Source organism: Danio aesculapii, chromosome 9 (assembly GCF_903798145.1).
Source record: "Danio aesculapii chromosome 9, fDanAes4.1, whole genome shotgun sequence".
In the NCBI taxonomy this organism is placed as follows: Eukaryota; Metazoa; Chordata; class Actinopteri; order Cypriniformes; family Danionidae; genus Danio; species Danio aesculapii.
This window is the reverse complement of record NC_079443.1, coordinates 44,347,104-44,491,282: the sequence shown is the minus strand read 5'-3', so window position 1 is coordinate 44,491,282 and position 144,179 is coordinate 44,347,104. Positions and strand designations below refer to the sequence as shown.

The following is a 144,179-nucleotide window of genomic DNA, read 5'->3' as shown; positions in this document are numbered from 1 at the left end:
CCTTCACAAGGTGTTGGTTTTGAAGGTGAAGCAGTAGTGTGTTCTTTTGAAGACTGCATTAAAGAAATGAGAATAATGGCTGGCGTATCCGCTCTTAGGTTTCCCTTATCTCCTGTAAATGAGCTGTTTTATCTCCATTTGCGCTCGGCGTAACAGAGAAGCCTGGGCCATTTTCATTTGAAGTCACCTGATCTGAAGGTGTGTGTCATGCTGTGATGTGACATTAGGTGAAGTGGCGGCTTCCCTCCAGAGACCTGCAGTCCTTATGTGAGAACAAGCCAATATGACAGGTAACCAGCACATCTCATTAAAGCTTGATGCTCTCTTATACATGCTGTGTCATTACAGGCGTCACAGCCTTGCAACACGTTGTCTGTGTCCAACTGTCGTGTTGTTGCTTGACTAAAGTTACCCAACAGCATAAAGACGGCCTGCTCTCAAATTACAAGAGTACATTTAATGCATTTTAATTTAAGATTACACCTGGGGTTAAGATGCAGGAAATCGCTTAACACTGTAGTCGTTTTGGATACTATATTTTTATTTCATATTTGTTGTTGCTATATAATTAGTCATGTAAATTTATGTATTTAAACTATGGAAGAAAATCAATGCCAAACCTATTGAGTAAAAAAGCTTGTTGAATAGCACAAACTTTCATTCATTCATTTTCTACCCCTTTTCCGGGGCCGGGTCGTGGGGGCAGCAGTCTTAGGAGAGAACCCCAGACTTTCCTCCAGCTCCTCCAGGGGGATCCCAAGGCGTTCTTATGCCAGCCGAGAGACATAGTCCCTCCTACGTCTCCTGGGCCTTCCCTGAGGCCTCCTCCTGGTGGGAAATGCCTGAAACACCTCCCTATGTAGGCGTCCAGGAGACATCCGAAACAGATGCCTGAGCCACCTTAGCTGACTTCTCTCGATGTGGAGGAGCAGCGGCTCTACTCCGAGCTCCTCCCGGGTGACAGAGCTCCTCACCCTGTCCATAAGGGTGCACCCTGCCACCCTGCAAAGGAAACCCATCTCGGCCGCTTGTATTCGAGATCTTGTCCTTTCGGTTTTGACACTAGGCTCATGACCATAGGTGAGAGTATGTAGATTGACCGATAAATCGAGAGCTTCGCCTTTTGGCTCAGCTCCTTCTTTACCACAACAGACCGATACATCGACCGCATTACTGCTGCTACTGCACCAATCCACCAGTCAATCTCACGTTCCATCCTTCCCTCACTCGTGAACAAAACCATACTTGAACTCCTCCACCTGGGGTAAGGACAAAGTGCACAAACTGAAAAAATAATAATACACTGAATTAACAAGTGCTTGCATTTTAATGACTTCAGTTGTGAGGGTCTGAATTTTTAGGTCCTGAAATTTAACATAGCTGTTTATTTAAGCTGTGAATATTTCAACTAAAAATATTTCAAACACATTTTCATACTGATAAATACAATAATTCATATTCAGCTTCCAGATTTCACTTACTAAATATTTAATACTGTTTAAAAATGCGATGTATAATATTCAAAAGGCAATTTTCAGTTCATTTTATTTCAGTTCAGAAATGCGTTATCATAAATTCAAGGAGGATTCAAGGCCATTCCAATAAGGAGGATAAAAAGAAATATTGATTTAGAATCACAGATGACTTATTTAAGCGCAATAGCCTAAATAAATATCATATAATAACATTTATAATGTATTATTTTATTCATTTTGTGCTAGTCAACAAGCTTTTTAATTCAATACTTTTGGCATTGATTTTGTTCCATATTAACCCCTTCGGACCCTGTGTTTTTGTGATTCCTGAGCATTTCATGTTATTTAAAGCCTGCAGTCCATGAGAGTGGACGATTGTCATCTAATCAAATAGCAGTAAGGCTCGGCGTGTTGTAATTTGAAAAAAATTCACTACATTGAAAAGCAGCATGGTATTACTTCACTCCAGACACAGACGTAAGCCACATTTACAATGTTTTTATTCAGATTTATGGATATGTTTGCCAATATTTCATATATTGTATGTAAAAAAGAGGGATTGCACTGGCTAATTCAAGTTTCAAATCTTTTGTAACATTGCAAGATTTAGATTAGGATTTTTTTCAAATACGGTTGAAGTCAGAATTATTAGCCCCCCTGAATTGTTAGTCCCCTGTTTATTTTTTTCCCCAATTTCTGTTTAACGGAGAGATTTCTTCAACACATTTCTAAACATAATAGTTTTAATAACTCATTTCTAATAGCTGCTTTATTTTATCTGATGACAGCAAATGATATTTTACAAGATATTCCTCAAGGTTAGTTAGGTTAACTAGGCAGGTTAGGGTAATTAAGCAAGTTACCGTATAATGATGGTCCGTTCTGTAGACTATCGGAAAAAAGATTAGCTTAAAGGAGTTAATATGTTTGACCTTTAAAATGGCTTTTAAAAAATTCAAAACTGCTTTTATTCTAGCCAAACATAATTTGGGAAATATTTAAAAAAGCAAAAAATTTAAAGGGGGGCTAATAATTCTGACTTCAACTGTAAATACACTACCGGTCAAAAGTTTGGGGTCATTTTTTTTTTTTTTTCCCATGTTTTCTTTTTTTTTTTTTTTTTAAGAAAATTACTCTGTTTATAAAAAAAATGTAATTGTTAAATACTTATTTATTTAAAAAATATTTATTAATTATTGCATGTAGTTTCAAATCAAAGTATTACTCTAGTCATTATTGCTTTTTTTACTATAAGCATTAATAATAATAATAATAATAATGATAATAATAATAATTGACATTAGAGTGATTTCTGAAGGATTATGTGACTCTGAAGGCTGGAGTAATGAAGCTGAAAATTCATCTCTAAAATGACTGCAATAAATGATTAAACTAAATTAAACTACTTTTGAGCAGTTATTTTATAGTGCAATAACATTTCACAATTGTATAATTTGTACTGTATTTTTGATTGAGTAAATGCAGCCTTGGTGAGCAGGAGAAGCTTGTTTTAAAATATTTAAAAATCCTACTGACTCCAAGCTCTTGACCGGTAGTGTATATATACTTAAAGGATGTTGCATTTTTGTTATTATGATTTGGTCTCATTTATAGGAGCCGCAAGAACTGTGAAAACATACTTTTACATTTTTCACAAACTTGGAACATGATTTGGGTTTGAAGGAGTTAAATTAATGTGTTTAAATGCACTAGTAATAGAAAACGTGGGGTCTTTTTTCTCATCAGAATGAGTTAAATGGGTTAGAAAAAAATGTAAGCTTTAGGGTTAGGTTAAAAGAAATAACTATTTTAGCTGTTCTTAATAAGAAGATGTTTTCAGTCACACTTTTAACTGTTAATCATGGCTTTTGGCTCAATACACTCGTACTTTGCTAGTTATTAACATTTATTAAGGTAGTAGTTTTGGTATTGGGTAAGATTAGGGAGGTAGATTAAGATCATGCAGAATATGAATTTAGTAAGTATTAATAAACAGCCATAATAATAATAGTAGTAGTTAATAGAGAGATTAGTGAGATTTGGTACTTAAACTAAAGAGTACCATTTTCAGCATGTTAAGAACAATCACAAAGCCGATCTAGTTTTGAATCGTTTTATAAAATGTTGAGTGAGTTACATTTTAGATGCAATGTTGTTGTTTTTCTTTCTGTTTCACCAATGGAAAAGTAACAATTGTTGTTGTTTTTTGTTTTGTTTTGTTTTTTGTTTCACACACTATTATTTCTAGAGCATCAAATCCTGAAAAACATGATCATGTTACATTTAAAGACCATCACAGGAATAAATTACATGTTAAAATGTGTTAAAATAGAAGCAAATCAAACTGTAGGATTTTACAGTATTACTGTTTTGGCTGTACATGTTATCAAATAAATGCATCCATGTTGAAAAAAATTCTAAATAAAAATATATAAATGATAAATAATAATGTATATGAAAAAAAGTAATAGTATTATATATAAATAAACCCCAGGGGTATGAATAATCTCGGGCTTGAATGTATATAATAAGCATAAATAAATATTACCAACCCAAAATGTCTGAACAGCAATTTCAAATAAGTAATTTTTATTTATTTATTTATTGATGAGTGATTTTGTATCATATCTTGAGATGAGCATCAGAATCCCTGCCTGCTTTACCAATTTTAAAACCTCAACATAAACCATGTTTTAGCATGCTTTACTAACAGGTGTAAACAGTGATATTTCTCGGATGACTACTCATGATGGTATCACAGACAGATCTTAAAACCGGATGTGTGCAGGGCTTACATGTCTGGAGATAAGAGAAAAAAAGCTGGAGATGGGAATGTTCAGCAAATCTTCTGAACTATTATATGGGAATTAAAGATCAGTTCCATTACTACTGGCACTATAGATGACTTGGTAAACTTTTAAGTTGTCAATCTGCATGCAGCTTTTTTAGATTCAATTGTTATTGTATAAACAGTGCTGCATTGCTACTGAATCTACAGCACCCAAAACATATTAATAATGCTTAGAAAGAGTTGTTAGCTATTTTATTGTTAGTAAGAAACATTAAACTGTATTACCAAAAGAAATGGGTTGTTGACATGGCTGTGCATTTTCACTGTCACACTTGACAAAAATTAAAAGAATTAGTATAGTCATCATTTAAATTGCATGTTAAACATTACTTTGTCTTTCATGTAACTCATTATTAAACAAAATATAATTTATATGCTGTTATAAACAGTTTATATACAGTTGAAGTCAGAATTATTAGCCCACCTTTGAATTTTTTTTTTCTTTTTAAAATATTTCCCAAATGATGTTTAACAGAGCAAGGAAATTTTCACAGTATGCCTGATAATATTGTTTCTTCTGGAGAAAGTCTTATTTGTTTTATTTCAGCTAGATTGAAAGCAATTTTTATTTTTTATAGCCATTTTTAAGGTCTAAATTATTAGCTCCTATAAGCTATATTTTTTTCGATAGTCAACAGGACAAACCATCGTTATACAGTAAACTGCCTACAGTAATTACCTTAACCTGCCTAGTTAACGTAATTGACTTCGTTAAGCCTTTAAATGTCACTTTAAGCTGTATAGAAGTGTCGTGAAAAAATATCTATCTAAAATATTATTTCGTCATCGTGGCAAAGATAAAATAAATCAGTTATTAGAAATGAGTTATTAAAACTATTATGTTTAGGACCCAATATTCTCGTATAAATCAGTCAAGTTTGGTGACGGAAAAATCATGGTTTGAGGTTACATTCAGTATGGGGGCGTGCGAGAGATCTGCAGAGTGGATGACAACATCAACAACCTGAGGTATCAAGACATTTGTGTTGCCCATTACATTACAAACCACAGGAGACGGCAAATTCTTCAGCAGTGCTCTTTCTTATACTTCAGCCTCCACATCAAAGTACCTGAAAGCAAAGTAGGTCAAGGTGCTTCAGGATTGGCCAGCCCAGTCACCAGACATGAACATTATTGAGCATGTCTGGGGTAAGATGTAGGAGGCATTGAAGATAAATCTAAAGAAACTTGATGAACTCTGGAAGTCCTGCAGGAACGCTTTCTTTGCCATTCCAGATGACTTTATTAATAAGTTATTTGAGTTATTGCAGAGATGTATGGATGCAGTCCTCCAAGCTCATGGGAGTCATACACAATATTAATTCTTTTTCCACTGCACCAAGACTTTATATTCTATACAGTACATTATTTCTGTTATGTCACAAAACTTTTGTCTAAGCAAAGTGAAACCTTACTGTCCTAATTAAATAATTAAAAATCAAGGCATAATCATATTTTATTTTGGTAAAATAAGCGTAATCTAGAGGCCTTTGCCTTTCATATAAGCCACTTCTGATACCAAATAATCAACTAGAAGTCAAGTTATTGTTTGGTGTTCCTAAAACCTGGATAAGCGACAAGACTTTTGTCAGGTAGTGTATAGATTTCTTTACATTATCATGAGTTGTTTTTCTTAATTTTTGCTTTCGCATCATAGGATGTATTTAAGGTGCAGATAAGAAAGTATCGAATTAAATAAATAAATAGAATATTAGAATCCAAATGACATAGGTATATCTCTTTTCTTTTTTTTTAATTTTGCATTTTTGGAGGGGATTGTGTTTTTACTGTGTATTTGACATTTATTTTGTTATTTGTATATTTTTGTTTTAAGCTTTATTGTTAGGACTAATTATAAGGATTGATGTTTTCCTCCAAAGTACTGAAAGAATCAATAACAGAGTGTTTAATTAACTGGAATCAATGCCGTGTGAATCTAATCCCTATTTAAACGAATTCTTTTGTCTTTTTTTGAAAGTGGTTATTTGGAAGATGGATTACCGGTGGGAGTTCAGATCAAGGGATGTTCAGCTAAAAGATTAATCTGGAGTTCACACATTTAAGAAATCTTCTGATGTTTTGAGCTTTGAGTAGGAGGGCAAATCTTTAAAATAAATAAGTAATGTAGAGTTGAACAAAAACACTTTAGCTGTGCTCTGCAATAAATAATTGGTGAGCGTGTGTGTGCGTGTGTCATCAAATTAAGGTTGTTATTGTCCTGAAAAATTATTTTAAAGGCTGAAGTGAGGGGTTAGGGAAAGAGTATGTCATAATTGCTGCATGACTTCAGCGAGCGAGTGTGTGTGCAGAGGTTTTTGTGGCAGAGACCTGTGGCCTCGGAAAAACAACAGCATTTGGCATTAATAACCCTTGTATTGCATAATTGGCTGAATCATATGAGACTGTCAGTGCAGGACCACATTTGTTGCATGCACAACTACACATACTCAAAGCTGAAGTGTGTCATGCCTGTTTCATTAGCTGTAGCAAAGCAAGGATTGTCAATGTAAAAACTGCTTTGCTGGACTCTCTGTTTCCAGTTGTTGAGAAATACAGGTCTACAATAGCATTGCTATGGCTTGCATTCAGGCAGTCCTGTACATTTAACTACAATCTCTATTCCAAAAAAGTTGGTATGCTGTATTATGTACAAAATGATTTGTATCTTTTATTTAATTGTTTTTATCAGTATTAATATACAAATATTCAAGTTGTTATACAGGCAAGATATATTGTAAGTAAATGTTGTAAGTAAAAAAAATACATAAAATATCCCAATTAAATAGTTTGGAATAGTCCACAAAAAGTATGTAGACTGATGATTGGTGATGTTTGTGTATAAAAGAATCATCTCAGTCACTGCGAGAAGTTAGATCATGGCTCATCGTTTTGTGCACATTTCTGTAAAACAAAATGACAAAGAATTTAGGTTTTTCACCAACTGCCATATTTAATATTGTGAAAAGATTTAGGGGATCCAGAGAGATTTCAGCTTGTCTCTAGGGTGAAAATATTGGCTTGTGTGTGAAATGGCAAAATATATATTGAATGGATTAAATTTGTAGAGATACTAATATTAGGGGGAAATTATGTTTAAGATATTTAGTATATTTCCTACAGTAAGTATATCAAAATGTAATTTTACAGTACCAAAGAAGGTCCACGCTTAATAGTTTAAATAAATCACCGGGGGAAAAAAAGACACAGATGAAGGATCATGACCGAAACGCTTTTTTTCTTTTCTCCTGTGATTAATTTAATAAATAATATAGTGCAGACCTTCTTAGATACTTGTCATTTGAAGAAATTTGGTCCCAGCCTCAAACTTATCTGGAAGAGCGTGATGATTAACATTTGTAAAGAACTTAATGGATAAGAACCTAATTTGGGCTAAATTTTTAACTCTCAGATTCCAATAGTTAAAAAAGTTATGCATTAGCCAAATCCTATCAAGCAATAAATCAGTGGAAAGCTTATTTGTCCAGCATGTATAAATCACAGTTAATAAAAAAGAAATGTATGACTGATTTTGAGGTCTATGAACACAAATCATGTGTAAATCACATTTTGCAAAAAAAAAAATTAAATCAAAATCAAAATTTTTGAATATTTTCACATGAACCGGAAGCTTCTGAGGCTTTTATCTCAGTATATTGATGTACTTCCAACTAAAACTGAAAGATTATTGAGTAGGGGGCGGGACTTCCTTTTTGCACATCATTCCCTGGTACTAAACTAATGGTAAAGAGGGGTATGGCTGAGAATATTGTGGCTGAAGCTGTCAAACTGACATCAACAGATAAGGAAGCAAATGGTTATACTTTAATTGAAGATTACCAAACACCTTTTTTTTCAGTGAATTAACTTGCATAGATTAATTGTTCACCTAAAGAACACCAATGTGCACTACTAGCAAAAAAAAATTTGATTGAATGAAAGTATGAGACAAAAACAGAATGAATTGGAAAGCAAAGTGATCCTCAGTGTGAGGTTGGTCTGTTTATTGCGTCAAAATGAATGAATCCACAAAGTCAAAATATGTATGCATGAGATAACAGACTCCCTACAAGATCAACTGTGCACTTTCAAACAACAAGCTGTTACAATGTGTAGGTGTGTATGTGTTTGACAGGTTTCTTGTACTGTACATGAGTGCTGAACTGGAGGATACACAGACTGCTGTAGGGTAATGCACTGATATTGCTGGCGGCTTCTATTTGCAAATATCAGCAGAAAGGCTTACTGGCGCTTATTGCCAATGCAAGCCTTTTTATGTTTGCTCGTTCATGTCCTGCTCTTGTTGCAAAGATGTTTTTGCAACATAACAATTAATAAAGCGTGTATGTGTTTGCCAATTCACTGAAGAATGTCATAAATGCCCTATGGGCCTCGCTCATGAAACATTTCTGTGTGAAATGATTGTGAAATGTACTTTTTCACTTAAATTTCTGCATTGTGACATCTCGTGCAAGTACATACATTTGTATAAATTGTGCTGTCAGTTATGTTTGGGGGTTAATAAGAATTTTTTACATTTATTTATTTATTTATTTGTTTATTTATTTATTTATTTATTTATTTATTTATTTATTTATTTATTTATTATTTTATTTATTTATTTATTTATTTATTTATTTATTTATTGTGCAAATGAAAATGTATGGCTCATTTTTTCTAATCATTAAGCAGCACATCTGTTTTCAATTCGCTAACAATAAATAAATAAAATGCCAATAAATGAATAAAAAAAAATAGAATGCAATGCTGGGTGCACATCGAAAGCGAAATAAGTAGATTACATGCAAAGTCAATGCCATTGTACAAATGTTGATACATTTCCACCAGGAAGCAGTGGTATGAGGCAGAATTTACAATGCATTTATGGTAAAAGTGTCAAATTCACCTCAATTGCGCATTAAATGCAAGTTCAAATAATTAATGCGGAAAAATTTACTTTAGGGCAAAAACTTCCTGCAAATAAACTGCAGCGAGTTACTGGATGGAACACATTTCTGTGCAAAGTTATTGTAAAGCTATTGTTACATATATTGCAGCAATGTGATATGCAAGAACAGACATTTGCATAAACTGTGCACTGCCATTTACGGACAGTAAAATTTGGGGGTCATCAGTAAGATTTTGTTTTTTATTCAAATTTATTTACTGTAATTTTACAATAGTATGTACATCCTCAGCCAAACAAAAAGTAAGCAAATAAATATGAAAAGGCGGCAACACCAAAAGCTCCTAAAGTATCACAGCATGTAACATTTCGATCACATCTGCTCTTCATCAGCCAAAACTTTACCTCCTTTTCATATACAGTTGAAGTCAGAATTATTAGCCCCCTTTCTTTTTTTTTTCTTTTTTAAATATTTCCCAAATGATGTTTAACAGAGCAAGGAAATTTTCAAAGTATGTCTGATAATATTTTTTCTACTTTTCTAATTGTTTTATTTCAGCTAGAATAATTGCCGTTTTTAATGTTTTAAAACCCATTTTAAGGTCAAAATTATTATCCCCTTTAAGCTATATATTTTTTTCGATAGTCTACAGAACAAACCATCATTATACAATAACTTGCCTAATTACACTTAACCTGCCAAGTTAACCTAATTAGTTAAGCCGTTAAATGTCACTTTAAGCTGTATAGAAGTGTCTTGAAAAATATCTAGTAAAATATTATTTACTGTCATCATGGCAAAGATAAAATAAATCAGTTATTAGAAATCAGTTATTAAAACTATTATGTTTAGAAATGTGTTGAAAAAACATCTTCTCTCCATTAAACAGAAATTGGGGAAAAAAATAAACGGGGACTAATAATTCTGACTTCAACTGTATATTTGCATATTCCTTTTATTGTACAAATGAGAATACATGGATATGTTTAATATTTAAAAATGCTATAAATAAATACAAATTTTAATGCAGCATTGGGTTCACGCCAAAAGCTAAATTCAGTATTCTTGCAAGTAGATAACATACAAAGTCATATTTCATAATCAAAACCTTTGCAGCGAACATGGAAACAAGTTTAAATAATTCAACTTGAGCAGAAAATTCAGTTCAAGTGAAAAACATCCTGTGAATGAACTAGAGTGAGTGATTCACGTTTGATATGAACCCAGCATAAAACTTTTTTTTTATGGATTTCAATTCCAGATTTCTGTCTCAAAATTGTATTTATTTTTACATGCATACTACCTATTAATTTGATGATGTCAATATACAGTTGAAGTCAAAATTAGAGATTTTTTTTTTCTTTTTCAAATATTTCCCAAATGATGTTTAACAGAGCAAGCAATTTTTCACAGAATTTCCTATAGTGTTATTTCTTCTGGAGAAAGTCTTATTTGTTTGATTTCAACAAAAATAAAAGATCAATATTATTAGCTACCTTAACCATTTTATTTTTCGACTGTCTACAGAACAAACCATTGTTATACAATGACTTGCCTAATTACCCTAACTTGCCTAATGAAACTAATGAACCTAGTTAAGCCTTTAAAGGTCATTTTAAGCTGAATACTAGTGTCTTAAAAAATATGTAGTAAAGTGTTATGTACCGTCATCATGGCAAAGATAAAAGAAATCAGTTATTAGAAATGAGTTATTAAAACTATTATGTTTAGAAATGTGTTGAAAAAAATCTTCTCTCCATTAAACAGAAATTGGGGGGAAAATTATACAGGAGGGCTAATAATTCTGACTTCAACTGTATTAATATGGCAATATATTGTTTATCCAGTGGGCTTTAAAATGGTACAATTTTAGCAAAATGCATTGACAACTTTCTTCTGTTAAGTCCAGTGACATTTGGACCCCAACATTCCTCCAACATATTTCTGAAATGTGACAGCTTTGTAATTTTTAACTAAACTATCTTTTCCTATTATTTCACACAGATATTTGCACTGCTTGTGTTCCATGATTGAGGCCTTGTGATTGCCAGAACTAAGCTGGAAGACACTTGATGTTATAAAGACTGAAATTACGGTCAGGGTGTGAATGTTTTGTAAATATTAAAACTGAAGCAAACACTTAGCTGGGAAGAAAGTCAATTTATAAATGTCAAGTGCACTTAATCCAGGTCACAGGAGCTGCTAACATTTGCACAGTGCAGAGAAGACAAACGCCCCGGGTCGTCCCATCAGTCTCTCCTGTCACTGTGTGTCATTATGACTCTCATGCCTGTCACTTCAACAAGCAATCTTTGCTGTTGGTGCGATGGACGTTCCGCACCTCATTTTCGCTTGCTCTGCCTATCTCTCTCTTTCTTCTCTCTTATGTCTCATGATTTTCCAGCTCTGACTCAGATGGTTCAACACACATTCACAAGATTTCAAGCGAACGGCAGCCATTTTGTCTTTAAGAATGAAAACAACAACAAAACTTTGAGCCCTCTTTAATCACAGCAACTTTACAACATGGTGTTGGTGCATGCTTTGTGTTAGATATTCCTTTGTCTGTCTGTGTGTTTGTGTGCTTGCTGTTATCAAATGTATGTTAACTAGTGAAGTTAATATGTTTCTTTCAATAGAGGCACATCCAATACTGTTCTGAAATCACTGAACTTATTAAGGCCGTTCCTGTATCTGTTGAGATGTCTCCCAAATATAGATTCGATAGCTATGTTTCCATCCATCTATTTGATCTATTCCATCAATAATCGGTTGATGGAAAAGCCAAGATGCACATACATTTTGAAAATGCGCATAAAAAAACACATGCGCATAACTGATTAGGATAAACTTTTTATTCGATAAGAAAAGATTTGCATGAACTACGATGGAAACACTTTTACCGCTAAAATTCCAGTATGCACATTAAAAAGTCATGTGACTTTGTTATCGCTGCTGAAAAATCCAGCTTAAACCAGCCTAGGCTGGTTGGCTGGTTTTAGCTAGTTGACCAGCCTGGTTTTAGAGAGGCTTTGGCCATTTCCAGGCTGGTTTCCAGCCATTTCCAGCCTGGTCTTAGCTGGTCAGGCTGGAAAATGACTAGCTAAAACCAGCTTGACCAGCCTAGCCAGGCTGGGAGCCCAGCCAAAACCAGCTATGTCCAGCTTAAACCAGGCTGGTCAAGTTGGTTTTAGCTGGATTTAGCTGGTCATTTTCCAGCCTGACCAGCTAAGACCAGGCTGGAAATGGCTGGAAACCAGCCTGGAAATTAGAAGTTAAAACCAGCCAACTAGCCTAGGCTGGTTTAAGCTGGATTTTTCGGCAGGGATATAAGATCATGTGAAGGTAAAACTGTGTGTGAATGGATAAACCAGCAGGCTGAGCACATTCTAAAACGTCGGAAATGTTGTTTTGACCATTCTAAAATTCCCTAACAATTTCAGTATTAGTGTTATTACATTAATTATGACCTTCAGAATTGTTAAGAGCGTCTGTGCTCCGAGTCTGATGCCTTCAAACGCCCCCACACGTTCACTCCGTGTCGGCATCGTCTTCTGAGGTGCAAGTCATTTATTAAATAAGGAAAATATTCACGCAGCTTCTCTTACCGCAGCAAATTCCATTTTTACTGTTGATATTTGGCACCAGTTCATCAGGAAGTGACAATTTTTTTGGACTCGTTGGATGGAAACGCTGCTTTATTCGCATGTTTTTTAATCAATATTCCAGTTCCGCGCATGAAGTTCATTTGCATTTTTGAATGGAAACATAACTTGTGATACTGATATCCGGTAAATCTTTATATTTGAATATTGGATAGCAAAAAACAGTAGAAATATTGCCAGAAAATCTCTAGATTGCAGAATATGAACGAATTTGTATATAAACCATTTGTATATAAACGAATAAATAAATAACTCTTCCACACTGGCATTATCATTAAACACAAATTTATTGGCTAATACCAATAGGACTTCGAATGTTATTAAATTATTTGTATGAAATGTGTAGCGCCCCCTACCTTCTCAAGAGTTGCACATCTATTAGTTCTATTTGGGCAGAGCACTATAAGATTGTTACACTATAAGTAATAAGCAATAAGATTGTTACACTATTAATAAATGTATTATTCCCCTCTAGTATTACCTTGACTTTAGAATTAAATTAACAATCCTATATATATTTTAGGGTAACTACAGTATCTAACGTGACAGCACCGTTAAAGTTATTCTCCAATCCCCAATTAGAAACGTCCTTTTTGTATTGGAGGCGTGGCAGTAACATTTGAAGCCAATAGATGAAGAGACTTTTCCCAACCATATTTTCATAGAGAGTTTATAAATACTCTAAACTGGTATAAAAAATGTACAAAAGCTTGCTGCAATACAACTGTAACATTCATTAACCAAGATTTACTCTGGGTTACATATGCAGAGCTTCCCACACATAGTTTTTACTTGGGCGCACGGCCCGTGTATATTAATGACTGCCCAAGATTATTTAGTGACACGTTTTTTTTTACTATTTTAATCATCCTTTTACACTATATTGTGTCCGCCTAATAAAACCAAACATCCACGATCGGTTAAGTAGTGGAAAATATTCTCTCGTTTACCCCTTTTGTTTTGTGTGCGCGAGACCTGTCAACACTCCCACAGACAGTCTCACATGCTCTGCAGACCCACAGAGATGTCCCTTTTTGGCACTTAAAATTTGTCCGGCTGGGTTTTTAAATTTCCTAAAATGTTCGGGATCCGGCTTTTGCTTTCTAAAGCTGTCGTTCATTAATCGTATCGATTTTTTTCATTACCTTTTTACTTAACCCTACTTTCGCTTGGCTTTGCAGCTGACTGCACACGCACAGTTGTGAGAGTGAGAGAAACATTCAATAATTCATTCTTGAATCTAAACGACTCAGAAAAAACATTACTATATACTCTGAGAGGATGAAATGACTGTTCTAAACTGGCTGCAAAATATATGTACGCCATTAGTAATGGTTAATCAACGCATTTGACTTATTTAAATAATCTACACGTATTAATCTTGTAATTATTATAATTTTTAGAGAAATTGTCTGTAAATCCTTTTTCTATAATTTATTTCTCATTTGCTGTACATTTTGTTAATTTGATGATGTCATAAGGCTATATTACATAGGCCTTTTAATATCTAGTTTGCTTTGAACTTGAAAGTAATAATAACTAAAATTATTGTTAAAATTTTTATTATGTTTTGTTTGTCGCATATAGTTAAATATTTATGTGCTGTGGGTAAATGGTGTTTCAATCCGGCTACCACCACAAGTATATTTTAAACCTGTGGGAAGCACTGCAAATGTAATTATATATTCATAATATTGTATGTATTAATTAAAATGGAAATAGTAAGAGACATGGTAAAGTAATTGTATATGAAATTGGGTAAAGTAGTAAATATTTAATTAATAAAATTTAAATAAAACTATAAATTAAACAATAATGAACAAACACATCATATATGTATATATAGTTGAAATCAGAATTAATAAACCCCCTTTGATTTTTTTTTTTTTTTATCTTTTTTAAAAATTTCCCAAATTATGTTTAACAGAGCAAGAAATTTTCACAGTATGTCTGATAATATTTTTTCTTCTGGAGAAAGTCTTATTTGTTTTATTTTGGCTAGAATAAAACTTAGCAATATTTTTTTTCGATAGTCTACAGAACAAACCATCATTATACAATAGTTTGCCTAATTACCCGAACCTGCCTAGTTAACATAATTAACCTAGTTAAGCCTTTAAATGTAACTTTAAGCTGTATAGAAGTGTCTTAAAAATATTTAGTAAAATAGTATTTACTGTCATCATGACAAAGATAAAATAAATCAGTTATTAGAAATTACTATTATTAAAAACTATTATGTTTAGAAATGTGTTAAAAAATCTCTCTGTTAAACCTAAATTGGGGAAAAAAATAAACAGGAGGTTTAATAATTCTGACTTCAACAATATTTGTAAATCATATAAATGTCAGTAAAGTTCCATTCAGACTATCAAAGGTAATAAATACATAACAATACACTTTTCAAAATCTTAATTTTATCAAAATATACTTACATGATATATAATATAAATATATTAAGTAGATTTTGATAAAAATGAAGATTTTGAAATGTATATTGTTATGTATTTATTACCTTTGATAGTCTGAATGAAACTTAACTGACATTAATCTGATTTACTATGAACAATTGCAATGATATATACAATGAAACAGATATTTTACTTTAAATTTATTTCATTTATGTTTCATTTGAAGGACACTAATGAACACAACAAAAGAGTGACATGTCATTACAGTCCTGTAATTGTTATTTAAAGGAAGCTGAAAACTGCAGGCTTCCACTCCCAATAATCTTCCTCTGCAGGAAAAAAACATCCGTGAGCAGTGTCTGACTTCTCCCGGCACTGTCAGAAATCCCTTAAACTTGCAGTTAGTGAATGTGACAGAGAATCAGCATTTGGAGAGAGAAAAAATCCATCTGCAGGTCTTTTGGGACTTTGTCACTTTTGATGTCATAAAAATGAGAAATTGAGCTCCTAATTCTTAGCAGTCAGATATTCAAAGGCATTCTAATCCCTCATAAGCGCTCGCTCTCTCTTTCTCTCGCTCGTTTCAAGTATGAAGTAGTCATTTTCACTTGGAAGTTGAACAACTAAAAGATATGATTAAACTCTCCATTAACGTCATCGAGTGCCAGCCAATTGACACCCATTTTGTTTCCTCCATTGGGAGTCCAAACACACCCGGCATCCGGCTCTATTTCTGGACATTTCGATCCCATCGTTACCTTGATTGGAACAGTGCCTGCTATTGAAAGCATGTTATAAATGTGTGTGTGTGCGTGTGATTGCAGTCCATGATGGTAGATGCTAGAAATGAGCCTGATTGGATGGTTCATTTGTTCTCCTTTGTAGAACCAAGCCGAGGCGCACTACAAAGGCAGTAAACATGCCAAGAAGCTCAAAGCACAGGAGTCACCGAAAAATAAGCAGAAAAGTGCAGCCGCCCAGGACAGCGGCGCTAAGACAATCACCAGCACCTCCACCAACACCACCACCTCCTCCTGCACTGCAGTCACTGCCAGCTGCTCTGACCAAACAGGTTAATAGCTCCTTTTGTTCTTGCTCCACATCACCTGTGCTGTCCTCTTTCTCCACTTCTTTCCTCTCCCTATCTGTTGACTTCTAACAGGGTCAGAAACTAGAAAATTGGGTAAAAATGGCATCAAAACAGGCAAAAATTCCACAAAAACAAGTTTAAAAAATGAAAGATATGGGCAAAAATGTTTACAATGAATTGTGAAATTAAATGAAAACTCTTTGTATGTGTTTACTTCCATCAGACATCAGAAATGTCGCCAACATAAACCAAAATGATGCTAAAATAAGAGACAAGCAGCTTATTAAACTCAAATTTACTGCTATCGTGATTAAAGTGAATAGTCAAAACGAATTGACATTGAAACCTTTATTTTAGTTTGTATCTAGAGCAGGGGTGTCCAATCTCTGTCCTGGAGGGCCGGTGTCCTACAGATTTTAGCTTTAACTTGCCTCAACACACCTGCAAGGATGTTTGTAGAAAGCCTCATAAGGGCTTGATTAGCTAGCCCAGGTGTATCTAATTGGGGTTGTAACTAAACTTTGCACAGCACCGGCCCTCCAGAACCGCGTTTTGGCACCCCTGATCTAAAGTAACATAAACATTTGTTGTCATGACTTCTTGTCATAATTTTTTACTGTGAATTTGTGGCAGTACAGTTAGATCAGGGGTGTTCAAACTCGGTCCTGGAGGGCCAGTATCCTGCATATTTTAGTTCCAACCTGACACACCTGAACCAGCCCTTCAGGCTAGAAACTTCCAGGCAAGTGTGTTGAAGAAAGTTGGAGCTAAACTATGCAGGACACCGGCCTTCCAGGACCGAGTTTGGACGCCCTTGAGTTAGATCTACAAACCCCATTTTTGCAGTATTACAGCCAATCACATGCAGATTATTGGTCACTTTGTTGATGCGTGTGCTCACTGGCTAAATACTTCACACTTGCCAAAATCATTAAATATAAACAACTAAGTTCTGAGATCACATGGGTATCATTAATTTTGCAGCTTTATTGATTTTGCAGCTTTATTGAGTTGTTGATGATGTTTTGTCTGTAGAAATTTGGGTGTTTCTCTAAATACACTGTATTTTATAATAGACATTAGTGATCAGTTATTACTATATCAAGATCAATCATCAATTATTTTTTTTTTTTGATTTTTCATTTTATGAAGAACACACAATTGTTAACTGCTATATTGTAACAAGTTATTAGTAGATTTTATTTTAAATAAGTGAGTAAACTGGTTGCTTTGTACCAAGTAAATGGACAGTGCATAATTATAAAAATACAGTTATCTGATTTAACAGTTTACAGTGTATTATTGGTAACAGTTTACAGTGTTTTATTTTGATTTTGACTGCAACTTCAAAAAACAAAATCTACATTTTTACATTTGATAGTCAATGTACACTGAAATTAGAAAATTGGGTAAACATGCCACCAAAACAGGCAAATATTCCACAAAAACAAGCTAAAAAATGAAAGAGATGGGCAAAAATATTTACAATGAATTGTGAAATTAAATGAAAACTCTTTGTATGTGTTTACTTCCATCAGACATCAGAAATGTCCCCAAAATAAACCAAAATGATGCTAAAATCAAAGACAAGCAGCTTATTAAACTCAAATTTACTGCTATTGTGATTAAAGTGAATAGTCAAAACGAATTGACATTGAAACCTTTAATTTAGAGCAGGGGTGTCCAATCTCTGTCCTGGAGGGCCGGTGTCCTACAGATTTTAGCTCCAACTTGCCTCAACACACCTGCAAGGATGTTTGTAGAAATCCTCATAAAGCTGCGGTCACACTGGGCTTTTCCTCCCATAGACTTCCATTCATACGCACGCGAATGCGTCAGACCGGAAACGCAAGGTCATGCATCAAGTTACGCATGTCGCTGCAGTGCAAAGTTCAAGCTTATTTATCACAATTAGTTATTTTAAATAATTGTGCACAGTTATGATGATTACATTGTTTATTTCATAATGAATTTAGTTATGAACTTAGCTATTTAGTGGTAGTTTAGTGGGGAATGAGCAAATTGCATTAAACTGTACGAATGGGATTATGCGATTTTATACGAATTATACACTAACTCAAAAAGTTACGAATTGCTGTGAGAAGTTTTACACAATAATTTGTTTGCGCTGCATATTTTATGCTAATTACAATTGTGTGCAAATATGCTAATCATATTAATTATTTTATAATTAAAAAGAATTCAATTCGCAACGGACATCGCAAAGATTTGTTTTACAGATGACTTGTTTACAGTCATTAAGTAAATAGAGTTGGTCATTATCATTTTATTCCCAAGCCTCTCCTCCATTCACACCCGTTCAAAAACAAACCAATACTTTTGAAGTAGGTGCCCATGTTAGCACATGCTTTTGTGTATATATACATATATAAAATATTAGTACATGTAAACTAATTTGACTTGTAAATTGCTAGTTTAAAGAACAACCCAAAAAGCTCTGATTGTTAGATTAGATTAGATGATTAGATTAGATTCAACTTTATTGTCATTACACATGTACAAGTACAAGGCAACAAAATGCAGTTTAGGTCTAACCAGCAGTGCAATAGCAGCAAGTGCAGGATACAGGTATAAGCTATAAAGTGCAGTTATAGAAAAACTATGGTAATATTTTAAGTTGGATGTACTATGAACATTATATACAGGTTGTATTAGCTATGAACAGAGATTTACAATAAATGAATATATGTACAGGTTGCTATTATTAATCAGAAGTGAGCAGATAGATAAACATAATTACAAATGTATATGTACAGTGGGTGTGTACATAATTAGAAATGTCCATGTGCAGTGGGTATTTACAGTTCAAACAAGTGAATCAGTGCAATGTAGTGCAATGAATATGTGCAAATTTAAATGTGCAAATGTTAAACAGTGCAGTGATTGTGAGGTGTATAAGTTGGAGGAGTGTGGGGGTGTAATGGGGGGGGGGGGCAAAAAAGTCAGTGAGGGGCAGAGTTCAAAAAGGAGACAGCTAAATGTTAAATGCAGAGATATAGTGCAGCCTTGTGCTAATATACAAATAAACTAAAACGATGCAAAAATGAAAGAAAAGCAGCTTATTAAACACTAATAAATGCTATCGTGATTAAAATGAAACATAAAAATTTGTCAACACTATAAAAAAAAACTTGCTTGCTTTGTTGAATTAACTTAACTTTTGTAGTCATGCTAACATACATCAATCAAACTGACTAAAATATTTTCATTTTGGGTGAAATATCCATTTGAGTCAAGTTTAAATAGTCATGATGTCCCTGATTGGCCATTAAAGTTCATTTCTGACCCTGATCCCCATGCTTTTATTCTCACCGCTTTAACCCAAAACCCCTGCCACTGTTTATACTCTCCATCTATGTGTTTGTGTGTCCTACTGTATATATGTAGTCGTATTTCTCCTCGTAAAAGCACTTGAGGGTGACCAGGGTTATCCTTCAGGCTCAAACACATGTTTGTTGTTGGTGTGTAGAGGTAAGAAGTGGCCCTGCTGTGCCAGTAATTTGCCATACGCTTTATAATGTTAACAGCAGATCACTCTTCTCGCAGCTGTGTTTGCTTGTTTCATCATTACCTGCATATTGAGTTCCCCGCACATCATCTTTGTGTGTTGCGTCTAAACGTTTAATTACGAAAAAAGGCATGCAGAATTGAAACAAGCGCTCGATTGCGTGCTGGGATGCTGTTATTTTCTCTTTTTTTCTCCTCCCGCTTGGCCTTTGATTTGACTGAATTAGATTTGTGTTCCATTTCAAAGAACATAATCATCTGATCTTTGCTTCATGCTGTGACCCACTCGATTTCAGGCCCTTGTGTCTGATTAAGAATCAAGACTGGGATGTACCAAGACACGTGCCCTACGGGGGGCAAATCTGAGTCGGCGCATACTTTTTCCGAGCTGGCTCCTTTCTAGCTGCAGAATGGGAGACAGATTTGGGCGCACCTCATTTATTAGGCGGTGGTGGTCCTCATTGATATGCAGTGTCTTTGCACAAATCAGGCCAAATGAATGTCAGCCTGATTCACAGATGGCTTATGGGTCCTCGCTGTCACGCCATCGTATTAGCAGCGTGTTGAGCTCGGACCGAGACTCGGAGGGGGGCTGCTGTTGCCGTCTCTCTCTCTCCCCGAACCCTGGCAACACACAATGCAGTCAGATTTAGTTTACATGGGAAAACTTCAAGCACTAAATCATTAAAATTGCTAGCTCCAGTGCTTTACGTAAGAGCCCGTTTTATGTAATGTTTTAGAACTCCGTGTGTTGGAATATTCTGGGATGTGTGCTCACAATAATTGCGCTGCCTTTTTTAGTTATTTATTTATTTATTTTTTTAGAAATGCTCCACTCTCTCTGGCTTTTTCAAAAAGGATATGGCAAGGTCAGATTAACATTGCAGTCACTGCTTGAGCTGCATCCAAATAAGCTATTGTTATCACTGTGACTCTGTTCCAAAACCTAGAACTGCCTACATAGATTGTATTTAAAGTACATACACTGTGTACTATAAGCATCAGAAGTGCCAGTGCATCATTGTTTTGCATCATTGTTCTTTTTAAACTTTCTATTCATTCAATTGTAACATTTAAATTTCTACCAAAATAAAAAAATAATTAGAATTTATTATTGATATAAGAAGTTTAAGTGTCTTGGGGTTTTGTTCACAAGTGAGGGAAGGATGGAACGTGAGATTGCAGTAATGCGGTCGATGTATCAGTCTGTTGTGGTAAAAAAGGAGCTAAGCTGAAAAGCAAAGCTCTCGATTTACCGGTCAATCTACGTTCCTACTCTCACCTATGGTCATAAGCTTTGTGTCATGACCGAAAGGACAAGATCTCGGATACAAGTGGTCGAAATACGTTTCCTTCACATGTTGGCAGTGCGCACCCTTATGGACAGGGTGAGGAGCTCTGTCACCTGGGAAGAGCTCGGAGTAGAGCCGCTGCTCCTCCACATCGAGAGAAGCCAGCTGAGGTGACTCAGTTTCCAATGCCTCCTGTACGCCGACCTAGGGAGGTGTTCCAGGCATGTCCCTCCGGGAGGAGGCCTCGGGGAAGACAGAGGACACACTGGAGGGACTATGTCTCTCGGTTGGCCTGGGAACACCTCGGGATCTCCCCGGAGGAGCTGGAGGAGGTGTCTGGGGAAAGGGAAGTCTGGGGTTCTCTCCTGAGACTGCTGCCCCCGCAACCCGGCCCCGGAAAAGCGGGAGAAAATGAACGAATGAATGAAACATCTTATTTTTGAGGGGGGTCCTCAAAAATTGAGCATTTGTTAAAATAATAAGCAGTACTGCTGTTTTCATCATGGCTGATTTGGTTCTTAAGTAACATTAAAATGACTTCTGAAGGATGATGTGAAGACTAGAATACATTCATTCATTCATTTTCCTTAGTCTATTTTAGAGGTCCCCACAGCGGAATGAACCGCCAACTATTCCAGCATATGTTTTACGCAGTGGATGCCCCTTCAGCCACAACCCAGTACTGGGAAACACCCATACACACTCATTCACGCACACACTCATACACTAGAGCCAATTTAGTTCATCAATTGCTCTGTAGCGCATGTCTTTGGACTGTGGGGGAAACCAGAGCACCTAGAGGAAACCCATGCCAACACATGGAGAACATGCAAACTCCAAACAGAAACAGTCGCCTCACAGGAAGAAAGTCGCTGGTTTGAGTCCTGGCTGGGCCAGTTGGCATTTCTGTGTAGAGTTTGCATGTGTTCTCATGGGTTTCCTCTGGGTGTTCCGGTTTCCCCCACAAGTCCAAAGACATGCGCAATATGTGAAGTGGGTTAGCTAAACTGTCCGTAGTGTATGTGTGTGAATGAGAGTGTATGGGTGTTACCCAGTGAAGAGTTGCAGCTGAAAGGGCATCCGCTGCCTAAAATATATGCTGGATAAGTTGGCCGTTCATACTGCTATGGCAACCCCTGATGAATAAAGGGGTCTAAGCTGAAAAGAATATGAATGAAGTTTCATTTTAAATTTAACTTCCATCAAGTGTTTTAAAAGCAATCCAACGATGCCAAATGTTAACATTTTCTATAATTTTTAAATATTTTTATTATTATTGGCAATATACATTACTTTTATAAAATAATCATTCATTCATTCATTCATTTTCCTTTGGCTTAGTCCCTTTATTCATCAGGGATCTCCACAGCGGAATGAACTGCCAACTTATCCAGCATACATTTTACACAGCGGATACCTTTCCAGCCACAACCCAGTACTAGGAAACATCCTTACACATATACACTACTGTCATTTTGGTTTATTCAATTTACCTATAGCGCATGTCTTTGGACTGTGGGGGAAACCGAAGCAACCAGAGGAAACTCATGCGAACACAGGAGAACATGAAACTCCAAACAGAAATCCCAACTGATCCAGCCGGGACTCGAACCATCGACCTTCTCGCTGTCAGGCAACAGTGCTAACCACTGAGCCACCATCTTGCCCTTTTTATAAAACATATGAATCTAAACAATGCAAACTAATGTGGAAGTAAAAAAAAGGATTTGTCTATTATCAGTGGGACATAACAGTGTTACTTTTATCCCCACAGGAACTGCTATTTAAATCTGATTTCCTTTTAAACTGAAAAACATTTCAAACTCAAGGATGTGTTATTGCACTGAATAACCAGTAGATTGATCATTAGTGTGACACATGAAAAGAGAAACACAACCTGTAATATACGGAAATATAATATAAGGAAAAATATACACTACAATAATTAACTTTTTGCACTTAAAAACTGAAATTTGGAGCTAACAGTGGGACACGGTCCCAAAATCACATGATATTGGCAGCTCCATCAAGGGTTGAATGCTGAATGTGCTATTATAGCCTGGAAACCAAATGTTGTCAGGGCTTTGAGAAAATCGCTTTGTTGGTTTTGTCCGTCATTACTTTCGTGCCCTCTCTCCCCTACATATTGTGAGGTATATTCAAGATATGTATTATTTAACATTATGTTATGACCCTGGTCTCTACATAAAAGAACACCGGACAAATAAAATTCACTTTTATGACCCTTTGGAGTCAGGTGTGTCTTTTTTTTTGTCTTTTTCTTTTTTTTTTTAAACACCCAAAAACTTGAAGCCTATACCTCGGAGAGGACCCACAAAATAACCCACAACTAGCTACACTTAACAAAATAACAGAAATAAAAATACAAAATCCACCCCAGCCTCCCTGACTTTGTACAGTTGAAGTCAGAATTATTAGCCCCCCTGTTTATTTTTTCCCCATATTCTGTTTAACGAAGAGAAGATTTCTTTAACACATTTCCAAGCATAATAGTTTTAATAACTCATTTATAATAACTGATTTATTTTATCTTTGCCATGATGACAGTAAATAATATTTTACTAGATATTTTTAAGACACTTCTATACAGCTTAAAGTGACATAAAGGCTTAACTAGGCTAATTAGGTTAACTAGGCAGGTTAGTGTAATTAGGCAAGTTATTGTATAATGATGGTTTGTTCTGCAGATAATTGAAAAAAAAAATTATCTTAAAGGGGCTAATAATTTTGACCTTAAAATGGTTCATAATAAATTTAAAACTTCTTTTATTCTAGTCAAAGTAAACTTTCCCCAGAAGAAAAAATATTATTAGATATACTGTGAACATTTCCTTGCTCTCTTAAATATAATTTGTGAAATATTTAAAAAATAAAAAAATTCAAAGGGGGGCTAATAATTCTGATTTCAACTGTATTAAAAAAAAAACAGGAGGAAACATTTACACAAAAGAAAAGTGTGGCGTCCAACCCCTACTGCTTCTCACCGTATACAGAAGTCAGTATTTACAATATCAACAAACAAACAAACCAAAAACAAAATAACAAGAGGGGGAAACATGGATAGACACAACAAAGAGTCAAAACTTACACACCAAGACAGGAAACACAATCAAAAATAACACTTAGAAACAAAATAGTTTTTATAGCACACCAAACCCAAAACAACACGCCAACCAACTCTCTCTTTCCACACCCGCTTTCCTTTATTTGAAGGAAGCACTGGGTCACTCCAGCCAATCCCAGGGCACGTCGTCTGCATAATTAAGGCGGGCCTGCAAATAAAAAGAGAGAGAAAGAGACAGACACACACTCGCCAGCGCAATAATCATATTACTAAATTACTTTAATTGGTTTAATCACACTCATTGTTCAAGCTACAGGAGTATCTTACAAATATTCATATATTTTCATACCAAAAAAGTAATGATTAATTGGACCCCATATTTGTGTGTGCTGCATATTTTATGCTCATTAGAGTATCACAACATTAACTGAACATCACTTTTCTGTCAGCTTGAGATTTGTATGATTAGTTCCAAACTGAGCCTTCTAGGTTTTGAAACAGAGCCTATAATTTCCGTCAGTTTTGAAAAGTTTTACCAAAACTTTGTACTTCATCTCTGATCTGTTTTGTTATTCAGCTACAATGCTTCCTTTATGACTCACTGCAAAAAATAGCAAGATCTAGAACAAAGGGGCATATGTCTTCACGTCTATCCACCACGCATTGAAAGATTTGGAATCTAAACCGAAACTTGGAGAAAACAGAAAAATGCAAAAGTGCAGCAGCTCCAGCCTAGAGGTTCAGGTTAGTGTCAGCGGGTGTAATGTCACTGTATGGGGGAACATTAGACTGTTCTGGCTGCTTTGAGTCCTCGGGGAAAGAAAAAAAAAAGCAGGAGCAGAGAGTGACATTCATATAAAGCAGCGGAGTATTCCCTCAGAGGCCTGTTAGAGAGTGGGTGGAGAGTACAAGCATCTGACATTGAGTGCTTCATGGTGCCTCCAGCGGCATCTAACGCTATGAGAAGGGTGCGAGGGTTGTGGGCGATCCAAGGGTCACGTCCTATCACATTACTGAACGCGAACCCAAGCCCTCAATGGTGTTAGGAGAGAGCCTGACCTTACTTGGCTCCACTGTAACCAGTGTTGGGTGGTGGCGCATTATATTTAATCTGAATTATTTTATCTGATGTCAAAAATTATAGGGTTGTTCCAATACCGATATTAGTATTGGAAATAGTTGCTGATCCTGCAAAAATTATGGCATCGTTATCAGTGAGTATTTGAAACCATAAACTGTTCCGATACCATCTTTTTAAATGAGATATATGCCCGCTTTGCTTAACACTACAAACTAGGGATGCCCTAATCAGGTTTTTTTGCCCTCAAGTCTGAGTCATTTGATTCTGAGTATCTACCGATACCAAAACAGGATCCGATACTTATACAATAAATAAATAAATAATAAAGAAGAGCGAAGAAACAGATCCAGGATGTTCCTTATTTTTGATTTAATTCACCTTATTTTAACATTCAACAACTCTGTTAACAAACAGAGCACTTCTGTGAGGTAGCTTGAACAGTCAAGTAATAAATAGCATCAACTCTTCACCTCTTGTAATCCCAAGTTTACATATCTCACAGTTTGCTATGGCAATGTTGTCGTCATCAACTTTATAATACCTCCAGACTGGGGACATACTCGGGTTGTTGCTAGATCAGATAGAGTTGCAGTCGGAAGTTAACGAGAATTGTTTATATTATTTATTACATTTATCATTATTGTATTTTATTAACATCTACCACAACCCTAAACCCAGCCATCCAATTTAGACTGGCCTTGACACTCCAACACTGTAAAAAATAAATCCATAAAATTTACGGTAAAAAAGTGGCAGCTGTGGTTGCCAGTATTTCAAGGTTAAAAATACGATACAAACCATAAAAGTAATTTCAAATTTTTACAGTAAACTATCGTATTTTATTCCTTTAAAGAGGTAATGTGGCGGTATTTTGAATTACCAACATCTACACATCTTTTGTTACACAGTCAGACACGTTAGCACAGCCATATGCAGGTGGTGATGAGAAAGTTACATAATGAACCAATGCTCATCACAAACAATTTTTCCCACGAGCAGAGAAGTGTATTATTGTATAGAAGGTGCTCAGTGTCATTCACACAGCTACTAAACACCAGTTTGGTAACACACATAAAATTAAAGTCATGAAATAAACTTTGTTTATCAACATTAGATGTAGCATAAATCTCTAATGTACATAACTGATGGAGAAACAACTAAAAAGATCCATAATAGCGTCAACAAAAAGCATAAAAAGTGATGTGCCATGCAGGAAATTCTGGGAAAGTCAATTTACAGTTATTCGCCGTATATATTAAGGAAACATACTGTTAACCAGGTTACAGATTTTTACTGTAGCATTTTTTTACAGTGAAGTTCTAACTTGTCAAAGAAGGCTAGGCCCAGCCCTCAGCCCGATTGTATAATTGCCACTGAACAATGATTACTCAAATGTGTTTGAGGGCCAAAACAAACTCTCTCAAAATGTTTGCTTTTGATAGCTGCTTCAAACTTCATTTCAGCTGGAATTTGTTCGAAATGATGCCATTTCAGTTTGTTCTTTGATTTCTTTCGTTCTACTTAAATTTAATTTTCAACTTATTACAGAATTTTGTATGCATTTTGGCAGTTTTATTTACTTGAAAATACAAAGACAAGACATGATTTCAAATGCAAATGAGTTTTAAAGTGCTTTTTTTAAACCAAGCTGTTATTTGTATGTTGTAAACTACAAGAAAATCTAGTTTTTGAAAACAGTTCATAAACATTTAAAAGTACTGGACAACCAAAGTAGTAAAGACACTCAATAGCCTCTTTCACACAGTGATACCGGTAAATATCTGGAAAATAACCGACTTTACCGGTAGATTTAAAGAAGCGCTGTTCACACAGGCAAAAACTTTCAGGAATTTTTCCAGAAAAGACCATTCACACATCCGTTCCAAAATACTGGTAAATTCTGACATCATTAACCAGAAATGACCTCAAAACTGCTGCGCTTGTATTTGTAAACATAGAAGGGCTCGGGTTTTGTTGATGATTGAAGGTACATAATATGTGTGTGCTGGCACTCACCAGCTGCTTCACGTGCACACACGTCAAGCAACTGTAGCAGAGCTTGAAGGTAAACAAACAGCGGTTTATCATAAGCATTTCAGCGATAATTTTCTTCACAGTTGCCATTAAGAAGGAACATAGAAACATTATCTGACTAACATCTAGCATCTAAATGTGTCTGGAAAAATATTCAAAGGCTTTTATTTTAATAAACAGCGTGAATGTGGATGCGTCTGAATGTTCTAATTGGCTGGGGCGATAGTGCTAACCACTGAGCCACCGTGCTGCCCCTGGTTCATAATATGTTCATAGAAACCAAATATTGGTTAGAAGAAGCTTAAATAATGTGTAAAGATGTTTAAACAGAACCAGAAAATTCTAATTCACACAAAACTGCTGAAGTAGACATGCTTTTAGTGTCTGTATTTGACTCCAGTTATGTGCAGCTCTTTTTATTTATAAAAAAAAATCCAGCCCGATTTTATCTCATGAAGATACTTTGTAGTTTAAAAAAGTTAGATTGCTTACATGCATTGCAAAAAACTTCTTACTTAGATTTTTTGTCTTGTTTCTAGTCCAAATATCTATTTTTTTATATCAAGAAGCATTTTCTAGGTAAGCAAAACATAATGTCTTGTTTTGAGAAATAAATGCCAATATTCAATTCAATTCAATTCAATTCAGCGCTTTTACAATGTGGATTGTGTCAAAGCAGCTTCACACAGAAGATCATTGTAAATTGAAACAGTGCCAGTCCAGTATTCAGTGTTTAAATTCAGTTCAGTTTAGCTCAGTTCAGTCTGGTTTAATAATCACTACTGAGAGTCCAAACACTGAAGAGCAAATTCATCGATGTGCAGCTCTACAGATCCCGAACCCTGCAAGCCAGTGGCAAGAGCGGAGAGGAAAAAACTTCACCAATTGGTGAAAGTGAAGATTTAAAAAACCTAGAGAGAAACCAGGCTCAATTGGGCAACGTCTTGTGTAGAGCTGCAGTCTAGGCTTTGGAGAAGCTGGACATCAGCGAGACTCGTCTGTCCCCGAAGCGTCACAGGAATCAGTCTCATGCTCTCCACTCCTCCATGACCACCACAGCAGCGGCTCAGGATACGGCCTGGTCTAGGATTATGGAAACCTTGAGATCATCTTGGGATCCTCTCAACGCTGGTCTTGTATTGAATCAGTGGCGCTGCATAGTCTCTGAGGGCCTCGCGATGAGTATCCCAAGGTGGAAATAGAGAATAAAGAGAATATTGAGTGAGTTTTTTCTTAAACCTTAAAATGGGTTAAGCAAAATAATCTTGTTTTTCCTATTGACATAAGATTATTTTGCGTACCTTATTGGCAGATAATATTGCTTGTTTTAAGGAGCAAGGAAGGAATTTGCTTGTTTTAAAACTCTCTTCATTTTGACATATTATTTCTTAAAACAAGACATTGTTTTGCTTGTCTAGAAAATTCTTCTTGATTTAAGAATTTTTAGATATTTGGATTAGAAACAAGACAAAAAAATCTAAGTAAGAAAAGCATTTTTGCAGTGTAAAAGGTATCAAATCTATTAATTACATTATCAACGGTTTATTTTCTGCGTGTAATTTGCTGTCAGTAGTGCACAACTATTTGTAAGTAATCTGGTTATAAGTGATCTGACATCTAAACTAGAGTGGTTGCCTGCAGCGAAGGACCTTATATCAAACCCGAACACACAAAATCGTGGAAAAAAAAGACTGAACAGAGTTGAAAATGTGTCAGCACACTACACAACACGCTGAGCCCTTCACCACTAACTGTCAGATTTGCTCTTTCCTTGTTTCTCTCTCTCTCTCTCTCTCTCTCTTTCTGTCTTTCTCTTATGTTCCCAGAGAAAAGTACAGAGCCGTTGGCTGCGCACAAAGTCCCAGCCTCCCCGCAAGCTTTTGTGCCAGCTCCTGTTGAGCCCGAGGTGGCATTAGTGCCCAGCCCTTGCAAGACGGCACCCGAGCATGCCAGCCCACCCACTGAGCCGACAGGACTCGCAGTGGCCCTAAAGAACACCTCCAAACCAGCAGCGTTGCCAACAGCCTCGTCAGAGCCCAGCGTGGATTCCGAGGAGGAGAAAGCCAAAAAGCTCCTGTACTGTTCGCTGTGCAAAGTGGCTGTCAACTCCCTCTCACAGCTGGAGGCCCACAACACAGGTGTGGAGAACATCTGCCTCCGCGAGCAATGTCTTTCCCACGGCTTTCTCTGCGATATGCCTTCTTCTTTAAATGTTTCATGAAGTGACCCTCCGAGGCTTGGGAATGTGGAAATGTACTCATAGTTACAACATAAATCACAAACAGTGTGAGGCTCATCATTGATAATGCATGAAGAGCTGGAAAATGTAGACAGGGCCCCCGCGATCATGGAAAACCTGAGATATTGAGGAATTTTTTTAAAAGCCTGGGAAAGTCATGGGGACTAATTAAATATTAAGAAGTCATGGACATTTATGTAGTCAATATATATTTTTTTTTTGTAGTTAGGGTTAGCTCTGAAATATTTCATCTACAAGAAATTACCTTAGAAACATTATCCAGACACACATGGAGGAATTTGATCTTTGGGTTGGAGTCGGACTTGGGCTGATGATATAGCTGCGAAAATATTTTATTGTTTTTTTAGCCTTTTGATGACATTAGGTATTTATCTTATTCATTTCAAGATATTTATATTTATTCGTTTGCTTTTTAAAATTAACTAGAGTTTCTTTCTACCAAATCTTTCTTTTAAGTTTAGTTCATACAAAATTCACCCCATGACTTACTCACCCTTAAGACATTCTAGGTAAATATGACTTTAATCTTTCAGTCGAATCAGAGTTGTGTTAAAAATTATCTTGCGGTTTTCCAGATCTACAATAGCAACGGTCGGCTGTTTTTTATCAACAGTCCAAAAGAAGTCCAATAAAGCGAAACCATCTGTTATAAAAATGGGTAAATTTAAAGGTCTCCTGTAGCAAATACATGTATTTTTGTAAGAAACTGTTCTGTGTAACTTACAGCGAGTGAAGGTCATCGTCTAATTCTCATTCTTTTAAGATCTATTTTCTTTTGGTGCATTAGCGCCACCAACTAGATAGGAGTGTGTGTTTTTATCTCTACAAGCGACCTTTCCTCTGCACACGACAAACGACATTCATTTCAAAAGTCATTCATTTCCAATGGAGAGTAGTCTGAGAGCTGCGTCGAGTTTCGATCATCTCCTTATTTTTAAAATCTGTCTCCACATTCCCTTCAAAAAGTTTTAGTGGTCTATGAATTTCTAGTATTCGTTAATTCATTAATTTTATCATAGTGAGCACACATAGATTAAAGGCTTTTGTTTTCGCACTCCTTTATTTGCGGCACCGTGAGAATCAGCTTTTCTCTTCCATGGTACATGAGAATCCTAAAAGTTCTGTGTGACTACCACAAGGGGGCATATTCCAACATTTGTGTCCGAATACCGTGTGCAGTTGAAAAGTCTGGTTTATGCTTCTGCGTCGAGTGATCAGCGGACGCACATCGCTTGCCTTGCGAGTTGGCGTGCATTTATACTTTTGCATGCTGTTTGTGTTGCTCTGCAATAACACTTCTGAAACGCTAGCTGGCAGCAGGTTTTTATGTTCCTCCGTGTCGAGTTTCTTAACGGGTCCCTTGTTTTTTTTTGAAGGCTACCTTAATGTACAAGTAGTTCAAACTCGCTTATTCTGAGGACGTGCAAAACTTTAATCATAAGGTAAACACAAAACCAAACTTTCCACCTGGAGCTCCTTCATGAGACTCGACACTTCTAAACACTTACTTTAATGGGTTCTCGTGGCTCTCTGTCTCGCCTACACTCCTCAACGATATCAAGCTGACCAATAACAGAGCTTTAGCTACTCGTCATTGCGAACTGTAGTAACATTTTTTGAGAGGTGCACATCACCGTCTGTGTCAGCCACAGCATGGGCTATGTGACTGTGCAGAGGCTGCGCTGACCATATGTGTGTGATTAACACAGAAGTATAAATCAACCTGAAGAGTGGGCTGCATGTGCTGATTAAACAAATGTAGAAGCGCTGTAAAAAAGACTGTCCAACTGCAGATCTGGAAAAGCCCAAGATTTGTTTTAATGTAACTCAAATGGGATTTGACTGAAAGAAGAAAGTCATATACCCCAAGGATGCCTTGAGTGTGAGAAAATCATGGGATTTTTTATCATTTTTGGGTGAGCTAACCGTTTAATACAAGTAAAATACAGTAAAAATGTGGTAAAAAATGTTGTCACACAAAAATCTATTTATCATACAGTAATGTCGAATTTAAAATGTATTGTAGATATAAAAGGTAATTTAATAAAAGAATAAAAGAAATAAATAAAAAAAAATAAAAGGTAATAATGTTCAGTTTTCAGCATTAATATTCCAGTCCAGTCAGTGTCACATGATCCATCGAAAATCATTCTGTTATGCCTTATGCTGCTAAAGAGACATTTCTTATTATCACAGTTGTGCTGCTTAATATATTTATAGAAACTAAACATTCAAAACAATGTTTTGTGTGCTGGACTAAACAAATGTGATGGTATTTTATCACTTTAGAACTTGTGAAGAGCTTAAATAATGTGTAAATGAGACTAAACGGCACCAGAAATTCCTCGTTCACACACAACTGCTGAATAGACATGCTTTGAGTGCCTGGTTTTGACTTTAGAAGTGAGAAAATCCAGCCCGATCTTATGACGAAACTTAACCATTTTACATATTGTTAGAAAAGTGGCTAATTCTTATGAATTCTTAGGATTTAATTCAAGTAAAAACATATGATTTATAAAGGGAGGCATGCCTCCAAACACCACCCCTCATTAGGGGTGAGTAAATCATACTAAAATGTACAAATCGGATACAAATTAGCCACTACATCAAAAAGTTACAAACAATTTTGTTGGTTTGTGTTGCAAAACCATTGTTAGGGTCTAATCTTTAGATGTGTTTACTCCGAATTTTATTCATATTTCAGTTAAATCACACTAGAGATTGGAAGTAGACAGAAGCTTGTCATTTCAGATGTCCCAGACTACTCAATTCAACTGAACTGCACCAGCATGGTCATCACACTAGAGTTTGTTCTAATAACAACCAAATATGCCAAGTGTGAACACACCCTTAAACACAGTTCGAACTGATTCATGGAAACACATCAGGCCAGGAAACCTAATGGCACTCTCGTGTCTGACATTTTAATCGGTGATGGTCTCATTCTCACCAATTGAGAGACAAGGAGTCTAATGAGTATAAGAAATTGTGAGTCAATGGCAAATAAAATGTACATGAAATCATCACAGTTTGGTTAATATTATTATACCTACAACAAAATCACTCTGTGCTTGTGCATTCCACAATCCTAGACTGTAAAAATAAGCAGCAATCAGCACGTAAATAAAAGATCTTGGCAGACTCAATTCAGATATCCAGTGTGAGAAATTAACAAGTGCCAAGTAAAATCAACCAGCCAAAAAAAGCTTAACAGTGGCGCTGAATCAACTGATTTGTCTTATTGGTGTTTTTTTTCCCAGTGAAAACATTCCTGTTTGTCTGTTTCATCAGGTTCAAAGCACAAAACCATGCTGGAGGCACGAAATGGAGCAGGTCCCATTAAATCGTACCCCAGAACCGGGTCCAAACTCAAAGTTCAGGCCACACAGCTGAACAAAGGCTCAGGCTTACAGAACAAGACGTTTCATTGTGAAATCTGTGATGTCCACGTCAACTCAGAAATCCAGCTTAAACAGGTATTCACTTGGGTTTCGCTAACTATGTTGCCATCCAAAGATGCGAATTAAATTTATGCGCAAAACTGGAATATCGCATAAAAGATTTGCGAATAAAGCAGCATTTCCATTCAGTCAGATTCAGTCAAAGATACTGGCGCCAAATATCAAAAAAATAAATAAAAGGAGAAGCTGCATCAGTCTTTTTCTTAAATAATAAATTACTTGTAAATAGTATAATATAGTACTGTTTCCTCAGTACGTATTCTAAGACGCAATGGACTTTATGCACAACTAGTGTTTTTCAGCCAATGATAAATTTCCGGTGACAGCTTTATGTGACCATTTTCAATTTCATGAGGTTTCTTTTACAGCATTGATGTTGTAATGTAATTCAAATATAATAAGTTAAATAAACTTAAGCAGCCATTTGGTTGTTATAGCATAAAACGAGACGAAAAACTGTTTAAACGTAGACGCCGTCATTAGCAGCAGGCTAGCACAGAAACTCCATTGAAAATACTGCCCCTTTTCACAACAATGTACGACAGAATTTCACATGCTCCGCAGTTCTGGAAGTATCAATACTGAACTACATTGATGAAGCACTTTTGTTAAAGCATAGAATGACCAAAACAACATTTCAGATGTTTTACAATGTGGTCGGCCAGCTAGTTTATCTATTAATACTCGCCATTGCACCCATTTTTATCATCACATGATCTCTTATAACAAAATCACATGACTTTTCCTAATGCGCATACTGGAATTTATTCTGTAAAAATGTGTCTATCAGTAGCTGCATTTCCATACACCTATTTTTATGTGCAATTTGGATTATGGCTTAAAAAACCCTGGATGAAACACCAAGATTTGCATAGACTTTGAAAATGCATATAAAAAATGAGAGTATAAACTTTTTATCCGATAAGAAAAAATAAACTTCGAAGGAAACATATTTACTGAATAAATTCCAGCATACGCATCAAAAGGTCATGTTATTTTGCTTCAACAGATCATGTGAAAAAAACAATGGCGGAGAATGACAGGTATGTTTGGGTGGACGATGAGGTCCGAACATTTTTAAATGTGATGCATGAGAAAGAAGTGACGACCAACCTTGATGGAAAACATCAGTGGAACTCACAGATCTTCCAAGAACTGCAAGTGGAGATGATCTCCTGCTGTCAAAAGCAAGATGACATGACTGCGCACATTGCGTTTCATCTACATGTTCTAAGACGCAAATAAGTTGTATAAAAAAGACCTTCTCCTAATGCAGCAACTTCCATTTTTCATTTGATATTTGGTGCAAGTTTCTCAGGAAATTACGGTTTTGTTCCCTTGGACTCGTTGGATGGAAAAAAGTTGCTTCAGTCTTTTTCTTAAATAATAAATGACTTGTACCTTTCCAATACAATGCTTATTCACAATGAACACGTTGTGGTGTTTGTAGGCATTAGACGCTCTTTGGAAACAGACTGGAAGTAATATTCTGAACTACTTTGAAGACGGACGTTTGTTAAGGCTTAGAATGACCAAAACAACATTTCAGATGTTTTACAATGTGGTCAGCCAGCAGGTTTATCCATTAATGCTGTCCATCACACCCATTTTTATCATCATATCATCTCTTATAACAAAATCACATGACTTTTCCTAATGCACATACTGGAATTTATTCTATAAAAGCGTGTCTATCAGTAGCTGCATTTCCATACACCTATTTTTATGCGTAAATTGGATTATGGCATAAAAACCCTGAATGGAAATGCCAAGATGTGCATACATTTTGTGCATACAACAACAATAGGGGAAATTGACAGGTATGTTTGGGTGGATGATGAGGTCCGAACATTTTTTGTGAGAAAGAAATGACGACCATCCTTGATGGAAAACATCAGCAGAACTCTTTCAAGAAGTGAGAGAAGAGATGATCTCCCGCCTTCAAAACCAAGATGACATGACTGCGCACATTGCATTTCATCTAAGTGTTCTAAGACGCAATGGGCTATATGCACAGATAATGTTTTTTTAGCCAATGATGAATTTCCGTGAAAGGTTTATGTGACTACTTTCAATTTCATAAGGTTCAAGAACCATTTAAACGCACGCACCCATCAGGAGCAGCAGGCTAGCGCAAACTCTATTGAAAATACCAGGGTAAAATTAATTTCTGTATTATATATGAAAAAATAGAATTTAATGCAGTGCTTCTTATCCGGTCTGAGACCCACTTTAAATCGTATCTCAGCCAGGCAATGAAGATCACTGTTATTTAAAGAAATCAGATCTTAAGGCCCAATCCCAATTCTATTTTTGTTCCCCTACCCCTTCCCCTTGGCCCTTAAAACCGAGGGTGAAGGGGAAGGACTTTAAAAATTACCCCTAAGAATTGGGACAGCACTACAGCACCTGCACACATCATCAGATGTCATCGCGATCTCTTGCTTCATATGAGATCAGACAATTGCGACTGCTGTAGTTATTCCAGTTGTGTTTTGGTATTTATCTTCAGGAAATCACTGAAGGCATATATTATGTTATCATAACGATATAATGTGGGAATAAGATAGTAATACTGTGCATTTACACAGTGGCCATATTCATCTATGTAAACACACCAAAACAACATTTACATTATTGCAGACACAGTAAAAAGCTCATTCCCAGCCACTAGACTGTTTTGACAGGGGATTCGAGTGTCATCGGGTGTCAGAATGTTGTGAGACGGCTGTTCAGGAGTTATTATTAGGGATTATAGATCGCAAAATTTAGTTGGTTTTATTTTAGCGTTTTTTTATTTTTCAAAGCATGGTGGTAAAACACGAGCGTGGTTATGAATATATTGAAACGTGCTTGTTTGTTGTAAAAAATCATAATAATGACAAAAAATACTAATTTGTGGATCTCTTACTTCCGGGTGCTGCGATCCTGCCGTTGTGGCTGGTGTATTCTGGGAAATTTTCCTACCCCTTGGTTTTGAGTGTTGTCCTGAAAAATCTTTGTTCGAAGGGCTATCTACCCCTTCCCCTTAGCCTTACGCCTTCAAGCTAAAGAGAATTGGGACACCCTACCCCAAAACGAGGGGTGGGGTAAAGGGAAGGGCTAAGGGGTAGAATTGGGATAGGGCCTAAATGCAACAAATTGGATGTTGGGATGTATTGGATGACAATTCACCAGAAGCCCTGGGTCTGGCTGACTGAAATTAAAAGTCTGTGTGCATATACACCATTAAGTTATTATATATGAAAAAGGGCCTTCTCCTAATGGGGAAACTTCCATTTTTGTTTTGATATTTGGCACCAGCTTATCAGAATGTGATGATTTTGTTCTCTTGGACTCTGTGGATGGAAACAGTGCTTAGCTTGCAAACGTTTCATGCAATATTCCAGTTTTGTGCATAAATTTAATTCACTTCTTTGCATGGAAACATGGGTATAGTTTATGCACATATTTTATTAATAATTAAAAAGTTTATCCTACTCATATATGTTTTTATGCACATTTTCCACATTTTTGCACACCTTGTCATTTCCATCAAGCATATTTGTATGCGATATTCCAAAATGCACATAAATATAGGTGGATGGAAACAAAGCTATTGTAATGTTTGCCTGCTTTATTGCATGATCATTATTTATGCAGTTTACAACAACACATAACACAAGCAGATATAAATAATGAAAGTGTTGATGTGATTCTGTAGCTTGATCTTTACCATTTGCATACTGAAGAGTTGTGCTTCCTGTTATGCAGTTTAGGCTTTGATAACTGGTACTGAATTAGGCCATAAATGCATATGGCTCACTCAGAACTAATGTAAGGTGTTTTCTTCACAGCACATCTCCAGCAGGCGGCACAAGGACAAAGTGGCAGGCAAACCCACCAAACCCAAATACAGCCCATACAACAAACAGCAGCGCAGCTCCAGCTCTCTGGCAGTAATGCATTATTTATGCTCTTTATAATCAAGCGCTTTCATCAAGTGTTGCTCGCATCTCAAGTAGCAGTGCTGTGAGGAGTTTGTTCCACACTTTTTAGCCTCTTTGGGATGCTAATGCATCACAAGGGTTTAATGCTCACTTGTCAGTTTTCAAATTATATGCAAAATATGTTTGAAACAACTTCGCATTTGTAGTCCAGCTGGCCCTTCACTAGGCTCCGCCTCCTGTGATTACTGCTGCTCAGCTCAAACAGGCATTACACAGTGTTATTCTGGTTTCATTTGACAAAAAACATAATACAAACTATTATATTTCCTACTCTCTAGTTACTGTATTTACATATTTTATACTTCATCATTTTTGAAAATTCCCTTTGAATACTTGGATAGGTTAATAATTGTAATAAATTAATACTTTACAAATAATAATAATCATTTATTTATAATAAATTTTATTAATAATGTTAGTATCGACAATATTATTAATAGTAGTTTTATATGTTTTATTATCTACAAAATGTTATTCTTAAAATATTTAAATATTCTTATTAGTAAGAATATGGGCGGTACAGTGGTTTAGTGGTTAGCACTGTTGCCTCACAGCAAGAAAGTTGCTGGTTCAAGTCCTGGCTGGGCCAGTTGGCATTTCTGTGTGGAGTTTACGTGTTAGCTTGGGTTTACTTCGGGTGCTACAGTTTCTCCAGTTCAAAGACATGTGCTATAAGTGGATTGAATAAACTAAATTGGCCCTAGTGTATGAATGTGAATAAGTGTGTATGGGTGTTTCCTAGTACTGGGTTGAAGCTGGAAGGGCATCTGCTGTGTAAAACATATGACGGATAAATTGGCGGTTCATTCCTGATGAATAAAGTGGCGACCCCAGATGAATAAAGGGACTAAGCCTGAAGAAAATTAATGAATAATAAGAATATTTATTTATATTTATAATATTAATAATAATAATAATATCAACAGTTAATATTTTTAATACAGATAAGAAATTTGATTGTTGTCATTAGAAAATAACATTAAATATGTATTGTTATGTAAATTGTGCCTTTGTTCTTTATCTTCTACTAATTATTATCTTCAGTAAAGTATAAAAATATAAAAAATGGTCTCATATACTTGTTCTTTATCATATTTTTATCGTTATTTAAAATATTTAATTAATAAATGTATTAGTATATTTTTTATTGTTTTTTATCATCAGTAAAGTATAAAAATATGAAAAATGGTCTTTTTACATTCTTGTTCTTTGTCATCTTTTTATTATTATTTAAAAATATTAAATTAATAAATGTATTAGTATATTTTTTATTAAAATAAATCTTTTATCAGTAAAGTATAAAATTGTTAAAAATTATCTTCCTAAATTTTTATTTTTCATCATCTTTTTTATTATTTAAAAATATTAAACTATATTTTATATATATTTTATATTATATTATATATTTTATATATATTTTATATATAAAATATAAAAATATTTTAAAAATCTCATATTAAATTCTTGTTCTTCATCATCTTTTTGATTATTAAACTACTAAATGGAATGGTATAATTTTTTTATTCAAATTAATTTTTTATCATCAGTAAAGTATAAAACTATTAAAAATGGTCCTTACATTTTTGTTCTTCGTCATATTTTTTATCATTATTCAAAAATATAAAACTAATAAATGTAATAATATCATGTTTTTTTTTTTTTTGCTTATAATTGACTTTTTTTTTGTTTTTGCTTCAAACTTTAGAAGTTCATCGTGCATGCAGACTGCATGGTTAATAACATCAGACTCCTGTAATTAAATTTCACTCTAGGCCTTATAATCACTGTCCCTTCAATTAATTACACAGCCTTAATTTCTTTATTGACATGGACAGCGTTCTTCCTCCTCCCTTGAGTGATTCAGTGTTTTTCTTTTTCCTCCAGGCCAAACTCGCCCTGCAGAATGACTTGGTGAAGCCCATTCCACCAGCCTTCCTCCCGCCTCCCTTCTCCACGACGACAGTCCCACCTATCCCTCTCCACCCTCGCCCCAACCCCTCTATTTTCCAGACGGCTTCACTTCCGCACTCGTTTCTCCGTGCCGCTCCCGGACCCATTCGACCTACTACCGGCCCCATCCTGTTTGCGCCTTACTGAGCGGCTGGACTTTTGAAACAGTGGTGTATTTATTGAAACTTTATCCTCAACCGTCCTCACCATCACGAAAACCCAGGAAGGATGTCGTCTTCGTGAGGACTTTTGCATTCAAAAATTCTAAAAAAAAATGAACAAAAAAATGGTTTCACTTTATATTAAATGACCTTAACTACAGTGTGCTTAGATTTAAATTCATAAGTTTGTACATTCACTTATTATATATTATATACACTACCTAACAAAAGTCTTGTTGTTGATCCCAGTTGTAAGAGCAACAAATAATAACTTGACTTCTAGTTGATCATTTAGAAAAGTGGCAGAAGGTAGATTTTTCTGATTTATCATCTGTTGAACTGCATCTTAATCATCACAAATACTGCAGAAGACCTATTGGAGCCTGCATGAACCCAAGATTTTCACAAAAATCTGTTAAGTTTGGTGAGGGAAAATTCATGGTTTGGGGTTACATTCAGTATGGGGCATGCAAGAGATCTGCAGAGTGGATGGCAACATCAACAGCCTGAGGTATCAAGACATTTGTGCTGCCCATTACATTATAATCCACAGGAAAGGGCAAAGTCTTCAGCAGGATAGCGCTCCTTCTCATACTTTAGTCTCCACATCAAAGTTCCTGAAAGCAAAGAAGGTCAAGGTGCTTCAGGATTGGCCAACCCAGTCACCAGAAATAAACATTATTGAGCATGTCTGGGGTAAAATGAAGGAAGAGGCATCAAAGATGAATCTAAAAATTCTTGATGAACTCTGGGAGTCCTGCAAAAACGCTTTCTTTGCCATTCCAGATGACTTTATTTATAAGATATTAGAGTCAATGCAGCAATGTATGGATGCAGTCCTCCAAGCTCATGGGAGTCAAACATGACTTTATATTCTATACAGTACATTATTTCTGTTAAGTCACAAGACGTTAGTCAAAGCAAAGTCAAACCTTACTGTTCTAACTAAATAATTAAAAATCAAGGCATGGTCATATTTTATTTTGGTAAAATAAGCATAATCTAGAGGCCTTTGCCTTTCATATAAGCCAACTATTTGTTGCTCTTAAAACTTGGATAGGTAATGAGACTTTTGTCATGTAGTGTATGTTCATGTCTTTATATTGTACTTGTATTTATAAGCACCAGCACGTAATTACATATCTGATTAATTACATTTATAATTACACTGTTGACCAATTCCTTTCATCTCAACCCACAGTTAACTCTAGAATCGCCATAGAGACTAAATTAACTAATATAGCAGATTTTCAATTAACTATCCAAGGCTGTGTCCCAATTCGCATATACTATCCATCCTAAATAATATTCAAAATTAGTATGTCCTAAATAATATGTTGAAATCTGAAGTACAGTACTCTAAGGAGCTCTAAGTCTTTGTGTCTTAAAACATGAGATGCAGCGGTTAGGAATGGTTTTTAATAAAGCGCACCCTGCTCCCCCATGTTAAAGTGAGACTTTTATTTCAGTATGTTGGTGGACTTCCAACTGAGATGGAATATTGAGTAGAGGCGGTGCTTTCACTTTCACGTCATTCCATTGCACAGATTAATTATTCACCTTAAGAATAATTTTGTTTTCAGGCGACACGGTGGCGCAGTAGGTAGTGCTGTCGTCTCACAGCAAGAAGGTCGCTGCTTTGAGCTTCGGCTGGGTGGAGTTTCTGTGTGGAGTTTGCATGTTCTCCCCGTGTTCACGTGGGTTTCCTTCGGGTGCTCCGGTTTCCCCCACAGTCCAAAGACATTCGGTACAGGAGAATTGGGTGAACTAAATTGTCCGTTGTGTATGAGTGTGTATGGATGTTTCCTAGAGATGTGTTGCAGCTGTAAGGGCATCCGCTGCGTAAAACATATGCTGGATAAGTTGGCGGTTCATTCCGCTGTGGCGACCCCAGATTAATATAGGTACTAAGCCGAATAGAAAATGAACGAGTGAATAAATTTTTATTTCAAGCAGACTTTAACATCAAATTAAGGAGCTGTCATGCCGACTTTCTACTGTAAACAGAAGCTGTCAATGCTTGCTCTGCCTCCAAGTTCTTCTGATTGGTCCACTGCCTTGAAATTGACATTAATGAGCAGCACTGTGTATAAAAGTATAATATTTTTGAGCATCCTAAAAATGCAGTGCTCATATGAGAGATGCAGCAAAAGACACGAGACATGAGCATAACGGTAACAAGTGTGTGTTTGCATAGAAAAACAATGGAAACGTTGCACATTGGAATGGAAAATCGTGTTCAGTTATTCCTAAGGGAACATGAATTCGATTAGAACTAGAAGTGTGGGTAAGATATCTGCAAACATGGTGGAATGCATGATACAGACGTTTAACTGGAGAGGCTTCGCTAAATATGATTGTTAATTAGATGTCAAAATAGCATTCTTAGACGCTAGCTAGACGTTGAATTTTGGTCACCTGATATCACGAACTAAATCTAACTTAATATTAACGTCTCATGACATTGTGTGCCTGCTGAGAACCCATTTCAACCAATGTGACAACCGTTATCAGTTTTAGTCACAAACTAATGCAATTTATAGACACCAAACATTTATTAGAAGCACAAAATGCCTTGAGTGATGGTGTTACGGTCCCCAGTTTAAATACGACTCATGATCACAATGTAACATAAATAACCAACAGCCAAAGTGCTCCGACTAAATTATTTATTAACATAACATAACCAGCAAAACAATCCAAAATGACATGAGATAGGGAGCCCAACATAATAAATAACAACCAAACAAGCCTAAAGCAGGTTGGAACTCCCCACTCCAAACAAATATCAAAAGGAAAGTATAAAGGAGAACACAACAATAAAGCCGTCAAAAACTGTGGTGGTGTGGAGGAATGAGGGATCGCGAGAAGTCCGCTTCCCTCCATTTTAAAGGCCTGACGCCACCAAATCAACAATAGAAAACTGAAAAGGGAAAAAAGACCAACAAAGATCAATTAAAAGTAATAATTATGAGCAGAAGTGAACGCCACACGCAACAGATGGTAACAAGGATTTCAGGACACGAGACATTATTTTGGGAAGACAGTGGCGTTATATAGTGTCTAATTTAAACGATTTAAAAACAGTAGATTAAAAGAGCAGTCATGTACATGGGTACATTCTAACCGATAGTGTTTTTAAGTAGGTTTACAACAACACCTGGTGCTTCTAGTGTTAAAAATATCCATCCATGTTTCCATAACACAGTAAGTACATTGCTTTTATTTTTTGATTTAGATACATGTTAGTTAAGGGCACGTGATATAAAGTGGAACCAAAAAAAAAAAGTGTTGAACTGCTTCCTGAAAGACTTGAATTATCGTGGTCTTCCTTTTTAACTCGATTCAACTCAACCAACCATGGACAAGCACACGTCTTGAGGCGCTGTCGGAAACAATCCCAGATCTCACCATAGGTGTTCAGTCAGAGGCTTGATGTTGTCAGGGAGCCTGTGATGCAGTTTTTTGGCCCGTGTGCTGTCTTGTATCGTGTAGTCAATAAGCTCAATCACCAGTACTTCAGTGCCGTCCACTTTTTTTTTCCCCCTTTTCTCTAACTGGAAACAGTGTTTTTCTTCTCCATGTGTGTTCGGCTTCCTCCTTTTTTTGTCATATAAATAAATTCAACCCGTTTTCATCACAAAACGAACTCTATTTTTATTTTGTGTGTGTAATAGGAAACTGTGGGCCTTTCACCTCTCTGTGATTTCCTTATTCGTCATGAGACTTGCAGATCTCTGACGATGCAATAATGTATAGATCGTTAAATATTGATATTCTCCATAGTGTATTTAATGTTTACCTACCAGGTTGCAATACTAGTTGTATTTTATGAGCTGGGGGAGGCACTAAGAGAACTAGGTACATTATTTTTAGAGAACAAGAACGAACAATTTCCATTCACTGAGAACTTCTTTATTTGACTGTGGAATTTCATAGTCCATATATAAATATATGTATGTATGTATGAGAGTCTGTACATAAAGAAACTACATTTTCAATAAATAATATATTTAATTCATGACTTCTTCATGAATTTATACTGTATGTTTCTTTTAGTCGTAATTAAATGTTTAGCTTTATGACTCTGAATCTTATTTTCAAATACTGTTTTTTTAATGATGCTGTTTCTACTGTATGTTTTGAGTTGGTTAATTGGTGCAGGAGATGTGTTTGTTTAAATTGATTAAATCTTTCGGTGTTGTGTAATTTGATTAATGTTTTAAATGGTTTTTTTATAGTGTCTAGTCTTTTTCTGTATGGATATGTTCATCTCCTGGGAGAATGGCTGATATAATTAACATGATCATATCTCAGTTCTCTGTTTGCACAGCAATTTAATGAATCAAGATATAATGCAGTCGCGCTTTTATGCGTTAGTTTTAAAAATCAGGAATGTGATTAGTCAGTGTGTCTTTCATGGGCTTTAAAAGTCTGATGCTTTTTTGCTGGTAATTATTCAGCCTCACCTCATTACAAATGATTAGTTTATCATCTTGAGTTCAAAAATTGTTTGTGAACTTGTTTGAGAAAGCCTTTGTTTTCTGGTATTATTAATGTTAGAAATTTAATAATTCTCTATTTTTCATTTTGTATATATATATATATATATATATATATATATATATATATATATATATATATATATATATATATATATATATATATATATTCACAATCATTTTTATTCTTTTAAATTTTTTTATTATATCATATTTATTTTTTATTTCACTATTTTTATTAATATTTGTAAAGTTTTTTCCCCCTAGTTTATTTCCCAGTGTTTTTAAATTATTTATTTCGCTTTATTTTTGTTTATTTATTTTTCAAAGTGCAATAGCTGCAATGAAAAACCTCCCTATGAACATGTTTTTTAACTTTTGTTCTCTAGCGTAGTCAAAGATAAAACGTTCTATTGTAGTGTCTGCATTAAACTAAACCTACAAAAGTGTTTTACAGACATTGAATTCATATTAAAAACATGCAAAGTGTCCTTTTTAATGTCAAAAAGAAATTTAGAAAGAGCTTTATTGCCAGGTATGTTCACACATACGAGGAATTTGTTTTCGTGACCGTGTTTCTACAGAATTACAGAGACAGGACAAAAAACAGATAATAAATATATTTTAAAAATAGAAGTAGTGAATGTGTGTAAAAAAAAATTTGTAAAAAAGTGTATAGCAAGTAGTGATGTTTGTTTCATATTTATTATCATCAGGTGTTCATGAGATGGATTGCCTGAGGAAAAAAACTGTTTCTTTGTTCTTTCTCTGTTCTGGTGCACAGTGCTCTTTAACGTCGACCAGAAGGTAACAGTTCAAAGAGGCAGTGTGCTGGGTGTGAGGGGTCCAGAGTGATTTTGGCTGCCCTTCTGCTCGCTCGCAGTTCTTGGAGAGTAGGGAGGGTTGTACCAGGGATTCATTTCAAAATATGAAAAAGTTACATTTTAAAAAGAACAATGTAATAAAATGTTCGATATTCATAGTGCTCGTGCTAAAAAAAAAAAAAAAAATATTCATAAAGGTGGCAGCACAAAAACTTCCAAAAATATACATTTATTGTAAAGCTTTGTGACAGCCTTTTTAAGTTAACAAGTTACTGGTGTTGCCACCTTTATAAATGTTTTTTGTACGTTTGTGTTGTTTGGCTGTTCACCCATTTAAATTGATAGGCGTCTTTTTGTGCATTTTATAAATATGTTTAAATATTTATAAATATTCTGTAATATAAAATGTAATTATTTATATATATTTACACTAACTGGCCTCAAGGTTGGACGTGTTGTGCATTCAGAGATGCTCTTCTGCATACCTTGACTGTAATGAGTCATTACTTGAGTTACTGTTGCCTTTCTATCAGCTGGAACCAGTCTGGCCATTCTCCTCTGACCCTTGTCATCAACAAAGCATTTGTGCCCACAGAACTGCCACTCATTGGTTATTTTCTCTTTTTCGGACGATTCTCTATAAAGAGATGGTTGTGTGTGAAAATTCCGGTAGATCAGCAGTTTCTGAAATACATCTATCACCAACAACCATGCCACATTCAAAGTCACTTAAATCACCTTTCTTTCCCGTTCTGATGCTCAGTTTGAACTGCAGCAGATCGTCTTGACCATGTATACATGCCTAAATGCATTGAGTTGCTGCCACTTGATTGGCTGATTAGAAATTTGCGTTAACAAGCAGTCGGACAGGTGTACCTAATGAAGTGGTGGTGAGTGTATATAATATCTACTGTATTATGTTTTGGTATATAAATTATTGCTACTCTGAATGACATTTTAGTGGATGTCTTCAGTACAGTAAATCATATGCAATCAATTTTATTTAGTGGCTAATTCATACAGATTTGTATGATCTCATTTGTACATTTTACTATGATTTGCTTATATCCTAATGACGGTGATGGGTGGGGATTAAGGTCATGTCTACTTTTTAATAAAATAGTAAGAATTTGTAAGAATTAGCTGCTTTTCTGACAATACATACATAAATATTGAACACGTCACCATTTTTCTCAGTAAACATATTTCTAAAGGTGTTTCTAAAGGTGCTGTTGACTTGAAATTTTCACTAGATGTTGGTAACAACCAAAGAAATCTATATATGCAAAGAAAACAAATCAAATTAGTTTACAAATTAAGTTGTGTAGTGAAATGAAATGACACAGGGAAAAAGTATTGAACACATGAAGAAAGGGAGGTGTAGCAAGGCAGTGAAAGGCCAGACAGCAGCTGAAATCTTTCAGTAGTTCTTCAGCAACTGCTTTAGCTGCTTTAGTCCAACATCTACGTCACCAGGATGATGAAGATGAAACAAGACTGGATATTTCAGCAAGACAATGATCCAAAACATGAAGGCTTTCAGAGAAAGAAAATCAAGCTGTAGAATGGCCCAGCCAATCACCTGACTTGAATACAATAGAAAATACAAATAAAGATCAGATTTGATGGACGAGACCCACAGAACCATCAAGATTTTTACACTCTGTTGAAGTCTGTGAAAAAAATCACAACTGAGCAAACCATGTGAATTCATTCTCCATATGAGAGGTGTCTTTAAGCTGCCATCAGCAAAAAAGCCTCTGATAGAAAGTATTAAGTACATGTCAGTAGTTTAATACTTTCTGCTCATGTCATTCCATTGTTATTACACAGAACTCATTTTTCAGATGGTTTTGTTTTGTTTTGTTTTATTTTTCTGTTTGTATTGTTTGGGTTTTACCAAAATCTGGTTCAGTTCCATGTCAACAGCCCCTTTAGCAATATTATTTCCAGGAAAACACATGACGTGTTCAATACTTATTTTCCCTGCTGTAAAAGAGTTACGTTTCCCCTTGAGAGCTAAATTTGGTTTAACATACTATGATCATCATTCTTTGCTCAGAAAAATTCAAATGTTCACAAAAACACGAATGAAACAGGACATACTCTATACTATTTAAAAATAAAACAAATATTACACTTTTATTGACCCTGAGAAGCCCTTTTCGTCTTTGACCCACAAGTGTACATTGTGAAAACATTTGTGTAATGAATGCCAAGCACATGTGTCATTGCTATTTATATTTGTTGTGGCATTTTGATTCAGCAGCTTGCTATTTCTGCCATATTGTGTCTTCATTTGTCATCATAATTTGCCTGTGATTATGTATGCAATGACAAGTGCAATAAGTGGCAGATCAGGACGTGTGATTGCTGCTATAACGCTATTGGCCTTCACCTCTGCTTTTCACAGGGATTGGGATATTAATGCCGTCTGACAGATGTCCGGCTCTCAGAGAGACGCTCAATCCTTCTGACAGACTCCTTCAAACCCTGGGATGAGCCGGTCCAAAACAACAGTTCAGCGGGTACAAAACACCCCCTGCCCTGCAGCACTGTCACCCTTGGCATTAATAAAATGAAGGTGCTACATTCCTGCTACAGGACTTTTAGCGATGTAAGTCTTGGGTTCAATTTCACGATGGCTTAAAGGAAAATGCTCTCAGTTTACCAGGGGAAGAAAGTGGCCATGCAGGGGACAACCCCACAGGAAATTACTTTAAGAATAGATTCCTCTTCTTTCCATTTTTTTCCCTTTAACATTTCATTCTGTGCTTTATTTTAGACCTACCTGCAGTATATCTGTTGAAGTTTGGAGACCTGTAGCTGGCAGATATTCACTCTCAGAGGTGAGTATTCATATGGGGGATATGAGATGTGAATTTATGATAATGCAAAAAGAAAATTAAGCTCCAAAGATTCAGAAATTGAGAACCTTATTATGTATTTACAAAGGAAAATGTAAATAAATTGGTTTATATAGTGCAAAGAGAGACCACTTACATTGTAATTTGTGACCCTGGACCTTATCTTATGTTGAAATGGTGTATTTTTGGCAATAGCCACATTGTATGAGTCAAAATTATATACTTTTTTCTTTCATGCCAAAAATGATTAGACTATTATGTAAAGATCATGTTTCATTAAGATATTTTATTAATGTCCTACTGTAGATATATCAAAACTCAATTTTATTAAGTAATTATTGTGTCTAAGAACTTAATTTCGACAACTTTAAAGGTGATTTTCTCTAAATTTTGATTTGTTTGAAGGATTTTTTTCACAGTCGTATCTCAATTAAATATTGTTCTTATCCTAACAGAGTAAACAGCATTATTTTCCCCAAATTGAAAATAAAAAGGTTGTCATTTAGAGTTTTTATTTTAAAAATAAAAGCCACAAAATATAACCAAATATACATATATAATCAAATAAAAGCATTTTCCTTTCTTTTCCCCTAAACTGGAATGTTAGCAAATGCATAATTTTCAGTAAAATAATTTTTTTATTCATGTAAACCATGCAAAATGCATAAATATGATAATTTAATTCAGTTAATAATTGTTGTTTACTTTATTGTTAAACTTTTTAAACTATAACAGAGGTCATAACAGATATTCCACCATCATGGAATGGAAACGTAATTTTATAAATTTCCTTCATATTATTTTTTACATACTTAATGCGAACTTGACATAAATCATTGCATGCATTATTTGCATACTTTTTCAATCAGTGCTTTAAATATTGCCATGCTTTTTATAACTGAATTAACAGAATTGACCTGAATGTACAGGGTACATACACAAAATTTGTTTTAAATAACCAAAATTACAAATAGAGAAAATAGCTCTTTCATGAAAATGTATATCAACTTTTAAGAATGTTTTTTTTTTAACCACAGTGGTTCGAACTGTAGTTTTGCCGAATGACTCAAAAGTTATCAGTATGATGGGGAAAAACTATACATTTCAAATCAAACCATCCCTCTGCAATCTTATACCAAGATAGCCTGATAACAGTAGAGCCAGAGAAGATAGCCTCCAGAGCAGGAGAGGAGGAAAAAGAGGCCAGAGCAAAATTTACTAACTATTTGGGATCTTTCTTGACCATGTAACCAAAGACCAAATACTGAGACATACAAACTGACCAATCAACATGTGACCACATCATAAAACCCCCAAAGTTCATAAAACAGAGGCTGCTGTCGACTGAGAGTTTGACTGACTGACTGACTGACTGGTGGACTGACCCCCCCTCCTCCTTCCCTAAACCCAACCAAGTGTTTTCAAAAAGCATTGAATGACCCGATTACCCACTTCCCTAAACCCAACCGACAGTTTTAAAAAGCAATCCAAAAAAAAACCCTCACCTGATTTTTACCACATTTTCAGGCTTTACCACATTCTCACCCTGTTATTTACTTGTTTATTTTATTTTTTAGCTTCTGTTTTTGTTTTACCTGCTTTCTGGAACCAACAACCTACATGGCGAGCTACTGAACACATTGGTAACAGCGGGAAAGCCGTCCATACAGAGGTAAGAGGTCAGTTGGTAAGTGCGAAAAGGAACGGCGTTATACCGCCCCGTGGCATTCATTTTAAAAATGAAATGAAATAATTTGTGATCTCCAGAAATGTATATAGGACTACATTTTCAGAATGAGGCTATGTTCACAAATACATACTGTGAACTAGAGCATTTTTATTATCTGAGGTTTTTATTATCAGACATTCAACAGTAATATAATTTACGGTACTTTACTGACAGAAGTTCAGCCACAAATCAAACACTGTAAACTGAAAAAATTTATTCAAATTTTACAGTACAAGTGTATAAAAATATGTGCATAAAATAAAGAAATAAACAAAATGACTATGAATAATATAGTAAACTAACCTCTTTAAAACTTTAAATCCAAAACCCTTTTTTAAATAAAATAGTGTGTTGATCTGTTCCTTTTTCCCATTGGAAGTGTTGGAGTATCGGCATCGGAACAACCCTACATTACAAAGAGAAAATCAAGGGCGGCAAAGTGGCTTGTGGTTAGCAGTATTGCTTCACAGCAGGAAGGTTGCTGGTTCGAGTCCCGGCTAGGCAGTTGGCATGTCTGTGTGGAGTTTGCATGTTTTCTCTGTATTCGTGTGGGTTTCCTCCGGGTGCTCCGGTTTCCCCCACAAGTCCAAAGACAGAAGTCTGTCACTGGGGTGGTAACTTTTCAAAAGGTACAAATTTGTTCCTAAAAGGTCCGTATTTATGCCTCAAGGGTACATACTAGTACCTAAAAAGTACAAAAGTGTTCCTCTTAAAAAAAATTGGGAACTAATATATACTTTTGAGGTACCAATATGGACCCTTTAAGTACAAATGTGTACCTTTTAAAAAGGTATCACCCCAGTGACAGCTCACGTACCTTTATTTCTAAAAGTGTACTTTAAGTGAATTGGATAAACTAAATTGACTATAATGTGAATATGAGTTTGTATGGATGTTTTCCAGTACTGGGTTGCGGCTGGAAGGGCATCTGCTGTGTAAAACAAACTGTATGCTGGATAAGCTGGTGGTTCATTCGACTGTGGCGGCCCCTGATAAATAAGGGACTGAGCTGAAAGAAAATGAAGGAATGAAAAAAAATATACAGAAGTGTGTAAAATAAATAAATTAATTAAGAGCATTACATGAAACATATATTTAAACCTACAGTTGAAGTCAGACTTACTAGCCCCACTGTTTATTTTTGTCCCCAATTTCTGTTTAACAGAGAGTTCACCATCAAGGACCACGCTACAACCGTTGCTTGAGAAACTTTATTACTAGTTGTTTGGGAGATGCAGCCTGTGGAAGAAGAGAGGGATGTTAAGATGTATGGGGAGGGGGGGGGGGGGGGGGGGGGGGGGGGGGGGGGGGTTAGTGTAGGGGATGGGTGGATGAGTTTTAGAGGGAAATTGGGTGGGAGGGAGGGAGAATCTGAGACAAACGGTTTAGGGAGTGTCCACTTCCTCTAAATAGTAGACGAAGGAGGCTGATTGGTTTAGGCGTGGCCCCGCTACTGAACTTTGTTAATTCATAACTCCATAAGATTTTTTTCAACACATTTCTAAACATAATAGTTTTAATAACTCATTTGCAATAACTGGTTTATTTTATTTTTGCCATGATGACAGTAAATAATATTTGACTAGATATTTTCAAGACACTTCTATACAGCTTAAAGTGACATTTAAAGGCTTAATTAGGTTAATTAGATTAACTAAGCAGGTTTGGGTAATTAGGCAAGTTATTGTATATCGATGGTTTGTTCTGTAAACAATTGAAAAAAAAATTATAGCTTAAAGGGACTAAGAATTTTGACCTCAAAATGGTTTAAAAAAATTTAAAAAACTGCTTTTATTCTAGCCGGAATAAAACAAATAAGAGAAAAAATATTATCAGACATACTGTGAAAATGTCCTTGCTCTGATAAACATCATTTCGGATATATTTAAAAAAAGAAAAAAAAATGTAAAGGGGAGCTAATAATTCTGACTTCAACTGTATATATATTTCAATATATGTGTTAATATACGTTCTTTATATAATGGCAAAAATCTGACATGTTTTGTTGTAAGACAAATGTAAAGATTTGAGCGGTGAGCGTTTTAGACAGCACACATTATAACAAAAAATTCATTTCTGACATCACTGTTGACATTGTCTGACTTTGACAGTCATGTGTTTGGTTTGTGTGTGTTTTATTCTGTAACTTCGATGTCCAGGAAAGTGCAAAAACGAATCCCAACAGCAAAGAAGAGTCATTTTAGAGAAGAATAGGCTCGGTATGGAGCGAGTGATTGGAAACCGCCTGGTCTCATCAGTTCCACAATAGCTTTTTGTCTATTTTTTTAATGTTTTTTCATAATGTTTGTTTTTTCTCTTTTCCTACAGGCATAAAGGTACTGCGACTGCTGATCCAGAAAGAGGATTTGATGAAAGGAATTGACGATTTTCCAGACATTTCATCCACAAAAACTTTCAGCTACAATAGCTCTATACAGTACATCCAAAACACACTTGTTTGTCACATAATAATATGTTAAACACAATGCACATGATGCTCTCCATTGAATCACACTGCGTTTCTAATGCAGCAGCCAGCTCGTTTTAACAGCGCCAATTATTTCGTCTCATTTTCAAGTACTGAGAGAGCGTCTTACGTCAAAGTCGACAAGTCTGGATTAAGCCATAACATTATAGTCAGTCATTTTAGTTGATAATGTTCTGAGAGTGTAGGATAGATTGTGCTAGATGCTTATATAGTTACACTCACACCATTCTTCTGTCTATGTATAGGTTCTGTAATCGCTGTTAAAAAAAGAAGAGGGATTATTGTCAGCGAATATCGGCGTCCTGTTCCCTCCAAAAATACATAAAGAGCCGCTGGCGGTCAACTAATGAAATATAATACTCATCCGCTAATGCTGGCTAACTGTAAATCCTCCTGATGGACAGTGCGGGTTTATTTGAGCGTGTGGTCTCTTGTATTTCAGCTGGACAGAAACTTGTTTCTGTGGCGTATAAATCAGCTGTTGAGATCATTACATGGACACAACATTGAGCCTCGGAGACTGAATCTGTGAAAAAGTTCAGCTTTGTCGCCAGGCTCAAGTGAAAGGGCAGCTAATCCTCACTGTTTGCTCAGCATTTCAATAAGAACTCAAATCATTTGCTTAGGATGGGATCTGGTGGGGAGTATTACTCTCCATCTCCTGCGGCCCTCGCTGACATATCGGGGAAATGTTACTGCTCAGAGGTTGTTATCACTCAGGAATTAGTTTATGACTTTTAAAATATCAGGTTTTGTTTTTTAATCCTTTAAAGTGCATCAAGACATGATTTTAGTTAATTATTAATATACAGAAGAGCCATGGCATTACTTTATATGCCGTAGAGATCTATATTAGAGAGCAACCTAAAAATGTACATTTCAAGGTCGCTGCTTGGTCTTATTTGAAGTTTTTTTCCCCATTTATTGAAATATTACATATCTGACACACTAGTTCATATCTGGATTTTACTCATAGTATCAAACCAATGTCCTATATGAAACAAATATTTCAAAATATTGGGCTGCTCAACCATTTCAACCATTGGAAGTACAACAATGTATATATATATATATATATATATATATATATATATATATATATATATATATGTGTGTGTGTGTGTGTGTGTGTGTGTGTGTGTATTGCGGTCACAGATCCTGGACGATGATTGACTCAAGTAACGTGTTCTGGTGTGTGCGGGTGCCTCGTCATAAAGGACAAAAGACAGAGGTTAGAATTGCATTTATAAGCTGCAGCCTTTTTTACATACAGTATGTTGTCCAACAGCTGCAATATTTGTCAAACTGTGAGTTTATTCATCTACTGTCACTCTATATTGGCGGAGTACAGAAGGGTGAGGAGGCTGTTTTTGCAGAATATCACAAGGCTATCAGCCAATCAGATTCGAGAATCCGACTCAACTGTTGTTTCACGTATATATACACACACACACACACATATATATATATATATATATATATATATACATACATACACATTTTTAAACTTTTATTCGGTGTTTTGTAATTCCTATTAGATCTACTTATTTTGAAAACAAAAGAAAATGTAATATATCTACTAAAAGACAGACAATATTACTTGCAAACTGTATTGTAAATAAATCATATGAGCACTTTCATAATAGACAATAATATACTGAAATGCATAAAAAATGAATAAATATAGATTTACACACATTTACACAAGTAAAAACTAGTCTTAATGTTGGGCTAAAAATCTGCGGAATTCTGCAGATTTCTGTGCTCGCAGATTCCATGTGGGCATAGTTATAACCCAGCGTTGGTTCAAATCTGCACAAATTTGGGGATCAAAAGTGTAATGTTATGTACAAATATATATATAATTACTATCCTACCAAAATCATTACATAAAAATCCGCAGATTTTTTACAAAATTCTGCACAGAAATATGAAAATATTGTCAGCATTGAAAATATATGAAAAATATAACCCAGCATTTTTAGAGTTCAGTTAAAAAAGGATCAGCTGTTTGTACAAGGTCAATGTAAATATATTATTATTATTTTATTTAACAGTAATTTCTCACTTCAAGCAGCTGTTTTTGACCTACACTCTAAAAAATGCTGGGTTGTTTGTGCAAATATGGACAAACCCTACCTTTGGGTTAAAAAATGTAATTTAGCAGAAGTCAAAGTCAAAATTATCAGCCCTCCTGTTATATTTGAATTCTTTAAAAAATATTCCCCAAGTGCTGTTTAGCAGAGAGAATGCTTTTCTAACACAAATATAAACATATTAGTGGAAATGATTCGATTATAATAACTAACGTCTTTGCCATGATGACTGTACAAAATATTTTACTACTTATTTTGCAAGATACTACTATTCAGCTTAAAGTAATAGGGTAATTAGGTTAACTAGGCAAGTTAGGGTAATTAGGCAAGTCATTAGACAACAATAGTTTGTTTAAATCGAGTCGGAACTAATGATACTGACCTAAAAAATAGCATGCTGGAGTGGTGACACGGTGGCTCAGTGGTTAGCACTGACATGTGCTATAGGTGAATTAAATCAACTAAATAATCTGTAGTGTATGTTTGTAAATGAGTGTTTATGGATGTTTCCCAATACTGGGTTGCAGCTGGAAGGGCATCCACTGCATAAAACATATGCTGGATAAGTTGGCGGTTCATTCCGCTGTGGCGACCCCAGATTAATAAAGGGACTAAGCCAAAAGAAAATGAATGAATAAATAATCTGCTGGTATATGCTGCTGGTTTCCAACATTCTTCAGAATATCTTCTTTTGTGTTCAACTGTTAGAACCACTTAGAGTGACTAATGTTTTAAGTGAACTATCCCTTTAAAGAGATTTCGTGATTTTTATCCCAGCTCCTCTTAAAACTCTTTTCATTCCTATAATTCCTCTGTGCTCATATAAGCACAAGGCCTACACAACTTGAAATTGCTTGTATTCAGCTCTTCTCTGACAAGCACTCTTGAAATCCTTGTGTGCCAACATGTTAACTAACTAAAGTACACGACTCTGAGGCTGTTAGACTGAATCAAGCTCACTGTCATTTACTGCAGTAAGACAGTTTCTACAAGGGCTCTTTTCAAATAAACATCAGTCAGCTGTTCAGGTCACACTATAAATTTGCTTCACAGTAATAACGCTCATGAGATGTCGTAAATGAGTCTTTAGAAAATGTATTTTGGGGGAAGGTTGCAAGCTAATTAAATGTAGAGCTATAAAAATTATGCTACAAAGCAACTAGCATCTTTGTACTGAGCATTTCTGACTTCTACCCTAAAAAATCAGCAGTAATTTTTCATGTGACTGTACTGGCACTTCACAATAGCTTGCTTCTTGTCAGTAAATCTTTAATGTAATTAATTTCAATTTGTAGGACTGATCAATGCAGTTTTTTCATCATAAAATGACCTATAATAATCCAGTGCTAACCTACAGAATTACATTAAATTTCCCAATAGACTGCCTATTTACAGAGAATTGATTTCATTCAGACTTGCTGGGGAATGTCCAATTTTTCTTTAGAAAATTAGATTTGTCAAATAAATTGGAACCACATGAGAGATGGAAACTGCAGAAACGCTGTGTGTGAAGTAAATACGGCTTTAAATTATGCTAGAGAAATGTTTCAAAAATCATTTGTAAACTAATAATTAATCTGCATACACAATTCAACAATGAATAAGTAAAAGTCAGTTCACATGGCAACCATTTTATAGCTATTTTCCACTTAATTTATGCTATTTACAGCCAATAAAGCTACTTGAGTGAGGAAAGAAAACATTAAAGGAGTAATAATATCAATAGTTAATTATTTTAATATGTTCCATGAGGTTCAGTTTTAGTATAATGTTTTTATAACATTTTTTGTTTGTATGTTTTTCCTAACAATAATTTATGTGGAGTTTGCATGTTCTCCCTGTGTTCATGTGGGTTTCTTCCACAAGTCCAAAAACATGTGGTACAGGTGAGGCTAAATTGTCCATAGTTTATGTGTGTGAATGAGTGTGTATTAATGTTTCCCAGGGATGGGTTGCAGCTAAAACCTGAGCTTGATAAGTTGGCGGTTCAATCCGCTGTGGCGACCCTAGATTAATAAAGCGACTAAACCGAAAAGAAAATTAATGAATTAATTATGTGGAAAGACATTTGCGACCCTCATACTGAAATTATTTTTTGAAGTCATCTGAGGTAAATGTTAGTAAAAGGCAACTGCACGTGTACATCTGCAAGATGTTTCAGAGATTGTTTGATCTGGAAGACATCTGTGTGTTTAAAGATCAGATAAACATCTTACTTTCTAAAGGTCTACCGAATGAACATTCTGAAATTTAAACATCTTAAAGACATGTTGTGAACGTCCATTTAACATCTGAAATTGATGTTGAGTAAGCACTATAAAAAATAAACATCAAATAAACGGATCTATGATATACGGGATAGGCTTTACCTTACAGTATTGCAACCGGTGGTAATGTATGCCTGCAAAATGTGGGTATTAACAACACGGGACGAACTGGAGTGAAAGACCTTGAGGAGGATCTTTAGACCAGTCTGTGACCAAAGTGAAGGGCGGATAAGGAGTGATGCAGAAGTAGCAGACCTGTATGGTAAGCCAAGCCTGGTCACTGAAATAAAGAGAAACTGGTTAAGATGGCTGGGCCACTTAAAGAGATTGCCCGAACAGAGAGCTGTTAAGAAAGTGTACAAGCTAAAGCCGGAAGGAAGGAGACATCCTGGCATGCCACAGAAGAGGTGGTTAGATGAGGTAGAAGAAGATCTTTCCTAGGAGTGTGTGTTGAGAAATCGAGCATTGCAACGAGAACTGGAGGAGAGTGGTTGAAGAGGCCAAGTTCTAAGATGATATACGTGTGATATCTGGAAGTGTTGCACATTGAATGTTATAAAAGCATTATTGTAATACCACAGCCATATCACCCTGCAGCCCAAAACCGGTTATTCACTGAAGCTAAGCAGGCCTGAGCCTGGTCAGTACCTGGATGAGAGACCACATGGGAAAACTAGGTTGCTGTTGGTGTTAGTGAAGCCAGCAGAGGGTGCTCAACCTGCGGTCTGCTAGTCCTGCTAGTCCTAATGCCCCAGTATAGTGAAGGGGACGCTGTACTGTAAGTGGGCGCCGTCTTTTGGATGGAACGTTAAACTTAGGTCCTGACTCTCTGTGGTCATTAAAAATCCCATTGCGCTTCTTGTAAAGAGTAGTAACCCCGGTGTCCTGTCCAAATTCCCTCCATTAGCCCATACTGATAATGGCCTCCCAATCATCCCCATCCACCGAATTGGCTCTATCACTGTCTATCCACTCCACCTATGGCTGGTGTGTGGTAAGGGCACTGGCGCCATTGTCCTGTGGCTGCCGTCACATCATCCAAGTGGATGCTGCACACTGGTGGTGGTGTGGATAAACCCCCCTCATGATTGTAAAGAATTTAGCGTGTATGGCCATACACAGTAAATGCACTATATTAATACACAAATTACATTACATATTACATTACATTACATAGTAAAAATTATTTACAGACAAAGCATCGTTAAATTGTTTTATTATTATTGAATTATTAAGTGACTGACGAAGCATGTGTTGTCAGTTGCAATACATTAATTCATTTTCCTTCGGCTTAGAGGTAACCACAGTGGAATGAACGGGAATGAACTATTCCAGCATAAGTTTTACACAGTGCAACCCAGTATTGGGAAACAACCATACACACTCATACAATACAGGCCAATTTAGTTTATTCAATTCACCTATAGCACATGTCTTTGGACTGTGGGGGAAACCGGAGCACCCGGAGGAAACCCATGCCAACAAGGGGAGAACATGTGCACAGAAATGCCAACTGGCCCAGCCGGGATGCGAACCAGCGACTTCTAACCACAGCGACTTCTAACCACTGAGCCACACGTGCCACCCAGTTGCATTACACCTTTAATAAGCATGTTTCTTTGTGATCTCTACATTAAATTGCACCTCATTTATAAACAGTCTGCACTCATGCTCTAACGTAAAGTAACAAATTCAGAATTCTGGAAAATTAAACTTGCGTCTGACACTGAGAGTCTTCAGTAAAAGTTAAGTCAAAGCGGAAGTTCGATCTGTTTGTCAGCAGACTTAATTTATAAAACATCCAAAACAAAGAGTATATTATAATCTGCAATGATTATTAAAAAAACATAAAGATAAGCAAATTGAGCATGAGAAAATTTGGGTGAAAGCATGAACATGATTTTGTTTTGTTTTTTGGTGAAACTTTGGGGGTTGAACTATAACTTAAATGCAATGTGCGACATTCATTTGACTAAAGTAGCACGGGCTCTTTAAATCGGATGGCGTTAACTTACAACCTCCGCCATAATTATTGTGATGATTTCACTCTATGTTCAAGAGCTTTGCAAGCTGGTGATCTTACTATTTTAAGAGGCCTGTGTTTCTCATATTACAGTTTTTCTCAGTGGCTTTGGAGCATTTCTCACATCACTATTTACATTTGCACAACAGTTAATGCATTTCTCAAAACAATTAGTACAAACTGCAAAACCTAGTTGATAACCTGCAAAAGCGTGTCACTTGCTCAAAATGGATAGCTCATTCCTCAAAAGCAAGTATTGATGTCAATGAAAGTGTCAGTGTCATCAAGATGAAAAGTCCTGACACCATTGTTTATGAAGAAGATAGTCAAATGTCTTTGTCATGTTTTCATTATGACAGTTTACTCTAGTAAATTTTTTCCAATGCAAAAAAGTCAGATTTTGGTGACATTTCCTGAAAATGCTCGAGACAGCACTATATACTATTTGCACAGCCATTTGAAAACTACAGTAAAGTTATACATCACTGCATTTAGAGAGGTATCTGTGTACAAGACACTGAATATGAATGTTTCACATTTTTACTGCATTATATGCTCTTTGCAATTCTAATTTATTAACAGCATTGTGCAAAAGAATAAATCCACCATTATTTACAACAAACAGAAACTTCCTTTGGCTAGAGCTGTGCACAACTGTAAACAATATTACAGTACATATTAGACTGAACCTACAACATGCATAGGTCTGTAAATCATTCATGAAGTTGTTTAATTTAGAAGACATTTTCAGGAAAAAAAAAGATTTGAAATGTTTTATAAAATTTGCTTGACATATTATGACAACTAGTTCAACATTTTTGTATGTAATGACTCAAGTAATGAAATGAGGACTAATAGTTTTAAATGGAATGACTATTCAGCATTCACAAGTTTAGTTAATTTTGACTGACATGACATAAGCAAATGATAATGTTATAAAACAGCAGAAAGTTGTATGAAAGTAAATAAATAGTGTTGTGAGAAACACCAAAGCGACTGTATTATAAACTGTAAAAACTGTATTATAAACACTTTATTTAACTATAAAGGCTAATTCCTCAAAACACTTGTAGGTAAAACTAGTTTCTCTGCATAGCAAAATTAGATGGACACATTCAAAGAAATACCCCCCCCCCCCACACACACACACACACACACACATAATTTAGCATGTTAATTCACAACTTGCTGAAAATAAGCTAAAAAGTGCTTCTGATGTGGTGATGACTGAGTCACATAATTACTGCTAATTACGGCCATTTGAAGTATCCAGGATCCCCACAGACAGAGACTGCAGCGCCCTCTGTTGACTGCATTTAGTTCATCTACTCAATATTAGATAGATAGATAGATAGATAGATAGATAGATAGATAGATAGATAGATAGATAGATAGATAGATAGATAGATAGATAGATAGATAGATAGATAGATAGATAGATAGATAGATAGATAGATAGATAGATAGATAGATAGATAGATAGATAGATAGATAGATGGACGGACGGACGGACGGACGGACGGACGGACGGACGGACAGACAGATCTATGGTGTCAAGTTGGTATCTGTTGGTGTCAAGTAAATGTTTTGCTTTAAAAATGTGTCAGCATTAAATCATGTCTGGTACCGTAGCATACATGATTCAATTCTGTGGATGCCTAAGAAATTATCTCAAGCCATGCCTAGTGTATATTTTAAACTGTAGGGCCTAAATATTTTATAATAATATCGAATAATTCAAAAGCACCAGCCCTTGAGGCGTCCAAAATAGGATCAGATCCAATTTAGCTGATGCCTGAGGAAAACAGCAGTACTAATGGTGGCTGGAGACGCTGTCCTTGCTCTGTGAGTTTCAGGAGTAACCCCTGTGTGGGGAACACAGATGCCCTGCCAGTCTGCTCTTGTCAAACTGTCCTCAGGGGTGATGGGCAGTAATTACATATCAGCACAATTACCCAACACTGCCATGAGAACAATACGCTGAGCTGGCCGTATCCTTTGCATCTGCTCATTACCGCAGTAAGCTCATTGTGTAATCCAGCAGCAACCGTTTCACTGTGGTGACTGCCTATAATTTCCTCTGCCAGTCCATTCATTCCCATGGCTTTATTTGACCAGCATGTTTATCATGCCAAATCATTAAAATTCTTGTTTTTAAATCGTCAACAATGTTCAAAAATGCACCAATGGTGTAGCAACCTGATCAAAGTGTAATCAAGTTAAAGGAATACTCCATCCCTTTTTGAGAAAAGCTCAAGGTGCATCTCCATTCGCAAATTATACTACATTATAAAATATGTTGTTGTTTTTTTGTGAAGAAAAAGTACATATTTTTGAGTGAGTAAAAAGTGTATGCAAACTTTGGGACACACTTACTTATTAACGGACCATTATGTTTCTTAGTTCTGTCCCCTGTCAATCATCTCAACACATCATCAACATTTCTTTCATATTTAATTACCTACAATATTGGAGATGCAGCAGCAAGTTAATCTGCCATTCTCGAGTCTTTCATGCAGAAGAATCTCCTCGGGTCTTCGTATAATTATGCATTCAAAATTAATGTCCAACCAATATGTAAACATGTTTTAATATTATAATATTGTTTTAATATAATTAAATTCATTTGTTCAATTTTCCTTTGACTTAGTCCCTTCATTCATCAGGGGTTGCCACAGTGAAATGAACCGCCAACTTATCCAGCATATGCTTTACACAGCGGATGCTCTTCCAGCTGCAACCCAGCTCTGGGAAACATCCATACAGCCTCATTCACATACATACACTATGGCCAATTCAGTTTATTCAATTCACCTATAGTGCATGTCTTTGGACTGTAGGGGAAACCGGAGCACCTGGAGAAAACCCAGGCCAACACAGGGAGAACATACAAAGTCCACACAGAAATGCCAACTGACCCAGTCAGGACTCGAACCGGTGACCTTCTTACTATGAGGTGACAGTGCTAACCACTGAGCCACCATGTAGTCATAATATAATATAATATAATATAATATTTCCCAGTTATCTAGAAATGAATTAATAGTCATTTAAACAACTTTACTGTAGCCTTTCTACTTGACATCTCATGCGTCTGACATGTTTGTTTACACATTTTTTTTTTCAGTTTGTAGTTCCAATCGAATTCACATGCAAAGCACAATGTATTGTGGGCAATATTAGCGGTTATAGTACGGACGGTTATACATTTTGAATTTCTAAGTAGTACACTATCCGGGAATTGTCCATAGACACAACTAGAAATGGCTGCTCCCTCAAATAGTGTGCTATTTAAAAGACACCTATGATGAAACATGTTGGGACAGAACTGTGTGTGGATAGTGTATCCTCAGTCATATTGGAGTGATGTACACGGCCACCCCTGTGTAAACTCTGGCTATCCCTGTGGCCACCCCAATATATTTGTGCTGTTGGTATTATTAATTTAAATGTAAATATGTAAATTCACAATATTTCAATAAATAAATAGATAAATAAATAAAAGATGACACGGTGGCGCAGTAGGTAGTGCAGTCGCATCACAGCAAGAAGGTCACTGGTTCGAGCCTCGGCTGGGTCAGTTGGCGCTTCTTTGTGGAGTTTGCATGTTCTCCCCGCGTTCGCGTGGGTTTCCTCCGGGTAGGCTAAAAAAGTCCATAGTGTATGTGTGTGAATGAGAGTGTATGGGTGTTCCCCAGTGATCGATTGCAGCTGGAAGGGCATCCGTTGCGTAAAACATATGCTATAAGTTGGCGGTTCATTCCCCTGTGGCGACTCCAGATTAATAAAGGGACTAAGCTGAAAAGAAAATGAATGGATGAATAAGTAAATAGCCACCACTATTGTGGATTGATTGGTGACACTGGCGTAGCTGATTCACTACCTCTCCCCCTTTCCGACCGTCGTTGACAGCCCGCACACACCTTCGATAGACAGCAGTGGCAATTTAATATTTACCTTAAGGTACATCAATAGAGCAAGCTTTATTAATAATATTGTGGCTCAAAAGGAATATGGAAAAATAATATTATTAGGGTCTGTATAGTGAGTGAGTGAGTCAGTGAGTGAGTGAGTGAGTGTGTGTGTGTGTGTGTGTGTGTGTGTGTGTGTGTGTGTGTGTGTGTGTGTGCGTGTGTGTGTGTGTGTGTGTGTGTGTGTGTGTGTGTGTGTGTGTGTGTGTGTGTGCGTGTGTGTGTGTGTGTGTGTGTGTGTATAAAGTAATGTCTTTTGTTCAGTTTGTTCATTTGTTTGTTTTATTAATTCATTATTCTTCATTAATTTTAGACATGGCATATACTGTATGCTGTACAATAAATGTCAAAAATAACTGAAAAGTTATTTATATATATGAAAAGTGTTTTTAAACTAAATAATGACTTTTATTTGGTTTGCACATGTACTTGCTGAATTATTTCAAGGAATAAATAGCAATATTTCAAGATTAATTCATTAAAATGAATTAAAACCACATTATTTAATTTACCAGAAACAAAAATATTACATTACACTGAATTTATTATTTTTTGTGTGTGTGTGTGCCACCCCAAGATTTGGTGTGGCCTCTTCTGACCACCCCTAAGAAAATTTCCTGGGAGGGCCACTGGGAAGATGGAAATGATTCTGTGTATTAAAATATTCCTTTACTCAAAAAATTAAAAGGATTTTAAATGTGGGTCAAGATAGGCCAAACTTACACGGCCCACATATACAATTTTATTATCTGGGCCAAATACTACATTTGACATCTGGCCCATGTCTTGCCTTAAAGAAGGTGCCACCTCTGCCAAACCTGGGCCATGTTTGGCCCACATGCTATATGCCAGTGCCGGATGAATGTCTGCTGTGCCAGCTTTATGCCAAATATGGGCCAGAATTCTTGGCTACCTATGTATAAGGGGTGATTTTGGATGAATGGATTGACTGATTCAATATTAACAAGCAGTTAATAGTGTTTATTAAATTAGCCAGTGAGTGTAACATCTCTAACACTGAGCATCCTTAGATTACACACATCTGACTTTTGTCATTTAATGTCTCAGACTGTAAAGACAGGAACAAAAGTCTGTTCCTCAATTAAATGTTCTTCTTACTTTCAGTCTATGGCTCCCCATCCAGAGTGTTTTAAAGACTTTGTAGTAAGGATTTTGTGCACATCCACTTTAAAGCAATCCACACTCAGTCTACAAGGACTGTGGACAAAGCGTGAAATTATTCATCTCTGACTAGTGATAACCCAGAACCACTTCCAGTAGCCTATAGTGACTCAATGAGCAAACAGAGACATCTAGTGGCATCTTTCTGCGCCGTTTTTAACATCGATAATTAGGCTACTCTGAGGTAATATTATTATTACCATAGCAACTGAATCTATCCTTGCTCGTCTATTTTTGGAACCCATACATTTACACCTACTTATCTTCAATTCCCTTTCATGCATTTTAAAGGGTGTACATGAGTCTAACATCAGTAAATGCGTGATATTTCAATCTAATCTGTTTGCTACGCTGAATTATGTTTATTAAATCAGTACCTAAATAAATCATTGCTAATTTCACATATTCACCACAACATGTACAGCATGTCGTTTAGAAATGCTCTTATTGTGGTCACTCCACAATATCATGTTTTTTTATCTTCTTCCAAAATTGATGAGGTTGATAACTAAAGATCTATTCACATAGAATTTACCAGCATATTTTACATAGCATTTACCAGCACAGCATTTCTGTCGTGTAATTGTTCTGCTAGCTTGCTGTCTGTAATACTATAGATAAGATAGTGGAGTGAAATGAACAGCATGTGATTTTGATTGTGAAGGCAAACTCAGTGAACTCATTGGTGAGACTGACAGTCAGCTAGATTTACATAGTTTACATCACATCTCTATTTCTTTAGTTTACTCTATTTAATGTTATTTATTTGTGTTCGAAATAAATAACACAGAACCAATCAGAATGCATCGGCATCTGCGTGGAAAGGCAGAAACCAATACAGTTTTGTTTAAACTTTGAATTGAATGAGAGTGAAACAATATATTAGACTTATATAAAAATAAAATTGGATTTCTTGTAGGTCTGTATAAACATTATGTACTTTATCAGAAAGACAGGGGCTTACAATTTTTCTAGATTTTCACCCACCAAGCAGTTTTGTATTTAAAAGACATCTAATTGATGTACAAACATATATATATCTTGGCTAAAGCAATGCTAAATTTGGGATGTCAGTAAAAATCTAATATATACCTAACAATAGTCCAAAAGACTCATCAAATGCACATTGCACAGACTTCACATACGTAGTCATTGATTCCTCTGTATTTGATGACTAGTCTATTTTTAAACTGTTGTTAGATATAGGTTTTCACTGACAACTCAAATTTAACCTTGTTTTAGCCAAGATATCAATGTTGGACATCTATTAGATGTCTTTTAAACACACAATTGGGTATAAATCTAGAAAAATTGTAAGCCCCAGCCTTTCTGATCAAGTACATAATGTTTATACAGGCCTACAAGAAATCTAATTTTATTTTTATATAGTGTTATTTAGTTTTTTCTTGTCTATGGGGATTGGCTTAGTCTTGTTATTCCTGTCCAATCAAATCACACATAGAAGGTAAATCACATCATACTGAACTACCTCAAGACATGGGTTATTTATAATTGCAGCAAAACATTTGAAAGCATTAAAATTGTCCAAGAAGATGTCCAAAATCTTTACATGCATTGACCCAAAGACGTCACTGATGAGAAGATGACTGAAATAGCCTTAAACATCCAGCAGGTACAAGACGTCAACTTGACGTCAAAAATAAAACGTCCAACATGACGTCCAAACAAAATTGAATTTTGTTTGGAAATAAAAATCAAGTTTACATCAGAACCCAACGTCCAGCCTTAAATCACATCAGAACCCCAATGTTCAACGTCCAACCTAAAATTAACCAAATATCAACGTCTAATGATGTTACAGCTTGACGTTGTGTGGATGTTACCACTATGACATCTATAAGACATTGGATTTTGGTTGCAATACCAGACAAATAAATGTTAGTATTTGATGTCAATTTGGCGTTGTTTTAAGATGTTAGCTTGACGTTGGATTTTGGTCACTTTCCAACCCAACCTAAATCCTTAGATGCTGGCTAAACAATGAATTTTGGTCACCTGACATCACAACCTAAATCTAACCTAATATTAACATTAACAACTTATGACATTGTGTGCCTGGTGGGCAATAACTGAATGCTATACAGAATGTTACGTTTACACACATCCACAAATTACATGTAAATGCATCAGCTTTCTACAACGTAATACTCTACTCACTACTCTTTAGTACTTTTGAAAGGTCTGCTTTTTACTCATACTTTGAGAAATATTTAAAACAGATACTTTTATTCTACACGCACTACATTTTTAGGCAAGTAATGGTACTTTCGGTACTCTTTCCACCACTGGTTAGATATCTTTTAAACACACACACACACACACACACACACACACACACAATTTCAAAAGTGGGGGGGGGGGGGGGGGGGCAGCTGTGTGAAATCCAAAGTTTATGTTCATATAATTATTAATCATGGCAACGCGGTGGCGTAGTAGGTAGTACTGTTCAAGGTCGCTGGTTCAAGGGACTAAGCCGAAAAGAAAATGAATGAATAAATAATTATTAATGACCTGTTTCTAAATAGTCTCTAAAAGTGAGGGGGGGCGTAATGTGTGTTGTTTCATTTTTTAACCTTTCCTAATAAAAATTGTCATAGCCTTTCACTGCAGTAGGTGTGGAGAAAGATTAAAACATAAACTCTTTTGAACGGCAGCACGGTGGCTCAGTGGTTAGCACTGGTTCAAGTCCTGGCTGGTGTGGAGTTTCTATGATCTCCTCATGTTCATGTGGATTTCTTCCTGGTGCAAAGTCCAAAGACATGTGGTATAGGCGAATTGGATAAACTAAGTTGACTGTAGTGTATGATTGTGCGTGTGTGTGGATGTGAGAGTGCATGGGTGTTTCCCATCAGCCACATGAAAACAGATGCCAGAGTATTTGGCTGTTCAGTCCACTAGGGTGAAGGATAGTAAGTGGGTGAATGAGTGAACTCCTTTCAACCAGAGCACAACTCTAAATGATGTAATTACTAATTAAGACATTGCAATCGACTGAAGATGTTACAAATTGCATTTTCGTAATGCACATTGAGTGGCCAAAAATTCTCCAAGGATCACGGCTGGAAAATTGCAGGAATATAGTTAGTTAGTCAATGAAAACTACTGGACCTTCAAATCTGTCAGATGTAACTATTAAAAAACAGATTTTGAGATGGGTTTAAATCAGGGGTCACCAATGTCCTGTATAGAGTTTAGATCCCCAGTTTAAATTGATACACAAGACTATATGCTGTTGTGGGCTGATGGTTCTGGACATCTTGAATTATGGATTCTATCAAATGCTAGATCAAAACCCGACTGCTATAAATCTTAGAATGATTTGTGGTTAGATCTTTGTTCAAGGCAAAAGAGCACAAAACTAAGGTTCTGTCATCGTCATTCCAGTCCTCTAACCTGAAAAATATTAGAAACATTTCTGTAGAAACCTTCCTCAAAGTGAATGCATGCCAGATTAAATGTTATTTTATTTATTTATTAATTATGTCTCATGTGAGTGGTTAGCACTGTTGCCTCACAGCAAGAAGGTTGGTGGTTCGAGTTCCGACTGGACCAGTTTCAGTCCAATAGACATTTCTATGTGGAGCTTGCATGTTCTTCCTGTGTTTGCGTGGGTTTCCTCTGGGTGCTCCGGTTTCTCACACAGACCAAAGAGTGTGTGTGGGTGTTTCCCAGTACTGGGTTGCAGCTGGAAGGGCATCTGCTGGGTAAAACATATGCTGGGATAGTTTGTGGTTAATTCTGCTGGTGCGACCCAGAAATAGAGAATAAGCCGAAGGAAAATGTATGAGTGAATGTTTACTGAGAGTTTACTTAAAGCTGCACACATTCTACCATCAAGTTTGTTTTTTATAGATCCCAGCCTCAGCATGGGAAGTGGTGTACGCAAGTTTTTATCCACATTGTGTATGAATGCTCTCTTTCTATATATAAGTCCTCTGGGCGGTAGGTCCCCAGGAGCAGAGTTGGAGAACTCTGCCATATAGAGGAATGTGTACGACACGAATTAGAGACTTTTAAAGGGAATGGAAAGATTTTCTTTCTGATCTTTTTTCCAGAAGGTCAATAAATGTTGCCACCATTTTTAATTAAAATACTTTATTTAATAATTGAGCAAATCCATGCAAATATCAACCTTGCCATGAAAAATTCACCAAAATACGGAAACCATTTCTACGTTTTTTGTGTAGGCCTTTATTTTACAGTACTTTAGAAATACTCAGAAATGTCTCTGTCAGTGTTTTAAAACTATTATATTTGATTAACCAATGTCACACACGTGGCAATTTCACATCGGTGTTTTAATATAAGGTTAACATATACTTTCTATGTGAATTTATGTTTTAAGGTTTTACTGCAAATGTCACATCCATAATGCTGGAATTGCTCACTTATGTAATGTAATGTAATGTGTGTATTTAACTTCATGTAACTTTAGGTCAGAGTGTTGTACATTTTCTGAATATAAATATCCACAGGATAAGTAATGCATGCTTATGTTCACAAACTTCTTTATTTGTATTTACCAACATAAATATAATATGTAGTAGTTATTTTTAAAAAGATATTCAATTCAATTCAATTCATGTTTATTTATATAGTGCTTTTTACAATGTAGATTGTGTCAAAGCAGCTTAACATAGTTCTAGTAAAGTTCAGATTTCAGAGTTGAAGTTCAGTTCAGTTTAGTTCAGTTCAGTGTAGTTTAAATTTCACAGCTGAAAGTTCAAACACTTAAGAGCAAATCCACCGAAGCGCAGCTCCACAAGTCCCTCTCTGAGCAAGCCGGTGGTGACAGTGGCGAGGAAAAATAAACTTCACTAATTGACGAACGGAAAAAAAAAACCTTGAGAGAAACCAGGCTCTGTTGGGCACGACCATTATTCTGTCTAAACTTCATGTGTGGAGCTGCAGTCTAGGCGCTGGAGAAGCTGCAGGTGTGAGTAGGGCACCGGCGGAAGGTCAGGCTGGCCCACAGGATCAACACTGGGACTCGTTTGTACTGTGGTCTATCAGCAATCAGTCTCATGCACTCCATTTCTCCATGACCACCACAGCATCAGCTCGGGATACGGCCTGGTCCAGGATTATGGATTCCTTGGGATCATCTCCTCACAGGTCTTAGATCGCATCAGAAAATATGATCATAGCACCCCAATTTTATCCTTTTTATACTGGCTGCCTGTTAAGTTTCGTATTGATTTGAAAATATTACTTCTTACCTATCAAGTTTTAAATAATCTAGCTCCTGTTTATCTAACCAACCTCCTGTCTCGCTACAATCCAACCCGCTCTTTAAGATCTCAAAACTCAGGCCTTCTGGTAGTACCTAGAATAGCAAAGTCGAATAAAAGAGGTTGAGCCTTCTCATTTATGGCTCCTAAACTCTGGAATAGCCTTCCCAATAATGTCCGAGGCTCAGACACACTCTCTCAGTTCAAATTAAAGACCTATCTTGTTAGTAAAGCATACACTCAATGCATCACATAGCGGTATGATGCATGAATGTGCCCCACGCAGGTTTTTGCATCTCATTTATATACCCTATGAACAGCAGCTACGCTAATTATTCTCTTTATTCTTTATTCCCACCTGGGGATACTCATCCCGAGGCCCCCAGAGATTATGCAGTGCCACTGAAGCGATCCAAGACCTGTGAAGAGATGATCGGTTTCCACATTCCCGGACCAGGCCGTATCTTGAGCAGCTGCTGTGGTTTTCATGGAGGAGTAGAGAGCATGCGTCTGATTCCTGTGAAACTCCAGGGACAGACGAGTCTTCGCTGACATCCAGTGTTCTCCAGCCTCTGGTGTCTAGACTACAGCTCTCCACAAGTTGTTTGGCCATTTGAGAAATGGTTGTGCCCAACTGAGCCTGGTTTCTCTCAAGGTTTTTTTTTTTCCTTCACTTTCGCCCATTGGTGAAGTTTTTTTTTCCTCCCGCTGTTGCAACTGGCTTGCATAGTTCGGGACTTGTAGAGCGGAGCATCGATGGATTAGTCTTCAGTGTTTGGACTCTCAGCAGTAAATATTAAAAGACATGAACTGAACTGAACTAATCTAAACTGAACTGAACTTAAACTCTGAAAACTGAACTACACTGTTTCAATTCACTATAATCTTCAATGTGAAGCTGCTTTGACAATGAACATTGTAAAAGCGCTATACAAATAAAGATGAATTGAATTGAATTGAATTGACTCAATGGCACTGCATAGTCTCTAGGGGCCTCTGGATGAGGATCCCCTATGGAAATGGAGAATAAAGAAAATAATTAGCGTAGCTGCTGTTCATAGTGTAATAAACAATGCAAAAATGGAGTGTTATAAATGAAAATAGCAGTTATATAACAAACATAGAAACAAAAATGTAAAGCATTTTAACATTTAACATTAAGACAGGAGGAGTGTGTCCTACAGGCCGGGGCGCTGCTGGGGGGGAAGTTAGGACGACCCCCCCCTTCAAACGCTATCACCCCCCAGCCATCAGCGCCACTGCCTACAGGTGGTTGTCAAGCCGGCTCAAATGCGTGGAGCACATTCATGCATCATACTATTATGTGATGCATTGAGTGTATGCTTTACTAAAAAGATAGCTCTTTAATCTAGTTTTGAACCGAGAGAGGGGTCTGAGCCTCAGACGTTATCAGGAAGGCTATTCCAGAGTTTAGGAGCCATAAATGAGAAGGCGCGACCTCCTTTACTTAGCTATTCTAGATACTACCAGAAGCCCTGTGTTTTGAGATCTTAAAGAGCGGGTTGGATTGTAGCGAGACAGGAGGTTGGTTAGACAAACAGGAGCTAGATTATTTAAAGCTTTATTGGTAAGAAGCAATATTTTAAACCCAATACAAAACTTAACAGACAGCCAGTGTAAGAAGAATAAAATTGGGGTAATATGATTATATTTTCTAGACCTGGTAAGATTTCTGGCAGCTGCATTTTGTACTACCTGAAGTTTATTAATAGAGGTTGCTGGGCAGCCAGCAAACAGACCATTATTAAACTTTATTGATTACAACACCGTGTGTTATTTAGTACCTATATGCCAATGTTGAAATTTTAAAAAATAATAGTTGTTTGTATCTATTATAGAAAAAATAAACGCCTGGAATATGTATTACAGTAGTCTGTTATTGTAGATGTAGAAGTTGTTGCAGTTATTTTTCATGCTAGAAATCTTGAAAATAACTCTCAAAATGACTCCCATACAAACACATTTACTTTAGCAAAAATTCGACCCATATGCACTTAATGCTCTGAAACTGTTCTTGGTCCATTTGATGCAAGTGCTCCCCTCAATCGCCCCTCAAATATCAGATATCATGTATTTGAACGATGCACTGTCTGTTTAAAAGAAACCTGAGACCCCGCCCACTACAGTGTGAGAAACGCCCTGTACCGTCATATGGGAGGAGCTACACGCGCAGTACCAGCCCCTTTCTAACAAAACACAACGCTGAACGTTTTCTTAGTATCAAAGACGATTATCAATAACATAGATCGACTCCGGAGCTCAATGTGGAGAAAGGTAACTTTATTTCTTACTAATAATCTATCGGTGTGACTGAAAATGCTGTAAGCGAAAGCACATGGGTGATGCAGCCGCGTCTTTAGCAGGACTAACAATCACAGCATTATCGGCGTCCATCTGAGCTAAGTTAGTCAGGGATTGTCCTCAGATTCACCTATAAAAAATAAACCGCAGTCTTGGTAGTCAAGCATTAACCTCCATATTATGAAATATAGGTCATTGTATGCGGATCCGCGGCTTGCGCGTGCCAGCAGCCATGCGCGCTGCCAGAAAATATGCTTCATTCTCATATGGAATAAATGCTAAACTGTATTTCAATGTATGTTTCGCATGACATCCACCTTCGTGTGTTGTCGTTAGTTTGGGCGATTGTTTTACTGCGCAGATGACCTGTAATCATAATATTATGTAGGCCATATAGGTGGATCCCCGTCTTTGTCTCGCACGCGCGGCTCATTCCTGCAACTCTTAGCTAGCCAGCTGTTGGGTTTGATTCCAGACACTGATTCCCAGAACTGGCCAACTGTTGTCCTTATGTGTCCACAGTGTCTCTCAAAGTCCACACCTTTGATCTTCATTTTTAACTGTACAAGTTTGTTTGTTTATAGAGCTGCACAGGCGTGACTAAATCTTATGAGACACGTCAAGAACGAGTTAAAGTCCTAGTTCACTTAATGGAATTAAATGCAAATATGCTAAGCTTCAAAATTGCTGTTGTTTATTTTATTAGATATTTTGCATACAGCCTAAAGAGATATTTTACCCAAAAATGAATATGTATTCATTCCTAAGTGGAGTTTTCTGTTGAACATAAAAGAAGATACTTTGAAGAATGTTAGAAACTGTTAAGAATTTGAAGAGTTTAGATGCAAAAACCTCTAAATGCCGTCTGAATTTTTCCTCTAAAATGTATATTTTTATTAGGATTCTGTGTTTATGTTCTGAAATACCACATTTAGGGTAAAGAATAAGTAATTTTCCTGGTCTTTAAAGTAAAATATCTAAAAACTTCTATATGCTGTCTGAAATTTTCCTCTAAAATTAGTATTTTTTTTTATCAGGCTCCTTTGTGTATGTTCAGTAATATCACTCATGTCAAATAAAGTCTTTTTCCTGGTCTTGAAAGTAAAATATCTCAACATAAACAAAAGGAGGCTAAGAAAAAGGTTCTTTTTTTTTTGCATCTGAACTCATTTACTTCCATAGTAGGAAAAACAAATGCCGTAGAAGTAATGCTTACTGATTTCCAAGATTAAATAACTTGTGTGTTCAACAGAAGAAAGAAACTCAAATAGGTTTGAGACAAATGAAGAGTGAGTAAATGATAGCAGACTGTTGAGTTTTGGGTGAACTATCATTAAGATTTTGTTTGCTGTGATTCAAAATCAGTCTATTTATTCATACACATGCTAACATTATTTAGTATATTATGATTAAGTATATTAAAGCATTGCGTTATTGGTTTTACTGTAATGCTGTAAGAGTACTGTATTACAATCAGGAGAATCTAGTGAATGTACATTAGTAATGAAAATGTAAAAAGAATTGGGGGGAAAACTAGTTCCACTAAAGTTCAATCAAAAATTGCCGTTAATACATTTTCTGTACCTCAGGCCATCTTGGATGTAGTTGATTTTTCTCTTCATTAGTAGTGCTGAAGCTGTGGTGGTAACATGATAGTTATCAGCTACTTTAAGAGTTAAAAAAAACATGCAGGCAAAATAATAACCATAACTGTGACTGCTGATGATACACTGAGGTCTTATGAAGTGAAACCATCCTACTGTTTAAGAACTGAATATTATTTACAATGTTGTTATTGTTTTATTCATACACTCAGCAAAAAGTCAAGAGCATGTTCACTACAATCTGGAGCACAAATATGAATCAATGTAATGTAAATCACATTTAGTTTCTTGCAGTATATTTGTTGTGCCTTATAAAACCACATTGGATCATCAGGAGCCTCTGCTATTAATTTAGGTTTGCATGTGTGGGTGTTTTTTTACTCTCAAAGTAGCTGTTAACTTGTAATTCATGACCACAGTTTTGGCTATATTGAGGTAAAGTTGGTTTTATATTTGCACATTCAGACTTTCTCCTTAATGTAATTTCAGAAAAGTAATATTTGTAATTTTCTAAATAGGCAAATCATATAAGCAGCCAATGACTATCAAAGTACAACATTGTTCACGGTTAAATAAATAGTGCTAACATTGTTTTGAAGTCATAAAATGCTAATTCTAATATTCAAGTTAGCATGGTAAACAATAAAAGGATTATTTGTATGAATATAAAACAACTTTACAACAATTTCAGGTTGTTTATTCTGCTAAAGAAAAAAAATCACCTACATCTTGGATGGCCTGAGGTGTGTTTTTGTCTCTAAGTGCAAATAGCCCTTGACCTGAATTTTATGAGTCGTGAAGGATCACAATTTCATCTAAATATCTTCCTTAATGTTCTACTAGAGAATGGTCACCTACATCTTGTAATCAGCATAAATAAACAGCAAAGTTAGATTTTTGGGATGAACTCTCCTTTTATTTGTCTTTATCCTAATGCAAATAAAAGTATCCATTTAAGTGTTTAGGTACTTTTTATATATAGTTTATTTAGTTTGATGATTAGCTTTTCTAAATGAAATGGACATTTTACTGTCATTTATAAAATATTATTTTTATTAAATATGTGTTGAGGTGAAAGATGCATGATGGTGCTGACAATTTAATGGAAATTTTAGAAAATAATGTTATGTGCAAGAATGCATAAGGTATCCTTTTTTATTTTTCAAATCAAGTTATTTTATTGTTATAATAGTTCATTCTTTGTCAAGCCATGCCATTCTTTTACAAATTGAAGTGTTTAAATTCATTTTTAAAAGTTCAAATCTGTTTTATTTATTTATTTTGACATGGACATCACAATTACACTGGACAACAAATGCATCTGTTTAAGTGTTTTAGCAGACTTGCTAATTCTCAACACCTGTGTCTACAGGATGCTAGACATAAAATGAAAATAAAATAGATTCATATACACTTATAAACATTAATACACATTATAAACACATAAACATTATAATTCTTTACATTAAATTGCCATAAGGCAAAAGCAAAAACTGCATCATCAAACAAACTAATAGTAAACTATTTGTGTAAACACTAGGAATGTCCAGATCCGATCATGTGATCGGAAATCGGGCCTGATCACGCGGTTTCAAACTCAATTGGAATTGGATGTTACCTTCCGCTCAGGAGATATGTATATATATTACACATACACACACACACACAGTTTAAGTCAGAATTATTAGCCCCCCTTTGAATTTTTTTCTTTTTTTTTTTAAATATTTCCCAAATGATGTTTAACAGAGCAAATTTTCACAGTGAAGTTTTCACAGTATGTCTGATAATATTTTTTTCTTCTGGAAAAAGTAATATTTGTTTTTAATTTTTTTATATTAGAAGCAGTTTACATTTTTTTAGGAACCATTTTAAGTCAAAATTATTAGTCCCTTTAAGCCAATTTTTTTTTCCGATAGTCTACAGAACAAACCATCGTTATACAATAACCTGCCTAATTACCCTAACCTGCCTAGTTAACCTAATTAACCTAGTTAAGCCTTTAAATGTCACTTTAAGCTGTATAGAAGTGTCTTGAAAAATATCTAGTAAAATATTATTTACTGTCATCATGGCAAAGATTAAATAAATCAGTTATTAGAAATTACTATTAGAAATAGTTATTAAAACTATTATCATTAGAAATGTGTTGGAAAAAAATCTCTCCATTAAACAGAAAATGGGGAAAAAAATAAATGAGGCTAATAATTCAGGAGGGCTAATAATTTTGACTTCAACTGTATATCATTATTTTTGAACACATCTATATTTATGGGGTGAGACAGAGTTAGACCAACAGCAACACATACAGCATGACATCACTCTGTTGCAGAGACTCTATTGGTAAAATTCCGGCAAAGTAGAACATGGAAGCAGTTTGAAGAAAAAAATTGCAAGTATGTCTGCGGTCTGGAGGTATTATAGAGTTGATGACGACAACATTGCCATAGCGAACTGTAAGATATGTATACTTGGGATTGCAAGAGGTGGAAAGGAAAAGGCTATATTTAACACAACAAACCTGATAAGGCACCTCAAAAACAAACACCCGACACAATACAGCGAGTTTACAGTGACAATGCGAAGGCATAGGACATCACAGCCAAGATAGCACAAATGATCCCAATGAGTGACCTGCTATTTGCCTTTGTAGAGAACCCAGTATTTATTATGCTTATGGAGCACGTAAAACCTTGATTTGAATTTTTAAAAATATTTTATATAGGTATATCGGATCGAGTATCGGTAGACTTGGACAAATAAATCTGATCGGGACATCCCTAGTAAACACTGCTGTTTGGTTTTTAACCACTTTTTAAGAACACTACTAAAAACATTTCTATTACTTTCTAATTTTAAGCTAACAGGTAAATCCTTCCACAATTTGGTTCCCTTAACAGATAAAGCAGATTGACCAAAAGAGGTCCTACACTTGGTTACAAGGCAGTCACAATTAGTTGCTTGTGTGGCTCTGAGAGGTTTGTTGCCTACTGATTAGATCTGGAAACAGCATTGGAACATGATTAATTAAACCTTTAAAAACGAATGAAAGATTGTTAAATTTAATAAAACTATCAGAACTAAAAAGGTTTTGTTTACATAAAACCTCACAATGGTGGCATCGCATGAGCTTTAAGTCCATATTTTTAACTGCTTGTTTATAAATCGAGTCAATAGGCTTCAATGTGGTTAAAGAGGCTTGTGACCATGATGTAATGCAATATGACAATTGTGAGAATATCATTGTATGTATGTACAGTTGCAGTCAGAATTATTAGCCCCCCTTTTTTCTTTCTGAAATATTTCTCAAATGATGTTTAACAGAGCAAGGACATTTTCACAGTATGTCTGATAATATTTTGTCTTCTGTAGAAAGTCTTATTTGTTTTATTTTGTCTAGAATAAAAGCAGTTTTTGAACCATTTTAAGATCAAAATTATTAGCCCCTTTAAGCTAATTGTTTTTTTTTTCGTCAGTCTACAAAACAAACTATCATTATACAATAGCCTAATTACCCTAACCTGCCTAGTTAACCTAATTAACCTAGTTAAGCCTTTAAATGTCACTTTAAGCTGTATAGAAGTGTCTTGAAAAATATCTAGTAAAATGTTATTTACTGTCATCATGTCAAAGATAAAATAAATCATATTAGAATTAGAAATTAGTTATTAACTATTATGTTTAGAAATGTGTTGGAAAAAATCTTTCCGTTAAACAGAAATTGGGGAAAAAAATAAACAGGAGGGCTAATAATTCTGACTTCAACTGTATATGCATATGCATTTTGATATGTAAAAAGTCTTCTAATAAAGCGAAAACGATTTACACTTGGCTTGACCTTCTTACACTTATTTTTAACAGGACTATCAGATTTTAAGTTCACATCTATGCCAAGATACTTGAATTTGTTCACTTCTTCAAAAACATTTTATTTTTAATCGGCACCTCAAATTTATCCCTTGCAGGCCCATTTCGTATGGAGAAACATATAGAAACTGTTTTCTTGACATTTAACCGCTCAAGCCATCTTGAAATGTGTTGAAAACCTTTTGCACACAATGACATTGCAAAAGGAGTGCTGTGTCCGAGAACCATTTGTAGAGATTTGTGCAAGCATTGGCAGAAATTTGCATTGGGCTAGGCCAGTAGCTTGCATGGTTACATTGTGCAGCAGTGCAATGCAATACTTCTAATGGTCCAAAGGCCTCCTTTTTTGCTAGCACTCATTCCTGGCTTCCAGACACATCAGCAAACCTTGTAATCGCTGCTGAGCTGTCTTTTTCTAAATGATGTGGTGCTTTTCTGTGCATTAGCTTATATTGAGATGAGTTTGCCAAGTCATGTTTCTCCCTTTAATCTTTTATTGCATTTAATGATTTTTTATCTTAGTATTTTTTAATGATTTGTACTCTTGGTAATGGAAAACAACTGTTATGAGATGCTTGTAGGACCACTTCTTTTCTCAGCAGGTCACGAGGAGCTCTGATTAATTTTAAAGTATTTAGATTGTCAGATGTCATTGCTGTAAGCTGTATGCCTAAATCCAAATCGCCGAAGAAGGTCTTGCAGATTTTTTTTCCCCTCCCTGCTTTTCTCCTCCTAACTCTTCTTTCTCCTCCTCCATTCCCTTTGCTCTTCTTCATGTTTGCAGATCATGGACCAGGAGGGAATTGCATGAGCTGGGATGTACTTGATGTGCTGCATCACCGTTAAAGGTGAGTGAGACTGTCAGCGTTTTGAAATGTAGATCAGCCTGCGTTTGAGGACTCTGTAAAACTGCGTTGTTGAAGCATGCTGTGAATGTTGTAGTGCTGCCTAATTATAGTGATATAACCTACTTTTCAGCTTGTTTTGCTAGTTTGTCTGTGCTTTTCTGTATCGTTCTGGCTATTTCTGGCATGGTGAGATGTTGTTTTGTAAACTGATTTGCTGGATGGCCTTCTTTAGTATTTTGCTTTTGTGTTTGTCATAAAAATCGAACAAGAGAGCAGTCTATTTGGTTGCTATTAAATTAATTATCCATTCAGTTACAATTCTGCAATTAACCGCTCATCCAAATATTGTTAAATCTCTGTTTTTCCCTGGAACTTTAATGAAGAAATACTGAAGAGTTTTGGCTGCATGATTAATCAAAGGCTGTTTTTCATGCACATTTTGTCATTAAAGCAGGTTCTGTAATCATCTATAAATCCCCAGAACTGGCTTTCAGATGGAGCATATACAGAAGTAGCAACACAGAGCAGTAGTTCACTGACAAGGTTCACTGTCAAACCTCTGGTATTAATTTATGTTTGCCTGTGTATAGGCATGTAGAGATTTTATGCATACAATTTTATGCATATGTATAGGCATAAAAAAAAAAAAAACGTCAATAAAAAATCTTACACATACCTTAGGAACGGTATAACAGAAAATGTTGACTGCTTTAAAACCTTGACTTTTACAAACTGTGGTATACCTTAAAAACGGTTTTCATCCCATGCCTTCCTGTGTATGTCTTTTTTACTCTCAAAGTAGCTGTTAACTTGTGATTTATGACCACAGTTTCAGCTATAAAAGTGTTTATTCTGCTAAGAAAAAAAAGAGGTGTACGCAAATATTTTTTTGACTCCGTGCCATTAGCCCTTGACTTGAATTTTATGAGTTGTGAACAGGCATGGGCCGGTATAAGATTCTGGCGGTATGATAACCTTGGATAAAAATATCACAGTTTCACAGTATTGTGATTACTGCTCTAAAAACTGCTCTTATTTAAATGTCTGGGTAAAAAACTACAACTTTTTTCCCATTTGAACACACTAAATTTTATTTTGAGAAACAATTATAATGTTTTGTAACAGTAAACATGTCAGGCTAAATAATAAAAATAAATTACTGACTTCTGCGGTCATTGGTTTAAAAAACAGATTTCTTTACAATATAAAACGGCATCTTTTGGATATTTTTTCTGCTGGAGATACTTTTGTCCTAAAAAACAAAACAAAAAATAAATAAATAAAATAAAATAAAATCTTGCATATACTGTAGAAACGCTAGAACCGAAAATTTGGCCAGTTTTAAAACCTTGAGCTATCCAAATCGTGGTATACCTTGAAAAGGTAAATCATCTTTTCTAAATGATTTACTTGGGAAAATGAGATCTTTGCAGAGAACTTTCCTTTTAATTGTCATTTTAACCATCTAGTTGTCACTGACAAGTTAATTGCAGATGATTTAATCAGCGGGAAATTGAACATATTCATTATGCGATAGGACAGCTCTTTGCATGGCTTCTCATTGATCTATATGGCTCTGTGTTGCTACTACATCTTAACGTATGTGAAAATACCACATTTAATGATTTAGCTTCACTCCAAGCTTGCCACAACTTAAGTTGAGTGTCTGAAATAAATCTTCTGTGAGATGATTCAGTAGTCGTGTGTTTATTAGTCATGCTAGTCCATAAAAGTAATGATGGGTCTGTTCTTTGCAGCATATTTGTAGTTTGTCTTACTACTTATCTCAAGGACATAAATATGATACTGAATTACATTTATTTTGATGGGTATTATTTGGCAAAAGTATCATTTAACAAATCATAAGATTTCTTTGGCGGAGGCCACGTCCATAGCTTGAATTAGATCCAGCTATGACTGCCGAGGACGAAAGCAGGGGTGGAGCCTACGCCCCTGGACAGGGCCAACCTGGTCCTGATGGGGAGGATGGTGGGTGAACGTCTGTGTCAGTGACTGCAACCAAATAAATGAAATTAATGGACAGCTTATATATTCATTGTGTATCGTGGCTATTGATTGGAACTGCTTGCGATGAGTGACGTGACAATAGGTCTTCCTGGTAGAACTAGCAGCTAATAGCTGCATTGATCACAGAACCATGTTTGCTGACAGGATGTGCATGAGAATCGCAGGTTTTGCTAATTCACAATTCATTATTTCATTTTGAATTGTCATGCAGCACTCATTTTTATACAGTTCCTCTGAACCTAGGCATAAAGAAATTTTTTGAGGTCAAACGATAGCTTTTTGAGGGAAACGCAAGCCACAGTTTAAAGAGATGATTCACCCAAGAAATTTCCTACAAGCCTTGTTCCGAACCGTTTTCACTTTCTACATTATAGATGATGTTCTCGGTTTTTGTTTTATAGTTCACTTGATTATACCATATGAAATTAGTCTGGTTCCTAACATCCTTTAAAAAATATATATTTTTTGGTTGGCTCCTCTGAAAAGGTTTGCATAAATGTAATTATTTGTTTATTTTAAATGATAGCCGTGGTCAGTTCCTAAGAGAAATCATAGTGTCAAAATGTTTGATGTTGTGCAAACTGTACATTTTTAAAGAAGTGCATGCTCTGTCTGCAGGGAGTATTTCTTTCTGATGAAGTGTGTTAAGTCCTGTGCTGTTGTTCATCTTCTTGCAGCTGTGTGAGTACTAAATAGACTTGTCCAGGATGGAAGCTTCCTGTATATTGCCTGTGCTAAAGAAGAAGCTGGCCTTTCTGTCAGGTAAAGACTAATAGCATGAATAAATATATGCTGCGAATTTCAATTCTGTTATTAGTGTACATGTTTTATAGTAGCATGGCAAGCTAAAATAGTTTCAAACAATGTCTTGGAATAGATTTGCTGCAGGCTTCTCTCCTTTACGCTCTAGGATGTGATGCGAATATTAGATGTGACTGTAGCACCGAGCCAGAAATAAAATGCTATCCCATAAAATGGGCCATGCCAAGTGATTTTATTTGTATTTTTTTTTTTTAAAGCCTTCACTTGCTTTCTTGTTTGTGTAAAAAACTTATCTCAGACAGCTTCATTTTCATCTCTATATAGTGTCATGTAAAGTCATTATATGCTCTGCTGTTACTTTTTGCTTAAGCTTAGTGAATCTAAATGGTTTATTGTACTACCACACATTATATATTTTTTCTAGTGGTAAAAAGTATTCAGAAATGAAATAATTAAATGTAAAATAACACCCTTTACTGAATGTATTAGTATAAGTTCATGTAAAATATACCAATGCTTTAAACTCAGAATGTTTACACAGTAACCGACATTAAAAAAATGTAAATGATAAACTTTTACTCTTTACATTTACTAACTTGCCCTGTTATATTTGCCTTTTATTATTAATGCAGACGAGAGTGTAAATCTTGTTTTGCATGAACCACCCCGTATACCACATTTTAGCTCTGATTTTCACTCTCCAACAGGTTTTGTAAAATTGCAAACAAATGCCTTAAATTGGAGCCAAATCATTCTTTAATGCGATATACAGTCACGCAGTGTGAGTTATTAAAGATGTGATCTGAGAGAATCGTCAACGTGTCGCCAATGCCTGTGAAATATTTGGCATGCTAAATATCTGGACCTGTTGCCGATCCAAAATCATGCTGTGAGAAATGAGTTCTGACTGAAAAACACGTCGACGATGCGCTACAGCCAATAAGAGATACAGGACTGCAGGAAGTTTGGGGAGGATTTATAGACCACAATATTAGAATAAACTAGCTTTTTACAATAACATTAAAAACAAACAAACCAGAAGCATTTTCCACTGTACATTGCTCATTTATTTATTAGTGGTGTAACGGATCACAATGTTTTTTCTATTCCCGATTCAGACCATTTTTCAGATCAGCTAAAAGGCGGAGGAGACAAGTGTAATTTGATTTCCATTCATTACAAAAACAGTACTGCAAAACATGTTTGGTTTTAGCAAACAGACCTTAGAACCTGTGATTTTATTAAAATTAAAAATAATCAGCTAAAGAAAAATAAATAGTAAATCATCAGTAGTGTGAAAAAATCACTGTTACTATTGGTTAAGTAATGTAATTGCTGCCTACAACTTTCATTTTGGTGATTTTGACCTTTACCGTAAACATCAGTGGTTTTATCTAAATTATAAACCGTTATCCCAGTACTTCTGTGTTGTTTGACTGACTGTTTCCAAATTCATAACTAACTCAAAAGACTAAAGACTCAATCTCTTTCTTGATTTTTGCGTTTTCAGATTTGAATGCAGCGATTGGAAGGATTAATAAACATATGCAAATCCCCATAGTTTATAATTAATGTTGCATGGTTGTTGAGATCCCGATCTCTTAATGATTAATCGAGCAGCTTACACTGAATGCATTAATGCAGGCTAAATGGCCGTAATTTCAATGGTGAAAAACTGTAAAAAAAATGCTACAGTAAAAATCTGTAACCTGGTTAACGGTATGTTTCCTTAATATATATGGTGAAGAACCGTAAATTGACTTTCCCAGAATTCCCTGCATGGCACGTCACTTTTTATGCTTTTTGTTGACATTACTATGGATCTTTTTAGTTGTTTCTCCATCACTTATGTACATTAGAGATTTATGCTATATCTAATGTTGATAGTTTATTTCATGACTTTAATTTTATGTGTGTTACCATACTGGTGTTTAGTAGCTGTGTGAATGACACTGATCACCTTCTATACACTGATACACTTTTCTGCTTGTGGGAAAAATTGATTGTGATGAGCATTGGTTCATTATGTAACTTTCTCATCACCACCTGCATATGGCTGTGTTAATGTGTCTAACAAAAGATGTGTAGATGTTGGTAATTCAAAATACAGACATATTACATCCATAAATTAATGAAATGCGGTAGTTTACTGTAAAAGTGAGAAATTACTTTTACAGTTTGTACCGTATTTTTAATGGCGAAATACTGGCAACCACAGCTGCCATTTTTTTATAGTAAATATTATGAATTTATTTTTTTACAGTGTAGTGATACCACATCCTAAATAACCTACCATCTCCCATCATCATTATATTTTACAGGAAAGCCTAAATGCTTTCATACATATGATTTGAATAATGCGAGAGGTGATCTCTCTGCAATCGTTACAAATTTAGGATTAATCTACCAGTTTAAAAAAAAAGTATTAATCTGCAGGCCATGTATCAATAAAATGTATTAATCTATGGGTTGTGATCCATACGAAACATGGATCAACCGTGATCCGTTACACCACTATTATTTATTGACCTCCAACTCTGACCTCGTGAAGTTTGTGGAGGAGTTACAGACCACAGAATAAACAAACTTCACAAATACATTAAAACGAAACACACCAGAAACATTTGCCACAGCGCATTGCTAAATATTTATTGACCTCCACGTCTCAACATTGATCTCACATGGGAGTTATTTGCTTATCACTTCTCGCATGTGTTTGCGAGTCAGTTATCGGGAGGGCCAGACAGAATCTACGGACATTTTTAGCTATTTCTGCCAGAATTTTGTCAAAAATCTACAGATTCACGTGGAATGATTTTGGCAGTGTCGCAGCTAAAAACGTAATATATGAAATAAAAAAGAATACGTTTTAACTTTTTGTTTAATGTTTACAAATCAAATTGAATTAGATCCAATTATTTGGTAAACAAAGCAAGTCTGTCATAAAATTCATTTACTAAAAGACAGAAAATATTACTTTACAAACTGTATTGTAAATGAATCATATAAACATTTTTATATTACTGAAATTCATTTAAAAACTGAATAAAGTTACACACATTTACACAAGTAAATAAATCGACTCAATGATTGGCTACAAATCTGCGGAAATCTGAGAAATCAGTGAGCCTAATTATCTGTAATTATTTCTAGTGTGATCATTCCGTGTGTATTCTCCTGTCACTGATCCATCATGCAGTGTGCACACAGCAGCAACTGAACACCACCCTAGAGAGTCATGCAGTGTGAAAACAACTGTGATCCCACAACTTTGAGGATACTCTGAAAAAACTTGGCTTTAGGCCACATCTCTGACTGCAATGGCACCAATAAATAATTGATTTCACTCATACGTTCGTCCAATGTGAAGCTGATATTGTTCACATTATTTTTATATGCCTTCAGCATGGCTCCTGAATGACATTTTCAGTTGAACAGGAGCGAAATAAGGTCATTCCTAAAGGCGTTTACTGTTCATGAATTCATTCAATTCGTCGTTTTGTTGAAATGGACTGTGCCTCAATGTTTCGTTTTTTTTAAATATCAAGGTCTTTGTAATAAATTGGATAATGAAAGCTTCCAGGAGAAGGAATTTAATGCCTTGTGTCCTTGAAACGGCTCATGTTCCCATGCAGGAGTTGACATACTGTGAATTAATTACAGGTTGCAATGGCTCAAAAATCTTTTTGTGTTGCCTCAGTGATGTTTTTGTCAGTCTTTTCCTTAAAGCCTCGCAGTCTGACACTGTTTTTCCATTCCAACATCATATTTTAATCTGTGCCGCTGGATTTTCTGCATATTTCCTGACTCTGCTTGTTTGGTTTTCCAGGAGGCAAGGACAGGCGCAGTGGTTTAATCCTGACCATCCCACTATGCACTGAACAGACCAGCATGGAGGAGCTCAGCACCACACTGGACTACCTTCTTGGTATTCCCAGGTAAAACACACAGCTTTGGAAACCTCTGTTGAAGTTAAGGTGTTACTCCATGGCAAAGTATCGACAATAAACACCTTTCAAAGCTTTGAGAGCAGAAATGGAGCATTAATCTTATGAATGTAATTATAAAGCACGCTGTTACTGTATTCACACATGGAATGGAAAGTGGTCATGGTCAGACTGTGGTTGGAGGCTGAAAATGCTGTTATTGATTTCTCTTGGCTTTTTAGACTCAAAGGGGTCTGGGAAGATATTATTTTATGTTTAGTTTATCTTTTTTTTAACCTATCAGTTCAGTGTAAATCTAAATTGATGCATCTCTTAAAGACAGCATGGAAAATTGTTGGGCACGATGAATATTTTAATCCTCGAGTTTTATATGAGAATTGTGTCCTCAATCAGGTGGAAAGGATTGTAAACGATCCAACTCATTTTTTGTTTCCTCATTACGCACTGCTTCCCTCTGGTAGAAGATATAGAGTCCCAAAGTGTAGGTTAAACCGTTATAAGAAATCCTTTGTACCTGTATCAGTGGGTTTATTTAATAAGAGTCTATCTTAATTACCATTATAAATTTTGTAACTGTTGTATTTTGTAATGTTGTTATTGCTTGTTTTTAGTGAATGTCTGCAGCAATATGGCGATGCCCATAACAAATTTCCTGTCAAGGACAATAAAGTTTTACTACTACTACTTTACATTGGAGTTGGTTGTACAGTATAAATGTTTGGATTTCCTAGTTGTCTACTACAGTGTTTCCCAACCCTGTTCCTGAAGGCACACCAACAGTACACATTTTCAACCTCTCCCTAATCAAACACACCTGAATCAACTTATCATAACATCAGAAGAGACTCCAACACCTGAAGTTAATGGGTCAGAAAAGGGAGACATCCAAAATATGTACTGTTGGTGTGCCTCCAGGAACAGGGTTGGGAAACACTGGTCTACTACAACAAATAAATGACTAGTGTAACTTAATTTAATTATGACGTTTCCACTCATTTGAATTGCAATATTTCAACATATTTTAGGCAACTGGAACCAAAGAGCAAAATTCATTTTGAACCAATGATGTCAAATGACTTTAACTTAAACGACCTTTTAGATTTGAGTTTGGAACGCAGTTTACTCTTGAGCCGCTTCATCTCAGTCACTTAATGAGGTCAGTGATCAAATAATAAATGTTTTAAAATCCAGACCTTAGTAGGAAGAAAATTAAATTATTATTTTAACTCAAGACATGATGAGGTTATTTATACAAAATACCATATTGATCACATTAGACTTGCACATGGACATTTACTTAAAGGAGACACTGCTCAAAAATGTCTGTATTCCAGTAACATTGTGAGGTTTCTTGAAAACGTTACCTTTTTTAGTTTTGATATAGTTTTATTAAATTTAATTATCTTAAATTGTTTTTTAAATGCTTAAATAGTCACATCCAATGCTGTTTTCAGATCTGATCAGTAGACATCGAACTTCTCACAGAGTCCTACAAACAACTGCTAATGGTGACTGTCTTGTACCAACGTGCAAAACCTCTTTTGGTCAATCGGTTTTCTTTGTTAAGGGAGCAAATTATGAAATGATTTACATGTTAGCCTAAAATTAGAAAGTAATATAAATGTTTTTAGTAGGGGACTTAAAAAGTGGTTAAACAAAACAGCAGCGTTTACACAAATCGTCTACTATTAGTATGTTTGATCATGCCGCTTTTGCTTTATAGCAATTTAATGTAAAAATATTATAATGTTTATGTGTTTATAATGTGTTTTAATGTTTAGAATAGTGTATATGTATATATTTTAGTTTCATTTTATGTCAAGCCTCCTGTGTACGGGTGTTGAGAATTAGCAAGTCTGCTATAACATTTAAACAAATGCATTTGGTTGTCCAGTTTAATTGTCCATGTCAAAATAAATAAAATAAATTCTTAATGTAGAACACATACAATGGCATATTTTAAATGTTATGAGACAATGCTATTTATTTGGAGAGACTTAAGGATTTTTTTAATGTGAAAATTGTCACTTCCAAAGTTCAATTTGGAGAAGAACACTATTAAAGTGTTAAACTAAAATGGACTACAGCAACATTGATGGCAAAATCATTTCTCTTTCTCTATGGGCACAATGGAGGAGGAATAAATATATTCACAAGACTGTCTATTGAGTGTTCTTAGACATGCACAACACTAAAACATCTTTAAGATGCCAAAACTACTTTTTCCATAGTAAAATCTGGCAACCAAAATTTGCTTTTCCATAAATATTTTATAATAGTTATAATAGTTACGTTTTAAATAGTTAAAGGTCCTGTAATGAGCTTTGAAATGTGCATTTTTTTATTCATTGTTAGACGTAATCTTAACTGAAACATGACGACAGGGCGGGGCATATTAATGTAGCTCCTCCTCTTTTTATAAAACACCCGGTAGCGTTTTGTTTTACCACAGATCTGCCAGTGAGAGTGGTTGAGCTCAAGCACATCAACTGAAAAGCAAATAAAAAGCTACTTGAAGGGGGTAAGGCATGTCAGATACTAGAGAGCATTTGATTGGTCAAGATTTGAAACTAAAGTATGAGGTGACGTGAACAAACCACTGGTCCATTTAGGCGGAAGTGACAAACATATTTATATCAGTTTTATATCTTCTAAATGCGAAATTTTCACTGTTTTGTAGCACACAAGCTAATAGATCTTAAAAACGAACAATACTGATAATAACATCTAAAATAACTTTCTTTTAATTTCATTGAATCTTTAAAGTTTAAAGTTAGACTTTAAAATATATGTGACAAAAATGCTAAACTTTTCAAGTTTGTTTTCAAACTACTTATTTAAATGAGGCGGAAACAACACAACACAATTCTTGAACATTTTTGGGCTTTGTTGTGTATCCCTCTAAAATTGGTTAGTTTACCCAAATATTTTAATTCGGTTATTAATTACTTACAATTATTTATGTCAGTGCAGTCCCATGAGACCTTCAATTATCTTCAGAACACAAATTAAAATAAATTAGATTAAAGCCTAGATTAAAGAGTCTAATGTATTTTTTTTACTCCTCTGAAGCCTGGTTTATACTCGACGTGTCCGCTAGTTCGCTTGAGTGCGTGCGGCAAATGTGATGTTAGCATGGAGTTTGCGGAGGTTAGCGCGACATGATTTCGGCCGGCGGTGCGCATGTTTTTTTTTTTTAGACTCGATCAAACAGTGCGCGCGGTGCCACGTTTGATTTGATTTGAAAATGAAACACTTGGAAGAGATTTTGTCTAAAACAGGTATGACTGTACAGACATTTTTATGATCCGTGGTCATAGAGATAAGTAGATGACCAATAATTCTTGGCTATAAATTGCAACAGCCATGAGAAAGGAGGAAAGTTTTTGTTAAAAGGTTTGGAAAAACAAACTTATCCCTCAGGTTAAAGCCAAATGAGGCCATGGCAAAAGTGGAGACCCGGATACACAATTACAGAAATATGTTTTTCCACCAGTCATAGGTTTTACACTGATGTATATATGACAATTTAAAATTTTAAACTGGAAATTTGAACCTATCGGTTTACAATATACTGATGCCCTGTTTTTCTGGGCTTCATTGGTTATAATGGTCAGGAATGTTGGACCATTATTGCCTTTTTTAGCATAAGTAGAAATCAGAAACTAGCGTAATTGTGGAGCGGGCAAAATTTTAAAAACAAAACATCTGTATTTTTAGTAAGTGTACTTTTTTTAAATTTATTTATTTATTTTATTTTTTTTATTTTTGCCATAATAAAAAATATTTGTAGAGCAGCCCATGTTCTGTTGTCATTAACATTTTAATAAACTTTAATAGGTAAAACTGTCCGAAATATGAACAAAAGCAAGTGATGCATCAAAGTTTGATTTAAAATCTTGAATGGTTATGAAAATCCTTATAATCATTAAAATAACCTAAAAATAATTAGTTTAAAAATATTGAATGAAATTAATGATATGACGTAGTTCCTGTAACTTTCTACTTCTCTGTTTATCCGTCTGATTTTACGGTCAGTTTTTTTTTACCACCCCCTGTCGTTTTAAAGAATATCACAACGGCAAATGCAGCAAGTATAAAAGCCTCTTCCGTTTCGCAAGGTGCGCACGCAGTCAGCGGAGGTGTGAGATGTGGCACCAGGTGAAAGTATAAATCCAGTTTGATCCCAGTAAGGGTTATTATGAGCTGCAGTGGTCATCCAAGTTGTGACATCACTGTTTTGACCATCACCAATTCTGTAATCCCTTTTAGTTTTCAACACTTTCATAGTGACCTTTTCCAAATGGCTTTCTAGTGGCATTTTTAGAGGCATTTTACAGGGCGAGTTGGCTGTTCTTTTTCCCCTCAAAGATGAAATGTTGTTCAAGCCTAAAATGTTTTTTCTCTCTCTCTTTTTATCCAAACCAAAATAGTAACTGCATGATTGAATTCATGTTTCTTGGAATCTGTGAGTCACTCACACAGACTCAGTTTATTCATTTTAAAATGCCACCACAGAACAAACAAATTAATCTGTTTAACAACACCGCCACAGTGGAGTCTTTGTAATTGATTCATTGTATCTGAATTGGCTTATCATTTGTGTTATGCAACAGAATAAATGTCATGTTTGTTTTTTTATGTTGTATCTCTGCAGCGAGAAATGCAAAGCTCGAGGTTTCACAGTCATCGTCGATGGGAGGAAGTCTCAGTGGAATATAGTGAAGACTGTTGTTCTGATGTTACAGGTAGGAAGGTGTTTGTTTTATTTGCCCACTTTTAGGTGCAGTATTTGCCACTGTCGGAAAGCAAAGAGGGAGAAGTAGATTATGTAAAACACATGTCTGTTCTTGTTTTTTTTTTTTGACATCTGGTGCTTGCTTTTTCCACTAATGAAGCCCGTTAATATTTGTGGTGATCATTTATTTATTGAGCGCTTAACTTCACTCTAATTCAACTCGGTTCTGATTAAATACCTGTAAATTTAGTGTCTTTATCAGAAGCTCATGCTGCTTATTTGTTGGCGGCCTTCCCTGGTTTTGTAGAGCACTCTGTGTTGTTGGAAATTGTTCACTTAGAGCTTTGTTCAACTGAATGGATGCTTGTTCTGCCCTGTTATTTGCCTGTTTATGGCATTCGATGCTGAATCGCTGCTGTTAACTTGGGCTGCTAGTATTTTTTTCTTATTTCTTTTACATTATGACAAATTCTGGGTTTTTAACAAAGTCCCAGAGTGCTAGAAAGTACATTCACTCTGTGGCCACTTTGGCAGTGCCTCTGGACATCTATTTTTTTTAGGCAATAATAATAAAATTTGACAACAGCTGCATCATAAATTCAGCTGAAATTGTGCTCAACACTTTATTTCAGGCTGTGGCGGTGTGGACACATGTTTTGAGTCAAAATTAGGTGGTTGGTTGGTTAAAATTGAAAGATATGATGTCCTATAGCCTGTGTGTTGGGATATTTCCCAATTATTTACCTTTTGCATCTCATTATACAGTATGCAATTAGGCTTTTTTTCAAAAATTTTAATGAATACCTACTTTTAACAAGTTTGATTAAAATCAATATACTCTACTTTTATCTGTATATGGTATTATATCTTATATTAATTAGTATATAGTGTTATCACGATACTGGAATTCGATACGAATCGGTAATGAAATTTTAAAAACATTTGAGCGCTGTCGAGCATGTGCTTAAACAGCGCTGATTTGCCATTGTGTTCACATGCTCAACAGAAATGACTGTGATTGACCGTAAAAGTCAACAGTTCACCGAACTCACTACTGTTTACTGGGTGTATCCACACATACAGGGACACTGGAGCATTTTAAAGCTGCAATTCATCAGCGGATTACTCGTATGTCAGCTTATAAACAGGCCAGCTGATCTTCATGGCTTTAAAACCCTCCAGTGTCCCTGTATCTGTAGTTACACTCAGTAAGCAGCAGTGAGTTCGGTGAACTGATGACTTTCACGGCCAATCACAGTCATTTCTGTTGAGCATGTGAACACAATGGCAAATCACCCCTGTTTAAGAACAAGCACAAATGTCCATATCCTGCTAACATGTTTAAAATTTCACCACCAATTGTTATCATTACAACACTGCTATATAGTAGTGCTTGTTATAAATGATGTATCTGTGCACTTTATTATTTTATAAAAGTTAATTTGCACTCATAATATCAAACAGCATAACTTTCTATCTCCCTCGAAATTCTCCATGGAATACCTTTCGGAAGGATGGGCTATCCAGACGTGTCACGTTTCTGCCTGCCTTTTGTCCATTTGTCAATTATCCTTCATTTTGTTAGCAACACCCATCTTTAAACAATCCAATCAATTCCCAAAGGATGAAATCATGCACCACTCTTAATTTTTCTTAAATTTTAGGACCGTTTAAGTTAGAGGTGTGAACCTACACTGGTCTCACGGTTCGGTTTGGTTACGATTATGCCTTCGGTTCGATTTCATAACTCTGTAATCATGGTGTATTGACGATGCTTCCCACACACAATTTCATGTTTTACTTCACTGCACAACAATTAGTGAAGTAATTAGTGTAGTTGTCTTAATGTCTAAATATATTTATATATAATTTTTAATACAACTTTGTCCTTTAAAACCTTTTAAACTTTTTAAAACTCAAGTACATGCACAGAGCGACATGAGCATTTATAGCAAATAAACAAACACCTACACCCCTATGATTGGTCAAGCACTTAACATTGCTCTGGCGCTGTTCACTGATGAGTGACACTGATAAACGACAGTGGCGATTACAGCTGAGATACATACATACATACATACATTAGCCCCCCTGTTTATTTTTTACCCCAATATCGGTTTAATGAAGAAAAGATTTTTTTGTCAACACGTATACATAGGAGTTTGTTCTGAAAAAAATAAAATTGTCCTTCAAACCCATAGGAAAAGTGCATTGATCGTTGGTTGATATAAATATAAATGGTTGATAAGCCATATAAATGGTTAATTTGGCGAATTTTTATTTTTATTTATTTTTTTTGTCAAGTGTTTTTTATTTTACTTAACTCAAAATTATTTATCGTGCTTTTTCAAAACCATGGCTGGATTCAAAGTACTGTAAAAGGTAAAGATAAAATAACAATGAAAAAAAAAAAAGACTAATAGGAAATAAAACGATGATGATGATAATACAATACTAAAGATACAAAGATAATCTAACCTCTGATCTAATTAATAAATGTAAATGTTGTTTGCATGTAGCTGATGTGCTTTTGGATGAGTTTAAAAATTGAACTAAGCTAGGTTGTGAACTTTTTTTTTTTTTTTTTTTTTTTACTTCTTCTTCTCCTCCTCATAGAATGTGATCCCAGCTGAAGTTTCTCTTGTGTGTGTGGTGAAACCTGATGAATTCTGGGACAAAAAAGTGACCCATTTCTGCTTCTGGAAGGAGAAGGACAGGCTTGGCTTTGAGGTAAGTGTGCTAGAGTTACACTTTGAGCACTGAAAATGTCATTTGATGTTCGAGATGAGCGCTCTACTGCTTGAAAGGATCGGGGTCATTGAACATGGCAACAATGTTTGTTGCTTTTCAACTCCTACACATTTCAACTATATGCATTATTTTTCATTTGGCTTTTAGTTGCAGTGGAATATTGGAGGTTTCTTGTGGTGTAATAGGTTAATAGGTTGTACTGTTCAAAGAAGTTTTACAGCAAACGGTATACTACTCTTAAGTCAAACTTGATATTGGTGAGCAAAATGCTTATTTTTGTTTCACCCAGTTTACACATCCAGTCAAAGGTTTGGACACACTATGATTTTACAATATTTTATTTTATTTATTTTTGTTTTTATTTATTATAATTTTTTTTATTTACTACTCTATATTTTATATTATAATTTTTAAATATCTTTTTTTAATATATATTTTTATGAATTATTTTATATTTTTATATTTAATTTGTATTTATTTTATATTGTATATATTTTGTATATTTTTAAAATTGCATTTATTTTGCATTTCTTTTTATTCTTAATTAAATTTTTGTTTTTCTTGCCTTATATAACAGGTTTAGTATTATTGTTCTTTATTTAGTTTGGATTATGCTATTCAAATTTTGTTAAATATTTCAAAACGTGTTACACGAGTTACCAAAGTTCCTGTCTTTCAACACACAGTTGTTAGAAAACATTAAAACTCAAAGAAAAAAGTTCTGTAATCCTCAATATGCTGTATTTTCTTTTTAAAATGCAGTCAGTTTTAATTGTACAGCTTAAATGGACCGGTTAGAATGGTTCCGCTGTGTAAATGTTTTCTATATACATCAGACCAGAGCATCATCATTTTACACTTTGAATAGGACTGGATAATACACACAGTGGCATATTTAATTAGTAACACCCAAAGCATCTCAAGCGTGTAACTAGGTAATTTCCCACAGTGAATAATGAAAGTCTACATACAGAAATTATGTGTCTTCATTTACAATAGTCTGGAGCTTTACTGTAAGACAGGGCTTTTGTTATTGACACTAAAGCAGCGGCTTCTATTCTCATTCTTTAATCAGGGCTCAAAGAGTTATCTGTGAGGGAAGTAAGGTTTTCAGGATGGTTTTAGGGCTTTAAAGGTCAAAAAAGACATCTGAGCTTGTCTAATTAATCATGTTTTTTTTTTTAGTTCTTTTAGTAGTTTTACCAAGGCTTTGATATCTAAGAATCTTTTTGGTTTACACTCACCGGCCACTTTTACTCTTCAGAACTGCCTTAATTCTTCGTGGCATAGATAAAAAAGATTTTATCTTTAAATAAAGATAGAGGAACGTCATTTTTAAAATACCAATCATGTATTTGACAAGCTGGACTAAAATAAATAATACATATAATACACTCATTGGCCACTTTATTAGGTACACCTTACTAGTACCCTTTTGCCGTCAGAACTGCCTTAATCCTTTATGGCATAGGTTTAACAAGGTACTGGAAATAATCTTTAAAGATTTTGGTCTATGTTGAAATGAGAGAATCACGCAGTTGATGCAGATTTGTCGGCTGCACATCCATGATGCAAATCTCCCGTTCCACCACATCCCAAAGGTGCTCTATTGGATTGAGACTGGTGACTGTGGAGGCCATTTGAGTATAAGGCCATTTCTGAAATACTCGGACCAGCCTGTCTGGCACCAACAACCATGCCACGTTCAAATCGCCTTTCTTCCCCACTCTGATGCTCTGTTTGAACTGCAGCAGATCGTCTTGACTGTGTCTACATGCCTAAATGCATTGAGTTGCTGCCATGTGATTGGCTGATTAGAAATTTGCGTTAATGAGCAGTTCATGCATTAATAATTCAAGTAAAGTGTGGCCAGATTTTTTACATTAATAATGCTCCACTTAATTGTTTGTTGATATTATGTTTAGATATTGATTTTAATTCAAGGATAAATTAGTTCTAGGTGACTCAAAGGTTATTCTATAACAACAAAATTGAATGCAATGTTTATGTAGTATGTTTTATTATTATTATTTACATTTTATATAATTTTATTTTTAATCTTCTGTGCATCACAACTCAAATCATACTTTCAGAAGATTTTAAACACTATACTTTGTAGACATTGTAGTAGTAGTTGTTGTTGTGGCTGTAGTAGCAGCAGTAGAAGTTGTAATATTAGTATTTTTCTGTAGTAGTAGTTGGTGTAGTACTTGTGATTCATTATTATTGCTGTTGTCAGTTATTACTGTTGTCCTTGTCATTATTACTATCATACATTACAAGCATTGTTGTCACTCCTTACCAGTGACTGGTTTCTTTCTATTAGTTTTATTTATATCTATGATACTTGCTTCTTTTATTGACTGTTATTGTCCTTTGTGTATGTACTCTGATCTGTCCACCAAGTTACCTTTACATGCGCACACGCACACACACACATATTTATATACACACACCTGCCAGTACCTGACTATATTGTTGTTTTTTGTTGATGTTTCATTTTCTTTTGATTTATATAATCCCAATTTTGCAACGTTTTGCATATTATAATAAAAAAAACACTATACTAAGGGTAGGTTTGGATCTTTCACTTTAATGCATCTCACCATTTCATCACATCTCCTGTAATCTCATAAATCAGAACAGACTGTAGTGTTCCCTTCTAATTGGGCCATGAAGAAAGTGGGTGAAGTTGGCAGAAGGTTGTTTGTGTTGAACGCTCGACCCTCTGGCATACATTATCAGAGGAGGAAATGGGGGGCCTACATGTGAACGTAACCGTAACATGATCATGCAGATGTGCACTACAGTATACAGCCCTGCACTGCTGAGTCTTGGCCTTGGACTGCATGCTGACTTATCTGGATGTCTTGCTCCGTGCCCTCGCTGGGTATAAACCAGCCATGCCATGCTGCCTGGCAACCCTCACATTGATCCAGCCAAGAGCCGGATGACGTGTGTTTAGGAGGACAGTCAAACAACTGTTTCGTAAATAGAAACCTCTGTCTGTGGATGTTTGTTGAGGTCATTGTGTTGTTTGTGCTGTGATCTGGGCCAGCATGCCCCTCTAGCTGACTGCAACTACCAGATGGCACAGTTTTGGCTGAATGGAGGTCAGTGTATCAGCATGAGGAAGCGAGTACGGTTACTAGTGAAAATGGTCATTACTGTACTCTTGACCTACTTGAGGATCCATATTTCAATGGGGGTTTTGTATCAACGGCCGATCTCTGAGGTGCATGAAGAACGTGTGCTCTGCATTAATCATTCTGTCCAAGATCCTTCTCACTGCTGGTGCTTGGCCAGGCGTAAGTGAGCATATGGGGAGAGAAAGACCCGAAGGCCTTATTAAATAAGTGGATCCTCTTTCACTGCCACTTAGGGTCCATAGGACCATCTGTTACAAGACTGCACAAATTTTGTGCTTATTATTGCAGATTTTCTATTCTTTAAAGGGCTCCAAGTGACTGTACAGTAGATTCTGGTGCTAATGAGATTTGTTTTCCTTTAGAACAAAGTGGGTTAATATAGATATGCTAGGCATTATAGAGCTGTCTCATTAAAGAGCACATAACTAAGCATAGTAAGCTATCGGTCAGCATTTTCATTCATGTTATGATTTGCATTAAAGGGGTGGTCCACAGTGTATTTTTAAGGATTGGTTGTGTTTATAAGATTCAAAGCAATGTGTGCTCATTCTTTACTTGTAGAAAATCACATTTTTGTCATATCTTTATATACAAATCTTCATATATTATATACAGCTACTCCGCTAACATGAAAACAACTATCATATTTCCTAGTTTCTCCGAAAGGCCTGCCCTCAAGAGGCTCTGATTGGTCAGCTAACATAATTTGCTGAGATTCGCGGATCGGCTCCACATCATAGCCCTACAAGCACGCACTTTTTTGCTTTGTAAGCAGTTCAGTCAGAGCAGCTGTTAGCAGCATTAGCTGCCTGAATCAGACAGAAAATGAAAAGCACACAGCTGAGCCTCACGCCTGCTCTCTAAAATAAAATCTGACAAGTGTCTTTTGCATATATTCAGAATAAGCATGTGTGAGTAATATGAAACGTTTGCAGATCTTTTGTGAGTTTGTTATTTGAGATGTAGACCGCAGGGAAAGCGTCTACATAGAGAGACACTGCAGCAGTGCTGAAGATTGTGGGTGTTTACAGCGGTTTGACAGATAAATATGAGTTTGTAGCTAAATTGTTAGCGGTGCCAAACAGCATTTCACGTTGTTCTCGCTACAACATACTATTAACGTTAGCATGTAAATGATCAATTTTAACAAATAAAAATACTTACAGGTTGTGGCTCACAACAGTTTTTAACAGAATCCAGCACTGAACTGGGAGAGATTCTGGATGCTGTCTTTTGTCAAGTACTAGCTTTATTTTTTTTTGTAATTCTCTGGAACATAATTAAAATTAAACTGTAAGCCCTTCTCTCTTTGTCCGAAAACAGTATGAGGTCTGGAAAAAGCAGTGTTTGGATGCCATTTTAGATTTCTCTGCTATAACATTACAGCACTTCTGGCCATGCCCCTTTGCTGCATGGGGTGTATGCGCGGGATGAATGCGGGTAACCTGAAGCGTTTGTGATCTCACTAGCCCGGATGTATTTTTTTGTAGTCCCCAAACTTTGTTCGCTGTAGGCTTTGCTAAGCTAACTCTGTAAAAGCCAATGTCTCCCTTTGCATTGAACTTTGAGCATATTCCATTCAGAGATGTTGTTTATGTTCACACAGTGACATTACACATCAACTAAAGTTTAAAATATGATATAGTAGGGGACCACCCCTTTAAAGAATAGGAACCTTTGGTGGTAAAAGCTACTTTTTTAGTCAGAATCAGTGTTAAAATCAGACATGAACGACACAACAACTAAGTATAACTATTTAAAAAAAACATTTTGAAGTATTCTAAATATAATTGCTGTAATGCATGAATGTATATTGTATTGACAAATTGATCTTTAGATTCTTTAAATAAACTAGAATTTTAAAAATAGAATTATTTGTTAATTATTTGTTACTTACCCTTCCATCAATTTCTTTTAAAACGTTAATGGGTGCGTCTCAGTTAGCTTCCTAGCTCCCGGGGTCGTTCATCGGTAGGTCGTGTGCACAAATTCGGGCACTGGTTAAGACAATGATGTGCTTGGTTCACTACACATTAGGACACATGGAGTGTGACATGAGAACTCCTCAATGACAATGACAACTCTTAATTGTACATTATTAAAACTGGAATTGATAACCAACAGCATAATTAATAATTGTCATATATTAATTTGACTAAGTTTTAAAAAGTACATTATAACTTGAATAATTTTAATGTTTCATATACCAGCAACATTTCAACCATTAACTAATTCTAAATGTTTGCTATATATTTCTTAAACCTTCTAGCTATGTTCGATCATGTTAAAAATAAATAAATAAGGGATTCTTTTTAGCAAAAAATGTCTTGTTTTTTGTTCATTTGGTTTGGGTCATGCGATTCGTATATTGCATTTCCGGAGTTCTGTTAAGGGTGCATAGTTGGTATCAATGCACCCTGATTTTTACAGTGCATTATAGGACTTTTCAGGATGCGAATGTGTCAGTGCACTGGAAGAATTTTGCGATTGAGACCACACTTAAAATGTCTGGTGACCTGATCAGTGCACTGACTACTGAGCAAGGGTGCTAATTGAGACGCACACAATGTTATTTCTGTGATGACAAGAATTTTTCATAATTTGTTACTCTAACCTTTAGTGTTTTTATAATCCTTTTTAAATCATGTTTTTTTTTTTTTTTTGTTGTTTTTTTTTTTTTTTTTTGCTCAAGAAACATTTCTTTCTTTTGACAAAGTCCCTTTAAGGCAAGTGATTTTGCTCTGCGGCCATCTTTGAAACAGCTCTCGGGCATTTTGTCAAAATAGGAAAACATTAAACTCTCCAAAACTTCTTGCCAAGCTTACCGTTGAATTTCATATTTGGAATCACCAATAAACTTAAACAACAGCTGTGTCTTTAGTTTCATTTCTAAACATCCAAATCACACAAAATCTGGAGAAACTCTGGTTTGACCACTGCCCCGGAGTATTGTCAGTCTATAGCGATCGATGATTGGCTCCTGTACTAGAAGGCACGCTTTATTCGCCATATAGCGATCGATGATTGGCTCCTATGCTAGTAGGCGGGGCTTTATTGACTATATTGACCGTTACACTTTTCCCCATTCAAAAAGATACGAGGGACATGTCTTGTGTATTCCATAGTCTTTTTATTATTAATGTTGGTAACTGTTGAGTTGCTCAATATTTTTGTGGAAACTGTTTTGTTGCTTAATGCTTTGCTAAATGGAAAGAACAGCAGTTCTTGAAAAAATAACAATTTTTGGTTGTTATTAATTGTTTTTGCTGGCACTTTAGATCAATTTAATGCATTTTTGTTGTATAGATGTTTGCATTTCTTTAAAATAAAAATAGCAAATTGTATGTAATGCAGCACAGCATTTTTTTTCTCTGTTTTTGCTTGGATGTATGAAAGAAAATCAGTGTTTATACATAGCAAGCTGCTTTTGAAGGCTCTGTATTGATCAGAAGGCTTTAGCAGACGCAATGTTTAATCTCCTCTAGCTAACCTTGCAGATGTGAGGGCACGACTGGCTCTCCTCCAAACTCTTGCATTCTTGCTTCAGCCTGTGTTCTGGGTCACGGCGCGTGAAGAGGATTTCAAAGTGCACACATTACTTTGATTAAATACACTTCAGATTAACAATTTGAAGAGCAGATGTTTTTTTGAAGACAGTAGTTCACTCCAATTATCATTTAGTCTTTTATTTACCCCAATGTCATTCAAGGTAGGGTTGCACAATATTGGAAAATTTATCCTTGTGATATATTGTTCTTGTGTGTATATGTATGTATATATATATATATATATATATATATATATATATATATATATATATATATATATATATAAATATAAATATATATATATATATATATATATATATATATATATATATATATATATATATATATATATATATATATATATATATATATATATATATATATATATATATATATATATATAGTTGAGGTCAGAATTATTAGACCCCCGTTTTTTTTTTTCTTTTTTTTTTTTTCTTTTTTTTCTTTTTTTCTTTTTTTTCCCCGCAATTTCTGTTTAACAGAAAGAAGAGGTTTTTTTTTCAACACAATTCTAAACCTAATAGTTTTATTAACTAATTTTTTTAATAACTGATTTATTTTATCTTTGCCATGATGACAGTAAATAATATTTTACTAGATATTTTTCAAGACACTTTTGTACAGCTTAAAGTGACATTTAAAGGCTTAACTAGTTTAATTAGGCTAACTAGCAGGTTAGGGTAATTAGGCAAGTTATATATATATTAGTAGACGCAGTATCATTGAACATATTTTGCTGGTTGATTAAAATTACCTGAAAATGACTAGTCTCATAGTATTTTTCGAAGGAAAAAAAAAACAGGATTGATATTGTATCATCTTTGTTAAATTCAGTGTTGGGCATGTTTCTTTAAAAGAGTAATTAGTTATAGTTACTAGTCATTTCTCACAAATAGTAACTGAGTTATGTAACTAATTACCAGGGAAAGTAACCATATTGTGTTACTTTTAAAAAATCTAATTTGTCAGATGACTATAAAACATTGTACACTAATCTACACTATTTTAATGTTGTTGTGGGACAATGTGAGAGACAACCATCAAATTCAACATGTCATTAAAAATATTAACATGCAGTAAACAATCTTGTCTTTCACCTCAACGAGGGAAAAGTAGTGCTTATATTTCCAGTTTGCAAACGCTGCCTTTGAACTTGTTGGATTTGCCATTGTTCTGACTCCTGGACATTGGTGTGTGCACTGACTGCGTGTGTATTTATGTGTGAACCCGCACTACTCAGCCCCTGACTGGCAAATAATGGAAATGTACTCTATGTAAGCCAATCATCACGTTTTCAGTTACACCCCATTCACAGACACCCCATTCAGCATCACTGGTTGGTTATGTGTCCCACCTCAGCCCCAAATATGCGCACACACACCCACCCCAGAGAAAGAGAAGGTCCTATGACCGAGAGAGACGCTGCTCACATGAAAACTGCTTCAGTGTTCTCAATTATAGTAATGAACATTTTATTGTCAGTAACTGTAAAGGTGTTGTAATGGGAAAACGGTAATTATTTTGATTACTCGTTACTATAAAAAAAATATCGCTGTTAGTAACGCCGTTTATTTATTGTGCAGTTATTCCCATCACTGGTTAAACTGCTTTGACACAATCTACATTGAAAAAAGTGCTATAGAAAAAAGATTAATTGAATTATAATTATGTAAAGGGACAAAACATGCTGAGGTAAGAAGGTGGGCCAATGATAAAGCTCTATTGCAGCATTTAGATTAATTTTTATTTATTTTTTATTACCTTGACTTTATTTTTACGTTGTACATTGTATTAAGCTACGTTCACACAGCGAGGCTTAGTGCTCAAATCAGATTTTTTTTCTCGGATCTGATTTGTTTTTTTTGCATAGCTGTTCACACTCTCTTATGAATGTGGCCAATATCAGATTTGCAGTGTGAACAGATCCTGTTCCTAAACTGACCCGCATGTGCAAAAGTACAGATACGGACAGCACAAAATGTCTAATTATGCACACAATGTATATACTGTATGAATTAAGCACATTATCAGATCATGCTTATGATTATTACTCATTTCACAGACAACCGTTGTGTATTTTATGAACTGTAAAGTGTTGTTCTGCCACTACTAATGTGTATTTCGGCATTTGAGACCTAAAAAAAGTCTCTTGTGATTGAAAACACTGATTATTTGTGATTTATGACAAGCGTGGCGCATGGGGCTCTGACCACCGGTGTAGTGAACCCATCAAGGGTTAATGAGCAGCCGCAGATTGAACTGTGAAGGGAGTTGGTTTATCTCTGTAAATTGCAGTTATTTAATTTTACTTATAAACGTTATAAACAGCAGACACTTGCAGAAAGGGGTTTGAGTGCTCGAGCACCTGCCTTTTTTTTTTTTTTTTTTTTTTTTTCTCTGAGATAAAGTTCCCCCTCCTTTGCACACGAATCCCCTATCCGCGACACTCTTCAGCTTCGCAATCAACCCGTGCCTCAATCGTTAACCAGATTATTTAACAAGCACCAATTTTTCCTTCAAAATCTTTTTCAACATGAACAACCAACTTTCTGTGCTACAGTAATCGCCCTGTGTGCCACTATGCTGCAGAGGAGTAGATGATGTTTGCAGCACCGAATGATGACGCATGTCGGTGGAAGATTATGTAAAAGTCACATGAAATCTGACATAACCGTTCACATTGCAGTCACATTGCAAAACATCAGATCTGTGTCTGATTTAAGACTACATATGAAAGTGGCACAGATCTGAACTGAAAAGATCAGATTCTATGCGGTTTGGGCTGTTCACACGGTCATCACCTGAGTCACATGAGGGGGAAAAAATCTGATTCGGGCCACATTTGCCTGCAGTGTAAACGTAGCCTCAGAGCAGCTTTACAGAGAGCCAACAAATCGCATTATTAATGAAATATGTAATGACTGTACAATAATAATGCTTCTGCCTGTTCATTCATGATCGGCTTACAAATGATTTTTAGAAAGGGTAGACATAATCTGGCCTGTTTATAGAGTGCTTCTCTGACATTTACTTTTTTCTTAGTTTTATATATTTTAGTTTTTTATTTTCTCACATTTTTACAGTGGAAAAACACCAGCACACAGATTTGAAATATGTGAGATGACAGCATTGTTATTTTTGAGTGAATGTTTCCTTTTAAGGCTTCAGGCAAAGGTGTTGGGTTTCTCTTTCTTTTCCTTTTCTTTTTTTACTTTCTCTGCACGTTTTCCATTTCTGGCTGTGCAGTGACATCATGACAGAAGGAGATGAGACTCAATCCAGTTTGCATGCGTTTATCCTCAAACTGCTTTTTAGTATCTGCCACAGAAACTTCACGGCTCAAAACAACACTTTTTAGATGCAAGAACTCCGGTTAGAGAGAGTTTGTGAAGCGGACATAAAACAAACCTCACTGTGACTCATGTTTGATGAGCCTTTTTTATTATTTTTTTGCTGAAAATGTCCCAAGCAGATGGAGACGACGCAGGCAAACACGCCTCTGATATCCTGTGAAAAATGTTCCTCAGACATTATGAATCCAAAATATTTTCTTCTTCTATTACTCTGGCTAAATTTGTTTGCAGCAAGGCCTTGTCCCTCCATCCCGTGTGTTGATTCAGCTGAGCATATTTGTAAAGACAGCTGTGTTTTCTCTCTCTTCCTGTCCACACACACACCACATGCAGAAAGCAGAGTCTCTTCATTTTTCACACTGCGTACAGTAAGCACAGACATGGCAATCATAAACATTTACATGTATAGCATAACATAAATTTATGTCTGTGTGTATTATAAAACATTGTTAAATGAACACAAGCCAAGTACCAGAAGTGTCATATTTGGAATGGTCAAGCACAAGTATGTTGATCATCAGTAGGACAATACGTTTTAACAATAATTGTAACAATATCTGAGAAAAGGTGGCACGGTGGTCTGCCCTGTCGTCTCACAGCAAGAAGCTCGCTGGTTCGAGTCCCGGCTGGCCCATTTGTCATTTCTGTGTGGAGTTTGCATGTTCTCCCCGTGTTCGTGCGAGTTTCCTCCGGATGCTCTGGTTTCCCCCACAGTCCAAAGACATGCGCTATAAGTGAATTGGATAGATTAAATTGGCTGTTGTGTATGAGTGTGTCTGTGAATGAGTGTATGGGTGTTTCCCAGTTCTGGCTTGCGGCTGGAAGGTCATCCGATCTGTGTAAACCATATGCTGGATTAGCTGATAAATCAAAAAATAAACTAAGAAAATAAACGAATTTATTAATAATTGTCCGAGAAAGGATGTGGTTAGTGTGACTATTAGATTCCAAAGACCATATTGTAATTCTATAAATGTGCTCTGTGTCTTAAGTAGGCAGCTCATGATAACTACAACTGGGTTTTCATCGCATTGAGGTGGTTTTGGACGTGTTTAAAATGGTGATCGTGAATAATGGCAGATGGAAATGCATTTGTCAAATAAAAGTAGCAAACATCACACCCATGTGACTAAACAAGACAAGTATAATAGAGACAGCTGATTACTGTTGGTTGCTAGGTTGCCAATACTACAGCCAGCCCCTTTAACAATTTGATAAATGCAGCTAATTCAAATTTGTGATTTGTTGTTGTTGTTATTATTTTGTTAACGTTTTATTTTGGTCGATTTTGAAAAGATTTAGTTTACATTAGGATGGAACCCCTAGAATTTTCAGTGCACTAGAATAACTTGACTCCATAAAAACTGCATCAGCAAGTGCTATGGAATCCAAGTAACATGCATTTGAAAGTTTAACATGGGTCCTTTACAAGATTTTTCAACAAGAAACATTTGATAACCTATTGTCAAAAAGCTAGAATCATTAAAAAATTGTGTTTTTCGCTACAAACATAAGAGCTCAATAGGTTAAACATTTTCAAACGAAGACCAAGCAGCTATAAATAGTAAAGTGTAATTTTACTGATATAAAAATGTATTTGTTGTTGTTAATTATGTAAATAGAATTACAGTATATGAAGAGATCAGATGCAAAAAGTGCCATCTGAAATTTTCTTCTAAAATTAGCATTTTTCTGAGTGCCTTTATTTATGTCCACTTATTTCACATTAAATGCAATGAAAATAATGTATTAATTGACATAAAAGGGAAATTTCTCTAGTTTTAGGAGAAACATTCAGATGGCACTTAGTATATTTTTTGGTTTGCCATTTAATTAAATAACTATTGTTTTGGTTCAAGGGATGGTTCAACCAAAATTGATGATTTACTCTCCTTAAAGTAAAGTCTAGATAGGATACACAGCCGGCCGGATGTTCGATATGCACATCAATATTGCGGCAGTTTTTATGACACTGTATAACAATAATTAATATTTTTACGTTACTGTGACTTGGGGTAGAGGTAGACGTTAAAAAATACAATTAATTGGGTAATTTAATAGATAACAAATAATACTCTGTATAACTACTGTTTTTACAGTACTGTGACAGTTGGGTGTAGGGTTTTGGTAGGGGTAGACATTCAAAAATACAGTTTATTGGGTAATTTAATAGATAACATAAATAATACTCTGTACAACTACTGTTTTTACAGTACTGTGACGGTTGGGTGTAGGGTTTTGGTAGGGGTAGACATTAAAATATACAATTTATTGGGTAATTTAATAGATAACATAAATAATACTCTGTACAACTACTGTTTTTACAGTTCTGTGACGGTTGGGTTTAGGGTTTTGGTAGGGCTAGGCATTAAAAAATACAGTTTATTGGGTAATTTAATAGATAACATAATTCTCTGTACAGCTACTGTTTTTACAGTACTGTGACATTTGGGTTTAGGGTTTTGGTAGGGCTAGGCATTAAAAAATACAGTTTATTGGGTAATTTAATAGATAACATAATTCTCTGTACAGCTACTGTTTTTACAGTACTGTGACATTTGGGTTTAGGGTTTTGGTAGGGCTAGGCATTAAAAAATACAGTTTATTGGGTAATTTAATAGATAACATAATTCTCTGTACAGCTACTGTTTTTACAGTACTGTGACATTTGGGTTTAGGGTTTTGGTAGGGCTAGGCATTAAAAAATACAGTTTATTGGGTAATTTAATAGATAACATAATTCTCTGTACAGCTACTGTTTTTACAGTACTGTGACATTTGGGTTTAGGGTTTTGGTAGGGGTAGACATTAAAAAATAAAATTTATTGGGTAATTGAATAGATAACATAAATAACACTCTGTACAACTACTGTTTTTACCTTACTGTGACGGTTGGGTTTAGGGTTGGGGTGGGGGTAGACGTTAATAAAATACAATTAATGGGAAATTTAATAAATAATTTAAATAATTTTTGTTAACTTCCGGCCGCAACCATATCTGATCTAGCAAAAAACTTAAAGAAGTCATAAACCATTGAGTTTCTTACTTAACATATAAAATAAGATATTTTGAAGAGAACTGGAAACCTGTAACCATTGATTTCCATAGTAGGAAAAACAAATACTATGGAAGTCAGTGGTTACAGGTATTCAGCATTCTTCAAAATATATTCTTTTATTGAACACCAATGAAAGAGATCAGCTTTGAAACAGGTGAAGGGAAAGTAAGTAGTGACGTTTTTGTGTGAACCATCTCTTTAATAAAAAATAAGAAAAATTGATATGGCAGTTTTTAATGGAAAATTCACTTAAGGTTTCCTGGCCAGAAAAGTTCCAATTGCAGATGTGGCAAGTTTTATGCTCTGCTTTCTGATTAAGACACTCAAGTGTGCTTGCGCATTTTCTTTTAATGCACTAAGTCGTTCCGCTGCTTGGCAGCTGTAAACAGGTTTGTTTTGCATTAATGGCCTACTGATTATACATTTACCCTGCTTATTTCATGGATGCATCCTAATCAATTTAATAAGTAGACATGAAATGTTGACTTGAGCTGACATTTTTATTATGTGAGAAAGGACTGCTTAGTCTTGTGAAGGAAAAAAAAAAACAGTTATACAGTTACAGTATAGTCATTGGTATCGTTTGTCAGTAGTAAGTAGTAGTAGTAATTTGTAGATTTATTGTTTGTTAGCATTTGCTTTAAAGTCTTAATTAGAACCCCAAAATCTAAACATAAGTGGTGTTTTTATTAATTCTCAGTAAAGAAATTATTAATGTCTATATGTTTTTATTATGTTTTTATGGTTTTTAAAAAAAATCATGTTTATACATCTCTCTTAAAGCTGGCAGCATACTCTACATAAAAAGCCTCATTTAACATGAGTCTGGCTGACATCACGTGACAGATTTTGACTCTGCAGAAGGGCTGCTTCACCTGCAGAGTTTGTCCTATATACCTCAAACATCAAATAAATTATTCATGGATATTAACCTTGCGTGACATTTTCTGCTGCAGAAGGTCTCTAGCGGTTTTTAGATTATGCTACATTACACACAGATGTCTGTTTAATTGCTAACATTAGGGAGCGGTGCACTTTGCTCTCCATTTCTTCACAGAAATGATGGGGATTTTATTTTTTCAGCAGAAGTGTTGAAATGACTTTGGTCTGCAGTCGTAACAGAGTTAATGTTTTCTGTTTCAGGTGATTCTGGTGTCTGCCAATAAACTCACACGCTACATCGAGCCATGCCAGCTTACAGATGAGTTTGGTGGGAGTCTGCTTTATGATCATTTGGACTGGGTGAACAAACGATTGGTGAGAAATAAATCACTTTTTTATTTGTATTTTTATTGGTCAACCACGGTGATTCAGAGTTTGTAATGTATTTTCACATTGTTTGCTAATCAAACAACATCGTGAAAATCAGCAGATTATTTAAATTGAAACCCATAAATGAGCTCAACTGAACTATTTAATTGAATGGGCTATATGTACAGGGACTTTTAATTTCAGCCAGCCAGCCTCAGCGTTTCCAGTAAACTGTCTTTCCATTATAAAATTGTCACGTTTAATTTCTTTAAAAATCAGTGATCCTTATTGCCTGATAGATATACAATAAAAAGTGGACAAGACAAGAAGCACTGCATTAAATCCTATTTCCCCCCCACCGTCTCTTTAAAATGTGACAGTTTATTTTATGCCAGTATTTTCAATGGAGTTTCTGCACTTACCTGCTGATCCTGACGGCGCTAGTCTAGTCTTTCATCTTGTTTTATGCTTGACCAACTTAATGAATGCTTAAAGGGCACCTATGATGAAAATCATATTTTTTAAAGCTGTTTGGACAGAATTGTGTGTAGGAATAGTGTGTCCACAGTCATACTGGGGTGATATAAACACAATAAATCTCTTTTTTTTTAAATTTTCTGATGTTAAAGTAGGATCCAAATCCCTCCCATTTTAAGGCCCACCGCAACTTGACATAGGAGAGTGGTTTCCCCGCCCACCAAATTGATTGACAGCTCTGTATTGACATGTCTTCATAGTAATTTGTATAATCATATCAACAAGACAGGACGTGTGCAAAGCAACCGGGAATAAAAGATCTGTTCAGTTTGCTAGGATTATCAATCATCATCAAATGTGATCAAGAGTGAGTTGTACAAGCTCAAAATGTTTTAAAACAGTGCATGTTTGTAATGAATTACAGCGATTTACTTCATCACCACAGTCACGTGTCAATACAATTATAAAAGAAGACACTTCAATCCCAGTTTGTGGACGTTAAATCAGGTTTATTTTGTACATTAACATAACAGATATCCATACAGCAGTGGATATTAACTTGTATCATGTCACATTTGCGTGCGAAAACAGTGCAAAGCGAAATGCGCGCGCTGTCTGTGTGTGTGTCTGCTGTGTGTAAATGTGTGTGTATTTGTGTGTGCGTGAACTTTGTAACGACATTGTGTGTGACTCATCGTTGCTACTCCACAATAAATACATCAAATATTCCTTGGTAAAGTTCTTCCTGTAGTATTTCTCTCAAACGTTACGTGAGATCTGTTTCCTTCATGTCTGTCACTGCTGTTTATCTGAGGCAGAGATTGTGGCACACTGACAGGCACGTGGAAGCGGTGGGCGGGGAGAACTAGCATTAAAGGCACAGTACACAAAAACAATGTGTTCAGGGCAGAAAATCCAATACTCTAAAAGGTTTGATAAATAAATAAATAAAATGATTGGTGTTTTGAGCTGAAACTTTACAGACACATTCTGGAAACAACAAAGACTTGTATTAAATCTGGAAAAATGGATAAACTAGGTGCACTTTTAATGCTGCATTTAAGGTGGCTCAAATGAAGCGGCGTGAGTTGTCGTGCATTTCACGCGCAGTGTTACCACATATGCCGGATGTTTTTTTTTTTTTTTTAAACTGCCAAAATGCACAAAAAATGCCCAAAATTTGAATATCAAGATTTAATTTATTTTTAATTTATTTATATCTATAAGAACCTAGTTACTTAAACTGTCATCCTTTTAATCATACAGCAACCGACACCAGCAGTCACAGAACCACATGTAACTGAATCAAATCAAAACACTGCCCCCTCTCACCCACACACAGCACTAAATATTGTGTAGATTACACCACCTATTAGAGTATATTTTACTTTTGAAATGTGGTATAAATTTGTCCTGTTTGGCATTTTAAATTGTTTTGAACAGAAGGTGCTGCTTGTTAATCAGACAACACTTCTATGTATGTTCTTGCTGTCGATTGTGGGGAAAAATGATCAATAAAAGTGTCATGATAAACCACTGAGAGTTTAACTGCAGGTGCTGTGTGCATCAGTTTAGTCTGCCTGTCTCATCATTTTGCAATATACAAAAATGGTGAATATCATCTCATCCCATTGAATATCATCTCAAACATGCATGGTCTTAAAGTTTTAAAATGTCTCTAATTTCAAAAACAAAATTTTAGGCCTTAAAAAGTCACTTAAATTTACTAAAATATTGTCTTGTAGGTCTTAAATCATTTTAAACAGGTCTTAATTTTCCCTTGATTATGTAAAGTTAGCCAATCGATCCAACACACATCACCAGCAAGAGTTTTTAAAGTTATGTTGAAAAATATTTATGTTTACAACTTTTTTTTTTTTTTTTTGCTGGGCCATTAAAAAATCTGTAGCATTTAACACAAAATAAGTCTGAAAGTTTATTTTTCATGGTTTTAAAAAGGTCTTAAAGTCTTAAATTTAACCTGGTAAAACCTGCAGAAAGCCTGCATCTAGAGATTGAAATATATTGCAGTGTGTAGCTACAGTACATCACCCTGCCTTTGTGTCTGTTTTCTCAGTGTTTTGTTTTTAACTGCAGGTCTTTTCATTTTTTCCTCTTTTAGGTCTTTGAAAAATTCACAAAAGAATCCACATCTCTTCTGGATGAGCTTATCGTTATCAATGAAAATGAGAAGGGAACCCAGGCAGAGAAGGACAGGTATTTTATGTCTCATTATCTCCAGACAAGAGCTCTTAATTATCACTGCTGCTTCAAGAGCCACCGTTTTTCTATGAGTTATTAGTGAATATTAAAGGTGTAATTAAAATGTTGTTTGAATCTGCCAAACAATGAATTTTTGCTGCGAAATCAAACTGTTTAATTTAATGTCTTTACAGGAAAATACTTAGTAACAACAAAACATTTTTTGATACATTTCATAGGTCTTCAGAGAGCAATATTCTGCCTTCATTTGATCCTGAAACGGTCCTTCAAACTGGTGAGTCTCGATCTGTTCTTCCTCTGTTCATATGCATGTTCGCTTTAAATGTAGTTAAAAAAAATTGGGATCTTTTGGAAAAACTGTCTGGAAAATCAGATTTTGGTTTGGGGATTTTCACTGCAATGTTGCCTCCAGCATGTGATGTCAACGCTGAAGCTGTTTTTCCAGCTGGTGTGTGACTCCATTCTGTTTTATTGGTGGGGTAGAGCTAAGAAGTTGGCTTTAGTGCTGTTTAACACTCTAAAGTGATTTCACAGCTTTTGTATTTGAAGTTAAATCTAGTTTGTAAAGTATGTTGATTCTACCCTTGTGAGGTCTCTTACGCTCTGCCCTGTACTAAAGAACTCGAGTCCCCAGTGTAAGGGACTCGCATTAAACGTTTATGCTTCAACTAAGTAGTTACAGACAGGATTGTGCAGCATTTATTTGAGAATTTAGTTTTTTATGTTTCTATTTGAATTAAAGTCATAATGAAACCAAAATATACTCCACTATTTTAAGTGGATGTAAGCCAAGATAGAGAAAATAGACAATCTCAATCTTAACTTCCATTTCATTACGACTTTAAACTTTACTTAATTATTTGCTTGCATTTTTTTTGTGTTTAAATTTATAGTTCGTCTAAAAATAATAAAAATTGTCGTTAATTTCTTACCCCCATGTCATTCCAAACCCCTGAGACCTCTGTTCTTCTTAAAGATATGAGGATATTTTTTGATGAAATGTGAGAGCTCTCTCATCCTCAAACCAATCCATGTGTCATCAGCCGTGTTTGGGAAAGTTACGTTTGAAAGTAATACATTACAATATTGATTTACTCTCCAAAAAAAGTAACTTGCTGCGTTACTTTTTATGGAAAGTAATGCGTTACTTTACTTCTTACCTTTTACCTTTTCTCTTTCAGAACTTGCATGTTTTTTTTTCTTCTTTTTAAATAGAGGACAGACCCCCTAGCTTTTCGCGATTGCGCGATCGCTGAATCTAACGCAAAATCAACAAAAAGTCGGCAATTTTTGCAATCCTGCAAATTTTGATAAAGTACAAAATAATCGCAAAAAACATAAATAATCTCATAAAACCTCAAATTCCTAACCATATAATCAAAATATGTTTATTTCAGTTTGCAATTAATTGTTTCATATGACTTATAGATGTTGCATACGCAGCACACGTGATGTATTGGAGTGTCTCTGAAAAAATGACGTCTCATCTGTGCCCTCACGGTCATTACATTACATGGAATGGGGGGCGGGGGAGTTTTCAGCTTGTGCAGTAAGCAGACGCAGATGAAGCATGAGGGATTTACATGTGAAGTCATAGCAAAGATGAGACATCCTGTAGTGCGATTTAGGCATTTTGTGCGTTTGATGCGCTTCAGACTGCAAAAGAAAGTTGGAGCAAGTGGAGAAATGGAACAGACAGGTGGAGATGAGATTGATTCAAGGCTTTGACGGCTGCTCGATGATACCGAATTGAAGGACATTATTAGTGCTTTACATATATGGCTGGTATTATGATGTGCATCAAATCGATAAGTGATTTCCCTGCATTTATAAACACAGAGAGAAAACGCTTCCCTGCCATTGACTAGTTTTACGGCAATCCGTGTTTTAGGTGTATTATGGTAGGGAAAGTCCTAACGCATCTCCTATGTGTGACAGGATGCCGGATGCTCCGTGGAGTGAAATCTGAGAGAAAGTAAGATCGTGGATAAAAATAAGAGTATTACAACCTTCCTTTGGCTTAATCCCTAACATTTTTGATCTTGTCTTAACAAGAGACCAAAATAAAGAAGCTTTATTTTTATGATTTGTGTCATTGTCATTGTTTCTGATTGCACACATAACATAGTAGGATACCTAATATGGTAAATACATATAATTTTGTACTTTTTTTTTTATTATTGCAAATTTTTGGGAATAGCAGCCACTAAATCAGTCATTTTTATCGCAAATATCACATTAAAAATCGTGAAAAACTGGGGTGTCTGAGAGGAGCTCTGCAATTAACTACACACAGTGTATAACCTCTATTTACCTTAAAAAACACATCAAATAATAATAATTTAGGATAATTTAGTTATCTAATTATATATAATTAATATATAATTTAGAGTCCAGAGCTTTACATGCTGTATATACAGATTAATGAAAGTTTATAGCAATGTGTTTGTTATTAGTGAAGTAAAATGAGCATTGAGACAATCCCTTTTTACTTGTCTTCCCTGCATTCAGAACAATGAGAATACCTCCAGTGCCGAAATGTAAGGCTCTGCCTTTTTGGTTTCTGTTTGTTTCTGCAGTGAGAAAATTCTTTCTTTGAGTGCTTGATTAAATGTTAATTTTAATTCAGCAATTTTTTTCAAAACCCAATTAACAAAGGTAAAAAGTAACCCACATATTATTTAAAGTAACGCATTACTTTACTCCTTACTTAGAAAAGTAATATTATTACATAACTTGTGTTACTTGTAATGCGGTACCCCCAACACTGGTCAAGAGTGGTTCAATTCATCTTTATTTCTATAGCGATTTGTCGATTGTGTCAGTCTGGTTTTCTCAATTCAAGTTCAGTTTAGTTCAATTCAGTGTAATGTAAATGTCACTGCTGAGAGGCAAAACACTCAAGACTATCGATGCCCAATTCAAATGTTATGATGCTACAAAAATACTTTTGTGCACAAAAAAAAATAATAATACCGTTTAGCTTCAAGTTTTTTTTTTTTAATTATTATTTATTTATCAAAATTAACTACTTTATTCACCTTTTAACTTCAACATCTTTATATTTTTTTATCTTCTATTGCTGTCTATGTGGAATCGTAGAGCTGTTAATGGATGTTAACTAAAGTATATTTAATTTGTGTACCAAAGATGAACAAAGGTCTTACAGGTTTGGAACAACATGAGGTTAATGTTAACTTTTCATTTTTCATCTATTTAAAACAAGTAAAATAAATAAATAAAATTTAATTTACAAATTTCTAGCACCATTTGATTTCTGCAATGTGGAAAATGCAGACAAGTTTGTGGAAACCAGAGAATTAAAATGGAATTTACTGTGTAACATAGGGCTGGGCCGATTAACAATGTTATATTTAGTCACAATAAAATTTATGTTGAAAACGATGAAAAGCTCTGGACTTTTTTTTTTTTACACTATATTGATCTATAAGCCAATCACACAGCAGAAATGTGCCACAATGGGAATCTAGAAGTGTGTTAATATTAGAGATGCACCGAATCGGCCACCGAAAATAGGTTAAGCTATTTAATGGACCCTCTCATTTTTGTGGCTTCAGTCATTGTTGGTATGCTCTTTTAAATCTGGAAGCATTTACAACTGATATCGAAATATATATCCTCATTGTTCAATATGGAAAAAAAAAATAATCGAGAATGCATTTTTGCTATATCACCCAGCACTAGTGTAACATGAAATGTCACATAATTTGGGTAATTATGGATGAATAAATAAAAATGCACTGTACCAATCCTTAATCTAATTGTGATATGAACTGTGAATGTTAAACTGCAAAAAGACAATGTTAATGTGAAGACTACACGCCATGCCTGTCTGTGTGAATGAATGGCATGGTTGCTTTTAATATGGACTTACTCGAGCACATGTGAAGTTAATGTTTTCAGTATTCAATTCAATTCATCTTTATTTCTATAGTGCTTTTACAATGTAGATTGTGTCAAAGCAGCTTAACATAGAAGCTTACAGTAAATTGAAACCGTGTCAGTCCAGTTTTCATAGTTGAAGTTCAGTTTAGTTCAGTTCAGTGTGGTTTTATTTTCATTGCTGAAAGTCCAAAACACTGAAGAGAAAATACATCAATATGCAGCTCCACAAGTCCCAAACCAAGCAAGCCATTATCTGCTCCCTTACTATATGTTGAGCTGCTGAGTTTCAGCTGCAGCTTTACAAAATTCTAGTAATGCAATTCCTTGTTTACATTGATGCATTTCTGCATGCTTCCATTTTGTTGTTGCTACTGATTAGCAACTTATTAAATTCCCCTCCTGCATTACAATTCAAAATACCAATTTAAGACCCTTAAGGGCCTTTCAAATCTTATTTACATTCACAAATATGAGTGAGTGGGTTGAATAGCATCATATTCTGAATGAATTATGAATTTTACTTTGGTTAGCGTCACTAATGCAATTGTGACACAATTTGTTGTTGCTTATTCTGTATTTGGTTCACATGCATAATATGAAAAAACTGACTTGATGTATTTATGTAACATTGTGTAAATGAATAATTTTATGATGGCACAATTGACAGATGGGCTATCACATTAGCATTCATCACTTTCTTCCTGCTTGATATGTGGCTTATGAAACACTGCGTTGCCGTTCACTTGGATTCTTTGCTAAACATTAATTTCATCTTTTGTTTTGTTCCTCTGTCACAGGACACGAGCTGCTCTCTGAGCTCCAGCAGAGGCGTTTCAATGGCTCTGAGGGTGGAGGAGGTGGAGGAACCGCTTGGTCACCCATGGACGATGAGCTGCTCGCTCAGCCTCAGGTGATGAAGCTCCTGGACTCTCTGAGGGAGCAGTACACAAAGTATCAGGAAGTCTGTCGGCAGCGCAGCAAACGCTCTCAGCTAGAGGAAATCCAGACCAAGGTCATGCAGGTAAAACACAGGGGGGATTTTTAGGAGTAGTACATCAAAACAAGCCTTTGAGAAAATTGGCTTGTGTTGTATTAAAATGTCCTTAGGTTACTTCAGGTGCTTTTTACCAGTCAGCCATACTTGTTCTCTTGGTTTAAATTTAGTAATTAAAACATTTCCAGCTAATGTTAATGTGTGCTTTTAGTGACAGGTGGTCTAATTTATAAAAATCTGTGTGAAAACCCTTCTGAAAAGTGAATTTACCCCAGAATAAATGTAAATGTTATTATTGATTTCTTTTATGATGGTCCATTTAAGTTAAATGCATAGAGTTTACTTGGAACTGTCCACATTCTTCTGTCAAGTTTTTTTATGGATCACACTTTTGCGTGGGAAGTGCACAATACAAACGTTTTTTTCAAAACGAGTGGAAATGTGCATCTGTGTTTTATTAAACATTATTTATTAAACCCCCCCCCCCTAATTTGAAAAGAGCCAGGAAAGTGGATAAGTCCGGCTTTGTTTAGGTGGGAGTGTGGAGTGGTGAAAGAGGGAAGGGTTTACATGAAAAGAGGAGTTTCAGTAAATGCACTCGCTGATTTTTACAGAGGCAACACAAATACAGACGCAGAGGAGAAAGACAGTGACTATGTTTACATGAAAATCAGTAATGGAATTATTTGCTTTTATCTGAGTAAGACAATAATATGATTAAAGTGTTTATATGAGTTGCTTTTTGAATGTTCCTTTCATGATCCTGTTTTACATGTCATAGCACATAATTCGATTAAAATCATTGCATCATTGCCATGCTATCCACAATTCCTCTAGAGTTTCATGTAATTTCGGGTGTTTCGTTTTTAATATGTCGACTTTAACTGCAGTTTAGCACCTTTACTGTCATTCAGGAACATTTCATGTATACCCCCATGACAAATGAGATATTGAATGCAAGGAACTGTTGGAAGAGTGTTGTTTCAATGGAATTTTTGATACTGCACACAGATCTTTTGTTAGATGCAGAGACTCGGTAGGTGCAAACAATAACGTCAAATAGGTGTGTAAAGACTATACTGTCATAAAATATGGTGAAATATGGTGAAAATCATACTCGGCGAAAATCCTACAATACAGTAATAGTTTGATTAAGGTGTTTACATCTTTACATTCGGAGAGCAGCATTTACAGTGGATCTTTCAGTCCATAATATTGAAGTGATATTAAGGTACTGTAAACTCGCTCAACTAACTAAATCATTTTGACTACGGGATGTCCTTAAAAAGTGAAAGAGTACTGCTGACAATACTAACTAACTTTGCCATTTGAATAAACAAAGAACTTTGATCACACACTTACCAAATCCTTAGAGACAGGACAATCAACAAGAACTGGAGCTGCGTCTTTTTTAAAAGGTGGCAAAATCCGGGTTTCACCAATTCCAGATGCGAAAAGCTCTCTGGTAAAAAATGTACCTTACAGACATATTTTTGTTACGTGTTAGCAGACCACTGTAATCTACAAATGTGGGTCCACATGTGAGCTGTGGTCTCATCGCGGGGAAATGGAAACAAAATCTTCATTGTGGCACATTTATAAACGCAACACTGACGACCCATGTCTCAGAATAATTCTTCTTCTTCCGCTTGTTTTAATTACGGTTGGCAACACAATGTGGCATCTCTCTGCCGTCTGAACACAGTAACAGGTCTTCGAAGCTAGATCATGCATATTAATGAAGTTGCGCTGATTGGTTGGAACCAAGTCTTTCTCATGAATTAATGATAAACTCGGACATCACATTTTACCGACCGGTATATGCATCCAGTCTCCATGCTGGAATTTACACAATGATCTTATGGCCGTGACGTAGCTTCAACATTTATTTTCAAACCTTGCTTGAAATAAAGTTAAAAACAACAAATTTTCACTTTTTTGTAAAATATACGTGTCTTAATTGTGTTTTCAGCAGAGTGGGACACATATATGACTGTCAACATCTCAAGAAATGTGTTTTGGTGTTTTGTGACCCTTTAATGACATCCCTGATCAGTTCAGAATACAAGTACAATTGATTGAGTGGGAAAGCTAGCAAATTAAAAGTGTGTGTGTGTGACACAGCAGTCATAAACCATGTGTGCTTTCTCACAACATGTCCCACAATCTCATGTTAGTTCTGTAGGTGTACTTTTTGTGGCTTTTTGCATGAATATGACCGTGTGTGTGTTGAGTATGAAAGCAATCTGATCAAATGTGTTTTAACTACCTTTAAAATCGGTTAAATTTGGACAAGCTCAATTAAATTTACGGTGTACTTACCGAACCGTGCCTGGGCATGTTTGACCTCCAAACCATGCTTCGTTTGACTAGTGTGAGTGCTCAATCGCACTCAGGCTCAGTTCAAGGCAACCATGCTTTGAGTAAGTACAAGTACCTTAGATCTACTTTGCACTGGAATTTAGCATTTGTGGCCACTTTGACCACCTTTTAGAGGGGTTGAAAATGCACATCAATGCCAGGTTTAAGTCTTGCCAAATATATTTGAGACTTGTCTTTGTGCTGTGATCTTTTCACAGACTCAACGCAGGATGTTGTAAAGTGTGAGGGATTTAAATATTATCCGTGAACCATTTTGGTTTTTGATAGTTTGCTAAATATTATTCAGATTTCAAAAAGTAAGCATTACACGTAGGTGTATGTTCAGACTGTGGCTGCGCTGTGGACCAAATCAGCAGTTTTTAGAGCAGTTTTTAGTGGTGTTCCGCACCGTGCAGTTTCAATCTTTCCATAAAAATGATTAGTCACTACAGTCTTCTTGGAATGATTACAAAATGCACTCCCACAAAAATCTCCCTGAGAATCTGATTACCGTAGAGAATCACTGGTAGGAGTATTGTGCCAGTCGTACATCTATATACTGTGCTTTTTGCACACTTCATTATTTGATATTCATTGATTTAGATTAGATTTTTGTATCAGGTGTTTTTTGTTTTGTTTTTAAAATGGACAAATTGACATATTATAAAAACCCCAAATTTTGCTGGCAAAGAATCATGGCTTCCATATAAATATTAAGCAGCACTGTAACTGTTTACAACATGGTTGGTAATCAGAAATGTTTCTTGAGCAGCATGTAATCCGCCTATTGGAATGATTTGTAAAAGTGTGAATGATTAGAGTGACCTTTCTTTGAATCACAGGAATAAATTACATTTTGTAAGAGTCTAAATTATCATATGCATTTGTTTATATGGCAAAACTTGTCTTTTTCACCCAAGAAGGTCCATACTGGGTCCAAAGGCAGATAAGGATAAGATCTGTGTGCACTTTAAGGGGTTTTACAATGTGGTCACATGTTGATTATTCAGTTTGAATGTCTCAGTATTTGGGCTTTGGTCACATGGTCAAGAAAGATACAAAATAGCTGGTAAACTTTGCTCCGTCTCTTTTTCTGCTCTGCGCTTTCCAGCTTTGCTTCTCTCCTGTTCTGGAGTTTATCTTCTCTGGCTGTACTGCTCTTAGGCTTTCTTTGAGGCCCACTTTACTCTCTTTGTGTCTCTCTCCCCCTGTCTCTCATCCTTCTTCTGGTAACTTTATTTTTACATTTAGGCTGGGTACAATTATTATCATATGTTTTATCATTTCATATTTTATCATTTCAGACAGTTATTTGTAACTAATTCAGCTGTAGCCATAGAGAATTATTGTCATTAAATCATTTTTATTATCAAGTATTTGTGAATTACTTTTGATTTAACATCAACATTTAATTGCTCCATATTATAATACAATACATTCACATAATAACAACGCTCTCCCACATGTTCAGCTATTAATACTGCCCTTATTTCCGTTTTTGACATAAGATTGCAGAAGATTGGTTTAACTAGAAATGTACAGTTTTTCTTTACCATCATGCTGATAACTTTTTAGTCACTCGGCAGAACTAGAGTTCAAACCGCTGTAGTTAAAATTCATTCTTACAATTTGAATAGATTAAAATGGAAAGCAGCAGTTGTTGTAAATTGTTATATTGCACATTATCACTATTTTCACAGTGTTTTAGATTAAATAAATACAGCCTTGCTGAGCAGGACAGATTTTATTTTCAGCTGTAGAACTTTTTAATATGGTGTTACTTTTGTTTATGGTCTTCTATTAATATGCAGGGTTTAAAACTTCTTGAAAGTACTTAAAAGTGCTTGAATTTCAGACATATGGATTCAAGGGCTGGAAAGTACTTAAACTTTAAATTCAAGCACTTTCAAGAACCTACGTTTGTTTATGTTGTTATTTCAATAATTGTACTGCTTTCAAAAAATCTATAAAAAAAAAAATCTGAAGTTCTTCATTTAAAAATATTACATTTAAATCTTGCACAAGAACTATGGCCACGTTTACACTGTCAGGTCTTGATGCCCAACTCCCATTTGTTGCCTATATCTGTTTTTTTTTTGCCTGTCTGTTTACATGTTCTTTTAATTGTTACCCATATCTGACTCATGTGTTTACACCGTACAATTTACGACGTCACACATGCGTAAAGGCGGTTTCTAGCATCTGTGCCACACTAGCCATGATAGAAGAACTTGTCTTGCTTTTAGCTCTGCGAAATATGCGAAGTTCACCCAACTTTAAAATTATTTTGATGACGAGGAGGAAGAAAAGGGCCATCATCGCAGCTTGCGAATATGGTTTACAAATGGTGTCCTGCACCATTCAGAGGAATTTGTGTGTATGAGAGAGATCTCAGGTCTAATGGGAGCAAATCGTGGGGCTTAAATGTGTTGGCAGAGAAGCTGACTAAAACTTACTCAGAGAAACGTTGCTGTCAAACACAAGGTTTGCAAAGAAATTTCATGTTTCCTTGTAGTATTTTGTAGTATTTTCTAAACACAGTAATTTATTTTGATACTTGTTGTGGCTGTTGAATTTTGGAGTATATTTTGATACATGTAAAACTGAGGTATTTGGTATTTTATTTTAAAATACATTTCAATGTCTTTTTGCCCATCCCTGACTGCAATAAAAATAGTGATTATATTTAGATTTTATTACATTTTTTGCTTGTATCCACTTATGTGGCACCATGTGTACATAGAAAGGATATTTGAACTTTTATTGTGAGACATTTTATTATGAGATATATTGGTTTCATATTAATATTTGTATAATTTCATGTAGTACTCTAACAAATGATGTCTACGTAATTTCAGACTTCGTTTTATCCAGATTCAGCAAATGCACAGTTCAGGTCAAGTAAGGTAATTGTGAAATTAGAAGTTGTTTATCGTATGGAAGTCAGATTCACTCCTGTCAGATGAAATAAAACATCTGTTTCCATGGTGATTCACGACATTGGGAGGTGCATCTAAAAAAATAGTATGGCCTACTTATCCTCTGTGAAAAATTGTGCAGGGAAGAGGGAGATCATTTGTAAGCCGCAGTGCCTGAAGCAATTACAGATAGGAAGCCTTGCAAGCTAAGCAGCGATTCTTAAAAAGTTCAGTCACTTCAGCATTAGATAAATTAATGACTTCACAAAGCAGGTTCACTTGCTGCTGTTTCAGATTTTTATTTGATCCCCCAGGTTTGTAGAGCTACAAAAGTTAAATTAATTTAGTTGTAATTCCCATTTTTAACTTTCAAATTGAGCTTGAGCGTTCAAATCAAGCAAGTTATTTAAACGTTTACTTCACCTGTCTATTTTTTTATTATTATACTTTTTCTTGTTGTTTGAAAAAGGAGTCATAGATTTTTAAAAATTGATAATGAAGTTATAGAAAGATTGTTTGCAATTAAGTTTTTTTGGTGTTGGATCATAAAATTAATTGGAAACTGCAAATAAATAATGTGATCAAAATGTGCAAAAACTGTAGCAATAGGGTATTAAGCAAGATTTATCCTGGACAATAACTCAATGTATTTATTGTATAATAATGTTGCCATATACGTGTGATTGTGTTAAAATTTGGGGAATACACATAAATCTAACTTGCGATCCTTATGTACAATACAAAAAAATATAATTAGAATGATAGAAAATGTGGGGTATTTGGAGCATACAAATCCTTTATTTTTTTTAATTCAAGATACTTAAGTTTAATGATTTGGTTTAATTTAAAACAGTAGAATTTCTGTTTAAAGCTAGGATTAAATTACTTCAGAAATGCTTACAAACTTTTTTTTGAAGAAAGACAAGAGGGATATAATCTGAGAGAAAAACAGTCTTAGGAGGTTGAAAACAAGGACAAGTTTAAAGTTTGTGTATGTCTGTATGTGATGTGAAACTATGGAACAGTCTAGGACAGATTCTCAAACAATGTCAGGATATTAATCAATTTAAAAGTTGTATAAATATATGTTATTAAAGAAAAATAATGATTAATAGAGGTGATTGAAACGACCAAAATGAGAATGGTATGATGACATTTCAATTAATGTCTGTTTGTAATACTTTGTATTTTTTAGGGTCTATGTTATAAAAAATAAATGTACAAATGCAATCAAACGTATGTCAAAGAAACTTGATTTACAGTGGTAAAGGAACTTCATTTGGAAAAACACATTAAAATCTTGAATTGGGTGTCGCATGACCCAGATTTTAAACCTGGAACTATGGATAATAGATTTAAACAATGGGTATATTTAGGAATCTCTTCATTTTGTACAATTATGAAAGATGGCAGAATGGAATGCTTCCAAACTTTAAAAGATTAGTTTGGTCTTTTAAACCAAGATCCATTTAGATATTTACAGTTGCGAGACTATTATATAAAAGAAATACTGGATGAAGACTGGAACAACCATCTTGTTCAGATTTTCATTCAGACATACAAGAAAAGTATGACTAAAGCAATTTATATAGAGCAAGAAGTTATTCTAGAGGACTCTCAACAGACTATATTAGATTAAAATGGGAAAATGAAATGGGCATTATTCTGAATCAAGACCAATGGGTTAAAATATGTGCTGTGCCACACACCTCAACAAGCTCAAGAATGTGGCGTAAGTTTTGTTGGAAAAACTTAATTAGATTTTTTTATTACACCAAAAATTAAATCATTACAATCGGGGACTACTCATCCTTGTTGGAGGAACTGTGGGGTAAAAGAGGCACATCATGCGCATATATTCTGGCAGTGCTCAAGAATTAACAGTTTTTGGGAAATGGTGCACTCCGCTATCAATGATATTTTTGATCTTCATATTCCTAGATCATTTGAAGTACTTTATCTGGGAGATACTCCTATTAAAGGAGATATCCATTTAAGATATTTTTGGCATCAAGTAAAAAGCTATAACCCGGAAATGGTATAAAGAAGACCCACCAACTAAAGATGAATGGTTCAAAATTATAGCTGAAGTTGAGGAAATAGAAAAAATGACACATGCACTTCAATTACAATTAGAGATCTTTGAAAAGAAATGGAGTGAATGGCCTGCTTTCTCCACAACGACAGTATAATTATTTATAATTGAACATTTACTTAATTCTAGAGGTTATGCATCATTATGAAAATATGTTTGGCAACCTTTTATTATATTTTATTTTATACTTATTTTATTTATTTGTTTATTTTGATGAGGTTAATTTAATATTTTTATATATGTATGTAAATGGATATACATGTGTGGATTGGATGTATTTGCCTATATACGTATACATGTATGTATATTTATGTATATATGTATTATTATTATTTTTTTTGTCAAAGATGCCAAAAGAATTAAATATGTCTCATGTAAAAAGAAGATATAAGTTATAGTAATAAACAAATAATGTGTGTGGTAATAGGGTGGGAAAATAATAAGCTTGTGCTTCATCCCGCTCCATGTTGAAATGTTTTTTTTTTTTTTTTGTTAGTGTTTTAAAGAATTTTTATGTATGATAATTTTGTTCGAAATAAATCAAATCAAAACTATGCCTTTGTTACTGCGCAATAAAAAATAATGACACCCTAGTGAGATCAAATGAACATCCATAAATGCAACAAATGACTTCTGATGACAAGATAATAAGAGGATCAGGCTGAAATTGAAACTGTTCTTCACTGATAATGTTTTGCTTCAGCTCAGAAATGTCATTTGTCGCTGATGTTCGTTCATAATCAGACGGCTAAATGATGGTTCAGCCCTCGAGACGTGCAACCTACATTTGTCTTTTGTAAACAAGTAAATAGTTAATTAAGTAGATCTCTAATTTGAGCTCTCATTGACCCGATCCTGTCATTTGGTTAATTAGATTTGCTCTCTGTTCCTCCTGATTTATTTCCGATTAAAGTCTGCTCATTGGTTTGGGGGTCAAATGTGGTAGTGATTGACTAATTAAAGGTTTGTGTGTGTGTGTTTGTTTGTGGGTCTGTGTGTGCGTGTGATTGTGTGAGCAGGTTGTGAATTGGCTGGAGGGTCCTGGTACAGAGCAGCTCCGCACACAGTGGGGGATTGGAGACTCCATTCGCGCCTCTCAGGCCCTGCAGCAGAAACATGAAGAGATCGAGAGTCAACACAGTGTGAGTGGTCCTCTCTGGTTTGTTTTTGGGGGTTTGTATAGCATCTGTAAAATGCAGGTAGATGTTTTTTTGGGTGGGGGGACAATTTTCACAATGATATGTTACATAGAAGGACAGTTGGAATTAACCTTGTAAGGGTTAGGTCACCCAAAAATGTAAATTCTGTTACTCAACCTCATGTTGTCCCAAACCCCCAAGACCTTTGTTCATCTTCTGGAAATTTCCTGTAATTCCGTAGTCAGCAATGGTCCATACTCGTTCAAAAAAAAACATCCTCAAAGCAGATCATATGTCTTTAGTGGTTCAATCAGAACATTATCAAGCTACGAATAAACTTTTTGTGCACCTAAAATTAAAATATCGACTTTATTCAACGAGTTCTTCTCTTCAGTGTCAGTATTAGCTCCTCATTCTGAGAGCACTGTACTCGTGTTGCAATCAGTCACTCTACTGACGTATATCTCGGATGAACCTGTTTTATTTTCAACAGAGGAAGTCACACAGAGGCATCCAGGGTATACATCAGTGCACAGTGCTAATTAGGTGTTGAACGACTTTAGATTTTTGCAAGTCGTCTTTTATGTTATTAAAGTCGAGTTGACGTCGACTAGTCGTTGGTGATGTCATCAATAAAAAACAAGACGCAAATGTTGTGCAGCATGCAAACAAAATAGCTAATTGTGGCAGGAAATGTATGCACATCTGTTTGGTAGCTCAAAGCACATCAGTGAACTACGACTGTGTATAATAAACTCTGCTCTATTTAAACACACATGCTGGAGGTTTACTAGAGCCGGTTTTACTGATGATGAAAGTTACCTTGACTAAATCTTCCAGCTCCATTGTGTTCCAAAAATGAATAAAGGTCTCCGGTTTGGGACAGCATGAAAGAAGATGAACCGTGAACTTTGGTGAATTGGATATTGCTGGTGTCTGGTATACAATTTACAAGCAAAAGAAAATTATTACTTGTGATTCCTGACAATACATTGAGGTCTAAGGAAGTGAAACAATTTTTACATTATTTAATCCACAAACTTAGCAAACGCTCCTGTGTTGGTGACAGTCTGGAGCTTGAGTGTGTGGTTGTGCAGTGATGTGTATCAAATGCTGGAAGTCTGTAAAGTAAATCTTCCACACACAAGTGTAACCTTACCCTGTGAATTAAACGGATATGATGTTGTAAATAATGTTCAGTTCTCACAAGGCTCAGTGTATAATCAGGAGCTTTGGGTATTGGTTTTGTTTTAGTTCTGTGTTATTTTGACTCTCAAATTGATGGTAACCATTGATTTGCATTTTATGAATCATCATTGACCAGTGGATCTAGAACAGTGAATTCAGCAAGTAAAGCAGACTGAATCCATTCTGAAATCAGAAATAACATTTAACTCATTATCTGCATATCTCATGAAGGTGAGGATTATGCCCAAGTCCCTTTAAGGCAAGTCATTTCACTCGGCGGCCATTTTTGAAACGTCTCTCGGGCAGTATGCTCGGGCATTCTGTTTTAATGGGGAAACATCAGATTCTCAAAAACTGCTTGCCAAGCTTATGATTGAATTTCATAATAAACTTAAACAACAACTGTGTCTTTAGTTTCATTTGTAAACAATCGAATCACTCAAAATCTGCAGAAACTCACGTCTGGTCCGAGCTCCTCCCTCGGAGTATCATTTGTCTATAGCTGCACTAGAAGGCGGGCTTTGTTCACCATATAGCGATTGATGATTGGCTCTTGTACTAGTAGGCGGAGCTTCATTCGCCATATATTGACCGTTACAGTTTTCCCCATTCAAAAAGATACGAGTGACATGTCTGGTGTATTCTAGGGTCTTTGATTATGCACAGTATATATTAAGTTATTTTGATGTGTATATATGTAAATAAATTTGTTTGGATCAAAAGAAAAAGTCAACATTAAATGGTGACTGTGTGATATTTAGATTTTGAGGTGATTATCTGCTTTTTTGATGTTTTATGCTACTTTTTATTCTTTTAAAAGACTTAATCATTAAAAGACATTGGTCATTAAAAATCCCATGCCACTTCTTGTAAAGAGTAGGGGTGTAACCTCGGTGTCCCGGCCAAATTACCTCCATCGGCCCTTACCAATCATAGCCTCCCAATCATCCCCATAGACCGAAATGGCTGTATTACTGTCTCTCCATTCCACTTATAGCTGGTGTGTGGTTGCATCATCCAAGTAGATGCTGCACTCTGGTGGTGGTGTGGAGAGACCCCCCTCATGATTGTGAAGCACTTTGGATGTATGGCCATACACTATAAATGCGCTGTATAAATTTACATTACGTTTGTTTAAATGTTCTTCATATATTTTAGACAGATTGTTGTGCATATATTTGGTTTATTAAAGTGTTTTTACTTAGATTTAGCTTGTTTTGACATTTAAAACATGTGGTTAAGAAATAACTTAAAATTGTTTTGAAGCAAGGTCAAATCTTTTTCATTCGCCCAACCATGCCATTACAAAAAATCCTCAGCATTTAGCCCTGCAAGTCTAAAATTTGCTTTATAATGGTCTTAAAAAGTCTTGAAACCTGTAGAAACCCTGTTTTTCCTACTATGTCTATCAATGGTTACTGATTTTTAGCTTTCCTCAAAATATAATATTTTGTTTTTAACAGAAGAAACTCCTAAAGGTTTATAATCACTTGAGGGGGAGTAAATAAGGAATACATTTTCATTTTTGGTTGAACTGTCCCTTAAATTTGATCTTTGACCACAAACGACTAAACTTAGCTTGAAATGCTGCAGTTGATGTCCTACCAGTAGAGGGCAGTATTGATGTGTTTTTCCTTGATGGAGAGAGCTGTTGCTCTTCTAGAATGTTTTTGTTTCTGATTATGCAAACATGGCTGGAGGAAATAAAGAATATAACTATCAATGGTTGCTGATTTTTAGCTTTCTTCAAAATATAACACTTTGTTTTTAACAGAAGAAAGAAACTCCTAAAGGTTTGTAATCACTTGAGGGGGAGTAAATAAGTAATTTTCATTTTTGGTTGAACTATCCCTTCAAGTTGATTTTGTCTGACCACAAACGACTGAACTTAGCTTGAAGTGCTGCAGTTGATGTCCTGCCAGTAGAGGGCAGTATTGATGTATTTTTCTTGATGGAGAGAGCTGTTGCTCTTCTAGAATGTTTTTGTTTCTGATTATGCTAACATGACTGGAGGAAATAAAGACTATGTCATATAACGTTTGATGTTGAATCTTTGCTTCAGGCTACCTAGGAGGTTTAAGTACATACTTCTCTTGAATCAAAGTATTGTCATGTTTCCAGTCATGGAAAATCTCACATGATCTTGATTTGCTGTAAATCTGTGGTTTTTCACCTTTATTTTTCCCCTGAAGGTCAGCTTTTGGGCTGTGTGTATCTGAAGTGGTTTGTGGTTTGCTCTTGGCTTGTCTGAAGTAGTTTCTGCCTCTGTATTTCTCAAGTGTGGTTTGCGGCTCTCATGCAGCTTCTCTGATTTACAGGGATTTATGTGACGCAGAGTTGCTGGTATTGATGTTTTCTTACTGGAAGGAGCTGTTCTGGAGTGTGTGTGAATCAGTGGCTTTATGCTTTGTTGAACAGTGACCTCTTTGTCATGATGAGTCAGGAACTGAGCCGATTATAGACATGGCTCATAGTGTAGGTTATGCAAAAGCGATTTGGTGTTAGTCAGCGTGTGAAGTGTTGGCATTGTTGTGGGTGTTCTTTAAAGATGGTTTATAACTGGTGTTGTTTTAACATTTCTAAATAGGGATTTTGATCCCAATAGTCAGTTTAGTTTTCTTTCTTTTTTTTTTTTATTCCTCTACACAGTGGAGTGAGATACATTGAAAAATAATAAATTGTATGAGATACAACCTGAAATCTCAAACAGAGTTTTAAGATATTTTAAGACTAAATTTGATCAAGTGATTTTTACCAGATGTCATATTGGACGTACAAGAATCACCCATAGTTTTTTGGTGAAGGTGAAGTAGGCATGGGACGATAACCGGTTTCAAGGTTTACAGCGGTTTGGAAAAGTCACGCTTTTAATACCGCTAAAATGTTCTGTTATACCGTTCCCAAGATATATGTAAGGTTTTTTTTTGTTTGGTTTTTTTAGTATTTCTTATTTGTTGTGTTTTTGAAATTAATGAAGAGAGCAGAAATCACTGATTTATTTTAACTATTTAGCCTGACTTGTTTACTGTTCCAAAATGTCAAAAATGTTTCTTAAAATAAAATAAATTGTGTTCAATGGGGAAAATGTTGTTGTTTTTTTTTTTTTTTGGTTTGTTTTACCCAGAAATTTAAAAATAACTTATTTTAGAGCTGTAATCGCAATACAGTGAAACCGTGGTATTTTTATTCAAGGTTAGCATGCCTTCAGAAACTTATGCCAGTTCCAGTGATGACCCCACTCAGTGTTTGTACGGTAAAACTGTCAGACTGTCCTGCTTTTAATGATTCCAGAAGACTTTTCTATTAAATGAACTCTCTTAAGATTTTTAGCAAAGTGACACCAAGAAAAATCTTTTGAACTTTTTTTTATCAAGTATATTTATTATTTATAAAAATAAAATTTTATTTATGTACAGTGCTTGACGTAATTGAAAATTATTTTTGTTTGTTTTTTTTGCAATTTCTGAGTGATTATAGCCTATATATTTTGGTGCATTTAAACTAAACAGATTTATTAAACAGATAATTTTATTAAAATAATATTTTAGTCACCAAACATTTTTAAAAATGGAAAGATTACACAATTAAACTCAAGCAGATTTTTTTTCCTTCTCTTGATTTTTCCTCTTTTTTTAATTTATATTTAATATTTTTCTATCACATAAATTTGTGTGTAGTTTTTGGACCGTTATCGCAAGTTATTTTGTTAGATAAGCTCCAGATTTGGCTTCAGTACTGACTAAACTAATGTATATGCATAAATATAATATTGTATAGCTTCCTTTTAAAAATATTCATTAAAAGAGAGATTTGTAAGGGGTGTACTTATATATGCCGAGCACTGTATTCATTTGTTTGTTGTTTTTAATTGTATATTTATTATTGAAATGTTCTTGCCATGAAATGAAAAATATATTACATTATTCCTTCTGAAGAACATGACAGTGGTTGTTTATTGGTGGTTAGTGTTTATTATATTAAAATGTTTCTTGTTCTTCTGTAGGTTTTATTTATTTAATAAAACCATAAACAGTTATATTTGGAAATCATTTGAATTTAAAATAATTGTTGTATTTCTGTTTTCATGTATTTAATAATTTATGTTTTTGTCATCTTTACTCTGGCACATCTTTACTCCAGTCTTCAATGTCAAACAGTTCTACAAGACATTTCATTTAAAACATTTAAGATTTTTATTTTATTTTACTCCTAAATCAATGTTGAAAAGTTTTTCTGCTTAATTTATTTGATCTATTTAGAAACCGAGTTTTTACTATTTTACCATTATTCTTTAATTTAAAGTTTAAAAGCATCTGAAATGCAACCTTTAAACATTATTGAAATTTAATGTCACTTTGCTCCATGCATACTTGCTTAATAAATGTATGCCTGTCTTTCTTACCCAAACTTTTGAATAGTTGTGAGCAATAAACAAATAATACCTATCATTGCTGAAGCATTAACCAAAAATTGTTTTAATTGTTTTAGATTGGGCTTTAAATACTTGTTCATGTTTTAGTAAAAATGACAGTGCTTTTGTGTTATTAAAGTTAAGAAAATGAGCGGTTGCAGAGTTTTTCAAGTCCCTGTTGACTTCCATAGTATTTTTAACACACTGTGGAAATCAATGGAGAGCAGCAGCTGTTTGGCTGCCCACATTCTTCAAATGTCCTCCTAAATTCAGCAGAAAAAAAGACACTCATAGAGGTTTAGAACCGCTTGAGGGTGGCAGAAGTTTCATTTTTGGATGAATAATTCCTTCAACTTACACCGTTTATGATTCAAATGTTTAATGCAGGAAAATTTATGTTATCATGTGATATTTAAGTTTTATTTTTTCCGCCAGTCCATAAGGAGAACATGTTCTACGTTGTACATGTCTTGTTGTGCATGTGAGGGTTTTAACAGTATGTTTGTTTCATGGGAAATGTTGTTGCTATTGTCCTGCAGGAGTGGTGCACTGCATTTATGGGCTTTTGTTTACGGGCCTGGTGGTTTATTTAACTGCATTAACAGCCCATTTCATACTGTTTTCCACAGGAGTGGTTTGCTGTGTATGTGGAGTTGAACCAGCAAATCGCAGCGCTGCTGAGTGCAGGAGATGAAGAGGACCTGATGGAGCTCAAGGGTCTGCAGCAGCAGCTCAGTGACGTCTGCTACCGACAGGCCAGCCAGTTAGAGTTCAGACAGAACGTCCTGCAGTCTGCATATGAGTTCCACATGACCGCACAAGATGTAAGTAAGATCAATCAGATGACATCACTAGACTTTTGTGGAATCTGATGTCCCAGAATTCCACTTACATCTCTGTGCAGGTTTCCTTTCCACAGAACACAAACATTGTCAGTATTTTGGCTATCTTTTTTATTTTTAGCTGTCAGTAGATTATGTATAATACTATCAGATCTGTTTAGAGTCAATATGAAATGTTTATACTTCTCAAACATGCACATCTGGACAGTTTTTCTTTATTTCAAATGTAGTGTAATCAGTAACCTTAATTTTTCGGTTCATGGCATTAATGTCTTTTTAATTTTCTCCTCTCATTCATTCCAATCACCTGGCTGAACTGCATTGTTTAACCTCCACTTTCTACAGTCCAATACAAAATCCAGTTAGATACAATAACGTATTGCTTGGGGGGTGGGCGGTTAGGTTCTTGTTGAAAATCAAGAACCCACACTTGATTTTGATCGTCAAATTACAAAACATGTTTTCAAAAATTGACAGTCAAAATGCTGTTGACTAGCAATTTGTACGTTTGAAAGTCGATCCACAGGTTTTCTGATTCAAAATCTGCACAGATAGCTGGGACATTCTTTGGGATCTTTCATATAAAGGAATTCTGAAACATCTTTTTAGAATTCATTTATATAAGGAATTCTGAAAAGAAACATCATAGAATTTATATATGAACAACATTCATGTATAGAATTCATAAAATAAAACCTCAGAGGCTAAAGGTGTTCAAATCGCACAATGACACGACAAAATATAGGCTGTGCCACCAAATACATTCAAATGAAAATAGCGAGCATGGTTTATAAATACAAGGACAAGAAAGATATACAATTGAAGTCAGAATTATTAGCCCCCCTGTTTTTTCCCCCCAATTTCTGTTTAACGGAGAGAAGTTTTTTTTTTCAATTTTTCATTTCTAATCACTGATTTATTTTATCTTTGCACTGATGACCCTACATAATATTTTACTAGAATTTTTTCAAGACACTTCTATACAGCTTAAAGTGACATTTAAAGGCTTAACTAGGTTAATTAGGTTAACTAGGCAGGCTATGGTAATTAGGCAAGTTATTGTATAACGATGGTTTGTTCTGTAGACAGTCAGGAAAAAAATAGCTTAAAGGTGCTAATAATTTTGACCTTAATATGGTTTATAAAAATTAAAAGCTGAAATAAATAAGACTTTCTCCAGAAGAAAAAATATTATCAGACATACTGTGAAAATATCTTTGCTCTGTTAAACATTGTTTAGGAAATATTTAAAAAAGAAAAAAAAAAAATCAAAGGGGGGCTAATAATTCTGACTTCAACTGTATGTGCAAAAAGGAATGAGTAAAAATAATAATGAGTAAAGGTAAAAAAGTTGTCAGAAAAATAAATATTAAAGTACTGATTCCAGAGAAACTTCTCCTTGTACTTGAACTTCATTACATTACCCATCTCTTGTGAAATATGTCTACAAATGTATGTGCAACCAAAATGATATCGTTGAGAAACCTGCAAGTAAAAAAGCATCTGATAATAGTGGCATGGAATTGTTTAAACAAAATTTAACTTTTACATTTCACTGCCATCTTGTTTAGGCGATAGATCATAAAAATCGTTTACTAATTTTTCACTTGTTCCAAACCTGTTTGAGTTGGGTTTTTTTTTTGTTTTCGAACACCAATATACTGAAGAATGTTGGGGGAAAACAGCCATTGACTTCCATAATTTTTGTTGTATCAACAATGGATGGCAATGACTGCTGGTTTCCTCATTCTTCAGAATATCTTTTTTTGTGTTTAACAGAAGAAGAAATGTATAAATATTTAGAACCACTTGAGTGTGAGTAAAATGTGAAAAAAAAGTTTTGTGTGAACTATCCCTTTTTAAAAAACGAGGTAATTAAACTTATATTTTGATTATTTTGAGTATTTTTGACATTGTAGACTTTGTAGATCTCACTATATGAGTGTGTAGTTTGATTTATTTATTTATTTTTTTTTTTTTATTTTTATTTTTTTTTTGGCTTTTGACATTTTTAACACCGTAAGCATTCATTTGCAAAATGAAGTTCTTGGAATGTGTGTAAATGTCATAACGTTGTGATTTTCTCCCAAGCTAAAAAAAAAAAGAGAAAATTGCATGAATATTATTTGAAAATTCGTACTAGCAGCCCCTTCAGAAGGCATTTTTATGTGCTATTTATTATCCAGTAGTGAGCAGTGTGTGAATATAAATGTAAAGCTTCTGTCTGACGTGTCTGTATCTGTGTTTGTGTCAGCTATCTCAGCAGTTAGATGGGCTGTTGGGAATGCTCTGTGCAGACGTTGCCCCTGCAGATGGAGCTGCAATCCAGCAAACTCTTAAACATCTGGAGGAGAAGCTCAAGAGCGTAGGTCAGAAAGCTGTGTTGTCTTTCTTTTAGGCCCAATCCTGCTTCATATCATTAAAGATTGATTAAACTGGTGCTTTTGGGTCTTATGCATAAGCAGATTTGTTTTTTCTTTAAGATCTACCCAAAGGTAGGTGTCTTTATAAATTGTGGAGTATAAATAGACTTAATTAACAAATTGAATAAAGCAGTCCAGAATCAAATACCAGAATTGAACTAAACTAAATTTAAATGTAAGTTCTATAACTCATCTGAAACATAAAAAAAAAACTTTTACATTGTTTCTCGAATGAGTCGAATGAAACTTGCCTTACATTAAATACCAACCAACCACAGAGAAAAAACTGACCTGAAGTATTTTATTAAAATGATATCTATTTTTAATTATTGATATCAAAAATATTAATTTCTCAGTTGTTTTTTCAGTATTTTTAGAGACATTGAAGTGATATTGCTGTTTTTTGTGTTTAGTTATTTGTGTTTTTTTTCTTGTTTAGAAATAAATTAAATGTCTTTTTGTATTATATATTGTACTGAAAATTCATTAAAAGCATTTTAATGCATTGTATAGTCACAAGATTTTTTTAATTAAAAAAACTGATCTAATTTATGTAGTCATTTGTTTGTGGTTTTTAATTGTATATTTATTAATTTATTCTTTTTGCTATGAAAATAGCCGTTGTTGCTGGCATGGAATTAAATAAAAATAAATTATATGATGAAGTGCGTTGTATAATGAAAATAAAAGGCATTTATTTGCCTACCAACTGGAGAAGAAAAAAAATAATATATATAAATAATTAGTTGAAGTCAGTATTATTAGTCCCCTTGTTTTTTATATATATAGATAGATTTATGAAGAATTCAGATTTTATAAATGAGCATTTTCTATCAGGCTACTCTGATTAGGTTCAGCAGTTGCATTTTATAGATAATGAAAAGGTTATTAGCTAGTAAATAACTTTTTTTCAAAAATGTCACTTTATGCAATTCTTTGTTTTTTAAAAAGGTACATTTTCTTTTGCGTCAACCAGCTAAATCCACTTGTACTTTTTTTTGCAAAAACCTCTAAATCCATCTATTGAGACAAGAAGTGTAATTAGTTGAAAAACAACTAAAGAGGCAATTAAAAATTATTTGACCAAATATAAATCACATTACACAAACCGCCAAAAATTAAAAATACATAAATCTGTCAAGTAAGTGGCGGTTCATTCCGCTGTGGTAACCCCTGATAATAAACCAGGGGCTAAGCAGAAGGAAAATGAAATGCATTAATCAATAACATTAAAATTGACATAAAATGAATCTATACAATCTGTTGTCATTTCTGATATTTGGGGTTTAGATTTAATGTAAGTAGAACATTGTAAACTAATCTTGTTCTATTCAAATAGTGTAGTGTAAAAACATTGTGAAACTTCAAAATCTGTGCATTGTCCATTAATATTAAAAGCTTATCAGACGTAGAGGTATTATGAAGTAATATAAATAATGTATAGTTTTATACATTATATTTATGTTTAAAAAAAATAAATTACATTAGCAAAAAAGTAGGCCTACTGGACATAAAGGGGATGTCTCTCAGACACTTTTAGAAGCTGTCATTCATTCATCCTCCTTGTTTATCCTCATAGCATCCCAGTGGGATAAAAGAACGGTGTTTTAACTTCGTCTTTCATGAAAAGGAGTTGCCATTTAATGTATAGTAAATAGGACTCAATCAAAGTAGCGCCACTGCACAAAAAAAACGTTATGAATGCATGTTACACCTCTGACTGTACAGTGTGTTCTATTTTTTCTTATAATTCACAGAGTTTTGAAGTAAGGGGCGTTATCATTTGCCATTCACTGACAGTCGGACAGGGTCATCCAGTTCATCAAACTCCGTTTTTTAAAATTTAAATCGGTAGCAGAATAAAATTCCTCATAAAACCCGCCGTTACATTGAAAACATACGATTCGTTTCGCACCTTCTGATTGGTTCTCAGGATATAGCGGCTTTTGCTGTCAAAGGCAAGTGGCGTTTAGAGGCTTTTGCCAACAACCTGTTATTTCTGAATGCGCTGACGCTGGGATTTATATGATTTGAAGCAAATATATTTGTTAAACATGTACTACGTGCCTAAAGCATTCACTCAATGTCATTAGCTCATTTTTGGCAGAAGTGGCGTTTAGCCAAAACTTAAAACAAAGTCATACTTAAATTGGATTTGTTCATTCATCAGCCTACTCTGCTTTTGCGTGAACCTAAACAGTGGAAATATTTCTTTCTGTGTATTAAATACATCCAATGTTTTCCAGAGAGTGCCTTGCAGACCTTGAGGGAAAAAGGCCAAGCACTGCTTGACCAGATGTCCAACCAGACGTCTTTTTCCTACGGCAAAGAAGTAGGGGTTGAGAATAAGGAGAATATCGACCACATTCACAGCGTCATGGAGGACATGCAGCTCCGCAAACAGAGGTTCCTGTTACATTTTTACTATCATGAACATGACGCTTACTCAAAGGGAAAAAAAAGGAGAGTCTAATGTGTTAACCTGTGTTTTCCAGGTGTGAGGACATGGTTGATGTCAGGAGACTGAAGATGCTGCAGATGGTTCAGCTCTTCAAGTGTGAGGAAGATGCTTCACAGGTCAGAGATTGAAATTCATGTGGACTTGGGCTGCACTATATTGGGAGAATTATTATTTTTTATTTATTTTTAAATATTATTTTCTCTGCAATAATACATTTCATTTCAAGTCAAATCACTTTTATTGTCACATCATCAACAGCACGTGTCAAGCTTAGGTGCTGGCACCAGACAGTGCAAAATACTACAACATACAGCAACATACTCAAAACAGGACAATGTAAAATTGGCAGTGTTGATAGCGATATGTACAATGAATAGGTGTACACATAGTTGTAGGCAGTATTGTTTTAAGTATGAATTGGTTAAAGTGCAGTGCATGCTATATGTTGATGGTGTGCAGTGAGGGGTGTGGAAGAGTTTGTGTGGGGTGTGTTAAGTGTTCATCAGTCTAATAGTCTGAGGGAAGAAACTTTCCTTCAGTCAGCTGGTGCGTGACCGGATGCTGTGATGAATACAATTTCACTAGATTACTTGTACCTTTTGTTTGAGAATTCATACTTTTAGTGGATTAGGATTGTCATGCATTACACATATTAATCAAATTGCAAAGATGGAACGAAAATGCAGAGTGCTTTTTTTATCACGGTATAGTTTTCATCGTTTAAATAATTAAATATAAATGATCTTTGTAATCTAAAGCTACAAACCTTATAACTACTTGTGCTTTTAAGAAATGCTTAATAATAATCACAGGTCTAAATGCATGCAAATGATAAACGTTTACTACATTATGGATGAATTTTGCAATGACAAACTATTGTACAGTACCTGATCAACTAGAATCATGTACTGTTCACATGCTACGACTACAAATGTGACTATTGTGGATGTCTACATTGCGAGATGGATGCTGAAATTTTATATTGTGCAGTCCTAATATGGGCCGACTCTTTGAGGTCTCTCTTTAGTCTCTGTAAGTGGATTTTGGTGTTTTCACAGGCAGTAGAGTGGTTGGGAGAGTTACTCGATGCTTTGTTGAAGACCCACATCCGACTGGGAGATGATTCACAAGAAACCAAAGTGCTGCTGGAGAAACACAAGAAGTTTGTGGATGTTGCACAGGTATTTGATGCTCAATCATACTGAATGTTAATTGATACACATATTAAAACAGAATAGACTGAATACATTTCTGACTTGAATGTATTAAATTTGTAGCGCTCTTCATATTTATGTGGAAGGGCCCTGGATCACTCTAGACTAGGGTAATGTTGTAGTTTTAACCCAAAAGAAACCCTAGCATGATACCTATTCAAATAAATAATAAACACAGCCAATCTGGTACAAAATTACCTTTCAGAATGTAAAAATGGTCCAAATAAAAAGAATAGATAAAATAATAACCCTGTTGCAGGCCTTTGTTGGTGCTTGTGTTTGCAGTGGCATAAAACACTTTTGCCCCTTCACCCAAAGGGCAAGTAAACAACAGTTCACTTTTACCGGAGGAATACTCCAGAACTTGGGCTACAGTCCGATTCGGCAGTGGGTGTCATGTCCAGCACTGCTATGGCCCGTTTCCGCTGAGTGGAACAGTACATTTGCAGACATTTTTTGCTATTTCTGCACAGATTTTGTTAAAAATCTGCTGATTTATGCGGAATGATTTTGGGAGTATCATAATTAAAACCTTAAAATACGAAATAAAAAGCAATACCTTTTTAACTTTTATTTAACATTTACAGTGCAAATCCAATTAGAGCCACTTTATTTGGTAAACAAAGCAAGTCTCTCATATAATATCTCTACTAAAAGACAGAAAATATTACTTTACACACTGGATTGCAAGTAAATCATATGAATATTTTCATGTTAGTCAATAATATCACTGAAATTAATGTAAAAACTGAATAAATATAAGTTTACTCACATTTACACAAGAATCAATGATGGGCTAAAAATCTGCTGAATTCTGTGCGCGCAGATTCCGTGTGGGCCTAGGTATGGGTCATCTTTATCAGGCTTGCATTTCCACTGCCAAAACTTTACCAATGGCGTGGTGTATGACAGAAAGTTTCAGTCGATGTCATTCTCGATCGAGGAAGTGTCAAAGTAAAGCTGTACGGGTCGTTTACATATCATAGAAGAAGCACTTCTCACAAAACAGATGCTTTATACACAATTATTTGTGTAGAAATGTTTATTACTAACTTTTCTATGAACAGGATTTGATTATAACTGCAGATCAAGTGCGAAACGTCGGCAATCATCTAAAATGAAAAATACAGCCCCTTACAGTCTCCGATATGTTACAAATTACAGAAAAACTACACACTGCATACATTTAGTCCTTATTTGGGAAAAAATACAACACGCAACGTATAGGCCCAAACTCAATTCTACCCCTTAGCCCTTGCTCTTACTCCTACCCTTGCTTATATCACCTCAAGGGACAGGGGTGTCCCAATTCTCGTTAGCTTGAAGGCATAGTGCTAAGGGGAAGGGGTAAACACCCCTTGGAATTAAGATTTTTCTGGACCACACTCGAAACCAAGGGGTAAGAAAATTTCCCAGAATACACCATCCACGACGGCAGAATCACTGCACCCGGAAGTAAGGAGATCCACAAATTAGTATTTTTTGTTATTATTACGAATTTTTACAACAAACAAGCATACGTTTTAATATGTTCATAACCACGTTCATGTTTTAGCGTCATGCTTAAAAAAAAAAAAACGCTAAAATAAAAACTGCTAAATTTTGCTATCTATAATCCCTAATAATAACTCCTGTATAGCAGTCCCACAACATTCTGACACTCAATGACACTCAAATACCCTGTCCGTAATGTCTAGTGGCTGGGAATGGGCTTTTTACAGTGTCTGCTATTAATGTTAATGTTGTTTTTGTGTGATTACATAGATGAATATGGCCACAGTGTAAATGCGCAGTACAGTTACGATCTTATTGCCACATTAGATCGTTATGATAACATAATATATGCGTTTTTGTTTTTTCTGGCTGCTCCTTTGTTTTTTCGTGCTTCACTCTCGCATTTGTCTGTTTCTGAAAGGATCGAGTGTCAGAAGCAATTCAATAATCACGCGCATGTTATTATCATCAGCTCAGGAAGTTCGTTATTTCAAATATAGACCGGCGGCTCGCGTGAATCCGCTCTCACTTTAGATGGCCTTATAAACCACTGCAGGGCACATGGTAGATTCTGCTCTTCTTGGCTTTGTGGCTGTTCATCAAGATGAGGATAAGGTTTGTTTGAGCTCAGGTCGACCATGGCTCGTTATTATATGTATATATTATTACAGTGTAATGTCTTGGCTGTGTGTTTAAAAATGGCAGTTCCTTTGTTTTCATTCTCCTGGCTTGTGCACAAGCTAGTGACGTATCACTGTAAACCAATAGCGTTCAGTTGCGCATCTTGCTGTGCCTTTTGGTATGCTAGGTATCCTTCCAAAAGTCTACCCAAAAAGTGGTTCAGTCCCGTTTGCTTTTATTTGGTTACTTTTGAAAGTGGAAACGGCCATAAAAGCATACCGAACCGTACCGTACCCTACCACTCAGTGGAAACGCGCCATTAGAGGAACCACTGAGATGTCCTGGTTTCTCAGGGCACTATCTAGGTTGCCCAGGTTACATTGTTGATGTATAGAATGATACATAATTGCAGTTCACAGCCGCAATCTCGCGAGTCTCCACGTTAACACCTAATGCTGTATTTTGTAAACACAGTGCAACAATAAGTCTGGTGGTAGAAATTGCCTTCTTCATACCATCATAGACTTTCTAATCTGTCTTCAGTTCTCCAGTCAACAACTAGCTGAGCAAATTATCTTTCTCACACCAACATTCACCCCGACATCGACCAATCTATAAACAAATAATGAAATAAAAATATGATTATAACAAATAAATGAATTGACTGCTGGGCTTCAAATTAATTGTTGTTGTTGTGTGAAATATGGGTTGTTCTGTAATGTGTACATTTTAGTTGTCTATTCATCATTTATTTATGAAAATTTTGTATATATTTTTTTTAATAGTTTTTTTAATATGAGCACTTTGAGACTTGGCTAGTTTTTATAAGTGTGGACGTTTGTAATTCTTCCCACACTTATTACTTTAATAAAATCCGGAGGTTTATGAAAATTTTCAGTATTATTAAAACATGATCTAGTTTCCCCTGTAAGCGTGGAAGCATCTAATCATCTGTGTGTTTTTGAGTATTTTGCTTAAGTGTCCAGCCCAGCCGAACAGTGTTGTGTTGTTATTGTACAACATTGTAACTGTGTCCTGTTGTGTTGTCAGAGCACGTATGATTACGGTCGTCAGCTGCTGCAGGCCACAGTGGTGCTGTGCCAGTCTCTGCGCTGTACCACTCGCTCCTCAGGAGACACGCTGCCCAGACTCAACCGCGTGTGGAAACAATTCACCGTCACGTCTGATGAGCGCCAGCACCGGCTGGAGATGGCCAGCGCCTTCCACACGGCTGCTGAGAAGGTTTGTGCCAATGTGAAATTTGAAAAGGAAAATTCTGTAGGAAAAATCATTTAGTGAGCCTATGAAAATATGAACGTTCCTTTCCATTGAACACAACAGGAGAAAAAGTTGACCAGCAACATAGGATTTTCTCCCTCTTGAGTTTTAATGGGAAATATAACTGCAGATGGGAGTGTGAATAATGAAAGAATATCACTATTTTTCTTTTTCTTTATTTCAGCTAGCACATTGTGAAAACATTAGTATAGCCTTTGTTGGCATAATGTATATATGAACACTAGTAACTTGCTTTCTCTCTGTTTTCAGATTGTGAGAGAGAGCCCAGAGTTGGCAGAGCTCCTTGTAGACGTGGAGGCTTATGAAGAGGTGGAGACGCTGGGGAAAGGGCTACTGGACAGGCTCACTGTGCCAGTCATTTTCCCTGATGGGTAAGAGCCAAAAGGCCAGCATATAACACACAAATCAAACTATTATTGCTATTTCTACTCTTACTACAAATGATACTACTACTAATAATAATTTATTACATTTAATGGCCATAGATTTACTTCAGACAGATGGATGGATTTTTTTTTTGTTTACAATTATTATTTATATGACACATGAGACTCACACATGAACATTTACTTAAAGGAGAAAAATCACCAAAATGTCAATATTGCAAAAGAAACCAAATTGTTAAACATAGTCTTGTGGAATGTCTTTTTTTTTAAGTTATCAGACAACAATTTCTTTCTGGAGAGACTTTAAATGAAATATTTTTTTTAAATGTGAATCCTTCTAAAATTGTAACATTTTTATCAAAAGTAAACCTTAAAAAAACTGCTTTAGATTTTTATCTTGTATATTGTCATCATTATTATTATTTATGTATTTTACCTTGTGTATTATTTATTACAGTTGGAGACTTTTAATTGTTAGAATATATTTATAACTAAACAAAAAGTTGTATTTATAAAATGTGGTGAATTTGATCTCTTTTCTCTCTCTCTCTCTCTCTCTCTCTCTCTCTCTCTCTCTCTCTCTCTCTCTCTCTCTCTCTCTCTCTCTCTCTCTCTCTCTCTCTTATATTATTTGTATCTATTAATGCATTCAACTTAACTGAAACTATTTATTATTTAACTATTAATTATTTACAATTGTCAACATTTGAAGTGGATCAAAAATATTTTTCAAAATTGTCCCAGGACTTTTCAATAATTTTATCACAACTTGATGAAAGATTTGATGTTGATCACCAGCCACTTTATTAGGTACATCTTACTAGTACCGGGTTGGACCCCCTTTTGCCTTCAGAACTGCCTTAATCCTTCGTGGCATAGATTCAACAAGGTACCGCCTTTCTATCCCCTTGAACCAGTCTGGCCATTCTCCTCTGACCTCTGGCATTAACAAGGCATTTGTGCCCACAGAACTGCCGCTCACTGAATATTTTCTCTTTTTTGGACCATTCTCTGTAAAGCCTAGAGATGGCTGTGCATGAAAATCCCAGTAGATCAGCAGTTTCTGAAATTCTCAGACCAGCCCAGTTGGTACCAACAACCATGCCGCATTCAAAATCCCTTAAATCAGTGTTTCCCAACCCTGTTCCTTGAGGCACACCAACAGTACGTATTTTGGATGTCTCCCTTATCTGAACCATTCATTTCAGGTTTTGGAGTCTTCCAATGTTCTGATGAGTTGATTCAGGTGTGTTTGATTAGGGAGAAGTTGAAAATGTGTACTGTTGGTGTACCTCCAGGAACAGAGTTGGGAAATACTGCCTTAAATCACCTTTCTTCCCCAATCTGATGCTCGGATTGAACTGCAGCAGATCATCTTGACCATGTCCACATGCCTAAGTGCATTGAGTTGCTGCCATGTGATGATAAATTTGCGTTAAATTTGCGTTAATTAGCAGTTGGACAGGTGTACCTAATAAAGTAACCATTACATTAATATTATTAATAGTAAATATTAATATACTATAATAAATACTAATAGTACACATTTATATTTTCTTCCTTAATTAGGTTTCAATATGATCTAGACCTGTTATTTAACAATCACTAAGATGAAAATGCCTTTTGTTTGTCATTTTTCCACCATCCCCATTCATCCCGGCTGCAGGAGCGAGCAGTTTTTCGGTAGTCCGGGTGACATGGCCTCTTCAGCCGAAAGTATCCGTGAGCGAATGAAGCTGGTGGAGGAGAAGAGGTTCCTGCAGGAGGAGGCAGAGCAGCGGCTGGAGGAGGAAGAGGAGACTCTGGAGGCAGAGCCCAGGGAGAGTTGAAGACCACTTACCCATCATGCCCTCCTGCAGGAAGCAGAGTTGCAGATCTTCACATGCTCGTCTGGTCTAGTCCAGAAGTGGCCCTGAACACCCGCCGTTTCTGTTGTCCTCCACCTCACCAAACCATCTTAACTTACAGAGAGCAGTTAAAGACAGACTCCACAGCCTTGTGCTGCACTAAACAAGACCACACTACTATGAACTCTCGCCCTCTTCTAAAGCTTTACCTGTCCAGTCTTTCTCCTCCCAGCGAGGCGCCTTGAGCTTGTAATGGTGCTACTAAACCTGTAGAATGTACATAAGCGGCATCTTTACCCCATCTGTACCTGGTGCTCTAGATTTGTAGGCCTTTCCTGACCGTAAGCATTGTATTTTCTATTGTTTTCCTTCGGTTGCTTTCTGTTGAGGATTACCAAGTCTTCTCTCTTGTGCCAGTATGAATATCCATTCGCAAGGCCTTTGCTGAGGATGATGATGCAGAAGCAGTGTTGAAACTAGACTTGACGACACATCAGAAACGGTTGTAATTTAAACAATGAAGGTACAAAAGAAGTCAAATGTGAAACGCAACGGTTTCATCTTATGAATTGTCAGTCTATGCGTACGCTGCTTGCATTAGGATGCATGTCGTTAATATTAATTTCATATTTATTTTCCTTCTTTTGTACCTTGCATACCATTTAAATTGTATAATTGCTTTTTGCCATTTTAAAGGCTATATTGTATTTTATGAAAATATAAGTTGTATAAAATAAATGAAGAAACAAATTGCGCCCACAACAGCAGAGGAGAGGCTTTCTCTTTTACTGTGTCATAAAGCCTGCAGGTTTTACACTTTACAGGACTTTGTTACTGTATGTTTGCTTTGCATAAATCTGCCTCATAATGTCCATTGCTGTACAGGAACATTCTAGCACCCGTTCAATAAACATGGGCAATATTATGCTGCTTGATTTTGTTATTATAATGACAAATCATTTACATTTCAGATTGAAATTATGATTTGCTGTTTCAACTAAAAGCTGAGTAAAATAATAGCTTGTTTCTAGCTTTTGCTGCTGACTAGTTTGTGTGCAGTACAAACATTTCATAAAATCTGCTATTATGTTGGCGTGTTTTGTATATGTTATTTATGACGTCCCAAGATGCCATTTTGAAAACTGCTTGAGTCAAGAAGGTCATTAGTTGCCTCAGGCATTACTTTTCGCTCTCAGTCTCTCTTCCCTGTGCAGCATTTCAGGAGAACGTCCTTGTCAGTTTTAGTTAAAATGTTTTTATAAACTGAAAATTTCATGATGCATAAATTTTTTTATTGGGGATTTCAGCAGCTCACCTGAAGCTATTGGTTTCTACATATTTACAGGCCCCAAAGCAGGGGTGCTCAGCCCTGTTCCTGGAGACCTACTACCGGTCAGTATGGTTTTAAAATGTTTTAAAAAAGGCTTCTCCTGCACAAGGCTGCATTTATTTCATCAAAAATGCAGTACAAATTGTACAATTGTGGAATATATTTAATGCACTATAAAATAACTGTTCAAAGGTAGTTTATCATTTAATTGAATCATTTATTCCAGTGACTTTATCCTCCTAAGGCCCAAGGTGTTTTTTACATGCATTTTTATTTCTCTTTGCTATTTGAGTTTATTAAGTATCTTTTTATATGATGTACTTTGAGAAGAAATATGTCCATATATGTGGACTCGTGGTCCAAATTTACATTACACTTTTTCCTGAATGTTTTTTAATGCCTATTTAACAGACTTTTTTTTACTTGCTTTGACTATCAGAGTAAAACCTTTTTTTTCCCCATTTCTTCAGAGTTACATAATCCTTCAGAAATCACTCTAATGATTATTATTATTATTATTATTATTATTATTATAGGTCAGGGGTCACCAATCTCGGTCCTGGAGGGCCGGTGTCCCTGCAGGATTTAGCTCCAACTTGCCTCAACACACCTGCCTGATTGTTTCAAGTATACCTAGTTTACCTAGACCTTGATTAGCTTGTTCAGGTGTGTTTGATTAGGGTTGGAGCTAAAATCTGCAGGACACCGGCCCTCCAGGAACAAGTTTGGTGATGCCTGTTATAGGTAATAGTAGTAAAGCAATAATGACTGGAGTAATCATTTCATTTAAAACCCTGTACAAAAAGAAAGCAGTTATATAAAAATGTAATAAATATTTAACAATTTATTTACATTTAATAAATGCTTTATTTAAGTAAATAAATAATTTACTTAAAAAAAAAAAAAAAAAAAAAACATAAAATAAATCTGACCCCAACCTTTTGACCAGTAGGGTAGTTCAGCTCCAACCCTGATCAAACACATGAACCAATTCGTTAGGACCCTAAAAGCGCTTGATAATTACAGACAGGTGTGTTTCATATGGGTTGCAACTGAAATCTGCAGGAAGGTAGATCTCCAGGAACAGGGTTGAGCACCCCTGCCCCTATTCATTAGGTTTAGACTGAAAATGGCTTGCATAACTGACATAACATAGTTGTTTTGGTGTTGTTACATACTTCACATTAGGTATGTATACTATTTTATTAAGCTTCTTTTTATTTATTTTTTTGATATGTCAGTATTATTTGATGTAAAGTGTTTTATAAGGTCATTTTGTTACTTTTTTGTGTGAGGCAGTGAAGGGGTGTCCTTTTGGATGTGCCTGTCAGGTTTCTAGAAAGCTTAGTCACGGAGCTTGTGTGATGACTGGTCTGGGAATCAGAGTTCGTTCTAATAATAAACTTGTGAGTTTATCAGGGCCCCTGACAGATGGCACGGGTGTCGTCAGGGGCCTGTAGGGGCCTTACTAAGTCCTGTACTGCCCATTTGTCCTGTCTAAATTCTATTGAGTTTCTCAGCTGTCTTATAGCAGCTGCACTGCATGTATGTCTGTAACAGTGGAAGAAGAAAAAAACAGACCCTCTGTGGTAACTTCCTGGAAACCTTTAGAAGAGTTTGTAATATGCTACCTCTTAATCACTTTTCTAGTTTTCAGTATTTGCAATGGACGTCTGTTATGGAGGTTTTCTGGTTTAAAATATTCAACAATGTGCTGTTATTTTAGAGAATAATGTATATGACAATTGAAAGTTCCCTGGATTTGTTACTTTAATTTGTTTAATCTTAAAAGGGGTGTGTGTTTAAGAAAGTTGGAATTATAGTTGGCTCATACATGGCTTATTATTCATGTATGAGCGGGCGCAGCCATTGGAATCTTTTAACTCAAGACTTCCAGTCTCATTAACTTCTATTCGTTTGTAGAATGTAAAATGTTGCTGCTTGATGTTGCAAACTGATGTTTTCTTATTATATTATTCTACTTTGTCTGTATAGTCATGAACACACTTGTTTGTGGAGCAAGACAGTTCTCTGTCATTTATTATTTCAAGTCGTTTCTCCCTTATAGGCAACTGAATTGGAAGTTCTAAAACAATTGCAAAAACGAACGCACTTCCTCATTGAAGAATAAGGTCAATCAGGATTTTTTTTTTTTTTATTTAAAACATGAAGACTTGGTTTCTTTTTTCACCAAATGACATTTTGTGTTGTAATGACAACATTTTTACTATAAATTAAGAATAAATGTCATCAATAGTTCACAGAGCAAAGCAAAAACTGTATAAACTCAAACATACCTTTAAATTGTAAATCTGGAGAACCTGTTTTTTTTCTTTCTTTTTTGTCTGTTTTATCCTGTTTCACAAAACAAGCCTACATTTGTTGAAGTGGCATCATTACTCCTCTAGAGTCAGCTGTATAATAAAGTGCTGGTTCATTATTTAATGTGCAAACAGTTTTGCACGTACTTGCTCATTCAGTGTTGTTGTTATCAATTCCCCCACTTTTATCTGCAAACATTTCCTCCATCAGGCATTGATAGGAAGACCCCATAGGATGAGCTCAGGATGTTCTGCAGCCACTATTGTCCTTAATGGAAAAGACAACATTTTTGCAACAGCAAGTATGTGGGGTGATCCTGATCCAGAGGTAACTTTTTCCTCTCTTTTTAGAAATTGATAATACTTTTGAAAAGTGTCTTCATGAGTTTTAATTTTGTAATACAAAGCATTATATGCCCATACTTGTATTTTTATTGCTATTGTCAATGCTAAATAATGTTATGTTTTGTTGACATAATGTTGGCGACGAGTATGTCTTTAAAAGGCAGTTTATTTGCATGTTTGAAAACATCATTAATTCATA

General features: G+C 35.4%; 2 protein-coding genes across 4 annotated transcripts in view; both read left to right on the top strand.

The window, feature by feature from the left end:
• znf385b (zinc finger protein 385B) overlaps positions 1–43,257 on the top strand; it is a 316,695-nt gene extending 273,438 nt beyond the window's left edge. For all 3 annotated transcript variants that reach the window (XM_056465829.1, XM_056465830.1, XM_056465831.1), the window contains 5 exons: positions 16,192–16,378; positions 29,243–29,554; positions 32,971–33,155; positions 36,977–37,078; positions 39,014–43,257. In XM_056465829.1, coding sequence (XP_056321804.1) covers positions 16,192–16,378; positions 29,243–29,554; positions 32,971–33,155; positions 36,977–37,078; positions 39,014–39,226 — 999 coding nt within the window. In that variant the 3' untranslated portion in view covers positions 39,227–43,257. The remainder of the gene's footprint in view (positions 1–16,191; positions 16,379–29,242; positions 29,555–32,970; positions 33,156–36,976; positions 37,079–39,013) is intronic.
• Positions 43,258–70,627: 27,370 nt separating this feature from the next.
• On the top strand, positions 70,628–140,909 carry sestd1 (SEC14 and spectrin domains 1). Its single transcript, XM_056465828.1, has 19 exons — positions 70,628–70,736; positions 77,016–77,079; positions 79,785–79,869; positions 83,699–83,807; positions 88,474–88,564; positions 91,171–91,284; positions 105,578–105,691; positions 108,285–108,379; positions 108,604–108,659; positions 113,089–113,312; positions 121,679–121,801; positions 128,027–128,221; positions 130,494–130,608; positions 132,909–133,068; positions 133,158–133,239; positions 134,182–134,304; positions 137,503–137,694; positions 138,001–138,122; positions 139,804–140,909. The coding sequence occupies exons 3-19, from the start codon at positions 79,815–79,817 to the stop codon at positions 139,964–139,966; spliced, it is 2,133 nt and encodes a 710-aa protein (XP_056321803.1). The 5' UTR covers positions 70,628–70,736; positions 77,016–77,079; positions 79,785–79,814; the 3' UTR covers positions 139,967–140,909.
• The last annotated feature ends 3,270 nt before the right edge of the window (positions 140,910–144,179 follow it).

Bases quoted from the DNA above. Each gene is read 5' to 3' on its own strand.
- sestd1 (XM_056465828.1), top strand. From the start codon at position 79,815: ATGGAAGCTTCCTGTATATTGCCTGTGCTAAAGAAGAAGCTGGCCTTT. The intron at 79,870-83,698 runs GTAAAGACTAAT...TTGGTTTTCCAG, and splicing joins GAAGCTGGCCTTTCTGTCAG to GAGGCAAGGACAGGCGCAGT. The intron at 83,808-88,473 runs GTAAAACACACA...GTATCTCTGCAG, and splicing joins TACCTTCTTGGTATTCCCAG to CGAGAAATGCAAAGCTCGAG.